Here is a 144,179-nt window from a genome sequence, read left to right as displayed (position 1 = left end):
TGTCGAAAATCCTATTAGAAGCGGTGATATTTTGTATTTTATTTTTGGAGTCTGTTTCCAGTGCGTGCTAAGGGCATCGAAGGTAAGATATCAAAGCGTTTTCTGATGTTTGAGCGAGCAAACTGACGTAGACCTCGGGATACACGTCACTGACGCTCGAGTGATCGTGGGACTGATACTGTTGAGCATATGTTAACTTCCAGATCACAGAACAAAAATTCAAATGGCTCTGAGCACTATGGGACTTAACATCTGAGGTCATCAGTCCCCTAAACTTAGGACTACTTAAAGCTAACTAACCGAAGGACATCTCACATATCCATGCGCGAGGCAGGATTCAAACCTGCGACCGTAGCAGCAGCGCGGTTCCGGACTGAAGCGCGCCTAGAGCCGCTCGGCCACAACGGCCGGCATCACGGAACAGGTTTGCCAGTCTGTGAAGCGATATACGCTGTACGGACTTCGTCAATTTCTTCAGATATTCTTCCACTAAGTGACAATGCAGTAAATTAACACGCAATATGAACCTATAGCAACTAGAAGGGGGATACAGAAATAGGAGCAGCTTAAATTACTCTTGAATTATCCACATGTTGCTCGTTATTGTTTATTACGAAAATTCTCTCGAGAGAATGATCTCAAGTTTCTGTAGTGTTTTAGATTTCGAATAGAATAAATAATAAGTGGAAGTGCGCCTTCTTTCAAGATACAGTAATCATCCTGCAGTCTACTCTGGAACAGTGTTTTTTTTCCATTTGTAGTATCTGCAGTGGTTCTTCTTTTTTACTTTAAAACTACAAATTATTTTGGGGTGCCTAGGAACTTTCGAAAGTTAAGTTACTCATGTCTCACGCTAAGGCGATTGCGAAAGGAGAGTGCGTCTTTGCAGAGGAGAGTACACATGTTCCAGGTTTCTGTAGACACAGGTGCGGATAACAGGTCGATCACAATGTGCCACTGAAATGGCACGGTGATTGTAAACCTGCTCGTAAGTAGGAAAAACAGGGAAATTCTTTCTTTCTAGAAAAATTCCCCAGGCTGTGGCTAACCCATGTCTCCGCAGTATCCTTTCGTCCAGGAGTGCTAGTTCTGCAAGGTTCGCAGGAGAGCTTCTATGAAGTTTCGAAGGTAGGGGACGGGTTACTGGCGGAATTAAAGCTGTAAGGACGCGGCGTGAGTCTTGCTTGGGTATCTCATTTGGTAGAGCACTTGCTCGCGAAAGGCAAAGGTCCCGAATTCGAGTCTCGGTCCGGCACACAGTTCTAATCTGCCAGGATGTTTCAGGAAAATTCTTGTGGACAAAAGGTCTAAATTCCACACAGATTCACCGTGAAATCCTGGCGTCATATGGACCAAAGGCAATGTCGCATCTGGCCCAAGTGAAAGGTTGCCACAAATTGATCAATGCCACAGACATGCGTGATGCTGATCGGCAAGTCGAAAGCTCACGCAATATGAAGATGGTACAGTGGTAATCAAACGCATTTGGGAATTAAGGAACAAATCTACTCTGTCGCTATTAAGCAGGAGGTCCTACTCCCATGTACTGTTTATTTAGGCTACTCTGTATAAATAGTAACTGTAATGAAATTATATTGAGAAGCAAGGGGTTTTCCTAGACATGTTTATGTATTGACGTGATGGCGGCGCAGTTTCAAAGAGATAAGTGAATCATTCGTGGGTATTTCAGAGATATATTTTTTCTAAAACATTGGAAGTTATTTTAGCAAACGTTATGTCGATCTTAAAAGGTCTAACTGAGATTATGATCTGCCTGTCCTCATTATTACCAAATTCATGCTGAAATACTTCGTTTCTGTCCTGATGCTGACATATATTAAGTAGGGATAAGATGGTAGCACAAAGAAGAATCTCAATAAAGTGAGGGATGTTTGATGACGCATCTCGAAATGTTTCAATGCATGTCGTGTTCCATAAGCTAGTATTCGGAATGAAAGGTTCTGTGAGTTCTCGAAATGAACGATGTTAGGGTATAACATACAAAGAAATGTAACTTCGATTTTGATATTAACAGTAACGAGTTTCACGGTAAACCTTAGTTCCTGCTTTTCTATATCATAAAGTCAAACAGTCAACTGAATGTACTTTTGTCTGCGCGGAACGAGTTTATGTGAAAGTACTGTACACAATACGCCTTAATGACGAACAGTCATCTGGCACAATTATAGAGCAATGGCGTGCATTCACGGCCTCGATGGCGGCCATAAAGTTTGGTCCCGAGTCGCTTGAGGTAGTGCACACGTGAGCGTAATTGGTCATTATTTAGGCAGGTATTCTAAAGAGACAGTGTGGCCGTTTTAATTCCCCTTTTTACTAGCCACCGTCGCGGTTTATGCGTAACCCTCCTCCCCCCCTCCCTCCCTCCAAAGGTTCACACCTGCAGTCTTACGCCGCGACCCTCCCCCACAAAGCGTCTCGTTTTGCTCCGATTGGGCCTCCATTGTACAAGCTATGCAATATATTCGGGGCTATTGAAAGACACAAGGCATTAAACAGCCAACTCGAACAGAGAAACTTTTTAAAAGGAACCACGTCGGACTCTCGCATATTCTCGTGAATTACGAGATGACCCGACGTATTATAATTTACGGACTTGTTTTTTACTACGCAGCCGCTTATGCCCGTCCGCCGTGCGCTTTACAGCGCGACTCGTCGGGCGCGCTTGCTTCTCACCTTTCCGCCGCTCGTCTTATTGTCTGGCCGGGCCTGGCCCACCTCGGCCGGCTACTTAAGAAATTGCCAGCGAGTCGTAAATAATAAAGCATTTATACGACGTGCGGTGAGAGGAATAAAATTGGTGCGGCGCGGGCTGAGTGCGAGACGGGAGGAGGAATCGCTGTAGCTACAGGGAGCAAAGATGCAGTAATTGCGCTCACCTGGGGGCTGCCATTGTTAGCTCGCCGCACTGGAATCCATCCGGCGTACGGAGGATACATGACGACGGTAGCGGCGAATCGTCAGCCACGCTCCTGTTACGGATTTTGCTCAGCAACCGTACACAGATTCTTAACAGCGTGTATGACACTCTTCGGCAGCCCGTCCCTATATCCGTGCGTGTTAAAGCGCTGCTTACGAGACGGGGAGGTGCACCGGCCCCGAATCGGTACCTGTTGGCGCATTAACGACGAAGCTCGAGGTGCCGGCCAGCCTGGATATGGCTTTTCGGAGGTTTCCCACATCCCACTAGATCATGGGTTTCCAACCTGGGAGTAATTACACGATGATGGCCGCGCGGGATTAGCCGAGCAGTCTTAGGCGCTGCAGTCATGGACTGTGCGGCTGGTCCCGGCGGAGGTTCGAGTCCTCCCATGGGCATGGGTGTGTGCTTTTGTCCTTAGGATAAATCAGGTTAAGTAGTGTTTTAGCTTAGGGACTGATAACCTTAGCAGTTAAGTCCCCTAGGATTTCACACACATTTGAACATTTTGAATTACACGATGAGGTGTAAAATTAAATTTTCTGGGTGGCAAAAACTATATGATTCGGGTCTGTTTCAGGTACGAAACTAAATTATTTTCGAAAGATCATCACTATTATGAAAATTTTGTGAGACTCTAATACTGATTATTTAAGTTATCAATTATTATTTTTTCTCAGTTAGTAGCGTTAATGTGGTGGAAGTTACGGGTTCCTCACATAGTCCACCCACTACACACATATTTTGTGCTTTGTTCTCTTTATCGCTGATGATATACTTATATGTAACAAAAGCTACATATCTCAAGAAAATGCCTTCTCCAAGTTGTAGATAGTACCTGCAGTAAAGGCGAAATTGCTTCATTACTCGCTTCGAAACAGATATACGAATTAACAGCACGACACGGCAGTAACCAAATAAGAGCTGCTACAGTGCTGTGCGAAAAAAAAAATGTTCATATGTGTGTGATATCTTGTGGGTCTTAACTGATAAGGTAATCAGTCCCTAAGCTTACACACTACTTAACCTAAACTATCCTAAGGACAAACACACACACACACCTATGCCCGAGGGAGGACTTGAACCTCCGCCGGGACCAGCCGCACAGTCCATGACTGCAGTGCCCAGACCGCTCGGCTAATCCCGCGCGGCAGTGCTGTGCACAGTACTATTATTATTATTATTATTATTATTATTATTATTACTACTACTACTAACCGTGGTAAGTCAAAAAGCATCAACAGCCTGAAGTCTTCGCATTTCTGCCACTTCAGAAGTTAGGAGAGCAGTAATCAAGTGATTTACAATCGGTAAGTATAGCGCACGCATTTTAACTTCGTTGATTTTTAAATAGGGTTGCAGTGTGCACGTGAAACAAGTACCACAATGGAGAGGAGTAATGAAGGAGAAGTAAGTTTTGTAATGTCTACTCTCACTGAGGATCGTTAGCTTCCTCATCTGAGAAGGAGCTGTGGGTAGCACCTGCAATGTACCAAGAATTCCTTCGTCACTCATTCTAACACACACACACACACACACACACACACACACACACACACACACACACACACACACACAAAATATCATTCATCTTTCATCATTTTCAAAATAAGTGTTCCAAGGAAAGACTTTCACACTCTGCACTTTAGTTACGTGCTAACGTACATGATAGTGTGGGGGAGGCGGGGGCAACAGACGGCAATTGGGGAGAAGACCGAGGGTACTAGGTAATGTCTAATTGCTTTAAGGGGTAATTGGCCTAAGAAAGGTAGGGAACCAGTGCATTAGGTTGCTATATATTTAAAAATAATATGTCAGAGTGCAATGTCTACTACATAAAAACGGTTATGATTATGGGCAAGGGAAGTACCTCCAACAGACTGCCCTACTCCGCGCCAACCACCATAGACTCCACAAACGTGGCTCAGGTGATAGCCAACGCGCACTGTTCTCACATAACATTCTGAAACCAGCTGAAAGTCAGGCAGATGACTTCCGTAAAGCTTTTGATTCGCCAGGCCATCACGCCTCACCAATGAAATGTGCCAGTCAATCGTTCTCGCGGACGTGGGTTCAAATGGATCTGAGCACTGTGGGACTTAACATCGGAGGTCATCAGTCCCTTAGAACGTAGAACTACTTAAACCTAACTAACCTAAGGACATCACACACGTCCATGCCCGAGGTAGGATTCGAACCTGCGACCGTAGCAGCATTGCGGACGTGGGACAGCGGCTGATGACATAAATGAAGAAAACGATCCACAACAGCCGTTTCATCAAATAAATTTATTTCAAACGACTAGCTTCGGTGCACAGTGTGTATTGGTTTATTATGTCCATGTGGTCACAATGGTGACGACATGTTGTATAGTATAGACTCTTGATTTACGCAATCCACGACAACCAGTAGTAGAGGGTTCTACTATACATGGGCCACGGAATGAAAGTACTCTTTTGGTTTACAGTGGACTCGAAGATGGCGTCAGTGTTGCACCGAACTAGTCATCTGAAATAAATGCCTTAGATGGAACGGCTGATGTGGTTCGCTTTCTTTATTTTCTAATCAGCGGAAGTCAGATCCTATGCGGTATAAAGCGAAATTTATGACTGCACTGCTTATTTCTTGGTAGAGAGAATGGAGCATGTTATCTAGAATGAAAAGTCATAAACGAAAGCAGAAATAACTTTAGGTATGCATCAGGGAATTGTATCGGGTTTCTTGTTCATCATCTTGTCTATTAATGACCCACCAGACAATACTAAAAAATTTTACAGATGCCACAATTGTCTGTAATGAAGTACCGTCTGAAAACAATAACAGAAATATTCAGTAAGGTCTTGACAATATTTGACAGTGATGCAAACACTGGCAACTACCTTCAAATGCTTAGAAACGTAAAAATGTGAAGTTCACTGCAGTTCATAAAATGAAGAAAAAGGACGTCGTATCCGATGATTAAAATTTCAATGAGTCGCATTCTGTGGCATTCAGTTTGGTAATGGAGGTGTGTAAGTAGGTTCAAATGAATACACTAATTATCTAGAGATGAATCTTGAACAGGAGACTACATCAAACATCCTTCGGACTGAAAATCAAAATAACAACTATCTGTAGAAATGTAGAAAATGTTATGAGAAAGACTGAGAGTAGACTGCATTTTATCGGAAGAACATTTAGAAAATGCTACAAATCTACGGAAGAGACTGCCTACATTATGCTTGTCCATCCTCTTCTGGAGTGTCCCTGCGCGGTTTCGATACTTATAAGATAGGTTTGACCAAGGACATCGAAATAGTTCAAAGAACTGTGCCCCACAAGCCGCTCGTAGTGAAATTTCGTGCTTATGGAATATCGCCTCAGTTATGTGACTGGATTTGAGATTTCCTGTTACCGAGGTCACAGTTCGTAGTAATTGACGGAAAGTCATCGAGTAAAAAAGATTTCCGGCGTTCCCCAAGGTAGAGTTATAGTCCTTTGCTGTTCCTTATCTATATAAACGATTTGGGAGACAACGACTAATAAAGTCATCAGAAGATCAAAACAAACTGCTAAACAATAAAAAAAATCTGAATGGTGCGGAAAGTGGCAGTTGACCCTAAATAACGAAAAGTGTGAGGTCATGTACATGAGTGCTAAAAGGAACTCGTTAAACTTCGGCTACACGATAAATCAGTCTAATCTAAAAGCCGTAAATTCACCTAAATACCTAGGTATTACAGTTACGAAAAACTTAAATTGGAAAGAACACATAGAAAATGTTGTGGGGGAGGCTAACCGAAGGCTGCGTTTTATTTGCAGGACACTTAAAAATGTAACAGACCTGCTAAGGAGACTGCCTACACTACGCTTGTCAGCCCTCTTTTAGAATACTGCTGCGGGGTGCGGGATCCTTACCACGTAGGACTGACGGAGTACATCGAAAAAGTTCAAAGAATTCCCCAGCACGTTTTGTATTATCGCGAAATATGGGAGAGAGTGTCACAGAAATGATACACGATTTGGGCTGGACATCATTAAAAGAAAGGCGGTTTTCGTTGCGTCGGAATCTTTTCACGAAATTTCAATCACTACCTTCTCCTCAGAATGCGAAAATAATTTGTTGACACCCAATTGCATAGGGAGGAACGATCGCCAAGATGAATTAAGGGAAATTAGAGCTTGTACGGAAAGATACAGGTGTTCATTCTTGCCGCGCGCTATACGAGATTGGAATAATAGAGAATTGTGAAGGTGGTTCGATGAACGCTCTCCCAGGCACTTAAATGTGATTAGCAGAGTATCCATGTATATGTAGATGTAGAACGGCAGCTCGCACTGCAGAGTCGCGAGAAAATGGAAGAGCTTGTCAAGAATATGATTCGCAAGATGAGGTGACAACCATTAAAACAAACGCGTTTCTGTTTGCAGCGATAACTTTTCCCGAAATTTCAACCACTAAGTTTCTCCTGTAGATGCGAAAATATGTTGTAAACATCCAAAAACATACGGATAAATGAGCGTCGTCATAAGGTAAGAGCATTCAGACCTTAAACGGAAATGTAGAAATGTTCGTTTTTCCCACATGCTATTTGAGGATGGGGCAGTAAAGAATTAGTCTGAAAGAGGTTCACTGACCAGTCTGCCAGGAACTTAAGTGTAGATTGTAGAGTATCACGTCGATGTAGATGAAGGAATAAGACATGGAATAATTATTTATTTCAAGTTTCTGCTACCAGTCACTTTTTATTTTATGCTTAATCTAACATAATGGAACGCGTTTCGAACATGTTCTGTTCATCTTCAAGCGTTTGTACATACATACATACATAGAGAAATTTTACTTAAGAATAAACAGTGTTAAACTAGAATAATCTACAACACTTTGTTTTTTTACTGTAGCTGCTGGTGTGGCATTTGGGGGGAAGGCGTCGGGCAGTGTATATCTAGAAATCGAAGTCAGTGATGTCTTCTGGTGTAATGGCGGAGCTGTTGATTGACATTACACTGCTGGACATTATATTTTGTCACTGATTGCCATTACACCAGTGATGCAAGTGAAACAGCAAGATGATGCAGCTGTAAGTGATCAACTGTCATATAAAAGCCTTTCACACTATTCTCGTAACACCTAACTGATACAAACTTATCTGCATGCGATACAGGCTGTGATATACATAATCAACAACAAAGAAGAAAACCAGCAGAAGACATTACTGACTTCGATTTCTAGATACACACAGCCCACCCCCCTTCCCCCCCAAATGCCACACCAGCAGCTACAGTAAAAAACAAAGTATTCTAGATTAATCTAGTTTAAGACTGTTTATTCTTGAGTAACATTTCTGTATGTATGTATATATTTATGTACAAACGCTTGAAGATGAACAGAACATGTTCGAAACGCGTTTCATTATGTTAGATTAAGCATAAAATAAAGTGACTGGTAGCAGAAACTTGAAATAAATAATTATCCCACAAAGTCACGGTTCACAAACATAGCCATTATGGCTGAAAATAAAGATATGGAATGACCACACAGGCCCAGAGGTAGATAAAGCAGGCGGCAGTTTGCTGTGCATTCCTCGGATACTGGGACAATGCTTTCAGTCAATATTGCTCACAAAAAGGAAAGCGCGTCCCATCCTAGAATACTGCTCATGGGACCTGCACCAAATAGGACTGACAGGGGATGTGGAACGAATACAAGCCAATTCATTACGAAAGGTTTGTCTAATCCATGGGAGAGCATCACTGTGGTGATGAAAATCCTGAAATAAAAGACATTTGAAGGTAGACGCTAATCATCTCGGGAATGCGTACTCGTATTTAGAAAGTTTCAATAACGAGCTTCAAGAGAGACGTCTAGGAACATTCTGCAGCTAGCTACGTATCTGCAGGAGACGCGAAGAAAGAGTAAGACTAATTACAGACGCTGCGAACCGGAAGCGGCCCTAGTAGGTACTGAAATGGAAAGTACCCTATGACAACCCATTTCACAGTGGTTTGCAAAGCACAGATGTAAACAGAAAATTCAAACACCAGCGCTCAGGTTGGTTTCTCGGAGGCTGTGTAGTGAGTAAAAAGCACGTTCCCGCAGGTGAAAACGTGGTTGCCGGTCGCGTAGATGAGCGCCCCTTTAGCACGCGGTGGGAGTATACGAACCTGTGGCAGGCAGTGCTGCGGCCGGAGGCGGAAGCATTAGCGGTGTCCCGCCGGCAGCAAGGCCGAGCCACCGCAGGGCGCAGGGGAACATCACACTGCTCGGAAAGCTTGGCCGCGCCGAGCTGGACCGCCGCCAGCGGACGCTCTGCCGTGCCGTATGCCGCCTGCACGAGTCGTGGGCAGACCTGCACTATCTGATCAAAAGCCCGCGCAATCCTAATGCGTAACAGAGGCGGACCCGCCAGTGTAAAACGAAGCGGGGAGTATTGTCAGCAGAGGAGCAGTACAGGTCGCTCAGGTGGGGTCAGTGACCTCGAAAGCGAACTATTCGTTGGATGGCACCTGAGTAACAATTCCGTCTGGAACATGACGGTTGTTGTAAAATACTGCACGAAATCAGCAGAGGGAATCTTCGTGAGTTCCAAAGTGCTACCAGCCAGTACAAAGTGCTTTGTTGTTGTTGTAGTATTCAGTCCAGTGACTGGTTTGATGCAGCTCTCCATCCTACTCTATACTGTGCAAGCTTCTTCATATCCCAGTACCTACTGCAACCTACATCCTTCTGAATCTGTTTATTGTACTCATGCCTTGATCTCCCTCTACGTTTTTTATCCTCGACGCTGCTCTCCAACACTAAATTGGCGATCCCTAGATGTCTCATACTATGCCCTACCAATCGATCCCTTCTCCTAGTCAAGCTGTGCCACAAATTTCTCTTCTCTCCAATTCTGTTCACTGTCTCCTCATTAGTTATGTGATCTACCCATCTAATCTTCAACGTTCTTCTGTAGCACCACATTTCGAAAGCTTCTACTCTCTTCTTGTCCAAACTATTTATCGTCCATGTTTCACTTCCATACATGGCTACACTTCATACAAATACTTTCAGAAACGACTTCCTGACACTTAAATTTATTCTCGATGTTAACCAATGTTTCTTCTTCAGAAACGCTTTCCTTGCCATTGCCAGTCTACATTTTATATCCTCTCTACTTCGACCATCATCAGTTATTTTGCTCCCCAAATAGCAAAACTCATTTACTACTTTAAGCCTCTCATTTTCTAATCTAATTCCCTCACCATCACGCGACTTAATTCGACTACGTTCCATTATCCTCGTTTTGCTTTTGTTGGTGTTCAGCTTATATCCTCCTTTCAAGACGCTATCCATTACTTTCAACTGCTCTTCCAGGTCCTTTGCTGTCTCTGACAGAATTACAATGTCATCGGCGAACCTCAAAATTTTTATTTCTTCTCCATGGATTTTAATTCCTACTCCGAATTTTTCTTTTGTTTCCTTTATTGCTTGCTCAATATACAGGTTGAATAACACCGGGCATAGTCTAGAACCCTGTCTCACTCCCTTTCCAACCACTGCTTCCCTTTCATGCCCCTCGACTCTTATAAATGCCAACTGGCTTTTGTACAGATTGCGAATAGCTATTCGCTGCCTGTATTTTACCCCTAGGGAGTAGAAAATAATGGGACACAATGATCAAGTGGCACCTCATATGCCACACATTTCTGCAAAAAATTCTTATCGACGTTTGATGTGACGTACAGAACGACGACATTAGACAGTGGGTGACTGGAAACGAGTTAGTCGGCCGGAGTGCCTAGCGGTTCTAGGGCTTCAGTCTGGAACCGCGAGACCGCTACGGTCGCAGGTTCGAATCCTGCCTCGTGCATGGATGTGTGTGATGTCCTTAGGTTACTTAGGTTTCAGTAGTTCTAATGACCCCAGATGTTAAGTCCCATACTGTTCAGAGCCACTTGAACCATTTTTTTTAAATCTTACAGCAACGGCTCTTTCCGCCTATTTATGCTCAGCACGTTAGATTTGTTCACGTTGAGGGTGCAGTGCCAGTTCCCGCGCCAAGTGCCGATCGTCTGCAGGTGTTCCTGCATCTCTGTATGCACAATCATTCATCGCGAATACTCTCCCGGAACTTCAGGCGTCATCCATCAAGTCCCCTGTATCAAAATTCTATTGGTGATAGATCACTTGAGGGGGTGACAAAGTGTTCCCCGACGCTTACCAGCTATGGTAGGAGTCTGTTACAATTCGCCGGCCCTGGAATGACGGCAATTCATTAAATTTCAGGATCTACAAACTAGGTATGTTGCTTACTGCCTTCTCTAGCAAACTGACATATTTTTCAACAAGAAAACCTTAAGAATAAGTTTCTGTAAAAGGAGAAAGATATTTTAGAAGGGATTCAGGAGTTCTATGGTCTAGCGGTAAAGTGCCTCCCTGGAAACCGAAATGGTCACGGGATCAGTTCCCGGTCGCACAACGGATTTATTGAGTCTGTCTTTAACCTAGTCTTCACCTCTCACTAACGTGGAGATTCACCAGAAACTAAGTAGACGTGGCTCGGAGTTTACGTTGCATTATAGGTTTTCTTTCTCCTGTTGCAAAAGTGGAATATATTACGGACAAACAAGTCGGGTAACTAGCGTCCGATGAGACACTAGCGCCAGGGCACTGAGACATCTCATTTCAGACGTATACGGTTCCCGTCCGTCCCGATACATTCGGGACCGGTAACCGTTGCGGACATTCTTGTCCCGACATCCCGACAAGACCCGAATTTCCAAAATATGTTGCGAGCTTGGATAAGGTACTGAAGTAACGCCATCTGTTAGCGTAACATGTTAATGCCGCCTCATTTAGTTTCAAGTTCAACAAGTTTATGGTGAAAGGTCGCTCACAGACGGTGTTGCGTACCCTGTATCGACGATGTATGATTTATTACCGTCATTCAAGAAAATACCCGACTTCTTCAGTAGTTCGGAGAAGAAAGGTAAATTTACCATGTTAACGAAATCGAAAATCCTGAACGCTAACGCTAACTGCTAAGGCTGTGCGACTATTTGTTTTCTATTCCTGCACACAACGCCCCTACGGAAAGAGTACTTTCACTGACCTCTGACACTGGAGTGATGAAAGAAATGGACTGCTTCCAGGGACTGTGGAATCAATCTTAAACTACCAGTGTAGCTACAAGCTTACTCGCATGGAGTTTTATAGAGACGTAAAAGGAAAAATAGGACTTGCTGAGAAAGGTGAAATCTTCCGAAAAATTTGGTGTACCGCAATAAGTTTCATGCAACTGCGTTCAAAATAAAAAGTAATTACATTAAATAAAATTTTTGCTTGATTTCTACATCCCCATCTCACCGTGCCCCGACGAGATCCCAACTAGATATGGCAACGCTACAGACGACACATGAGAAAAACACACTCTGCGGATTGCCTACACTTAGCTGTCTCTTGGAGATATAACCCATAAAAAAAGGACGCATGCTTCGCCGGGTAGCGTCAGCGAACTTATTATCTCAAAAAGTTCTTACACATGACGTCATCTGTCAGTCCTAGATGTTTGATGTAAAAAGTTTGATACATCCCGTATGATGTAAACAGTACTGTTCTTTAGCATTCCTTCAGCTACGCACGAAATTAGTTTTACATCTGATGATTTAACGTTTACGGGTATCACGCTTTGTTCTATTTACTAGGAACTCTTCTATTCAATTACAAAATTAATGTAACATTTTGTACGTTCGTATTTTGGTCGTTAGACGATGACCGTACTTTCATTAGTAGACGTACAAGGTGTGTGAGAAAAGTAAAAAGAGTGACAACAAGGAGAGCGATCTGGCAAGGCTATGTTGTTCTACTTGCGTAGACAGGTATGTTCCTCCCTTCCAGATGCTCCGTCCGATTTTCAGCTCCGTACAACTTTTGCGTGGTTTCTGAGAGCGTCATCAGTGAAGCTGTGTATTTGTTGTGTGTGACGAAAATGAGACAGAGGGATTCACAGCTATCAAGTTTTGTGTGAAACTTGGGGAATCCGCCAGTGTGACATGTGAAAAGTTCAAACAGCCGTATGGGTAACAGTGCTTACCAAGAACAAAAGTTTATCACTGGTACAAATCATTTTTGGAAGGCCGAGAACACGTTGAAGGTGAACCTCGGCTCAGAGAGATCTTCAACTTCGAAAACTGAAAAGAACGTCGAATTTGTCCACCTGTTTCTTGTGACATCACACGGACGTTTAATAGTAAGGATGATGGATGACAAAATTATGTCCTCGAAAGGCTCAGGAAAAAAGTGAATCGAGTGTGACCGGACACTGCAGACAAGTAGATGATGCATATGACAACGGCCCATGTCACAGGGCTACTTCCACAGCATGGAATTTTTGACTTCAAATGACATTCGTGTTGTTCCATAGCCCCCTTGTTCACCTGGTCTGCGTTCTTATGACTTCTTTTCTTTTCACGAAATTGAAAAATGCCTTAAAAGGACGTCTTTTTTTGGGACTCTGGAAAACATTGAAAATAATGTGTCAGTTGCAGCCTTTCGTCATTGGGAACGAGGACTCCACACAGCTGCTGAAGGAACTATTCTGAAGGGAACAGTACTGTTATTTGAAAAAAAAATAAAAACATTGGTAGATAAAAAATCAGTCTCATTACTTTTATCACAAACGTCGTTTGTGCAGTACTAAGACGAAGGCTTTTCGTAAAACTAGCAACATCGACTCCAGACGGGCCACCTCTACCCGCAGTTAAAACTAGGCACGGCTGGAGGCTATCGCCGCTCTGAACTTTAGGTACGCCCATTCCTCCAGCTGCAGCAGTGCTGGGAGCTCGTAATTCAATCACAACCGGGGCAGAAGGGCGTATCCCGCGACGGCGGGTGCTGGCGCGCAGTTGGCTTCAGCGGGACGTCCGCGCTATCTAAACTGCCATCTCTGCGCGGACGCCCGCCGCCGACTCGACTCAGAACTGCATCGCCGTGCGCCGCGACGCGCCACGGCAGCAATGAATAAAAATGCCCTTCCCTCCCCAGGTACGTCCGGCTGCCGAAACTCTACCTCGAAAAATGCGCGAGGCAAGGAGAGACAGATAAAGAAACAGAAATAACGTGCGCGTAACGGAACGGCACGGAACGTCTGAGTAATTCGAGTCAATTATAAATGTTTTGTCGGCGGACCCGCGAGTTCTGATCGGGCGTGGAAGTCTCCCATTGTGCCTGGTCCCGTCCTGCCCAAATGAGACCGACGTTCAGGGGATGAGCTGAGGAGGGCGGGGAACACAGGGGAGAGAGGGGAAGGGGGGATGTGGGGTGGGAGGGGTGCCAATAGGTACAGTGGCTCAGAATCGGCGAGGTGGCCCGCTATCGGTGAAAGTACGCCGGCGTTCCCTTGGCAGCGTCCTTTATACCGTGTCCTCATTCACCGAGGGTGAAAGGACAGTTTTAGGACGGTGTGGGCTCGAAGGATTCAGTCGCATCCATATATATAGTTGCCCCCATCGGTTCCTTTTGAAGGGTGGGCCGCCGCGCCGCTACCTCCGATCGTTGACACTAAGGGCGGAACTCGGCAGCACAGGGAGAGAAAAAAAATGATAGGACGGGTGCAAAAAAAATCGAGAGCCGGCAAAGAATTTAATTTTTTCACTCGCGGCCGCTTCAGAAGCCTCAATTGTGTATCGGCGAGCAGATCTTTTTTTTTTTTTCTCCTCTCGTCGCCCGATCCCCATAGGTTCGTTTGCGCGATTGTCTAAAGACAGGAAGCTGGAGCGGGCCACAATGCGACCAAATAGGGGATCCCATCAGTCCTGGTCGGGTTCAGTATCGGGTTCAGTTAAAGCGATGCCGGATGAAACAATGCGCGCGTCGCAGGCGGTTGCAGGTCGGGCGAGACCGCGTCGACGGGATCCCGCCCTGGTTGCGATGCGCAGTCACCCGCGGAGAGGCGCAGGCTGTTCTTTCGTCGGTGTGGGAGGGGGGGGGGGTGGGGGGGAAGGTACGGAGGTGCCAAAGTCAATTCTGGCGCAGCGAGAGCTCGAGCCCTCTGCATGCTGCGCTACTCACGGAAAAATACAGCTGCGTCGCGAGCGAGCTGGTGTACCGAGACAATCAAGCAGCACGAGACACTGAACGCGGTAGTCAAAGTCTTAATCATCATATTGAAATAATAAATTTAAGCAATCAATTATTGTTCATTTGCAGGCTCATGTCTGTATTCGCAGTACACATTGAAGTAGGCGTGCTTCGATACCATAGCACGCTTGCAGAGAAGCCAAAAGCCAAACCTGCAAGGTGAGGCCATATGGTGGGGGGGTGGGGGGGGTGGGGAGGGGGGATGGGCTGCCCCATTTTGCTCACTTGCAGTGGCGCACGTAACTATTTTTTCGAGATGATAATTAAAACTATGAGTACCCTCGCAGTTAAACTGTAAGTACTGAGCACATGCACGGATTAGTTTTCGGGCAGTAAATTTACCGGGTGATCAAGAAGTCAGTATAAATTTGGAAACTGAGTAAATCACGGAACAATGTAGATAGAGAGGTACAAATTGACAAACATGCTTGGAATGACATGGGACTTTATTAGATCCAAAAAAATACAAACCTTCAAAAAATGTCTCACAGATGGCACTCCATCTGATCAGAATAACAATAATCAGCATAACAAAGTAAGACAAAGAAAAGATGAGGTTCTTGACAGGAAATGCTCAGTATGCCCACCATCATTCCTCAACAATAGCTGTAGTCGAGGAATAATGTTGTGAACAGCACTGTAAAGCATGTCCGGAGTTATGGTGAGGCATTGGCGTCAGATGTTGTCTTTCAGCATCCTTAGAGATGTTGGTCGATCACTACACACTTGCGACTTCACGTAACCCGAAAGCCAATAATCGCACGGACTGAGGTCTGGGGACCTGGGAGGCCAAGCATGACGAAAAGTGGTGGCTGAACACACGATCATCACCAAACGACGCGCGCACGTGTGTCAATTTTTACCTCTCTATCTACATTATTCCGTGGTTTATTAAGTTTTCAAATTTATACTGACTTTTTGATCACCCGGTATTATTCATGGGCAACTGCAACACAATGGCTGAATTGCCCCAATGATTCTTTTTCTTTATTCTTAATTACTAATGCTTGTACGTTAGATTTAATCGTAACGTAAAAACGCCGCTAGAAATGCCAAACAATATGGACCAGACTATCTCCACCTTACCAATGACTCCTGACATGTAACTGAAAAAAAATTCTGTTTTGTCTCTTTGATAATTAAAATTCTATGATAAAATCTTCTCGGGTTGACAGCGGAGCCAATGCGACGTTCTCCGGTGAAGGACGCATTGACTGGGCTGTCAACCTGAGAAGTTTTATCATCTAGATTCGCCGAGAAAGCCTTTGTTCTGATATAAAATTAAAATTCGATGTACTGTTTTGTACATAGGGCAGCCACAGCTGAAAACGTACGGTTTTAATGTTTAAGAATCTTAGCACTGGTTTTGTTGTTGTTGTTGTGAATTGATGGGATTCACAGTGTATCAAGACTCCTCGAGCCGCTTTAGCCGTTATGTGCTCCTTTCATTGGGAACACTACCGGTATCGCAACATTGCAAGTACCTCTTCATGTGATGCAATGATTAGCCCTCAAAGAATCATGCCATTCCCAAGGCTTTTCATGGTCCCACACTAGGGATGAATGCATACCAGTACGAACTTGTGGTACAACACCACCAACTACCAGTCCATAGCACTGAGACAATGTACCTGTAACGGGGAGAAACCAGTTGCGTTCCCAATAAAGGGCTATTAAAGCAGATGAAGCGGTTTGAAGAGTCTTGATTCACTGTGAATCTCATGAGTTCATAAGAACTCTTTAGCAAAAATTGATGGAAAATTCTTAAACATCAACAATAAATCTCTAACCGTCGAATTTAGGAGTTGCGGATTTATCCACCTGCTAAAACAACGTGCAACTTGGAGAAACTTGCCAGATCATGTTGTAATGGCGACTTCTTCTCAAAGAACATCTCAAGCGGTTAAATGTTGATTTGACAATATTTGATTCAGGATCTATGGTTGCAAAAAGGTTTAGATATCAAACTATTGAAATTTCTGAAACAAATCCATTTTATGTATTACGATGAATGATACTACTCAGACGTTAACTGTACTAGAAACTGAACCGGACACTGATACGTAAATCGCAAGCACTCATACATACACCATCATACTGCGCGTTGGTGAAACTTTCCAAATCGTTCTAGAAAAGTCAGACATACTAACAACCACGTATACGACGAAATAATAACAGAGAAAACTGTACTCCCACACAATGCGCATAAAACGGCAACCCATAAAATCTCAGTAATTTCAAAATGAAAATCAATAACTTCATATTCATTAGACACACAGAGAACCAAAAATAAATAGCTCATTGAAACAATAAGAAAACAGCAAAAACGTAGAATTCATACTCGGTGATATTTGTTTTCTTTTTTTAAATGTATTACAGGTGATTCCAGAGTACAAGCATTAATAATTATGAGTTCAATTTAAGAATCTTATCGTGCAATTGTGCCTCTGTGCTGCAGTATACTCATGTGAATAGTTAACGTATTCTCCCCCCCCCCCCCCCCCCAAAAAAAAAGGAATCTGCACATCACCTCAGTACATACAATTTAACTGAAAGAGTGAGAATAAACAATACAAGATAATACAAGAAAATAAATTCCAGATTATTTGCCGATAATTGTTTCGTCTACAGTGAAGCCTCATCGATTGGTAACTGTCTGGAAATTCAGAATGACTCAGATAAAAATTCCAGGCGTTGAAGTGAATGTTACCTCGCTCTAATGTGGAAATAACAAGGTAACGAGCATAAAAAATAGATAAAAATCGTAGTATGCAATTACAGAATAACTGCTAAGCCTCTCGATTCAGTAATATGGGTTGCGTATCTAGGGGTAACATTACTGGGCACTATCAAGTGGAACGGACATGTAAAATTAGTTGTAAGAAAAAGAAATGGAGATTAGGGTTCAACGTCTCGTATGGCGTGAGCTTATTAGAGACGGCGCACACGCTCAGAATGGACAACAATAGGAATGGAAATTGTCAGTTTCCTTTTCAAAGAAAGGCATCCCGGGACTTGCCTTAAAGGATTTTGCAGAATCACAGAAATGGCCAAAGAGTGACTGGAATTAAGCTGCTCCCCGAATGCGAGCCACCTATGCTAACAATTTGCACCATCTCACTCGCTAAAATCAGTTCCACGGACGCGAATAGAAGGCTTAAATCTGTTGGAGGGAGGGAAGGGGGGGGGGGGGGGTTCGGGGAAACTGTCGCGCATATACGTGCACACGGTGCTTGGGTCTCGCATTCCTCTCACACTGCTACGATCCTAATCAAATTGTCACGAAGGAAGAATTTACAGATGTATTACTGCGATGGCTATAAATGGTCGATTTAATCTAGGGAGCTTCAACGGGAACCGATGGGAGTAAGTAGACATCATTCTCGTGAACACTGTTCAGAGGAAACTGAAACGGCCGACAGCATCTACGTTTTATTACGGGAACGAACGCTAAGATTAGTGCTTAGAGATTATTTGGAGGCATGCACGAAGTACCCTCAATCATGAATTTAATATTGACTTCAACCTATGTAAGTAAATATAGATTTCGCAAGTGTCAAATATATTTTTCACAGATTGTTCAGCAGGAACACGAGTAAGATGCAAATCCTAGTCGCTTCTGACTATGGGAAGGAGTTAGGTAACATTCTTTAGTAATTTTATTCTTTTCATTGCATCACGTTACTGGAAACCTCCAGGAACATAGATAGCCCCCAAACAGTAATATGATGAGCATATTATAACGCTAACGAAAAACCTCTCTTTCTATGACAACGAAAATTAAATTAAACACAGTGAGCGATCATGAAAAATCACGCGCACACTGGCTGGCACTTAATTATGCCCGTAAGCAATCGTTAGAGAGCATTTTATATATTTTTATGGACTTCTTCATTTCACAGTGATGCAGAAACTGTGGATGGAATCTGCATATTCTTAGGGAAAAATTGTGAAAATGCTTTACGTACTACTTTTAATAACGCTTCTCGGTTATGTTGGTGGATTATAGGCAAGATATTTTTTACTGAGATTATTTCAGTTAGTTTAAAAGAAATTTTAGGGAATCCATAAACCAGAAATCATTTATACCGCCGCTTTTATATTTTTGTAAGTCCTGCACTATTCCCCAACAGAAAGTTGTAATTTTATTCCCAAAAACATCCAACCGCTCGAGGTTTTTCGGAGTTTAATTAATAGAGCATTTGTAATATTCATTTTCTATGTTTGTCGAACAAAATCAATGCAGACTTGTCAAAAAATACACTAAGCAGACAGAAGCTCATGTGAACGTTACACATTTGCAATCAAACGGAAGCACGCAAAGAACACTGACTGACGGGTGATTAAAGATCAGATTTTAAAAATTTCAGGAGTAACTGTTCAAATCACAGCATAAATTTGTACCTTTTTACGGCAAAAAATATCTTAAGCACAGAAAAAATAGTAGAAAAGCGTAGGAATGAATTATAATTAGAGTATTTACAAAACCACAAAGTAATCTGCGAGGAAACCAGGACCAATCGACAGTCAGGGTAAAAAGGAGAAAGAATTTTGTCTTACTGAAGTAAGGATTCTGGTGATTAACAACAAACTCCACTGGCAAATTTAACTAGATTCCTCACATCTTCGAGATAAATCATTTAGTTAACAGTGTCACCCGAATGTGTTAACGGACACTATGCCTTACGTGCAATATGACTTCACTTAATTTTAGTTTACTTCTGTAGAACGGTTTTCAGTGCAGAACAGTTGAGAAATGTGTATGTAAATACTCTGTACTGTTAATTCTGCGCATTTTCAGATCTGACTCTTTGATGATGCGTTAAATCTCGAATATGTCTATTAACTGATAAATAATATTCTGGTGGTACTCTACGTTGTTTGTGAACTGTACGATATTTCCTGCCTGCCAATCAGGGTTCTCAGAAATTACGTTTAATATTATCACTGCTCCCTCACACGTATTCTCTTTTCGGTTACCGAAGTTGTACCAGAAATTGCTTGGAAAACAGTTTATTGTTGCATCGCCAACTTTTAGAAAAGTCAACAGATTTATAGGTCGCACAACGTTTTCGTATGACAGTAGTTTTTCATCTTTTGATTCCGACTGTCGACATATTCTGGTTTCCTTACAAGTTAAGTTCTGTTTTGATAAATATCTTTGTTTCTAAACCGTTCCCATAGTTTTCTATTTATTTTTTTCTCTGCTTTAGATGTGTTTAATTCATTTGAAAGTTCCTTTCTGAGGTCTCACGTGTCCTGATCGGCGCTATTCAACACGCGCAATATGGCTTCATTTCAAGCTGGGCAGTTGTGGCTGCGGTGTGCGCTGCTTCCAGAGAACAAGCAACACTGTCTTTCTTTTAATCGATTATGATGGCGGCCATCTACCTAATGACACGGCGACGCAATATCCTACCACCTCTTAATGACCTGTTTTCGAATGGAAAGTATGACTTTCAGCCGGAACGAACTCGTGAAAATACTAAATCCTAAGAAACAAATTTTTTGTTCTTGCATCTCAGAGAAGACTCAAAACAACGAACAGCAGATGCTAACCACAGACTATCGGTTGCAGGAGACAGTTGAATACTGAAGTATTTAGTCTCAAAAGAGACAGTGCAAGGACTACACTTGTCTTCTTCTTGTTGGACTCCATATTGGTTGTCTAGTTCTCCGCTTGTTAGTAATAGATGTTATAAAACTGCTCTCTTACTTTTTTGCGTCTACGCTCATGAACTATATATATTTACTACGTGGCGTAAAAGGGTCTAACAGTAGATGTAACGTTTCTTCTAGAACGATTACCGAAGACGTAAAAGCTATCAGTCGAATCCGAAAGATTTCATAATATTGTGAAGAGTTAAGCAGTTGCAAACATCTTGAAAATTCCAGAATGAGATTTTCACTCTGCAGCGGAGTGTGCGCTGATATGAAACTTTCTGCCAGATTAAAACTGTGTGCCGGGCCGAGACACGAACTCGGGACCTTTGCCTTTAGCGAGCAAGTGCTCTACCAACTGAGCTACCCGAGGTTCGCAGGAGAGCTTCTGTAAAGTCTGGAAGGTAGGAGACGAGGTACTGGCAGAAGTAAAGCTGTGAGGACGGGGCGTGAGTCGTATTTGGGTAGCTCAGTTGGTACAGCACTTGCCCGCGAAAGGCAAAGGTCCCGAGTTCGAGTCTCGGCCCGGCACACAGTTTTAATCTGCCAGGAAGTTTCATCTTGAAAATTATATAAAAAAGAAGGACACGTGGGAGGAATAGGGAAACATTGACTGTTTTGAACAGCAGCAACAAAATATACATATTAAGAAAATCACTTTCCGAAATACATCAACTGATAAAGGACGGATCACAAGGCCGTCTCTGAATTGCTTCCAATGCCTCAACTTGCCTGGGGCAGAAGGGCATATTCTTCATGGGAATGATAGGGTTCCACCCAGAGTATCGTACAACAAATCTTCAAGTCTGCCTGTGGAAAATTGTTACGAGGTTCGTCATTCAACCCCAGGCAGCACCAAAAGTCATCGATCAAGAATGTTGGGGTGAAATATAACATCCCACTGGCTACCCACGAAATTTCAAGACACTTCATTCGTCGTCGACTCTAAAAATTTGACGATGCATGTCATTGTTGTACCAGAGGAGGGGGGACAAACGTAGCAAGTAAGCTCATCAGCCGAGAAATATGGCATTAACATAACAAAACTCACCATTAATGAACTTAAAACTACACATTTTGTGCATGTGACCAACTGTCTGAATTACATTAGTAAATTATATTAGTATGAGGGTACTATAGGGCTGCTGATAAATGCTTTCGATTCCAGTTACGTTTGGGTGGATCTGATTCTACCGCTTGGCAAACGACATCTTAAGCTATTTTCCTTAACTTAAAAAACAGTAAATACTACGATGCCTTCTTGGCGTAACGCCCACTAGACCAGCCGGATCGAATTTTATTACTATTTTAACAAGACTGCCAGTGTTTACCGGTGGGGAAAGATTAGGAATGACCTAGCTGTACGTGGGGATAATGCTTTCGAATTTACATACGTAGATTAAATTTTGTCATGTTACAAGTGGAGCAGATTCAAAGAATTTTAGACCGTGTTCGTAATATCAGTTTCTTTTACATCAGAAAAATATTTATCACAACAATATCTTCCACATCACGCCATTAATAAGTTTATGCTGGTTGCACAGAGATGTTTCTCCCCTCCCCCTCTCCGCCTCTTGAAACAGTCTTCTGACTTGTCTGACAGACATCGCTCGACTGACTCTCCTATCACTCTTTCCTTACTGTTGGATGTATTCCTATCTCCATCTATACTTTTCTTCATCTCTACGGCGCCCCTGAATATCATGGAAGTCATTCCCTGCTATCGTAACACAGATCCTAACTTTCTATTACTACTTTCTATTTCTACTAGACACTGTTCCACATGTAAATTATCGTCACTCTCCTAACGATTCTGCGGATAACATCTTCATTTTTTAGCTTACCAGGCCACTTTTATTTTCAACATACATCTGCAGCAGCGTTATCTCAAACGCTTTTTTTTCCCCTATGTTTTCCATGTTCCACGATTCACTTCTAAACACTCTCCAAAAATTCCTTTAAAATGAAAACCTAAGTTTGATACCAGCAGATTTCTTTTATCGAGAATGTCCTCTACTTCCTGCGTTAGTGCGCTTCTTATATCGTCCTTGCTTCGTGCATCGTGAGTCACTTGGCTCCCAGTGTAGCAGAATTCCTCCATTTCCTACACTACTTGGTTCCCGTCTGCCTGTTTTGCCATAGATTGAATTTCGACAACGGATATTAATTGGGAAAATTATCGGTGGTATTTTCTTACAACTGAAGAGAGATAACTTGCGATCACTGTTCTTTAATTTGCAGTAACCCTCTGTGTTTTTTAGCTGGTTCTCCAAAACGTAACGGTTACTGAGGCAGAGGACCAAGTATAGCATAATTTAAATTGCATGTTTCTCCATGGAAACATAGCAGAAAAATCTTGAATGCTTGGTGCTCCGTCTTTGTAGGTTATCCAAGTTAAAAGTTTTCTTCAACTCTTATCTGTGGTTCAAGTGGATTAATGACTGTGAAAAATAGTCCAATTGCGTATAAAGCTTTGTACTACTTGACTCTCCCAAGTGAGAACGATAAAGATTTGCAGAAAGCAATGGTTTAGTTGTAGTGAAAAATCTCTGATCGTAGTGAATAACCTGAAATGCGTTTCTAATATTGTATAATTCCTCTACTAAATAATAGCAGTAACACAATATATCTTTGAAACCAAAGTCATACACTCTTGCTAGAAATTAAACAGCAGTGCAGTGCCCAGTCTCCCTCAAAACACATGTTCTGTGATGACATAATTAATCAGTTTGTGACGTACTGTCAACCTATGGCTTTCACTTTTTTATGCGAAAACATAATCTGTAGTCTTATAGTTCAGCTGAAGTTTTACTCGCCCAAACGCTCACAGCCTCGTGCTAGCCTTTCAGGCTGACATCAATTGTTGTGCAGCGTACGTGTCAGATTTTTCTTATGCTGCTTCTACAGTTTCAAGCCAGTCCTTGCTTTAGAAAGGACAACGACATTTCTGTGATGGATTCTGTAGTCTCTGATCATATCTAAATCTGGCATACGTCATATATTGCACACTGACACAAATTAGTAGATATCTTCCAGAAAGCAAGCCTCCCTCGAAAGTAAAGGTCCTGAGTTCGATTCTCAGTCCGGCAAACAGTTTTAATCTGCCAGGACGTTTAAGGCTTCTCCCCTTCCATATTTTTGTCAACCTATCGCCCACAATAACATAAACAATACCAAATCAGCAAAGGCAATGATTTTCTACAGAAGAAAAACAAAAGATTATTTTTGTCAGTAAAACAAACTGCACTGTGTCTCGAGGCTAGTGTCTTGTTTCGCTTAACGCCTCTGGGTAAACTGCCGTTTCATGAAGAAGCATCTTACGTATATTGAGTCGTAATATAACTTTTTGTTAACTGAAAACTACCAGAAACACGGTATTTTGTACGGCCATAGGAAAATGTAAACTCATGTGTCAGTTTTTCGTGAAGGGCTGAGCGGATATGAAAATTCTAGCAAGATGGCCGCTCTCCTCGTGTGGACTTGGAGGGCAGTAACGAAGTTAGAGAGGTGCGTCAGCTTTGCAATGGCCGAATGACCCGAGAGCGGGCAGACTGCAGCGATGGGGACAAGCTTTCATTAGTTCCAGCATTAGTAACTTTTTTTTTTCGTTTCCTCCCTCGTGTATCCCGGAGTAAGCAATTCCCTCCTCCCCCCCCCCCCCCCCCCCTCACCCCGCTATTCCCGCCGCGGGCCGCAAGCCCCAAGATTACACAAGGAAACATTTCCATAAAGTTCCCATTTTTTGGAGGGCGAACGGCCATGACTAGCTCGGGAAGGGGAGGGGGGATGATAGGCTTCAGTTAAGGAGGGTAGGATTTTTTTTAGTATTGTTATGTCCGCTGAGGGGGACGCCGGCGATGGCGGGAAGGGATAGAACGGGGGCGAAGACCGGCTGCGAGATGAATCCTAGCAACACCCATGTGTTGTCTTCCATGTTTTATTTCTTATTTCCCGGGCGCCGCCGCTGCAGGGGTGGCGAGATGAGCACAAATAAATTAAAGCTGGCGCCGCGACGCCCCGCCGGGAGGCGCCGACGCCCGCGAAGCCGACGCTGTGCAAGTGTCCAGGTGGGCGTCCCGCACGCCCTGCGCCCAATACAACTTTTCCCATCGTCGTTCTGCTAACTGCAGCATGTCGTACAAGGTCCTTTCCCGTCTATATGAAGGCTGGAGTATGCGCCGCGATACCTTAGCCGCAAGAAGATGAAAGGGATGTACTAGTTGAAAAGGGAGTGCGGCAGGGTTAAATCTCACTCCGATGTTATTCAGTCTGTACAGTAAGAGAGCAGTAAAAGAAACCCAGCAGGTAATTGGAAAGAAAATCAAAGTTCAGAAAGAATAAATAAAAAAAATTGGTTCAGTTTCCCATGCCAATGGTGGACAACATCTTTCAACTCATTTAAGTTGATCGTCGGTAAAGCGGACGCCAGACTGAGGTTCATTGGAAGAATCGTAAGGAAATGCAATCCGAAAACAAAGGAAGTAGGTTACAGTACGCTTGTTTGCCCACTGTTTGAATACTGCTCACCAGTGTGGGATCCGTACCAGATAGGGCTGATAGAAGAGAAAGAGAAGATCCAACGGAGAGCAGCGCTCTTAGTTACAGGATTATTTAGTAATCGCGAAAGCGTTACGGAGGCCGTAGATAAACTCCAGTAGAAGACTCTGCAGGAGAGACGCTCAGTAGCTCGGTACGGGCTTTTGTTGAAGTTTCGAGAACATACCTTCTAGGAGGAGTCTTGCAGTATATTGCTCCCTCCTACGTATATCTAGCGAAGAGACCATGAGGATAAAATCAGAGAGAGTAGGGCCCACACGGAGGCATACCGACAATCTTTTTCCACGAACAATACGAGACTGGAATAGAAGGGAGAACCGATAGAGGTACTCAAAGTACCCTCCGCCACACACCGTCAGATGGCTTGCGTAGTATGGATGTAGATGTAGATATTTTAACTATAAAGTTTCTATCAGTCAATAGTCACATAATTTTTATTTATTGGCTTTACCAGTTTCTTTTCAATTACTATCAATATTCTATAATGTTTCTCAAGTTCTACAGGATGTAGAACGTTCACTGTTTACTACGTACCACATTGGTCTAAAGGGTGTCGACACAATAAACTGATATAGGGCAATCAAGCAGAGAAGCTGCCTCAAAATGGCCTACAAAACCTAAGCTGCAGCCCATACCTCTCTCTCTCTCTCTCTCTCTCTCTCTCTCTCTCTCTCTCTCTCCCCTCCTCCTCCTCCTCCTCCTCCTCTTCCTCTCCCTCTCCCTCTCCTTCTGCGCAAACCATCAGTGCTCCAGAAATAATGAATAGGAAACCTTTTTTGTACAAAATTTAATGTACTTTAATTCTGTTTCCAAGTAAATTGTCGCTAGAGGTTGCAGTTTATTTGTTATCTAAGAAAACTCTCTACCGGTCAGGACTTTTAGTATATTGTTCATGGCACTACCTCCTACTACTGTACAAATATTTAAGACTACACGAATTATTTCCCGTAATTGACCCGTTTTGGTCTCCACTGACTGGACTGTTAGGCCAACGGCTTGATTAGCTATTTCGTTAACATTATTAATTTCAACTTCCGCGCGAGAGTAACGAAAGAAACTGAAGTGAATGAAAGAAAACAGACTTTCGTAAGTATTCCGCAAAAACGAATTGCGTTCACAGTTCGGTATGAACTTAAGTCGTAAAAGCACAGTACTTTTGTAGTACGAAAACCAGGCAAACAAATCGATTTAATCGTTAATTTCATGAAGTAAAAATTCATAAAATTCTGAGACAAGATTTAACAAACGTTAATTTTACGTCTTTTAAAGGCATGAATAAGCCAGTTCCGTAATATCCCAGTCAACCAAGACAAAAATAGTCGAGGAAATAATTCGTGTAGTCGGAAATTTTTTTACCGTAGTACTTCGGACTGCCATGAACAACATTCTAAAAATCCTGACTGTTGCAGGGAGAGTGTGAGAGCGGAGGTACGTTTTAGGATCACTTTTTTTACGTTTTTCTTGACTAAGTTGGAAGCTGCGGCTTACAGCGAAAACGTATCCCAGTACAAAATCAAACTAAATTGAACTTCCTACAAAAAGGTCCTATTCACTTTTTCTCTAGGCTGCGCGAAGAGAGCGAGAAAATACTTAAGACCTCGCACAAAGCCCTTGCGGTGTAGCTTCGGTGGTTTTTGTAGAGCAATTTGAGGTAGTTTCCCGATTTAGGAGACGACAAGTGCCCTGTATCAAATTGATCGTATCGACCACATCACTACGCTACTGTGATGCGTTCTAAACAGAGATCGTGTAGAACCCATATAGCAGGATCGTTGAGGTCATGTTCATTCCTACCATACGTGCGACCAATGAGTGGTATAAACTTTATAGTCAAGAAATGAAGACTTTCATATTTGCTCACGCTATCGCAGTTCTGTCAGGAAGGGTAAATTACTTTGAAAATAACCTGAATGCAATATATGTCCTCGTGAAGACACGTTATGAATACCAACAGAAATAAAGAAAGGGTAATGGAATGTAGTCGAATTAAATTAGGTGACTAAGAGAACTAGATTAGCAAATCAGACACTAATGTAGTAAGTGAGTGCTTTTTCTATTTGGGCAGAAAAAAAGCAATGCGTATAGCTCAAGTATGAGGGATTCAAAGTGGAGAATAGAAATAGCAAGCAACGCGCGTCTTAAAAAAGGGAAATTTTGTTAACCTCGAATATAAATTTTAATGTTAGGAAGTCTTTCCTGAAGCTATTCGTTTTTAGTGTATCCTTGCAATGAAGTGAAACGTGGCCGAATAACAGTTTACAGTTGTGGTGCTACAGAAGAATGCTGAAGATTAGATGGGTTGATGGGATAACTAGCTGAGGAAAAAAGAAACTCGTGGCGCAAATCGGCTAAATTCCTACAAAAATATATCAAGAGAACAAATCGCGATTGGTTGCTTTTACTGTCTCCATCAATTGCATTTGTGGGGTCAGGATACTTACTTGTACAGCATTTTTTCCCCAAATTACATAGTTTGGACTATCTATCGCAAATCAAAAATTTTTATTATTTTATATTGAGACTTAGTTATATTACAACTTAATGTAAAATATTTTGTCATGAGGCGGCGCTTTACCCAGAGGCGTTAAGTGAAATAGACAAGAGCATCGAGGCACATTGTACTTTCTTTCACTAACGAAAATAGTCTTAAGTTTCTTTTGCACAAAAACTTTGCCTGTCATGATTTAGGACTGCTGATATATTTTTATGTGGTCGTAGGCGATAGGTTGGCAAAAATAGAAAAGGAGAGAAAGCCTTGAAACTTCCAGGAACATGAAAACAGTGCGCCCGACCGAGACTCGAACTCGCGATCTTTCGTTGGCAAGAACTCTTACCAACTGAGGTACCCAAGCACGACTCACGTCCCTTTCTCACAGCTTTACTTCCGCTAGTACCTAATCTCCTACCTTCCAAACTTCACAGAAGCTCTCCTCTGAAGAGGAGAGAGCCCTCTTTTCTGAATATATCTGATAATCTGTGTCAGTGTGGAGTAGATATCATATGCCAGATATAAATGTGGGTAGATGAATGATGAGAGACTATTGAACCCATTCCCAATACAGACATGTCCTTGCCCATTTGAAAGCAGGAACAAGCATGGAACTGTAAAAGATGCATCAGAGAAATCTGACATGCACCCTGTACAACAAGTTATGTCAGCTTGAAAGGCTAGCACCAGGCTGTGAGCCTATCGGCAACTAAAATTTCAGCTGGATTATAAGAATACAGATTATGTTTCAGCATAAAAAAGTGAAAGGCATACGCTGACAGTAGGTCACAAAATGGTCTGTTATGTCTTGGGAGGATACGGTTTTTGAGAACTTCGAAGCTGCACTACCGTTTTTCTTTTAAGTTCTAGCAAGAGTGGGAAAAAAGGAATATGAAAATCATACGGTAATTTTGGTATAGAGCATCCTGTCCGTTCTGAATGAAATTATATGGATGCTATGCTAGTTTTCTCACGTAAGTCGCAACCATTTCGTTCATACAATTCTGTAAAGTAGCTGTAAATTATCGTCCTTAATGATTTCTATATCAAAAGAACATTGTATTACTATTATTATAAAGCGAAGCAATTATACAGAATTAGCAACGCATTTCAGTTTATTCACTGTTATTAGATATTACGCTAGTATACAGGTCCAATGTGCAAATAAAAGTATTCTTAGTGATTACTATAAAATAGAAGTATACCCACCAGAATTCTTCTGTTCACTTCAGCATACTGAAGAATTATTATTAAATAGTAAAACCAGTATGATATCACTGCTGCCCAAATCAGGGGAATGCGCAAGAAAGTTACACAAAACTCACTACCCCCACAATAAGCTGAAAATCTAAGTGCTGATCATGAAACAATTCGTATCGTGTCAGGGTTTTATGAATTATCAGAGTTTTGAAAAATTTACTTATCAATTCCATCATGTTTCCAGAGTTGCTTTTAAATTATTTGATTTAGATATCATTTGGAATTCGAAACAGAAAAATACTTCATACACAACTTAGCTTTAAAAGAGTTATTATTGCCTGAATTTTTTTTTCCTCCTCTGCTGCTTGGGGAAACACTGGACACAATTATGCCAGTTAGACAATGCACAAAGCTTTGTGAAAGCAAAATTTTGTTTTTAGTACATTATCGCAGGAAGAACTCTCTTACGTTAGATAAACAACTGTCTTGAATTTCTTTCTCATACAATAAATTTTAAAAATAAGCAAAAGTTACATTCGTGATGTAATGGTTCTAACTGAGACATGAAATACATTTCCTAGTCCCACACGTGCACTCAGTATAAAGTGTTATTATTTGTGTATGCAGCCCAGGGAAACGGTAATTACAGCTTCAGATTCTGTTTTGTGATTCGCTATTGTAATGCATGTAGAAATACCTTCGTAAACGTCTGCAAACTGTGATTTCTTCCTTCGTAAGCTTGCCTCACACTAGAATCAGCAGAATTAAAAACAAATATTGCCAGTTAGAAGCTCTGTCAGTTTCCAACAAGCATAGTGATCGTTGCTTTATAGTTTAATATTCCTGAAATAGTAAACAGGAACTGTATATAGTGTAGAAGAATGTAAATAATAGCATGCCAGCGTTTCGCCAATTGAGGTAAGTCGGAAATTTTTATAATGCCTTACATTGTGCAGTTCAAATTCTTTAAGGTTTGGTTACATGGTTGCAGGCACAGAGTACAATAATAATTACAAACATTCTTAGTTCGGTAAAATGGAACGTCTTTCACAAGGAAACGGCACATAGAATGGACATGGTAATGTACGGAGTCCACACATAAAGTGCATAAACCTCTCTCCCTGCCTCCCCTCCCCCACCCCCAAATTGTGTGTGTGTGTGTGTGTGTGTGTGTGTGTGTGTGCGTGTGTGTGCGCGCGCGGGAGAAAGAGGAAGAGGAGCTGGGTAGGTGAAGAACAGCTATTTGAAGGATAAAGGAAGGTACTGATAAGTCACACTGCTAGTGGAGTTTAATAATAGCGTGTAAGATCGGTTAATTATCGCCCAATTCCAGCATCTTAGGTCAAGCATAGTGCTATGCAGAGTACGGACGATTTTGGAGACAAAAATGTCTTATGTGATCTCACATTCTTAATGATGTCCCTCAGTCATAAATAGAGACTGCATGCGAGAATCGGACTGTGACATCATTTCCAATAACGCTTCCCTAGTTAGGCAACAGCCGCTATTCCATTTGCGACACAAATGTTGGCAGAACTTTTGTTAAGGATTGGATGAGGATAATGTGTTCCAGCAAAATGACTTGGCTTGCTCTTAAAACAACAACTGGAAGCAAAGGGAGTAAGAGACCCAGCAAACGTAACTACGGCGCCTTCAATGCATGATTTCAAATATACACTAATCATATGTGTGAAAACAGTAAAGCGTATTGGGAATGAAGGCATTTAATGATCTACAAAGCAATACAACGCTTCTCATTCTGAAGTCGTTTCAGTGAGTGATTCAAATGAAGTAACACAAAACATTCGCACAAGAGTGTAATAGAAGGAAGAGGAGATATGAAAAAGCGTTTATCAATGTGCAACCAAGGATAAAGGAAAAAAAAATCATTTTTATATTACTACAAAAAGCAAATATTTTATTAAATAAATCATAATAAACAATGAGAATAATATATGAACATAAAACATAATACAACTTAATAAATACGAAAGATCTGTATGTAACAACTTAGTTGCTTATGTTTCTAAGGCTGAAAGCAAATACTCTACTATACACAGATCAAAAAGCAAGACGTATTGACATGAGAAAGAGATTTAAAAAGAAATAATACGACGCAAATAGCTTTTCTTTCAGAACTACTCTTTCTTTTCTTAAATAACATAAGTATGCGAGGTACTCGAGTTTTTTCTATTAAATAATACACATTTCTATACAAGGCACTCTGGCGCCAGATACTCTCTAGTTTAACTATATAACAATGAAGGCACTTGTTTCCGTTTAAGGTGACTACGCACTTTTTTAGTGTTCATAAATTAAATCATAAATACTTCGTGACTATAACGTAGAGCAAATAAAATACAAAATGTCTAAATTATACAAAAATGAAGCAAAAACAAACTTGCGTAACAAACAGAAAGATAAGTAGCGGCGGTAGACAGGCGAAAAACGCACAGAAGAGTGGGATGCACAACAGGGGAAAATTCGGTGTCTCTGGTACTAACAGTGTCCTTTGGCCGGCAGCGCCAGTCTGTTGCCTGGTTTCGAACGAGAGACCGTTGGTGCTATACAGACTCCTCTGAAACGAAATGAGTGGACCAGTTTTATTGCCAATTCCTCTCCATTCACATTAGGGGGCAACATTAAAAAAAATAATATATAAAAATAATTAACTGTAGTCACTTATTTACATGTTGAGATCATTAAGTAGGTCACACTATTGTACACAAACAGCAAGGACATACATACAGAATATGGTAGGTACAGGATGTGATGTATTCATACAGACTGTGGTGCCAGGGAGGAGAGTAGGGTAACAGGATAGCTTTATCGCTGATATTGTGTGTGTGTTTGTGTGTGTGTGTGTGTATGTGTGCGCGCACTTCGTTTGCATGTGACACGGCCCTAATTCAGGTAGGATCCCATATGTAAACAGGGTGGCCGGGCGGTGCGTTTTCGCGCGTGTCACAGCATGCGTCCGCGGGCTATCTGCATACGCGTGCTACGGCAACGCGCCTGCCACGCGACAAACGTGCACAGTACCTGCGCGTACCGCCTCTCGTTTCCTGCTCTTCAGATGCAGATCCGGAGCACGTGAGCTCTCCTAGATTCTTATGGATATGCTCTGTGTCGGGATGCGGCCGGCCGGCTGCCTCGCGCACACAGCATCCGAACCCGTGCGGGATTTGCATGAGAAGTCTGCGCAGGCCGGAGCGTGCCGTCGTGCCCCACCTAGTTAACGCGATCCACCTTTGGCAAGCCGCTACCGGTTTACATACAGCCCAAATACGCCCGGACGGGTTGACGGAACCAAGTAAATGTCGCCGACACTCTAGGGTCACAATCGAACCATTACGTTAAAACAATCGCACGCATGCAGAGGCAGATGGGCTCTGAGCACTATGGGTCTTAACATCTACGGTCATCAGTCCCCTAGAACTTAGAACTACTTAAACCTAACTAAACTAAGGACATCACACAACACCCAGCCATCACGAGGCAGAGAAAATACCTGACCCCGCCGGGAATCGAACCCGGGAACCCGGGCGTGGGAAGCGAGCAGAGGCAGGCAGAGAGACAGAGAGAGACTTTTCTTGGGGGAGGGGGTTGCACACGCACTACTGCGTAGGAGTGAACAAGCTTGGAGCTGCACAGAGGACAGTCAGTTTGTTGTTCAACTAACTCAGCGACGCAGGGACTGCATTAATAAATCGCCGTCGCATTCACGAAGAAACAAAGTTAGCGCATTTACGGAATGATTAGGGGAATGTAAGATAGGCGCGAACTGTAATTTCCCAGTGTCTGATTCTTGGCTCAAATGATGGATAAAAAGAAACTGATAATGTCACAGCAGCGCAGGAGACATCGAACCGAGAAATATTTTCGGAATACCCATATGTGGTGGCAACGACCGTAAGATAATAAAGTGACAGCCAGTCAGCGACTAGCGTGCGGGTGTGTGTGCATTTAAATAAAACTTATCTGGCTGCTATGATAAAGAGCGCAATTACTAATTTAAATAAGTTAGAGACCATTTCAGCTGGCGTTAAACGCTGATTTTCCGTGATCCTTCCTGGATAAAGCTTGACTATTAAATCAACTTCGCTACAAGCACCGCAATGCCATTAATTTGTCAAAATAATACGCTGCACTACAGAAACAGCAGCGCAGTGAGACAGTGTAGGTTAATAATAATGAAATCTAAAGGCTATGTGTTTTAAATTTTGCTACAGTGAGGGTGAATAAAGTTTTATTATAAACCTACAGTAGATCAGTAACTCTGATCAAAACCAATAGTAAAAAGTAAACAATTTTTAAAAACTCTTACTTCGTCGAATTACATTGTTTAAAAGAAATTACTCGAAATTCCTGTCTCCAACATTGGTATAAAGTTGATATCGTCGAGGACCTGATTGGCGCACCTTCCTCGGAAATTCCTAGACATGCGGCTACACATTCTCGGACACGTTGTTAACGTACGAACTACAGCGCGTTAATCGCTGATTGGTTGCCGGTTTATGGCCATTTCTTCGCAAACCTGCATTTCTGATCTATGGTTATATCGAATAATTAACTCAATTCGACTTCCGCCTACCCTATTGTAACCTTATTACTGGGGTGCTTTTCGATACCTGGCATACTGTTGGGTGTAGGCAATGGTTATGGTTAGATTCAATGTTGTCACTGTTCCACAGAAAGGTGCCATACGTCAACGTCTGCTGCAACAGTTTAGCTGCAGTAGTAAGCTGGAGTCATACGTAATAGAAACGATACTTTATTCCACTGGCAATAATGTGATCCTATCAGACAGTTTTGCTAATGACAAGTTTCAGGATCTGGATTCGACATAACACTCGTTCATAAATCATCATGCTACATCAATTATGGGTCACACGCAAAGAATGATGATGAAATGGACAACACAAACACCCACTCCCGCGGGCAGAGAAAATCCTCAACCCGCACGAGAATCGTACCCGGGACCCCCCTGATCCAGCGGCAGCAACGCCGGCTATCCACTAGACCACGAGCTGCGGACAGGTTAAAACCGAGAATCAGAAAATAAATATTTAAAACACTTCCGAAAGGGTATGTTTGGGATCTCTTTATAACTGGCATATCATAATAACTATACTTTGAAAATGACGGTCCTATGTGCTATTTCAGCGTGTAGCGATGTGTATTTGCTGCGCTTCGAAACAAGGCGGTCATTCACTAGAGTTCAGAAGGCAAGAACTTTAGCTACAAAATTACCACAGCTCACCAGGTTTGTCACTAGATCGTTACGTCCAGCTCTTCTTACCACATAATTTCGTCCTAACCGTTCCCTCCAACGTGACTAAGTAACGCGGCCTCCGGAATTTTAATGAACTCGTCGTTTACTCTGGCAGTTCCTTGTTGCAGGAGGCTCATTGAAGTGGACCTTCCTTTTTGCTCTTGCGCAGACCCTTATATTTTTCCAGTATTTAAGGAAATAAGCTCATATTCTTGATGATTCGCATTCAATTTCACGGCAATTTCCTAGAGACGCAACGCCTTTCAGGCTACAATATCAAGCGCTAACAGCTTCTGTTCCCCGCACAGAATAGCTGTAAGTCATCTGTATAGAACAGCAATGACTGGCTCGTGGAAACTATGCCGAGGATCTCAGCCGCGCTTGCTGCAAGAAACTCGCTACCGAAAAGTTTTAATCGGATGCTGGCAGCGGAACGGTGTACGCAATGCCGGTATGGCCTGCGGTTAGCGGCTAACAGTTCCTAGCCGGAGGCAGCCGCGCATGCGCACGACGCAGAGGCGGAACACTCCGTGCATGGCTTTTAACGGAAGTTAAAAACTATATCAAGCAAGCTAGAAAACGTGAAACTACACAGGTACTGTTACTGTCGAGGCCTTCCAATAGTATTGCGTTTGTATATTACGGGTGCAAACTCAGGACAAGAACACACAGATTCAGCAAGCCAACGCCAAATCGCATACGCCACAGAAAATTCTCACAAATATAGTACCGTATAGGTTGTTGTGGAAAGTGTTTTCATATAATGGCAGCCACTGAGTCGTGTAAACAATGCATATAATATCTGCCTTTGGAAGTGCTTCTATAACAGCAATTTAATTCCTCTAGAATATATTCCTTAAAAAAAAATATTTGAAGCTGTCTAAGACACAAAAGTAAGTTTGATATTTCTAGTACTTCATCGAAGATGATAAGGTACCTCTAAAATTTAAGGGAAGCCATTAATGAATGTTGCAGACATTACTTAGGCGTTAGGGAAGAATCAATTACAATTGGTTTTACAATCTGGGTCATTCAGAGGAATCAAGCTTTTCTCCTAACACTAATGCAACAGTCCCGAAATAAGTAATACAAGGATGTGGTGTACAGGGCTGTTACAATGTTTCGCAAACTACATCTGTTTCTTTGTGTACATATTCGTATGCCTCGAAAAAATAAAAGACGCCGTAACTGTTAAAAGCCCGTTCAGAAGTAAAGAACGTAAAGGCGGAAACTCTTGCACGATCTTACACACCCGTCATCAGACAAAGATTTGAAAGTTCGAATTTGGAGATCAAAATCCGTGAGTATCACGTCTCTCACGCCTAAACAGCAATAACCATAGTATCACCGTCGCGAGAGTTTGAAGAGATTTTTTTTCTGCCTGTAATATCAAAATCAACTGAAAGTAAATGGGTTTTCGTTAGTTATCGACGTTTTATACCATGTTTTGTCGAACTACCTGTCGCGCAAATACGTTCAAGAGCGTTAACACCAAAAATGTTAGCAACCTTGTATTCCAATGGGGTATGCAGTGGCTATAAACAAGACTTGTATTTAAATATCACGAAAACTGTTATACTCAGAATAACACAGCTGGGGCTACGCCGACAGTCCAGATGGCAGAAGGGAACATGATGAATGCAGTACATCTTTCGGAAATGGTAGTTAACAAAAATTTCAACAACCACAATAGTAACTTGTGTCCATTCATTCGCTTGGTTTTAAAACTCTTCAAAGAATACCGCGAAATTTACTGGGTATTCGGTACCAGATGGGTGCCCTGTCAAATCACGATGAACGAATGTTTACCACGGCGTAGTAGGAAATTAAGAAGTGGCGTAAAGTGGCCCTGTAATATATCATGTTATGAAAATGTACGATTGCTGCACTAACTGAACACGGTAATTATGACCGATGGCCCACACTTCCAGTGATAAAACGTAGTACTTTAATAAATTTGCACTTTCTCCTCACACAGCTAATAGGATAGGAGAGAATGAGGCTACTGTAGGCATCTGACTGTACTGCACAACATTATATTAATCGTGTAAAAAAAAGCCACCATGGAAAAATAATCATTATTTACCAACAGTCACGAAGAAGAAGACGAAAGCTTTTTGGTGTTTTCCAACCTACTTGGGTATTAACAACCTGAAATAAAGGCTTTGGCCAGTTGTTGATGGAGAGTCCTTCCTTCAGTTTCCAGCGTTCATGGTGGTATTTTCAATATAGAACGGGATAATTCTCTTTTGCAAAATCGCCATCTATTCTGATTATTTTATTTGAATCTGATAACACCTACAGGCGCATTCGTGCATAATTATCTTGCATGTGTATGTCGTAGTACACTTTACCAAGGGTTTTACAAACTCTGTCTGCATTAAAAAGTTCATTTTAAGAAGATATACAAAACAATATCCGTAGCTATATTCCAGACAATAATTTTATTTTGTAAAAGAAATTTGAAGACACTTTAAGGCTGAGTCTTTAAAGAAGTCTCTCGTGAAACTGTGGGCCGCAGTTACAACTGCAGAGGTCTGTTGTAAGTTTTACTTGCAGTAATTGCTAGTTCACGGAGACTGAGTGATCGTTGATTTATGTCGATACTCGCTGTTACAATAGTCCTCAATCTTTCTTTTGAAAGTGTATTTTCAGATGGGGCAAGTACATGACTGACCGCGATTCAGTAAAGTATGTAAGCCAAGCTTCTGCCTTTTCAGATCCTGTGATAATTACGTCTGGATCCAATATTAGCAACGCAGGAATTAACAGTAATGGCAGTTGTCGTGTTATGAAGTATAACATACGCTACATAGTAACGCTACGCTCACGTGACGCGTTTCTAGTGGTGTTTGCCCAGTTTGTAAGTATCTCCACTCTAGAGAGAACGCGCAATTTTATCAGGCTTTGGTCATGTCATTTTGGACGGAAACTAGAACAGCACCTAGTTCGCGGTCTGTTGGGTTAGTGTCTACGGCGACAGCTGGAGACGAAGGCCACTGTCACTCGCACGTTCGTCGGACCGAAAGACAGAAAACTGTATTTTGTTGCAGAACACGTGGCGTATTCGTGTTGCACCCAACGCGTCGACATTCTCTCTTAGAACAGTCTCGTGCTGAGTCGTCACAAACAAAAGGTCACGACTTCCGAACGCGAAAAAGAAACTTGGGGAAGTGAAAGAATAACTTTAAAGCGCCATAAGAAAAAAAAAAAGAAAGAAACTCGGCGGGAAAGGTTTCGCAACGAAAATCTGAAACGCTGCGGCTGTGTTACAGAAACAAAGGCACAATACGGCGAGAGTTGTGATGCTCCTGCAACGCGGCGTTTACTCTTCATTTTCTAGTTTCGCCTTTCGCCGTCAGCTTTCGTCACCCCTGACGACGGCCACGTTTTAATGGCCGCTGTGAACGGCGGCGACACGGAGCATTAAGGAGAGGGCGCTGCGATTGTGACCGCTGCCGCTGCCTCCGCCGCTGACTTCGTCTTATTTTCAGACGGAGCGGCGCACACAAATTGATTCCTTTAGAGACGAGCGCCCTAATTGTTTCTGCGTTTTAAAGGGAATCCAGCTTTGTCGCCGGCACGGAATGCGGAATAGTTTCCTTCGGGCGCCGACACATTCCGCGCTGTCCGCGCGCCATCTTTACGGCGGCTGAATTCGTATCAGTGCAGAAGCACACTTGAAGCCGACCTCTATCACTGCACTCTTCAAAGTACTGCACACACCGAGCTTTTGAAGTCGTTATCAGTATCTTACCAGATGGGAACCTGATACATAATAGCTTCAGTTGGGATATGAATCCTTTTCTGACCACTGAAAGGGAATCTTTCCTTAATAAACGGCCTCCTTAAGTTTGCAATTTGTATTAAACAAAGAAATCTTTAGGTTAAGCATCTCAAGCGAGATGTTTGTAGTTATCGATGGTTATTGAGCACTACAAGTCCTGTGGAGAAGTACTCCTTTGTTTCAAGAAATATTCTCTACCACGACTGTACTAAAGTAGAATACATGGAGTGCAACTAACGTGGTGGGCTACTTTTCCACGACAGCCAACGCCCAAACACAAGGCCGTTAATTATAGGAAAGCTGTAGAAGATACTAAATATTTACCGAGTAGCGCGCTTATTTAAATATATCCACACAAGGGACAAAAAAAAAAAATTAAGCTAACTCGAGATGATCGCTCAAGAAAATATCGTCGAGAAATCATTAGTAGCTGCTTCTAAACTCTAGTGTGATATGGTGAACACCGCACGAGAAATATCCCATATATGATCGCTCAAGAAAATATCGTCGAGAAATCATTAGTAGCTGCTTCTAAACTCTAGTGTGATATGGTGAACACCGCACGAGAAATATCCCATATTTCTGTAATAGACGGGTTATTCCTACTTCACTGACCTACACGGATAGAAATCACAATTACGAACACCTTCACAACTACCTATACGGATTATCATCAAATAATCAGTTTTAAATTCCGGATATTGACGACAACCGACTGCTGTTCTCGATGGAATGAATATGGCGAGAAAACTGCATAGCCATCTCACGTCCCAGATATACCCCAACACTTTCCATTTGCTTCTACTAAAGCAGCGGGTTATTGTAGCATTAGCTAACCGTCAAACTGACACGAAAAACTGAAATAACAGTATATCTGCAGAGAAATCACCCGAATCACGAGTAAAATACGAAATGCATTTTCTGCAGCATTACAGAAATGAGTTACTGCTTTCGGTAAAGCCAAGGTGCTGCGTATTTTGAAACGACGTATGACTCACTTTTGTATTTAATTAAATTTCCATGTTCTTTTAAACTTTTGAAGCGTTTAGAGAAGTGCTGTGCACATCAGTATTTTGAAAGGATTTCCCTAAAACATGCATGTAAAGTAAAATATAAATTTTGAGTCTGTAACACACTTCTCATGTACTGAGTTTTAAGTTAGTTATTACTGTGTATTTTGAGCAGCAGATTTCTCTGGCGACAAAACGATACAACTACCAGAAGTATTTCACACTTCTACCGGATAAGAAAAACGTCAAAAAAACTTTGGAATAAATAGCTGGACCGGGCTAATTAGAGAATTCAAATTAGAATCCTAGTGTCAAAAAGTAACGTACACTTAAAACTCACGCGCAACCGTATGCCTTCAAGTAAAAGAAACAAATACGTGGATTATGTCTGCCTGTAAAGCCCCCAATTGCTCCTACGTCGATCTATGTATTCATCCTCAACTTCAGCGATATACACAAAGCGCTTCCAGCTAAAATGGTTAATAAATCTCCAGGTAGATATCATAATTATCTACGATACCAAATATTCTTGCGTTTACTGCAGCTAACACATTAGAGCAGTATTTTCAAAGTGGGAGGGCACACACTGTCGCCATCCTCAAAGACCGACGCTGAATATTTTATGTAGACTCGTTGCGCCGACCTTCTGATGTCACGAATCATCCACTTTTATTAGTCGACGCTAATCTACGCAAATATGTGAGACAGTTCAACTACTAACTAAAGCAAAGGCGAAGCATGGGAAATACCAAACATCCAGACTTTGCTTAAAGGAATTTTGTTAGTTGCTGCAAGCAAATATGATGATGTCTAGGCGAAGAACGAACGTTTCGTGGCTCTCTGCGTTATCTCCCTGATTGTTTCTTACTCTAGGATCTCAAGTAATTAAACATTTTACTGTCATATAGAAGCATTTATAAAGCGATATTAACACAAGTAAACTTTCGAAAAGCGTCATGAATGTACGTTTAAGGAAAATGAGAAATAACGTACCATTAAAAATTCCGTGGAACCCTTAAAAATCGTATCACAAAATCCTTCGTACTCAGATCATTACTATCGGCAATCTGTCGTTCCCGTCCTATCTCAATGAGTGTCAGTATTCTCGTTGGAAATTGTGTTTCATAAACTCGCAAAACAAAAACTAAATTATGACTGGTCATGAAAAAGAATTTCGCAAATGAATTACTCATATTGAGTAGTCGTGAAAACTGAACGAAGCCTCGTAACGCCAGTTTAGCTATTATTTCAGTAGCTTAGTTGCCCTTGAAAGTTTTAATGAATACACGTAATGATTGCTACCAGTCAAACATTTATGTTTCTGTTTATTAATTATCTTGCGTGTTTTGTGCCATTTGACTACCTTGAGGTATTATAAGAATGTATAGGAACACAGCAATCAGTCGTGCTTTCATTGGTTTTTTTTATTATTCTTGTATATCCAAATTTCAGCTATAAATAGCCATCTTCAGTGCATCTGAGTGAATTGTAACTCAACACGGTACCAGCAGTACATATCACCATACGACGTACACCAACTGAGTTGTATGGTGACATGTACTGCTGGGAAGTTTTTGGATTACAACTCACTCAAATACACTGACGATGGCTATTTATCGCTTAAATTTGGATATGCAAGAATAATAAAAAACCAATGGGGCTGTAACTGATTGCTGTTATGGGGACAACGTTAGTTATCTTGAGATATTACAGTATTGTGATGTTAATTCAACAACTAAAATTGAGCAAAATGCCAGAAACTTATATACAAAACATTACGTCATGTTGTGACTGATAGCACAGGCTCCAAAGTATTTCTCAATAACAATATCAATCGTTTCTGTCTGTATTTCCACCACGTATAGTCAATAGCTCATTTTAGAAGACAAGAGGGACAGTCGATGCTTTAATTATCCCCGCAAAAAATATAAATTTACGTAATTATTTTTTTGTTTGTTTCCAGGCATGTGTCAGCACTCTTGACACACACCGATATCCTTGCGCCACAGCAGTGACGTAGCGATGTGGAGCAGTGTTTAGCACACCGGGCTTGGCATTCGCGATGACGACGATCCAAATCCGCGTCCGGCCATCCACGTTTGGGTTTCTGTGATCCCACTGAATCACCCCAGGCAAATTCTGCGATGGTTTCTTTGAAATGTCAAGCAGATTTCCTTCCCCATCCTTGAAACAGTTCAAACTTGCGCTCCGACACTTATGCTCTCGATGTCGAACGAACATTTAACCCTAATCTTCCTTCCTTTTTTAGAACCGGAGCACAACGCTAGAGGAGCCAAAAAAATCGCGTTGTCCACTGATAAAGTCGACTAGACAAGCAACACTGCGAGAAATAACCGCATAAATCATTGTACATCGTGGCCTGGTCAGATGAGTCTCGACACAGTTGGTAAGAGAGGATGGTAGAGTTCAAGTGTGGTGCAGACGCAACAAAGACCTGGACCCAGGTAGTCAACAAGGCACTGTGCAAGTTGCTAGCGGTTCCATAATGGCGTGGGCTGTCCTTACATGGAATGGACTGGTCCCTCTGATCTAACTCTACCGATCACTGACTGGAAATTGTTATATTCTACTACTTCGCGTGCTGCTATTCATGGACTTAATGTTCACAAACAATGAAGGAATTTTTATGGTTGGCAATGCTCCATGTCAGAACATTCTGGACTATTCGAGCGAATGGTTTGGCCACTAAAATCGCCCGGACATGAAACACATCGAACAATTATGGGACACAATCGAGAGGCTAGTTCGAGCACAAAATCGTGCAACGGCAACGATTTCGCAATCATGGACGGCTGTAGAGGCGGATGGCTCAGTATTTCTGCAGGGGATTTCAATAACAAGTCCATGCCACATCTAGTTGTTGCACTAAGCCGGGAACAGGAGGTCCGACACGATGTTGGGAGGTATCCAGTTACTTCTGTCACCTCAGTATACGTAATGTGGGCTGCATGACAGAAGGCGTAATCTCTCGCTAGGCCCTTATACGAGGCGGGAGGAACTATTTTCTAGGCGACTCGATCGAGAGACACTGCCCAACACATCTCTGCAAAGCATTGGATTTTCACAGTGGTTTCTATTCCGCGCCCGATCAGGTCTTACTTTCCGAATAGCCCTCGTAGTTGCAAACAAACAAAAAAATTAACTACGTAACTTCAATTTTTCAAGGTGGTAATTAAACTTTATCACTACCCCTCATAAGAGTTATCTGAACAAGGCATAGCTTGCGGACAGGGATACATGCTACACCCCGACGAAACGAATATTCCATTCCGGTGCTTTTACGTCTCATAACGGAATAGATACACACTACTCGCGCGTTTCGGATGTATTTCGTTTCCGTATGCTGAACTCTTGTTCAACAATAGATTTTTGTGATTTAGTATGAATGTTCTTGTAGGATTACTGAGTCGAGGCAAGTCAGGGAGAAAATGAAGGAGCCACGAATGCAGGTTCAATTTTTGGAAACTCCAGCCCCGAACAGGACGTGTGAAGTGTAGGTGTGTGGAGTGAGTGTACAAATGTGTAAGACAAGCATCGGAAGGAAGGCGAACCCGCACCTCGTCCCTGCTCGTATGCGTTAATTCAGTCTACTCACCGGTGGCGGAGAAGAGCGCGGGGTGCAGGAAGAGGTTGCCCTGCGGCGGGAAGCCGGGCAGGCCGAGCCCATACAGCTGGTGGAACAGCGCCATCTCGTCGCCCTCCTTGGCCGCCGCCCCGCCGCCGGACCCTGCGCCGGCGCCGCCTCCGGGTCCTCCGCCCCCGCCGGTACTGCCCGAGACGGCTCCGGCGCCGCCGCCGCCGCCGGCCGCCGCCTCCGGCTTGAGCGACAGGCCGGCCATCTGCAGCATCTGCAGCTGCGCCAGCTGGTTCATGTTGGCGGCCGCAGCAGCCGCTGCCACGAACTGCTGGCCGGAAGCCACTGCGCCCGCTGGGTCTCCCATCGGCTGCTGGACCGGAGCAGTCGTGGAGGACCCCGCCACGGGCACCGGTGGTACCGTGAACTCGGCGCCGGCGCCGCCGCTGCCGCCGCCGTCGCTGGTGTTGCCGGAAGCGTCCGCCTTGCCGCTCTCGATGTACGCCTTCACGTTGTCGATGTGCTTCTTCGTGAAGATGTGGTCTTGCACGGAGTACTTGTGCGAGTACTTAAACTGACACAGGCGGCACTCCTCCGGCGGCCGCTCCGGGGTCGTCGTGGGCGCCGGAGGGTTGCCGTCGCCGACCAGGGCCTTCTGCAGCGCCAGTTTGTTCTTCTTCTCCTTCGCCCGCGCGTTCTGGAACCACACCTGCACCACTCTCTTTGGTAGGCCGATCTCCCGGCCGAGCATTTCGCATTCGGCCATCGTCGGCGTCTTGTAGTCGCTGAAGAGGGACTTCATCGCCTTCACCTGCAGGCTGCTCATCTGGGTCCGGAAGCGCTTGCCCCCACTCCCCGGCCCGCTGCCCGTGCTGCCCCCGCCGGTTCCGCTGCCCACGGGGGTGCTGCAAGCGTTCATATGCCTCTGGTGACCGCTCTGCGTGCTCGACGCCGGAGAAGTTGGACTGCTCTCGTAACCGTCCATATTCTCTGTCGTCTCCGACATGGAATCGTCCTCGAAGCATATGCTGCGCTCGCTGAGATCCGTCAGAGGACCGGCCTCAGTCAGCGAGGTGTTGTGGTCCATAGAGATCTTCATCGGCCTGCTGAGATCGACCGGTTTGCTCAGGTCTAGTGGACACTCGCCGCCACCCTCGCCGCCGGACGTCACCGGCTCTTGTTTGATTTTCATACTCAGATCTGTCGGAATGCCGCCCTCTTTGACGCCACTAATGGAGCCGTTTTGCTGCGCCGTGTGGTGAGCTTGCAGCTCACTGAGGTACCGCTTCATAGACTCTTCGTAGTACTTCTTCAGAGAGTTCTCCATATCCGTGTGGAATGGTGGAAAAAGCGGCGGCATGAGATTCTGCGTCGGCGTGGCCGTGCCGTACGATGACCCCATTTTGCTAGCGTCTCCCATTTGCGACGACGTGAATGACGGCGTCGACTCCATGCTCAGTTCTTCGTCTGGTAGCGCATCGATGTTGATCTCCCCTCTGGTGCACTGGTCAGCGTGCTTCGTGACCAGATGCGACTCGAGCGCGGACTTCACTTTGAAGAGGGCAGGACAGAACGGGCAGCGCTTGTTGATGACCTGGGCGTGAGCTCGGAACTGTCCCTTCCGCTCTCGGGCGCGTGTATTTTGAAACCACACTTGAACGACGCGCTTTTTCAGTCCTACTTCGCGTGCAATGTTTTCCAGCATCTTTCTGGAAGGGTTACTTTCCAACTGGTACTTCTGGTACAGATAATCGAGCTGCTCCGGTAAAATCGTCGTCCGAAGTCTCTTGTCTTTTGGTTGCTCTTGGTCACGTTCGGAATTCTCTTCATATTCGTCAAATTTCCTTTTGTTTGCCGTCAGCATGGACGCCAAGGGATGGGCGTGCGGGGACGCCGAATTCACCGACAAATCGGCGACACCCAGTCCAGCAACAATCTGCGGTTGTGGTTGTTGTTGCTGCTGCTGCTGTTGCTGCTGTTGCTGTTGCTGCTGCTGTTGTAGCTGAGCATGTTGTTGCAATATTCCAAAAGGGCTATCGGGTGGATAACTTGGAAACAAGTTGGGATTCATGATATGAACCAGCTGATGTTCTCGCCACAAGTCAAATCGAGGAAACACTAAATTGCACTTGTCGCACTGAAAGGTACCTTCTTTGCTTGCATTATCGCCACTGGTTGATGTAGCAGGGGTAGGGATTGGAGAGGGAGGAAATAAGACTGAAGCTGGCGTCGGCGTGATAGTCCTCGACGGTGTTTGGGGATTGGTGGACAATGGAGCTGGTATTGCAGGCAACAGGGACTGAATCTGAGGTTGTAACGGTGGCTGTTGTACTGGTTGCTGCTGCTGTTGCTGTTGTGGGGATTGTTGTTGCTGCTGTTGTTGCTGCTGCTGCTGTTGGTGGTGAAGCTGCACCTGTTGCTGTTGCTGTATCTGTGGTATCACAGGTGGTTGCTGGTGCTGAGTCGTATCAGCTATGGTGCTAGAATTGGAATCTTCTGACGACAGCACGGCAGCAATTTGAGCAGCAGCCGCCTGGGCCTGAGCAGATCTCTTAGCGTCTTCCTCTTTAAAGCAGTGCGTCTTCTGATGGCGTATCAGCTCATAGTAGCGCTGGAAAACGAGCAGACATTTCTTACACTGGTAGTTGAGCCCAGGAGTTCTTTGGAATCTGTTGGCACCGCCATCATCGACACCTGGTGGCGCTTCCACTGGTGGCTGGTTCTCGTAAACTTTTCTGGCCTTCTGTCGAGCGTTCTGGAACCAAACTACAATTACTCTCGGGCTGAGATTCAACAGTTTGGATAAATATTCCAGATCATCATCTTTAGGATAGGCATTGTTCTCAAAGAACTCTTGCAGTACTTTTATCTGGTAGTCGGTGAAGCGCGTCCGGTTGGCCCTCTTGCCGGACGAGCCTCCGGTCGGGGTGTTGCCGTTGCCGCCGCCACCCGCCGCGGACACGTGCCCGAAGCCGTCCGACGAGTTGCTCGTGTACGATCGGCACGGACTCGCGCTTCTGGACGCCGGCGCCAGGGGCAGAATGCTCGGCGACGTGGGGAGCTGGCCCGGGGACGCGAAGTTAGGCGGGGTCAGCTTCGGCGGCAGCATGTTGCTCACGCTCGTGCTGGTGTTGCCGCTCATGGTGTTGCTGCAGGGGACGCTGGAGACCGCGCCCATCGCACTGTGGCTCGTTATGATGGAGTCGGAGCCCAGCTGCGACGCGATGATGGACGTGAGCGTCAGGTTTCCTGGGGAGTTACTACGCAAACTCGTCGGGGGCGGTGGGCACGGTTCGCTGGTCGTAGTTGCCACCGACGTCTGGGGGAGGGCTCCACCAGGTAAAGACGTCGCTGGAGGGAGCAGAACTTGCGGCTTCTCCTCAACAGGCTCGACAGGGCGTTCGTCTTTCACAGAGTGTTGGTCTTGCGACATGTCGCCGAACACGCTACTGTAGGAGGCGTCTGTCTGTGGAGGTGTCTCTCTAGGTTCCGTTTTAATGACGTCAGCTGGCAACGTCACCGGCGTCTGAGGGGCTGGTGGCTGTTGGAGGTTGTGGGTTTGTATCTGATTCTGCTGCTGCTGTTGTTGCTGTTGCTGCTGTTGTTGCTGTTGCTGCTGCTGCTGCTGTTGTTGTTGTTGCTCTGGAGGTGGTTGTGTCTGCTGCTGGGGTGTGGCTTGTTTACGTCTGTTGGGCGTAGGCGACGGGGAAGGCGCCGCCTTGGGAGCAGTGTCCTCCGAAGACGGAGGCGGATTCAGCGGCGTCACCTTCGCCTCCCCCGTCTTCTCGTACTCCTCCAGGTTGAGAGTGGTCGAGGGAGGATTGTTGAAGTTGTACGGCGAGTCTTTGTTGCGCTGTCGCTCCTTGAACAGCGTGTTGCGGAACCAGTGCTTGATGACTTTGGGCGGCAGACCGCTCTGGCCTGCCATCTCGTGGATCTGCTCCTCGGACGGCGAGTTGTTGATGTCGAAGTGAGCGCGGAGGATCTTGAGCTGGTCGTCCGTAATGCGGGTACGCGCTCGTTTCTGCTGCGCCGCCGCCGTCACCTGCATAAAGACGGACCTTATTCAGACCACTGGGCCATACACCTCTATTAAGAATGTTGCTTATGTCACTTGTAGTACATAAATTAGTACCTGTTGTAACTAATGGAATTCTGTTTGATGTCACACGTATCCTCATGAAATTTTAAACAAGAGGTAATTTTGCTAGAAGGAAATGTTTTGACGTATAATACGGTGAGACAGTATTAACAGGCGTGTTATTTAAGTAGCAATGTTTGGTCTCTAAGAGGAGCTGCTTGTGAACAAGTAGCATTTTTATCCCATACTTTCACAATGCTTTACTTTTGATCTTCAACGCATTGGACTTTGCTGTTTTATGCAAACATCGAATAGCAAGTCCCGTATAATAATACCGAAGCTAAATGTGTCTTCAAAATTCATCGCATGAACAAACTGTTGGAGAAATTAAACTGTTATAGGTAAATAAATATAATTTGTGCTACTACTTAATCTAATGTCATACAGTCGTAAGTGTTACAGATGAAGAGTAATGCACTCAAAGTATGGGATGAAAATGCTACCAGTTCACGAGCAGGTCCCCGCAGACACCACATGAATGATTAATTTTACGGTTCGACAAAGGCTTTGGCTAGTTTGCAAGCTTGCGTCCCTTTTATATCGACAGAGTACGTACGTTTAACAAAAATACATTGTCACGTTTTATATAAGATGTGCAATAGCAGATAAGGTTTCGAAATAATAAAGATCTGTGCTCCGCAAACTTTTTTTAAGTCTGTACATAATTCTTCGCGATTGTCCTATGTTATGAGATGTTTTAATATTTCTGAAAAGTGTCATTATAATGAGCGCATTTCAAATTCGGGTGTGAAACGAAACAGGCAGTTCATGTAGAACGAAAAAGTTCCTACAGTTTCTGATAGTGGTCTTATGGTGTCAATTTGGGCTTTCTGCTTTCTCCTGTGCACAACGAAAATAAAAGGCTTACGACGATGTGGACGGTCCTGAAATAGTAATCTGATTTTACTATTTCGCATAAAACAAAGAATTACATCATCTAACTGTGTAAATGGATTAGAGAGTAATGCACGTCCTCTATACGATTCTGCACCCACGGAAGATATGTTCCGGGGGAACATTTAATAAATGTCTTCAACGTTGTTTGAAAAATACAAATGAAACACTATGCCGACCACAGTACTAACTGTTACCGTATTTGAAGCTTTTTAACAGGAAATTAGGGTAAGAATGTGAATTCCACCCTCCCGTCTAGTCTGCAACATACGAACGACGATGTACTTCAGGAAACATCGTGTAAGATCTGAATCCCATTCTACAGCAACTATCTCTGTCTGAAGAAATGAAGTTCACAGTAAGGGTGGAAGACGGAGTCCGATATCCTATTAAGAAAGAAATCTGTGTCTTGTTCAAATGTTTCCTTTACTTTCTCCATCTTGTATGTACACGGTTTATGAAAAAGAGATGGTAATGTGCGTTACCCAAAGATGTTCAAGAAAAAAAAGTATTTTTAACGTAACTTCCGGTGTCATAACGCCCAACCTCCCACACACTCACAGAAAATGAGGGCAGGTTTCAAGACTTATCTCACCCGAAAGTGCATTCAAATGTTCTTAAAACGAAATGAACATCTCCTATTTTTTTTAAAATAAAGATTACATTGGTTGTAGGGCGTAAGCAGTGGATTCTTGTGTAAGACAGTTATAAACGATCTGTTCCACACAATACAGTTTTCGGTAACTAAATGTGCGGAGTGTTTTTAATACAGAGATACATAACAACAGTTAAGATTCGTAACAGAGTGGTGTTGGATCGTTGCCAGCATTCCGAAGCTCTTGTCGAGAAGAGTATAGAGACAGAATGGTTGAAAACTTTTAAGAGTGAGACGGTCCGCAAAACGTGCTAGCAAATGCGCTCAATCTGAGGACCGGGTCTGCCGACATAGCGCAGATTCACTCCTACACGCCATGTTTACGCAGACGGAAAACTCTTGGCTGTGGAGTTACTTGCTACTTGTGACAACATTTAATCCGTTACCCAAACAGTTCATAAAATATCAGTTGTCACATTACTTGGTTCACTACTAAATATTTACATTCACAATATTTCGCAATCAATGAAAAATCGTATATTTCGAGCTACTTACGATGTTTTGAAAACAGTACGTGAAATTTAGCAAGGCTTACAATGTTAGCACCCTTACACGAAATATATTATGGTCCATTTGCCATTCAACGTCGTCCTTTGACCAAAAGCCAATTCCAACAGGGGTATATATAAATAATTATTTAGATAGGGGAGTAAAATGTTTTCGAGCTTTTGGAATACGTGATTTAATAAAATACAATGCTGTAGTTTTAGAAAAAATTACTTCCGAGTAACAAAGTCGGAGAAAAGTCGAACACGAACAATAGGTGAACAAATGACCCTCCCACGGCAATATAGGGTGTCCCAGGAGTGATCAATATTCGAGTACATTATAGGAACGAACATTCCACGCAAGATGGAAAGTATAGTAAACGTGGGCTCTAAAACGCATACAGTAAAAGAAATGAGCTTTCTTCAACTTCGATATTGTGAAATAAATCTCTTCTATTTCAAGATCTTTGCTTTCAATATTTTCGGAGGAGATAGTATGGACCAAAACAAGAAAAAAAAAACATTTAGTAAACATATACCGAACTCATATATGCAGCTAACAAGTATTGTTGTACATTGTGTTGTGTGTCCAAACAGTTTTGTACTATAGGTGTAGCCGGCGTAAAATTTGTAGCATGTGCTTAATGATGGAACCAACAGAAAGAAGGAAATACGAAGCAATATTCAAGTTACAGGTCATAAAACAGGCTGAAGAATCGAACAAATGTGCTGCAGCAAGGGGTTTCGATATAATAGAGAAGATGGTAAGAGACTGGCGAGAAAATGAAGGATTTATTAAAAAACGCCAAGAACAAAGTGTTCTGTGAGGAGAGGAATAGCTTGCTGGCTAGATTTAGCGTTGCAGAATGGGTGCAAAAACAGAGGCAGAATTGTCATGTTGTTACAAGAAATATGCCACTGAAGTGGGCACGAGCCAATACAGAGCACGGCAACGAATTTAAAGTAACATTAGGTTGGTGCAATCGTTTCATGAACAGAAAAAAAAATCTGGTAATAGGACAGAAAACAAAAATTGCGCAGAAATTACGGAAAAATCGCATGAGGCAAAAACACAACTTTCCACTATCTCACACTGGAAACATGTATGGAACACAGGTGATCTCCGTGATGATAAAAAACAGAACTGTGGAAACAAAAGGCGTGAAAACCGTTAAGTCGAAAGTACAGGCCATGACAGGGTTAGGTTTACAGCAATATTAACTTGCACGCCACATGGAACAAAGTTAAAACGTATGGTGAGTATCAAGCGGAAAACCAGCCCTGAAATAAAATTTCCATCAAGCATTTTTGTACATTTTCACAAAAAGAGATGGATGGACGAGAATGGTGTAAAATTCTGGATGGAAAATGTGTGGCAGAGGGGCCAGGTGCTCTACGAAATCAACCAAGTTTGTTGGAGTTTGGTGTGTTTCACTGTCACGTAACTGAAAATACCGAAAATCACTTAGCACGAAGCAATACCAAGACTGCTGTCATACAAGGTAGCTGGTCTTCGATGCTACACACTTTCTTTAGACGCCTCTTTAATGAACCATTCAAAGACCACATTGGTGAACAATTGGATGATCAGTGGGGACAAGTCGTATACAAAAGGTAAACGTGTTTTATGTGATTTCGTGATCACATCATAGGAAAAAGTAAAACAGTGATCAAATCCTTTAAGAAGTGTGGGATTTCCGTTGCTGTGGATGGCACTGTGGACGATTTGTTTTGGGATACTAATGAAGAGGTATTGAATAGGGTTGGGGTGAAGAGGAGTTTGTGGCACAACTTGACTAGAAGAACGGATCGGTTGGTAGGACATGTTCTGAGGCATCAAGGGATCACCAATTTAGTATTGGAGGGCAGCGTGGAGGGTAAAAATCGTAGAGGGAGACCAAGAGATGAATACACTAAGCAGATTCAGAAGGATGTAGACTGCAGTAGGTACTGGGAGATGAAGCAGCTTGCACAGGATAGAGTAGCACGGAGGGCTGCATCAAACCAGTCTCAGGACTGAGGACCGAAAACAACAACAACAACTGATGGCGAAGTGGAACTCCATTCCTAAGGCACAGAATGTGTCCCACATGATGAACTTCTCGACAACTAAAGTGAGGATGTACTAGAGGAGCTGCTTTCCTTCGATAATGATTGTGAGGATTCTGAACAGTTTTAAATTCTCTGGTGGTCGATTAATTGTTATTTTGTGAAGGTTTAATTTATATAGATGGCAATCTGTAATTTATATAAATGTCAATCTATGTCTTATGTCGGTCGTACAAGACGACCCCGATTTTGGGTCCCTCTTTTTATGCTTCACCTATCATCTTATCGGCCGATATATATGGCAAATGTCACCTTTACAGATACCGGTACCCACGAAAATGGAATGTTGTCCAGAGACTCTCTTGTAAGAATGACAATCTGTAAATATTCGCATTGCGGATTAATGGGGCCAGCAAATGAAAAGTACATGCCGGAGTGTCAGTAAATGGAGCTGGGAGCTTTGACTCACCGCTTGCTGCTGCTGCAGTAGCTGGTGCTGCTGTTTGGCCAGCAGGTGTTCTGGCGCGGCGGCGGCGGCAGGCCCTCCGAAGAGCTGGCCCAGTGGGTCGAAGTGTGGCGGCGGCGGCATCATCATGGGCACCAACGGCGGCTGCAGGTTCATGGCGGCCAGGGCTCCCATATTGAGACCCAGAGGGCCCAGCCCCATGGCCGCCATGCCCATCATCATCGGACTGAACTGCTGCAGCTGCTGCTGCACCGCCATCACGCTGAGCATCTCGTTCATCTGTTGCGCCAGCGACATCGATAACGACTGCTGCTGCTGGTGTTGTTGTTGCTGATGCTGCTGTTGCTGCTGCTGTTGGGGCTGCTGCTGCTGCTGTTGTTGCTGCTGCTGCTGTTGCTGGTGGTGATGGTGGTGCTGAGCCGCCGGGATTGAATCAGTGCTGGAGGCTGGAGTCGATGAAGCGGTCGGAGTACTCGGCGCTGTCGTCGGGAGCTGCAGGTCTGGAGCTGGTGGAGTACTCTGCAGCGACTTCTCTTTAGAATCGTCGAAAGCGACGGCCTCCTTCTCGGGGGAAATTTCAGAGCTAATGTTGGCAGCGACCACGACAGATTTCTTCTCCAGTTCCGACTTGATCTGTTGCGCATACTTCTCCAGGAATTCTGGTGGAACGAGATCGCGGTGAACTTCCTCACAGTGCGCCTTGAGCACCCACACGCTGGAGAACTCTTTGTGGCAGTGCTGACAGACAGATTTGGCCAGCTCTGGTAAGTCACCTGCTTGGTGTTCGTCAAGAGGTTCAGTCTTCACTTCGATCATCTCGACATCGTCGTCGCCATTAGCACCACACCCATTGTTCGGCTGTTCGGAAGTGGAAGCTAGTAACTGTTGCTGTCTACGTTGGTGGTTCTCATTGAACTGCATTACCAAATCGAAACCGAAGCTCTCAAGTAAATGCTTGTACACCTGGTTGGATTTTCGGGTGCTATTCATGGCCAGTCGCGACATGGGTTCTTCGCACGAGTTCTGTGCGAGCTGCAATTGCTGCGCTGGCTGTTGAGATGGTGGTGGCGTTCTGTCGCTACACTGTGGAGTCGGAGAGCACCGAGTAGTCTGTTGCTGTTGCTGCTGCTGTTGTGGTTGTGGCGCTGGCTGTTGTTGCTGTTGTTGGGGTTGGGCGTGCGGAGGTGAGAAAAGTGACATGGGACTACCAAACAGACAGTACAATTGCTGGTGCGTAGCCAGCTGCTCCTGGCTCACGAAGAAGGCGTTGCAGCGCTGACACGACAGCATGCCGTGCGGAGCTTGTGTTTGCTGGGGCGAGGGCGAACTGCCCATAGGAACTGGAGTCAAGGCCGATGAGGTAGGAGAAGGTCCTTGAGATGCCGGTGGCGATGCCTGCTTCGGCGTCGAGCAGCTCATCATCTCGTGCATCATTTTCTTGTGCTGATCCTGCACCTTCTGCGGTTCGGGCTGTTCTATCAACGGCTTGCTCAGGTCGATCTGTCCCGTCATCGCGAGGTCCTGCAACTTGGATGCGCGGGTCTGGTGCAGCACCGAACGCATGTGGATGTCGAGGGTGGATCCCTGGCTGTAGGCCACTTTGCAGATGTTGCATTTGTACGGTTTCTTGTCGTCGTCATCGACGCACGCGTTGGTCTTTGGCATCGGTGGTGGTGTAACGCCCAGACTGGCAGCCAACGCCGCGGCGGCAGCGTGGGAGGAAGCAGCATTGTTGTTGTTGTTATTGTTGTTATTATTGTTGTTGTTCTGCTGCTGCTCCTGCATGGCCCTCTTAAGCTTGTGCAGGTGGCTCACGGAGTTGTAGTGTACCAACAGTATGTTTTTCTGCGTGAAAGATTCTTTGCACACGTCGCACTTGTAGGGTCGGTTCGGGTCGAGGTACTTCTCCATAGGGTAGCTCAGTTTCTCGCCCTTGCGGTGAAGTAAGGTCTTGTTGTGACTAGTCAAGTAACTCTGGCGAGTGAAGGCAACTTTGCACCGGTGGCACTTGTACTTGCGGTTCGGGTCGTTGTAGCTGTCCTCCGCGATCGCCTGGCTGTTCAGATAGTCCTCGAGGAACTGCTGCTCCTTGTAGATGACGGAGTCGTCGCTGTTCTCGCCGTCGCCGCTCTGCTGGGCGCCGATGTCGTCCTGGCTCTGGTTGTGTTCTTTGGTGGGGCTGTCGTCCACTTCGGTGACCTCGTCGGCCGCCTCCATCTTGAGCGACTCCTTCCGCAGCAGCTCGTTGGTGGCCGGGTCGAGGACCTGGCCGCTGAGCCCGGCCAGCAGCAGCGGGTTGTTCATGAGGCTCTGCTTGTAGGCGGACAGCTCGTCCTCGGAGAGCTCCGAGTGCGCCGTCTCGACGTGCTTGTACAGGGCCAGCACGGAGCGGAAGCTGCGGCCGCACAGCACGCACTTGGTGGCGTCGCGGATGAGGTGGTACTGCGAGTGCAGCTGCAGCTTCTCCATCGTCTTGAAGGCGAGGCTGCACTGGTTGCAGCGGTACTTGTACACGTGCTTCTCCGACACGGCCGCGATCGTCGTGGTGGTCTGCGGCGTGCCCGGACCAGCCGGGGCCCCCGAGCGCGCGTGGATCTCGCGGAAGTGCATCTGCAGGCTGTGCGCGGTGGGGAAGTACTGGTTGCAGCCCTTCTTCCAGCACAGGTAGCCGGGCCCGCTCGGTGTCTGCTTCAGTTCCAGGTGGCCCTGCTCCGTCTGGTGGGAGCACAGCTCGTCCACGCTGCGGAACGACTTCGAGCACGTCTGGCAACGATTCTCGTCCGCATCCTGCACACAAGCAAACCGCGCCACGCTGCAATCACGCACGCCACAAACGAGGGCTGCTCCGGCACAGCAAGTACAGGAGGTGAGTTCATGGTTTCCAATAAGTCGCCAAATCACTGACAACTAGTGAACTGAAGGGGCCGGCACAAGAAAGGGCTAACCCGCAAGGGCGTCATTTCGAGTTATTGCATGGTAAAAAAAAAAAAAAAAATGGCTCAAATGGTTCTGAGCACAATGGGATTTAACATCTGCGGTCACCAGTCCCCTAGAACTTAGAACTACTTAAACCTAACTAACCTAAGGACATCACACACATCCGTTCCCGCGGCAGGATTCGAACCTGCGACCGTAGCAGTCGCGCGGCTCCGGACTGAAGCGCCTAGAACCGCTTGTCCACCGCGGCCGGAAAACCGATCGCATGGCACATCTCGGACAAATCCAACAGCGTGATCAGAAACCGAAAAGCTCGTAAGGATATTGCAGTGGAGGTTACGCTCAGAAATAAATGTTACAAAAAAATTCGACATGCTGCGCCGTTTCCGAGGTATTCAGCGTCGAAGTTTGCCAATCAGGTCGACGCGCGCGCATGTTCAGTCTGCCAGAGAAAGTGTCGTCAAACTTTTTCTTAGTTTGGTTTCCTCAAACCGAACAAACGTACCTTCTGCTCAACCAGCTTAAATTTATCACTGCCGACAAACGCACATTTTAAACGGTAATGAGCATCTGAACAAGTGGCAACTCACAGATACACGGATGTCGGTGCATTGCCGCATTTTTCCGCGTTCAAGTGCTTGACTTTGCTCGCGCATTGACCTGATTGACTAACTTCGAAGCTAAACAGCTTGGAAACCGAGCAACGAATCTAAATTTATTCTTAACAATTATTTCTCAGTGCAAACAAAAAAAAATAGTTCAAATGGCTCTGAGCACTATGGGACTTAACATCTTAGGTCATCAGTTCCCTATAACTTAGAACTACTTAAACCTAACTAACTTAAGGACATCACACGACACCCAGCCATCACGAGGCAGAGAAAATCCCTGACCCCGCCGGGAATCGAACCCGGGAACCCGGGCGTGGAAAGCGAGAACGCTACCGCACGATCACGAGATGCGGGCTCAGTGCAAACACTCTAGCTTTTCTGAGTGCTTCTGATCACCACCCGGAGTATAAGACAGCGATGTCTAGTGGAACAAATTGGACTACTTGTTACTCTCGAAAGGCAACAGATAGCGAGAACCTACTAATCGTGACTAAACCGAGACTTAGCCGCCACTTCAATTACAACTAAGGTAAGAAGCATGTTGCAGACTACCACACAATACATGGAATCCAAGTCTCTAACAGTAAGCCTACGCATTTTTGAGCTACTAATTAGTTTGTTCAGGCAACTGGTAACAAATAAAAATGAAGAAGATGTAAGCAGAGGCTTAATTAACCCACAATAGCGTGTTTACAGGAATTTCATGCTGTTTCTTTGGTTAGAACCTAAGACAAGAAAATTAGAATAACAAGACGAACTAATTTACGCTGTAAAGACTGTATTCCAGCAGTGCATGTGAAAATACTTGTTACCATCACGTGACTCTGCGTAAACACAACAGATAATGAGGTCAGTCTAACCATTAGTAAACAGATGGTTAGCACGTTCTCCCACCGACCCCTTCACTGGACGTTTAACGACCAAAGTTACAACTCTGTCCCAACAAGCGCCATATTCAGACAGTTACCATAGCGATTCGTTCTCTATGGCGATGGAAAATCGCTTTAATATCTCTGTCTCCCACGGAAATCACTTAATGAAAATAAAATTAGTTTATGTCGTATATCTCTATGCATTTCAAACTTTTTTTTTGGGGGGGGGGGGGGAGGATTAAATTTTGACAGTGATGGAAACACTTTCAAACACTATATCCCGAACTGGCTGATGTACCTTCATTTAGTTGGTCGATTGCCAAAATAGTTCGTTCGGCAGCGTCTCTTTCCGAAGTTAAGTGTCGCACTGTGCCTGACATGTATATGTTTAGAATGTTGGCTTTTTTGTAAAGATTTGTCTCATAACAAATATTAAGTGTATGCAATTTGACCTCCGCGACGTTATATGTAAAAACTGGGGATGTTTATCATCCTAAACGACACAATCAGGCACATATATTTCAGCGAGTAAGACTCAAAAACTATTCCGACAGTAGAAATAACGTCTTTACCATTGCTTTAAAGAGATTCCACAATTTCGTTTTGTAATTCATCTGTGGTTCGAGACATTTGGGGCACTTCGTTTACACACGTGCTCCGTTTCTCACGTCTGTGGGAGATCACCCTCTGCTATTAAACGTGTAAAATACCTGAATCAGATAAAAAATATTATGTTCGTACAAGAACTATTTTCAGATAGCTAACGAGTGTATAAAGTTAATAGAAAACATGCTTTTGAAAGTGTTTGGGAAACGATCTAATTCGATCACAAAGCGTCATCGATTACTAAACAATACAACAACTGTAACATTTCCAACATCCTAGATGAAACCTATATTATGAGAAGGAGAACCATTCTCGTAGTACCATTAACACTGACATGAGGATACAAGGTGAACTTTCAAGAACCCTAAAAAGATTTTCCAAATTTAATACTACAAGCTTCCTACGTCGTAATATGCGTAGAATGATGGTCTCCCAGGGTAAAATAACTTCAGCAAACAAATACCTGAGATGACTTTCAGAAAATCGGCAAATGTTGCAACAACGTTGATAAATTCATGTATTACTGTATAAGCTGTATATTATCGAAATGAAATGCAAATATGGCGTTTTGCGAATGCCGGATGCAGGGAGAAGAAGATGGAACCGAAATACTGATCGGGCCCAAAAACGGTCAAATCAAGAGATGTAAAAGAAGAAAACAACATCGGAGTAGAATACCCAACCCTACGAATGCGACTCACTTCCTTTAATAGTCACGGCTAACGCGCAAAGATCACTCAGTTTTCGTTGGAACTTCGGTTAGGTTCACATAATTATTATTAAAAATTAATAACGGAAGTGAGCTTAAATACAGAACTGAAATCAAAATTGTGAAACGTTAAGAGTATGTAAGCAGACACCAGCTCTAAAGGAAACTTTTCCATCGGATGTTATCTTACTACACACGCGCAGTAGAGTGGATGGATGTCAGACGAGCTAATGATCGTCTTGTTGATGACCGTCTGGAGCCAACATCTGACACGTTGCTCAACCTCTCTCCCTTATTAGTTTACGATTGAGTTCGCGGCCACGTTTCCGATGTAATTAACGATGTTATCAGGCAGCAGGACAGTGAGCCCGTTCTCATGGCGATGGAACAACATTGCTTCTTCAAAATTAGTACGTCCTCATCAATAACTGATCATGTTCCACATAATGTCGAGGTGAAATGTACGCACACTACACAGCTGAACGAACAGAATGTTCTTTGGTGCTTATCAAACGATTATCAAGAGGCACAAACTTTTGCGAATGTGCAGCATGTATTGTTTGGAACATTTTTAATTTCACTGCATTTAAAACTTTATCGTTAGTTTCCTTTCTTGTTTTTCATTTTCATAACCTTTTTCTTTTTTCGAACAAAATTTTATTGTGAGTCGGTGGCCTATAATTTTTTCGAAAAGAAGGAAAAAACTAAACTTTCCACAGTCACACTATTTCATTATTTATTTAGCCACTACTAGTTTCAAAACCAAGGTCTCATTTTGAAGCGCTCATTCTCATTGTAGTTAAACAAGCTGTTATTGTACTGCCTTACACACATGAGTCAAATCACACGTAAGATGTGCTTCTCTCATGGTAAATTTCGCATGCTTTGTCGCAACATAGCAAGTGCGTATTTTAGCTTATAGCTAAACTACACCAACAGCAGACATTTGAAAAAACAGGCCGAAGGAATATTATATTTCATTTTTCTCTTTATGCACTTTATGGTAGCCATGCGGCCGAATTCGCAATAAAGGGTTATTCAAATACCTTGAAGCGGCAGTGAGCTTGTCATGTGCTCGAATAAAGAACGGCAGATTTTAAAAACAAATACTACAATGGAGCCCATTTGCCAAAATAGATGGAGAGGAACACTATACGAGAGATGGGACAGAGAGTTCGAAAGACAGCTGGATTCGATTGGCGACAGGAACCTCTAGACCGGAAGAAATAGAACAACCTGTTGGGATCAAATGTTGCACTGCGATTCAAAGAGGTCACATCACCAAGTGGTGGTGACGACTACGACTATTGTGTGGTGGTGGTGGTGGTGGTGGTGGTGGTGGTGGTGGTGGTGGTGGTGGCAAATACTTGCAGTTAACTAGTATTTTGCAGAGCTTCGCAGAACCTGCTTTTTCAATAAGATGATAAAACTGCAGGATCGCTGGACCAAGTGTCCAGGGTTCCCGGAAATTCCCATTACAAACTTCTAGGACTTTGTAGAGGAGAGTGAGGGCATAATGTTATCAATAGGAAACAATGTCCGGAAACATGCCGTTTCTTTTCTACGACAGTTTCCGTTCAGATGTTTAACTCATCCATTTCTTTAACTTCTCGTGGTTGGGATTCACAGTAATATAATATTTCTTAAAAGACATCATAGTCGCCGTTGACTGTATAAAATATTTATTGTTACTATTGCAATTTCGGCCTTATGGCCATTTTCAAGTAACACTGCAAAGTTACATTCTGTCAGAACATAAAACTATCTGACATGAGTACATGTCGTCGTCAAAATGCAGCTTTTTGACTGAGAGAGTCCCACAAGATCTGATTCATTTCTGCTTGAGGAATTGAATTAGGTGTGACGCAGTACAATTACTACGTAACTGTTCGAAAGCGAACATAACGAAATATCCATTTATTGCTTAGACACATTTGTTTGTACTAACACTTAAACCATACGTGTTTACATGATCGCAAAACACAGAAGAACCCGGCATACTATACATGCAGTACGTAATGTATAAGTATTAATAGAAACAAATGTGCTAAAGCTGTAAATGAATATTGCGCGATGTTTCCTTTCAAATTTTTACCTAATAATTGTTTTGCGTCACGCAAATTCAAGTCCTCAAGCAGAAGTTAATGAACTAAACACTTTGGATTGAAACTGCCGTAGAACGGAAACGGTGCGTTCCAGGACATGGATTCTTATCTAAAATATTGTGTACTAACTTCCCTCTACGCCGAACATCCTGCGTATCTGTTTCCAGGGCTCTCGGGTGTCCAGCCGGATGCGATCGTCGAAGTCCCACGATATTTCGGCGATTAGCCTTTCCGCCACCATCATTGTTACTGACCATTCCATCAGAACCACCTGATGATAGCGGAAAGGTTATTTGCTGAAATATCGTGGGACTTCCAACGATCGCATCCGGCTGGACACCCGAGAGCCCTGGAAACAACACATACGCCGGGAAAGCCTCCGATCACACCCTGTTTATCCCTTGAGGGGGACTATGTGTAGAAGTAAGATGAGTTGTTTACGAAACAAACCCTTTTTCTTGCATTTTACGAGACTTATCTGGGCACCCTCGTCTGTAACACACGCACTACCGGTGCGTAAGATGTCCATATAAATCTTTAACTGGCAATAACTGAAGAAATACGTACATCTTATGGGACAATATAGTATTTTTCAGAAAATTGTTTACCTGCTGATGGTCGACCGGCGACTGTGGTAGGTTCTCGTCTACAGAGTTGACATCGGACGAATTGTTGTGCTTGCTGGTGTCCAGCTCCTTGCAGCCACCAGACGACGAGGAACTGACCGGGCTGACCATCTGACTGGCGTGGTTTGGCGCCGGCTGCTGTTGCTGTTGAGGTTGCTGTTGCTGTTGCTGCTGTGGTTGCTGACTGAGCTGAGGGGTTTGCGGAGCAGGAGGACCAGGCGCCCCAGCGTTCAGCCAGTGAGACTGGTCGACAAGCAGGAGCAGTCGCTGGAGGCCCTCCGAGTTGACCGAATGGATCTGCATGACGTGCCGCTCCAGGCTGCCGCGGTCGCGGAAGCTGTCCTGGCACAGTGGACACTGGAACTCCTGCTGCTGCTGTTGCTGCTGCTGTTGTTGTTGCTGTTGTTGTTGTTGTTGATGGTGCTGCTGCTGCTGCTGCTGGTGGTGGTGATGCAGCTGAAACTGCTGCTGTTGGTGATGCTGGAGCTGCTGCTGCGTCGCCGGCGGAGAGGTGAGCTGCGAGTGCTGCGCCAGCACGTGCGCCTGCGTCCGCATCTCGGAAGAGCTGCTGTAGTTACAGTAGGGGCAGCCGTGCTGGCCACCCCCGCCGCCCCCGTCGTCGCACTCGGGCTGCTTCGGCATGCCGCCGCCCTCCTTTGCCTCGGTCTTCACACTGTGCTGCTGCTGTTCCTTGCGCGAGTCTGTGGGCCGCGCGGGAAAAAAAAGAGACAGTGAGACGTCCGTCAATACGTTGACATTAGATAACGGAGAAGGTGAGTGTCAATATATGGGGCCAGGTAAGTACTGGAAAGACGCTAACAAGAAAATCCTTTGTCTACTCTTATCGAGACTGTTGAGGAGATACCATTCGAATTTCATGGTCGGCGGGAAAAACGAGATAGTGCCGGATGAGGAACTTCCTGTGTATGAAGCCGCAGTTCAAACAGAGGGTTACAATTATCACATGTATTCAAATCACACAGTGAAATGTAATATCGTACAGTAGTGCTGACTGTAGAATCCTGAAAGTAATTCAGCCGACTAAAATGTCATTATTATTATTACTATTATTATTACTTGCTTAATTACTTACTTTTTTCCTTAGCGTTCTCAGACAATCTTTTTACGGAGTACTAGTACTGAGCACTGCAATGTGAAGATTAGCCAATATTCCCCACAGTGGGTGGTGTTATTGGTGATAGATGGTAAAATCTTAATTAATTAGTTCAAAAATGGTTCAAATGGCTCTAAACACTATTGGATTTAACAGCTCAGGTCATCAGTCCAGCGCTCCAGTCTGGAACCACGCGAAAGCTACGGTCGCAGGTTCGAATCCTGCCTGGGGCATGGAAGTGTGTGATGTCCTTAGATTAGTTAGGTTTAAGTAGTTATAAGTTCTAGGGGACTGATGACCTCAGAAGTTAAGTCCCATAGTGCTCAGGGCCATTTTTTTTTCATCTGTCCCCTAGAACTTAGAAATACTTAAACCTAACTAACCTAAGGGCATCACACACATCCATGCCCGAGGCAGGATTCGAACCTGCGACCGTAGTGGTCGTGCGGTTCCAGACTGACGCGCCTAGAGCCACTCGGCCACTCCAATTAATTAGTAGCAGGAAGTTAGATACAGAGGGCAAGTGACTATCTGAGTTCAAAAAAATGCGTACCGAAATTTTCACTTTGCAGCAGAAAATGCGCTGATACTTCTTAGCAGACTAAAACTGCGTGCCGGTCCGAGACTCGAGCTGAGCTATCTAAGTATGACTCACGACTCGTCCTCACAACTTTACTTTCGCAGTAGCTCATCTTATATCTTTCAAATTTCACAAAAGCTCTCAAGCAAATCTTGCACGAATAGTACCCCTGAAGACTGGTAAAAGTGCAGCTCTGAGGACGGCTCGTGAGTTGTGCTTCGCTAGTTCAGTTGGTACAGCACATGCCCGGGAAAGACAAAGTTCCCGAGTTCGAGTTTCGGTCCTGTACGGAGATTTAATCAGCCAGGAAGTTTCAAAAGCTTACATGTTTAGCACATTTATTTTTCTTCCTGAGTGGTAGGAACTTTGTGAAACAACTTATTGAATGATTCGTGTGTACGTCAAAATCGATTTGAAAATACATTATTTTAGCTCCCTTTACAGACTGTGTAAAAAAAGGGGAGGATTTGATCACATAAGATGGACGAAATTCCAAAAATTATTTCTTCATGAATAGCTGAAACAATTAAGAGACAAAACTTCCAATTGCCCAATTTGTGTTCGTAATCTTATATTGTCGACAAAGTTAATCACGTCGTCTTCAACGGGTCATTAACATACCCTCCACCTTCCAAAGAACCTGATAATAAAACCGCCACAAACTGCCGGCTGGTTATTAAGCAGACTATATCCGGTAGGCAGGAGTGGAAATCATCTCCAGAAACATCCGATTCCTTATCTCTCCTATTTACTTTCAGCGATAAGAGCCACCAAAGATCAAATAAACACTATGTGTTTGAAAGAGAGAGCAAAGTGAGTAAGGAGATAACGATTTTCAAAACAAGCGTCTCATCATCTAAACGGCTTTTAATTCAAACCGGGAAGAGCCAACGGTCCGTTTCCAGTATTGGCGGTTAAATCTGCGCCGATGAGCAAACACGACAGCAAGCAAGTTTCAGAACACTGTCGTAATGTTGAGATAAGAGAACGTCAGAAAAATCAAAGGAGTTTAACTGACTCACTGCCGTTAACTGTAAGACAAACTTAGCTTCAGCCCGATTCGAAGAAGAAACGTCCGTTTAAAACTTAAATTTAAATTACTGTTACTTCTTACCTCGCACAGAAATTTTCTGAACGTGGACAATTTCAGCGGATGTGACAGAATTGCTAATGGAAACAAGAAATTCCATTTCTTTCAGGGCTGGTACAAGGTATAAGGGAAGCTAAAGGCGTCGCAACTGTAATATACAGGACGTACTGCGGTTAGTAGTGGCCGCTTACAGCGCCAAACTGCGATGGACGCAAGGGGTGCCAAAGTGCAAGATTTGTATACAATGCGTACCACACATAGTGGTGAGAACTGAAATAGGTGAAAGGGATAAGGGGGTCCACACAAAATAATAGGCACCTTTTACGGAATTTTTTTTCTAGTTGGCCCTGGTTTTCTTATAGTTATCGCACTTGTGTCCACGAAAGTATTAATCAGCAAGTATGAGAACAAGTCTGATGACGGGGCAGAAGCACTGGGATATGACTCGGGGAGAAAACTCGAGAATTTTTTTTTCCAAAATCACGTGGAATCTAGTCCCACAGTCTGATGAAAGAAAGTATAATTTCAGAGAATCGTAAAGAAACGGACGATTATCTATTTTGTGAGTTTAAGTGTTGGAACTCTTTGTGTATTGTCCTTGTGAGGAAATCAGCGTTGGACGAGTGCCCGTCCGGAGCTGCTGAGTGCTGTTGGCAAGCGGGGTGCACTCGGTTCTTGCGAGGCAACTGAGGAGCTACTTGACTGAGAAGTAGCGGCTCCGGTCACGAAAACTGATATACGGCCTGGAGAGCGGTGTGCTGACCACATGACCCTCCATATCCGCATCCAGCGGCACCTATCGGCTGAGGATGACACGGCCGTCTGTTGGCACCGCTGGGCTTCCCAAGGCCTGACAGACTGAGTTTAGTTTTTAGATAAGGGTTTTACGTCTCATGGACGATGAGATTATTAGAGACAGAGCACAAGTACAGATGGGGTGTGGAACCACCCCGGTCTTCGCCTTATGCGATTTAGCGAAACCACCAAACACCTACGTCTGGATGGCCGTACTAGGCTTTGAACGGTCGGTCCTCTCGGACGCTGGTCTAGTGTCTTGCCAATGGCCCACCTTGCTCGGTGGAACTGTTGTGGAGAACGGACTAAGACTACACTCTGATTGTCCGTTGCTACAGTTCATTTGTGTCTAGGACTCCACCATACAAACCACAACCAGGTGACGTGCAGTATTATACTTAACTCTTCTCTGTTCAATTCTCTTCCTTCCTTCTTTCTAAATATTTTATTAATATCTCACTTGTTTCTGTATTAGTTATAAGTTTTTGTAATGCTGCACAAAAAAGATATCAAATGGATGTAAACAAATAGAGCCCGCCTCCACGTGGCGGGACACGGGCAACGGTGTGAGTGGAGACGGGACCTGGGTGGTGTTACTTTCAGTCACTCCGGACCCCGAACCCAGTCACAGCGGCTTACGACCCACCATAATAAATTAGACAGTGGGTCATAAAAAATAAGCAGCTAGTAAAAAAAACTCCACCATACTAGGCTGGCTCCTCACGGCACTCGCGCGCGCTCACTTTAAGATCAGTAGAGAGCTGTACCGTGTGGTCGAGAAGTCCTCGTTCGCCCTGATATCGTATGCTAATTCATTTGATTTGTTTTAGCACAAATAATTACGTACGTATTGTATGCCCAACATACTGGTATGTTTCCCAACACGCTGTAAACACATTTCATACGCCTAATGCAGTCTCCACAACATTGAGAAATTCATAGTTTGTAGCATAACGACTCCCCATAATAACGAGTTTACAGGTGTGGTTAGGTCAGGGCTTCTAGGCGGTCATTTCAAGGGAGCTGATGATGGCCATGAACCAACCTACCCACCGTCCTGAAAAGTGTTCATTCAGGAACTCGCGCACTGCGAGAGCGTAGTGAGTAGGCACTCCGTCTTGCTCCCAACCACGTGTGTTCTGTGAGGTCCCTTTCCCCAAGCTGAGGTACTAACTATGTTTGTAACATGTGTAATGTGCAGTGTTGTCATCGCTGCCATATCATTACTTGGGGCGGGTTCCTCTCTAACTCTACTGTGCCTTTGGTCGAAACTACTTCTAGCCCGTGAGCTGCGATAAATCGCACACAGAACGTGCCCTGATACTTCAGAGCTGGTGAGTGTCTCAACGGATTTCATTTCGATGCAACGAAAGTTCCGAGAATTTTGAATGAGACGACAAGAATTCAGCTCAGAGCTGCAGCGAAGAGGCGGGGGGAAACCTAATAAGCGCGCGAGCAAAAACGAACGGCCGCTGATTAGTGTGGCGCGTCGTTATGGCTTCATCGCGTCCTCTCCGCGCGTCGCGTCGCAAGCGGCGCGCCAGCCCGCCGGACCGGTTGCCTGACGGATGCTGCGGCGGCGGCCGCTCCCGCAGTCGCCGCCTTCTATTTTTACTATTTATCCCCGAGTTTCGCTTCGTTGTTAGTTTGCGGACCCGCCCCCCGACCAATGGCAGGCCGCGGCCGCTTCCAAACAAGGCAACAATGATCGCGGGCCGGCTCGGCCGATTATTGCGGCTGGGGTGGGGCGTCGGTAATTAGAGCTGCGCGCACACCTGCCGCCGAGCGGCTGACGCGCTGCGGCTGCAGCCGCGGCCGCTGCCCGGAGAAGGCAAACCGTGCCGTCTGGCACCCCACACGGCGGGCCGTCGCTACTGCTCTCAGCTTGTCTTTGTCTACACAGCGCCACGCCAACTATTCTGGACAAGAGTGAGGCTGTGACGTAATGTGATTAACGTTTTCTCTCAGCAGCAAGGCTGCTGGAATGTCTGTAAGCTTAAGTTGATTGGCTACTGGTTGTCTAGGTTGTCTAGTGGAGCACCACACTCCCGCATCCTATTCTATTCAAGTTCAATGTCTCTGCTTCTAACACATCTGATCATAAAAATGTAGCAAATGTGTGTGTGTGGGGGGGGGGGGGGGGAAATATCGGTTGAAAAAATGTGGAATAAGATGTGGGGCATCCTGGAGTATTCCCGCTTCAGCCCCTATAGTTTCAAGGAGCTCCGATAGGTTGTGGCGCTATACGTAGGCATGTAGACGTGACGTGGAACGAAGATGCGTTGTGTGATGTCCTTAGGTTAGTTAGGTTTAAGTAGTTCAAAGTCCCAGGGGACTGATGTGAAGTCCCATAGCGCTCAGAGCCATTTGAACCATTTTGAAGATGCGTTCCAAGCAGAGAGCTGTCATCGCGTGTGTTTTGGCAGAAAACCGGAGCATCGCAGATATTCATCGGCGCCTTGCAGAATGTCTACAGAGAAATGAACAAAAGCACGATGAGTCGTTGGCAGAGATGTCTGTCATCATGTCAACAAGGTCCTGCAGACCTTTTTCTGACTCCTGCAATGTTGGGACGTGTGGACACTCTCATTCGAGCTGGACGTTTCTATCGGTCTTGCTGATACACTCATCCACCAGTTGGGGTACACATCGGTGTGTGTGTGTGTGTGTGTGTGTGTGTGTGTGTGTGTGTGTGTGTGTGTGTGTGTGTGTGTGGGTACACAACGGTGTGTGTGTGGGGGGAGGGGGGGGGGGGTAGGTTTGTCGCCGCCTAACAGAAGACCATAAAGAGCTACGAGATATGTCCGAAATTGCTTGCGTGTTACGAGACTTATCGTGCCAAATTTTTTTGTCGATCATCTTCACAGGAGATGAAACTTGGGTTCATCAGTCTGAATCGAAAACAAAACTGCCAATGATGGAGAAAAACTTCAAAACCGCACCCTTAGTATGTGAAGTCATGGCGACGGTCTCCGGGAATTCTGATGGGGTTATTCTGTTTGATTTCCTCCATCCTGGCGCAACGATCTACTCTGAAAAGTGTCTCACTATTTTCAGGAAACTAAAGAAATAGCTTCAGCGTGTTCGTCGCCTTCTCCATGACAACGCAACGTCTCACACAGTCCGCGCACCCGGGAGCAGTTCACAAAACTTCATTGGAAAGCTCTGCAGACCCTCGCAGTGAAGTGGCGAAATGCAGTCGCAATGAACGGAGATTACGTTGAGGGTTCGTAGCCAAAGGAGCGGCAAATAGGGTGTACTGGAGTCCTGACTAAAACTAACCTGCTTTCAGAAAAATATGTGTTGTATTACTTATTGAAAGCCTCTCGTAAGTATTCAGTTAATCTAAGGGACACACAAGAATTTGTTTCCTCTTCCATTCAATCAACAGAAATTTGGCAATAAATATCGGTAGTCTACTCAGGCGGACACTTACAAGACCTACATTCGATCTATTCTCTCAGTACTCTGTCAAATTATTGAAACGGAATAGCAGGGTCGTTTCCATGGAGTGAAACGAGAGTCCATATTCTTTATTTAATCTCGGAGAGAGTGTCACAGACGAAATCAGAAAACTCCAGTGGTAGATGCTAACAAAAAAGGCGTAGTGCATCACCTGGAGACAATTTCAAAATCCCGAGAACCTATTTGGCAATTAAGGGTCAAGAATAATATTGCTTGGCTCAACTTACATCTCGTGTACTGACTTCGATGGTAACATTTACATCATTAATCAGATATGCCTGCTTCAATGTAGTAAATTAAGAACTACTTTGCAACTCTAATAACGGAATGTATATAGCGGCAATGACGCAAAGAAAATTGTTCGCAAAGTTAACCGGTCACGAGTTACTGTCGCAATCCATCGTTGAAGTCTCCGCGTTACGCGAGAGCGCAAACTACAAATTACGAGTGCCAACACTAATATCCCGAAAATTCACCAAAAGGGCTAATTTTGGTTGAGATGAGATGTTACAGACTGGGATTCTTTACCTATTCTCCAGAGAGGGTGTTGTGCAGAGAGAAGAACAGTCCTGTGTTGCTTCTCCAACTTCGGGGCTATTAGCACATTCAAAACGCATCAAGTACTCGATTTTTCTATTGTAATGCTACGTGCGAAGCACTCAGGAGACGACCCAAGCAGAAGGAAACTACTGATAAGTGATAATGGCAAGCTGAAGATAATTAATCATTGACATACCATTGCAGTTGTGGAAAGGAGTAACACAAATTCTGTACGAATTTGAGTGTTTTCGTTATGATGTCCGCAATGAAAACCAGATGTTGCTAGCCAGAAACATTCAGTTCTGTGTTACAGAAGAGCGGCGCTGAAAGCGCGTCGCTACAAAGGCAGCTCGATTACTCCAAGCCGTCCACGTATGCGCAGCCTCCCCCACCTCGACGAGCGTTTACGTGTGAGGTATATAAAGAGGAGCCCCTTCGCGGCGATGCTATCTAGCGAAGATGTAAAGCGCGTGTACGCGATATGCAATGGATAAAGCAAATTGTTATGCGGCGTGCAGCCGCACTGCTATCGAAATCTCCACTGTGGGAAACTGGTTTCCAACGGCACCAAACACCCTGCTGTAATTATTCCAGAATATATGCAAAACAGCCGCACTCCTCGCCTCTATACTGGTCACAATCAAAATGACTGAGGAGTCAGAATTTGAGAACAATGAGTCGAAGCACTAGTGGCTGCTTTCGTCACCGTCCAGGCATAACACTTAAACATACCACAATTAAACAATGATAGGTGGCAACGGAAGCTACACACCAGAACGTTACATTTACTGCGCTAGGCGGCCGCTATTAAAACAGTGTTTCAGAACCAGGCAAATATTTCCTAATTAATACAACACGCGCTAAGGGAGTAGAAAACGATCAGAAACTGCGTATACACTTAAACCAATGTCAGAGATATACTTTGTATTTGCTATAACAAGCTTGAAGAAAAAAGTACTATGGCATATAAATGTTTATTAATTGCGGTTAATTGTAATTTCTTTGGAGTTAGTTCTGACTGTAGATGCTGCATATCTCGATAACTACGAGTAGTATATATTAAACGATTTATTGTATGTAGTCAATGGCCATAGTTCGTGCGTGCTACTGAGGCATGGTCAAACAGTTTAAACATCAAATAAGGCTACATACTCATGTGCGCATGATTACAAAGCAATTAACAGCTGATTGGTAGAAATATTACCGTCATGTGAATTTTACGCACTGAAAAGAAGAGTAACTGATTGCTGCTGATAGTATTGCGGCTGTTAGTTCAGTAAATGAATCAACATATAACTGCTGACCTGCTAATTTTTCACAGTTTCCCGATGAAAACGAAGCAGTTTTCCAAGAAACAAACGGAAGCGGACGCGCCTCTGCACTACGGAACATTCTAACCGTGCGCTGCAGTCATTTAGAGAAATTGTGCGCAACCTGACTAGGCATGTCCGGACCAAATGAGAATAATATTTCTCTCGCCTACGAGATAAATAATTTTTAATACTTTTTTTCCATCCACCTCTTCCATCATCGATACTCCTATAAAATGCAGCAGTAGACGCGTTCACAGAGCAGAGTTTTCCCTCCCTTGTTATCTATACATTAGTCCAATATGAGAACACCGAGAGAGAGCGAATCTATTTTCCGCCGTTTTAGGTGGTCAGTGTCCGTGCTGGAATGAACAGTTGCAGAATGAATAGTATTATCCTTATAACAGGGATAACTGTGTCTTCAAGGAACTGCATGTTCGCGAAATCAGGTTAGGAGCGCAAACAGAGGGCATCATCTAAATAGTCCGTTTAACGGGCTGTATGAAGCAGTGGAATCTAGGATACCGCTAGTATAGCACCAACCGAAGAGCTAACTGTATGTATTGTCCTGTTCACCCATGACAAGCTGCTTCTTGCATGGGTGCTTCGTCCCACTTCTGATGGATTATAGCCCCCTTCAACACAAACTGTATTCCCTAGTAATGACAATAAAAAAGTGAAATCACTTAGTTCTGAATGATCTTCGTAATCACGTTCATAATATTTGAGATGATATTCCACTGAAGGTTCTGTTTAACAGTGCACCGTTTTTGTATTACGAAATCATACTTATTTGCTCATCACTAATGCCAGACTGCATAAAAAGAACAGATAATCGGACTACACAAATAGTTTCAATCAGCGTGAACCCGATGCTGACGAGATCTTTCAGTAAATTTGCGTGGCTTCTTTTCCGCTGGTTGGATACAGGCTTCGATACATACCTACATTCTTATTCTAGTGACGATTTTTTTTTAGAAGTTATAATTTTCGTTACGGAAGAGAAATTGTATTTCTCAAACAGTCCAAATACGTAACTAAAGTAGCTTTTGAAGTAGAAATCGTGGTTTCTTCCTCCGACGGAATTGTTTGTTTCAGCGGCATTCGCTGCTAATGGGCAACTGTACTATTTGCAGATTCTGCAGCAAGAGGGAGCGTTTATTCACGTATAATTCTCGTTATCAGGGCGGAGTATGCAGAGTTATTTAGAAAATATATATGTAATTTGAATTAAGTCCCCTTTTTGTGTGACTTGCTAAGCTAACATATGAAAGTAATCAAAAGGATTCGATTAATAACTTAAAACTATTTTCGTCCTTTGGGCTTCGTTTAAAGTGCAACAGTACAGAGATGTTCCTGGTACATGAAACCTACATAAGTGTGCTAAAAACGGCAGATTTGTTATTAATTTGAATGAACACAGTTAGGATTTATTAGGAGTACATGATATTCAAATATGAAAACAACTACATAGTAACAGGAGACATTCTACAGGGGTCATGACATAATCTTGTCATACTATCTATCAATAAATAAATACTAAATATAAAAGTATTTTAACAAGTAGCGTAATGAGTGTACTCTGTACTCGTCAAATACGAAAAATGCCCCGTTGGACGTAACAGTGACTAAATATCACCACAATAAACAAATCCCATAAATTTCTTTGTTATAGCGGAGCTGCCATTAATTGGACATTGCACTTTCCAAGCATATTCTTGCCTTGGCAAGTGTGTTCTGAATATATGTGTAATTAGTTTTCGCGGAAATTAGCACTTATGCTGTCGATTCGCCTAATAAATATAAGATTTCCTTGGGTAGCTGGTTCAACTGTGCAATTTTTACAAATCTATTGCAGCAACCTCAAATTATGGTGGACTATTTGCTTCTTATTAGATACTATAGAGATGGTTTTCCGTCTTGGAGAAGGCTAGTCCAGATTTGAAACCATACCGTGGCCAAATACTGGCCACTGCATCCAGTGAGGCCTCAAATGGAACTCGTGAGGAAATTCAAAGGTCGTCACTGAGGAATGTGAGGTATGGAGAGGTGCCATATAATCTTGCTTTATTGTGACACTAGTTAACTAGAAAAAAGGCTGTCCTATATAAAGTATGATAGTATCAGAGATTGAGCAATAGCTCAGATGGAGTCGACAGACATACCTCGAAAACCTGTCCACATAGATTTACATTTGACCTGTTTGACACGAAATGTCGCTGCCCACATTTAAGTGCTCCCTCACACCAATCAATGGCTTGGCTGTATGCTATTGTTGCTGCTGTAACGAGTATCATGATTACAGCTCTCAAGTCAGGCAAACCGCAGACTCCCGATGAAATTATATGACTATAACCCAAAACATAATAATGTAGTTAACGGGTTAGACTTTTCTCTTGAAAAGCTAGTACCACGCCAAAACGTCATAGCACACAAAATTTTTAAAAAAAATATTAACGAATAACAGCCAATGGAGTAGACGTATTTCTTTCAAGAAGTTTACGACACCTGTGGATCCGGTTGTAACTAAATTATTTGAAAGAATGCGTGTTTGTTGAAACTGACAATCGAAAGATTATTTTCATTTCCAACTATGAATCGAAACGATTGAGGAAAAGGAGGTAATTTCTAAGTTTTTAAGCAAAAATAATGACATCATTATACTTTTGATATAGTACACAGGCTACACAATTCAAAAAGTTGTGCTGTTTAATTTACTTCCAGCGTCCTCATTCCAGCCACCCTCCGTCCTATTGATGCCAGTGACGAAGGAGGTCAGTGTTTTTAATAACAGACCAAGAACACAGGCGACACGAGGGCGGCTGGGATAGCAATATGGTGGGAGAGTTGTACTTGTGACTTCAGTGACGTGTACAACAGGCAGTTTAGCGGGGAAAAAGGTATATAAGATGATCAGAGAAAAAGGAAATATAAGTCATTGGACACAAAGTTACATGTAATATGGAGGTTTCGATTTATGCTTCACCGAACGATTTGGCGCTGTGGTAAGACACTGGTCACGTATGCTGGAGGACACTGGTTCAACCTCATCCGGACATTCAAGTTTAGGTTCTCCGTGTTTTCCCCGAAATCGGTTAAGGTAAAATGGTTCAAATGTCTCTGAGTACTATGGGACTTAACAGCTATGGTCATCAGTCCCCTAGAACTTAGAACTACTTCCACCTAACTAACCTAAGGACATCACACAACTCCCAGTCATCACGAGGCATAGAAAATCCCTGACCCTGTCGGGAATCGAACTCGGGAACAAAGTGCACAGTAGTATTACCATGTTAAGGAAACTTAATACTGCACGTCAACGGGCAGCGTGTGTATGTATCCAGAACTTTACCGCCCAGCTATTGATGCAGCAACCATATTGCTTGGGCACATAAACGTGAATCGGCAACGTCGTCTCCTCCCACGCTCAACTGTCAATCACATAGTTATTTTGATCGAGGTAGAGACTAGCAAAAATGGCTCTGAGCACTATGGGACTTAACCTCTGAGGTTATCAGTCCCCTAGAACTTACAACTACTTAAATCTAAATAACCTAAGGACATCACACACATCCATGCGCGAGGCAGGATTCGAACTTGCGACCGTAGCGGTCGCGCTGTTCCAGACTGTAGCGCCTAGAACCGCTCGGCCACCACAGCCGGCTAGAGACTAACGTTTAGATAGAGTGATCTCATGATGGAAATGGTTGTAGAGAGAATAGAAATGAAGAAATTGCCCTTACCACATTCGAGAGCTGACGCCTGAGGTGGACTGTCGTGGCGCGTGGGCGGCAGCGCCGGTTGCTGTTGCTGCTGCTGCTGGCCGTACTGCGGCTGCACGATGACCTGGAACACCTCCGAGATGTCGGCGTGGGGTTCCTTGCCCTCGGAGCGTCGCTGGAGTTGGTGGAGTTGCTCCATCTGCAGGTGCTTGACCGTGCGCACGTGCTGCAGCAGCGGCAGCTTGGCGCGCGCCGAGAAGCCGCACAGGGCGCAGTGGTAGAGGCGCTCGCCGGGCCCCGAGCCGGCGTCCGTGTCCCGGAGGTGCACGAACAGCAGGCACGACGCCTCGTGGCGCTGGCCGGCCGCGTGCAGCTGCAGCTTGTGCGCCGAGTTGGTGTAGTAGTCGCACGCGTGGCACCTCACCTGGACGCCGCCGGGCGACGACAAGTACTTGAGCTTCCACTCGTTGCGCGCGCCGCCCTCCTTCACGTGGTTGACGTGCTGCAGCCGCTGCAGGTGTTTGTCCGTCTTGCAGTGCAGCTGGAAGTTGGCTTTCAGATTGGTCTTGTAGGTGCACAGCTTGCACACGTAGTGGCCGGCCACCACCGCGAGGATCTCCTGCTCGCGGATCTTGGTGCGGTCGGCGGACAGGTGCAGCGACAGTGCCTCCAGAGAGTCGGTGGCGAAGGCGTTGCAGACGCAGCACTGGAAGAGCTGCTGCGGATTGGGGTCTGCGGGCTCGGGCGGCGGCTCCATGGTGTCGGGGTTGAGGCCGGCGTCCAGGTGCGGCGCGAGGTCCAGGTGCGGCGGCAGCTGGCCGCCCGTCATCATCTGGATGAGCAGCGCTTGGTTGTACGCCATGTCGGCGAGCGCCGCCTCCGTGTGCGGGGGCGGCTTGTCGCCCGGCAGGGTGAGGCCCGGGTGGAAGTGCAGCAGCGACTCGACGCCGGCGGCGGCGGCGGCTGCCGCCGAGCCGTGCTGGTGCTGGAGCGCGCTCAGCGTCTGCATGTGCTTCACGTTCTGCTGCAGCACCATCATGTTGTGGGTGTGCTTCTCGCTCGTCATGTGGATGCGCAGGTTGCGCGCCACGTTCGTCTCGTAGTTGCAGACGTCGCAGCGGAACGTGGGCTTGGGCTTGTGGTGCTGCTGCTGCGACGCCGGGTGGTGGTGGTGGTGGTGGTGGTGCGGACTGAACGGCTTCACCGAGGGCGGCGGCGTCTGCTGCTGGTGGTGCTGGCCGTCTCCCGCGCCGGCCGCCACGCCGCCGTTCTGCAGCTCCTGCATGTTGTTCAGGTGCTTGTCCGACTGCATGTGTATGCTGAGATTCCCTTTGGTCGTGGTCGAGTAGTTGCAGACTTCGCAGCGGTACGGCTTGTAGCCGCAAGTGTAGGTCTCGCCGCGGGCCAGCCGCGGGTGCGGCTGCCCGGCGATGCAGTAGATGCACGACGTCTCCGTCTCGGGGTGCTTCTCCTTCATGTGGATCTCCAGCGTCTCCTGGTACTTGTAGTGCCAGTTGCACTTGGGGCACTTGAGCGTCTTGCACGAGTTGCGCGAGTGCATGCCGGGGACGCCGGCGCCCAAGACGCCGACGGCAGCGGCGCCCAGGCCGCGCGACGAGGCCAGGATGAGTTCGCACTTGGCGCAGTCGGCGCCACTCGGTCTGCCCGCCATGTGCTCCGGGCAGACGCCGATCGTCGTGCCGGAGAGGAAGCTGGGCGGCGGCTGGTGCGGCTGTTGGTGGTGGTGGTGCTGCTGGTACGACTGCAGCAGCGGGCTCAGGGTCGAGCCCGGCGAGGGGCTGGCCCCGGGAGACGCGCTGCCGGTCGTCGCCGCGGACGCCGAAATAGGGCTCTTGCGTGTCAGGTCCATCACGTTGTTGGCGCTCGCGCCTATCCTTCCGTTGGTGCCGACGACACTGTTACTGTTGCTGAGATTACTACTACTACTTATACTAATACTATTATTGTTAACATTATTATTACTAGAACTACCGTTTTGAGGTAGGGAGACCGGAGTCTCAGGAACATGAAGATTCTGGACGTTAGCTCTCGCCAGAGGAGAGGAGTTAATGTCCGCATCGCGGCGGTGAACAACTAGGCTCTCCGCCACCTCAGAGTGTCCTCGCACTATCTCACTACTACCGTAGCCACTCTTGTCATCACAGTTGCCTCCCGAGGGAGAAGAGCGCGACCCGCCGTCCGGAAAAAGGAGCTTCGGGTCTTTAGGAACAAGCTGCGGAGTCTGGTGCTGTTGCTGAGAGGTTGGCGGGTCGGCGCGCTTGTCGGAGGCGATCACCGCCGGCACGGGGGCCGACAGCGGTTCCAGGAACGACACCAGCGGCTCCTTGTTCTTCCCCACGCACTGGATGATCGCCGACGCGTTCTTGTGCCCGAGAATGTCCTTCTCGTCCTCCAGCAAGGACACGTTGTGATCGCCCATCGCGTGCGCCACGAACGACTTGGCGTAGCCGAAGGAGAGTTTGCATATGAAGCACATGAGGATGGGCTTGACAGGAACTGAGGAACAATCTTTGCCGGAGTACTTGTCCTGGTTGGCGTCGGCGCGGTCCTGCTGGGCCGTGTCGCCGCCCTTGGCGCACTTGTCTTCGGCGTCGCCGCCGCCGCCGGCAGACGCCGGGGCGTTCTTGCCGGACGCGTCGCGCACGGTGTAGACGCGGTAGCTGTGCATGATCGGGATCTCAGGAACTATCTTCTTGTCCGGGAGTAGCCCGTAGCCGGCGGCGGTGGCGGCCGGCTGGACGCCCGCCGAGGCGCCCCTGCCGCCGTCGCCGCCGGGAGCCGCGCCCGCGCCGCCGTACAGCGCGCTGTAGAAAGACGCGTTGCGCGACACGTAGAACGCGTTGGCGATCTGCGGGAAGACCTGGAACTGCGACAGGCTGACGCCGCGCCCGTCGACGATGCAGCCGTCGCCGATGGGCAGGTCGACGGCGTCCTCCTCGCTCAGCTCGCTGTCCTCGATGATGTACGCCGAGCCGTCCGGGTTGTACACGATCTTGCCGTCGAACTTCTCCACGTCGCTGGTGGCGCACGAGTCGTCCGAAGCGCCGTGCGACGACGACGGCGGCGGCGGCGGCTGCTGCGCGTGCACGGCGCCGGGGGCGGACGTCTGGTCGGCGGCGCCGCCCCCGGCCCCGGCCGCGCTCGCCATGCCGCCCGTGTCGACCTTGGCGCCCGCGATGGCCGCCGCCTGGTCGTCGTGTAGGAACTTGCTGGCGGTGGGCGGCGACGCGACGCGGCTCGCAGACGCCGAGTCGCCGCCGCCCGCGATCACCGCGGGGGCGGCCGGCGGCGACGCCGACGCCTCCTCCTCGGGGCTCATGCTGGTGGTGGAACTGCTGCTGCTACTGCTGGAGGAGCTGCTGCTGCTGCTGCTGCTGCTACTGCTGCTGCTGCTCGAGCTGGTGCCGTCCTGGTCCTGGTCCTGCTGGTCGAGCTCTAGAGACGCCGCCCCCGGGACTGAGCTGCTACTGTTGATGGCGGCTGCTGGCTGCGCTGCTGATGCGGCGGCTGGGCTGGGCATGGCTGGGCGGCGGGGGCGGCGTCCTCAACCATCACATGCTGACACGGCTGTCGCGGCAGTCGCGGGTCCCAGTCTGCAACAGGTGCAGCATCGCACGCATTAACAACACAGCGCCGCACAGTACACTAAAGCCAGCTAATACAGAATCCAGTGAAGCCATATCTTGTAATATGTAGTTATTAAGTTTCAGATAATTAAGCTGTGAGATCGCTCCTATGCAACGTCACATTAAATACGGGAAACCTGTTGTCTTCCGTACACTTTTCAAAAAGTCCTATAAGATTCCCTGAGCAGGTCTGGTCGCATCATACCAGGTGTGTGAGAGACATAATGTGACTGACAACACTTCGTTCAAATTGCTCTGAGCACTATGGGATTTAACATCTGAGCTCATCAGTCTCCTAGAACTTAGAACTACTTAAACCTAAGGACATCACACACATCCATGTCCGAGGCAAGAGTCGAACCTGCGACCGTAGAGGTCGCGCGGTTCCAGCCTGTAGCGCCTAGAACCACTCGTTCACCGCGGCCGGCTACGAAAATGGAACAGCGGAATTTAGAGCACCGTTTGCCATCACGTTCTGTGTTTAACATGGGGAATCCGCGAGTGAGACCTTTGAAAAGTTCAAACAGTGGAGAACATTCCTCATCAACAGCACAAGTTTTTCGCTGACACAAATTAGTTCAAGCCACAGAACACGCTGAAGATGAACCTCGCTCAGGGAGAGCCTGAATTTTAACCGAAAACGAAAACTTCGAACGTGTGAGTGCTCTTCTCAGGTAATGACATAGAACAATAAGACTAATGGGTAACCTCGAATCGGCTGGGACCAGATATTGCACACAGGTGGATGCTGCTTCACGACAACGCCCCATCACACACGCCCACTCCCATCACATGATTTTTGACTTCAAGAGGCATTCCTATTGTTCCACAGCTTCTCTAATCTCATTATCTTAATCCTTGTGACTTTTTCCCCGAGACTGAAAAATGCCTTAAAAGGACTTCTTTTTGTGACTCTGAAGAACAGTCAAAACAATGTGACTGACATGTTAAGGTACCTACCAGTTCAAGACTTGTAGATACTTACCTAGCGAAATATGATATAACAAGAAAAGTATAAGCCTGAGGAGAAGCAGAGTAGCTCCGACGCAGTTCAGTGAACTTCTGACACATAATTAGATTTTTCTGAGAAGTTACACGTCAAAAGCTAATTTCCAGTCAGGCAGGGAGCGTCAGAAACATTCTTATAATACTATCTCTCAGTATTCAACTAGGCAAAGTACTGTTCTTGACTTTAAAGTATATCCAGCTTTCTAGAGCGGAGTAAACAACTGGCAGAACAAAATGTTATGACAGGCAATGTAGTTGACATTAATTGCGTAACTATACGGAGTGCTTTGAAAGATTTATATTCCTGACGAAGGAGAAAAGTGATTGTAACAGATCGGTATTTCGCGTGCCGGTTTCTAAGCAGTCACACTCTCAACAAATCGTCGAATTGAAAACAATATATGATTTGATTACAAATTAAAATGTTCGTGCGTTAAATTAAAGTGTCTTTGCCGAGATACTTCTCTGGTGTCGACGGCTTACCAACTGTACTATATTTTGAATTTACTCTGGATGAAGACATGAATGTCCACATAATTTTATATAGCCGATCGTAGAGTCGCATCATCTACCATGGCCGACATCACTGACCAGCCAACAGGTATTTTCAAAACAGCCAACGTCCTGGGTCGTGAAACTTGCAAATTGGTTCTTGTGGAGAGTGACTAAGAAACTAAAACCGCTACAGCGGTGGCTGATAAACAGGGGAAAATGATTTTCACCTAGGGATAACTGCGGTGGGCTCAGAAATTCCTTACTCCGCACTGGGTGTAGAAAACATCACTTGCCCGACCAACTCCATCCAGATGCCAGTGACAACGTGAATTTTTCCCGGCGCGGGAAAATAACCCGAGCGGCTCTTTTTTATCCCTGAAATATTTCTTAATTATTAGGGAGGCTGTCGACGTGTAGCGACGTGCGTGATGACGATTGATCGACTGCGTGACGTTCCACGCGCAGTACAGAACAATGGGCTCGGCGCGACTAGAAACGCTCTGCACGTTCGGGCCGGCAGTACGGAGATCTGGCCCCACACCGGCAATAACAAGCCTCTTCCCGGCCACCTGCAAAAAAAACCCGCTAGCAGATCGCCCACAATTTTTTGCCGAACGCGAGTCGGTGCGAGGACATCGCGAAATAGTGATGCCATTTTCGAACAATGGCCTCGGGAGCGTCCTCGTATATGTTTATTTTGGTTCCCTCGCCTCTTGCGTTTGAAACCATTCGATGCCGAATCTTCCACTCGGAAAATTCTCAGCCTGTTTTTACGTTTCTCTCCTTTTCTTCTATACTGTCAAAAAATACAGCTGCCGACACCACTCAACAAGCGTGATAAGCCCTTATCTCCAAGTGTTTATTTTTTTCTAAGCGATAAACAAAAGTACCTAACACACTTACAGATCGAATGTACCCAATTTGTAGTCAACTCATTCTACATCTACATCCATACTCCGCAAGCCACCTGACGGTGTGTGGCGGAGGGTACCCTGAGTACTTCTATCGATTCTCCCTTCTATTCCAGTCTCGTATTGTTCGTGGAAAGGATTGTCGGTATGCCTGTGTGAGGGCTCTAATCTCTATTTTATCCTCATGGTCTCTTCGCGAGATATACGTAGGAGGGAGCAATATACTGCTTGACTCTTCGGTGAAGGTATGTTCTCGAAACTTTTTTTAAAAAAAAAGCCCATACCGAGCTACTGAGCGTCTCTCCTGCAGAGTCTTCCACTGGTGTTTATCTATCATCTCCGTAACGCTTTCGCGGTTACTAAATGATCCTGTAACGAAGCGCACTGCTCTCCGTTGGATCTTCTCTATCTCTTCTATCAACCCTATCTGGTACGGATCCCACACTGCTGAGCACTATTCAAGCAGTGGGCGAACAAGCGTACTGTAACCTACTTCCTTTGTTTTCGGATTGCATTTCCTTAGGATTCTTCCAATGAATCTCAGTCTGGCATCTGCTTTACCGACGATCAACTTTATATGATCATTCCATTTTAAATCACTCCTAATGCGTACTCCCAGATAATTTATGGAATTAACTGCTTCCAGCTGCTGGTCTGCTATTCAGTTGCTAAATGATAAGGGATCTATCTTTCTATGTATTCGCAGCACATTACACTTGTCTACATTGAGATTCAATTGCCACTCCCTGCACCATGCGTCAATTCGCTACAGATCCTCCTGCATTTCAGTACAATTTTCCATTGTTACAACCTCTCGATACACCACAGCATCATCTGCAAAAAGCCTCAGTGAAGTTCCGATGTCACCCACCAGGTCATTTATGTATATTCTCGATTCTCAAAATATGCCAGACGTCACATCGTGTGGAGTCTGACTTCTCCGGCGAAACCTGCAAAGCCCACCTGTTGACACGCTTTCCCCCGCCGCATTGGCTTCTCCGACTGATAACTGCTATTGAAAAAGTTAATTGAAGGATAAAACAGGCAGCTACGCCCTCATTCCTGGAATAAGACAATGGTCTATAAACGCGGGTTGGTTTCTTTGAACAAACAACCGCGCGATGCTGGCCAACTGCGTATTAGACGAGAGGCTACAGAGCGTAGAAAATGTTAAATTAGTCCCGATGAAAGCGGAGGTGTGAAGATATGTCAAACAAATGTCGGTCTTTTACAATAAAGGTGGCTATTCGAAGCGCTTACAAACGTCGTAATGACATCCTACAGCTTTATCAAGCGACGAATCATTTCAAATTACTTCCATTATGTGCAGATAAGCTTATCTTCAATGTAAATAAGTATTAGCACCATTAAAATAAATTCCTTGGTCATAGTTTCGTAGTTCCCGGAAGAATATGACTGCAAGAAAATCAGTCATCGTTCTCTGGAGCTAAAACTTGTAAATACTTCGTATCATACCTAACTTAACACACTGCATCAGATCCACACACCAGTAAAGCAATGAACTTGCTTTGTACTTTTACTACGCAAACTAAGGAAATAATGTTAAAACTAGCATCTTATACGCAATGAGCGAGAATCGCACTTAATATACGCCCTAATCAGCGTTGTCTTCTGCAGAGCAGAGTGTACGTATTTACAGAGAAGCGGAAACTTTTCGAATCGTATCGGACAGCGGAAACACCTCCATACTAATACAGCTCGTGGAAGAGCCGCGTGGTAATCAGTATCTCCTTAACAACACTGCTGTCATTGTGACACGTCCCATTAGGTCGTCTATGATACAGGGAGTTCTTTGTCAGGTTTATCTTGTTGCCCCAAGATAACTTCTCACAGACCAGTTCATTGTGAATGCGGGACCACATTCTCTGCAGCTGTGAGAATATACAGGTATTCTTTTGAATTTTTTACGACGAGGAATATCGATTAGAACAGAACTCGGTTTTACCCACAATGTTCTCATCGGTTGTAGGGACAGTTTGCGAAATACGGTTTCCCAGTTGTGCGAAGTGGACACGATTAGAGTAAGTGGCAAACCATGGTTCCAGGACCGCTCTCACCCCAGAATACCAACACAATAAATCTTCTCTCCTTCCCACCTCTTATTTACTAGTGACTGGCCCGGCCGCCGCAAAATGCTCTGATGAACGGCATTCAGATCTGGAATAAAACATGACTGAGGAGTACAAACTGTGATCTTCGTTTTCAGTGTTTTTCATATTTCACATATTTATTCAATGTACGTCTACGCTAAAACAGCCACAATGTGCTGCACTCCTGAAAACTTGCCGAACAGCGTTAACTAAAATTTCAGCAAACGAATCATTCCACGTACTGATATTGCTAGAAATGCTGCTACGGAACACCTGCCTTGCCACGTTACTACACACCGATCTGCCACTGCCAAATTGGCAGATGATTTTATTCCCTAAATTTATTTCTATCAAATCAGACGTTTAGTAGCATTATTTCGGATAGTATACCTGGTTTGAATGATACTTTCGTCGAACGGCAATATTTTTTCTGCTGATGGAATTTTACTTTTGTATCTAGCTGCTAGCTTCACTTTACTGACTAGTTTATCGTTAAGTGCAATAATGCACATAACACCGACAAACAAACATTCATTTAGAAATCAATGTGAAAAGCAACGATATTAACGAGCTAGGACAAAATGAAATGTCGCGTTTCATGGTCTGCTAGTGGTATAGTTACTGATATACGCACTGCAAGACAAATCAGAAGTTCACTTCATCAATGCAGTACTTCTCAACTCGTTAAGAGTTTATAATAAATATTCACTGCCACAAGGCCTGGGTTGCAAAAATGTAAACACGCAGCTGTAAATTCACATGAATAGAAACGAATCAGAGTAATTTTCGAACTTCATTGTCTACCTGGGGTATAGTTATCTACATATGTGCAGCAAGACAAGTAAGGTACTCACTGCAGTATCACCTGATTTGTTAAGAATTTATTATTAATAAGAAATTTAATTGCTACTGTGTTCTAGTACTGTAAATGTTGATAACTGCTAATATTATTCCCTAGAGGGAAAAAAATCTTTACAAAGAACCTTCCCGCACAACTAGGTTCCCCTATAAGCGATTCCCATTCTAGCCGAATTCTTCGGGAGAAGTAAACAACAACAACAATACATTTTAATAATGCTATTTTTCCTCATAAATAGTACCGTTAGTGGTTTCGAACCGACAGGTTCAGCAACAGAAGGGTGTTCACTTAAAGACAGCCGGCCGCGGTGGTCTCGCGGTTCTAGGCGCGCAGTCCGGAACCGTGTGACTGCTACGGTCGCAGGTTCGAATCCTGCCTCGGGCATGGATGTGTGTGATGTCCTTAGGTTAGTTAGGTTTAAGTAGTTCTAAGTTCTAGGGGACTAATGACCACAGCAGTTGAGTCCCATAGTGCTCAGAGCCATTTGAATCATTTTGAACTTACAGACATACATTTTATGTTGTTTACATTTTTTTTCATTTTTTATTCCTCCACGTGGAGAAAATGCCTTGGTGTCGTGATGCTCCAGAAACTATACACGCTATGAGAAACGGCCTATTTTAATGTAATTTTACCTAAAAACTACTGTAAACTAACGTTAAAGCGAAACTGTTTTAGTTCTATGTCACGTACGTCGAAAACCTGTTTCATTACATTGCGATACTGACCGCAAGTGTGTCATGCAGCAGTGAAAACTAGCACCTTTCTTATATGTATGTCCGAACATTGTGTGAACTACCAACCACACACACAGTACGAAGTTGTGCTTCATGAAAGGATGTATACGAAGGTCTAAGATAACAAACTAGAAGAACTTCACTTTAATAATTCATTTACACTGTTTTCAGTGGTTATTAGGTAAAATTACAATTAAATAGGTCGCTTCTCACATCGTGTTTTCGTTACACGGCACTAGCACCTCAAGGAATTTTTCGCCACATGGAGGAAAAAGTGAAACTACTGTGTGGCTTTATGTAACAGCTCCCTGTACCGTACGACATAGCATTTCAAGTAACCATTTTCTGGTGTGAAATTACAAATCTTGTTTATTATATAGGAATAGGCCCGTTCCCTGTGAGGCGTATGTGATACACCCCTAGTTTCCTAACCAAATGCGTTAATATTTTCTTCCTTGTTTAAATCGATCTTTCTTTCTTGTTTAAATCTATTTTCTCAGTATTTTAGGGTATCTCAGATAACTTCATTTCCGCATAGTCACAGTATTAATTTATGAACACCTTCTGTACAGATACACACTAAAAGATGTAACTTAAACGTGGAAAAACGATTGTAAACAATGTCAAATGTTTATCTCAACTTGAATAGCCGTCTGATGATGATCATCTCGGTTCGAAACGGAATTATTCATGTGAGTAAACAGCGTTTTTAGAAGTGGCTCATTGCTGTTTTCTCTTCTAGTAGTTTGTACACAGTCACGGTCTCAAAATGCCGGTTTGCGGCAAAAATAGCGTCTCGCGTCGGTGTTTCCACCACTAATATACATCGCGACAGAAGGCATGTAGTTAAATCTAGCTTTGAAATGTGTGTACACAGGAAATCCGGTAGCGACCGTGCGAAACTACTCGAGTGATAGCGGCTGTGAGTACTCAGTTTGACGAGTACACAGTGGTGCGCCGTGACGTCACCCACAGCGCCGGCGCCGCAGCTACGGCGATAGTCCTCTGGAACAGGAGCCGGGCGCTGGGCGCTCGCTATATTGCCTATCAGTAGCGCAGCTCGCTCATATACGGCGCTGCCGGCCTGCCATTCCTTACTATATTATAAAACACGCCTCTCTCTCTCTCTCTCTCTCTCTCTCTCTCTCTCTCTCTCGCTCTCTCTCTCTCCGATGCCGCCCTCTCCCTCACCATGCTCCTCGTCTTACGCCGCTCATCGCCGTCTCTTTTGCACCCCCTTCTTTCATCTCTCCCTGCCTTCTTTTTCATCTCGCTCCGTCTCGGAGCACCGCCTCAGCCTCCTCCTCCTCGCCTACCCCCTCCCCCTTCCTCCTCCTCCTCCTCCTCCTCCTCTTCCTCCCGTTCCTACGCGAAACTTCATTTTAAGCACATCTGGGCCTCATGCATATTTTATTGTGCAGCGGCTCAGTCTATACACTCATATTGCGCGCAGCTTCGGGCGCGCCTTAGGGGAGGCTGAAAATGGCGCTATCATTATGACTTTTCCAGGGCGCTATCTCGCAGCCTCCCCACAGGCTGGCCGCCGAGTCGACAACCCGATACTGCGGGCTTATCGCTCAGCGCAGCCGCACCTGGCCTCAGCTCTCCTTTGTGTGCCGGCTCGTGCGCAAGGAGATGCTGCACACACGAGGAATTGTTTCGGCGAAAATCTCTGCAGCGCCACCAACTTCCTGTCCACAAGTTTTCTCAATCCTTGGGAACATTGTGCAAAGTACAAGAACAGACTTACAATTCTCTTATTACCATACTAGGGCCAATCTCTCTCTCACTTTATTCCTAATTAAGAAAATGATCATGTACAACGATGCTCACTGAGTTTTAACTGTAAAGATACTAAAAACTCTTTTCTCCCACGTATCTGTTAAGATTAGTGGTCACTGAGGTGTACGGTTGCCACATTTCCAAGTAAGAAAACTGGGGAGTAGTACAAACAATCTGTACCTCAACCACAATGGCTTACTTTTTTTTTTAAAAAAAATCTTAAGTAACCCTTTCATGGTTGAAATATTATCACGGTATTTAAAACTAGTGACATCTTTATAGTTATAACTGACGATCAACAAATTTTTTACACTTTTTGCAAACGCTGTCTGCAAGGAAGATCAAGGCACCAAGGGAGTGATTCTCGTTAAAAGTGCCACGACAGCTAACTCAGAGAGGTATCGTCGAACACTGACAAAATTAAGGCAGGCGATAAAATACAATCGCCGAGGAAAATTTAGCGCAAAAGTTTTTTTTAATTTTTTTAATATAAACTTGCAACCGAAGGTTGAAATAAAATATCGAAAACCATGTGGAATCCAGAGAAACCGGCTGCAGTCACCAATACAAAAAGAAATAGAAGTACAGTATACTAATTAGAAACAACGAGCTTACATCAGCGTTATCTTACAACACAATTTCGGCACTTAAAACAAGCATCGCTGTCAATTACGCAGCGTACAAGTAGCCAGATATGTGGGAAGAGAAGAAGAACAGCTTCAGTACATTTGGGGACTACAGCTGTCGTAATGTGTGTTGTTGCTGCTACAGCACGCACCAGAACATAAGATTTGTCTTTGTACAACCGCTACGTATAACCCTACCCAGAGATAGAGAGGGAGAGGGAGAGAGAAGTTAAAATATTGGTTTAAATGTTTCTACATACTATACCCCCTCCATTGGAGTACAACGCACTGAACGTTCATGCAAACACGTAAAATTATCAGTAAAGTCCTTCTTTCGACGTTGTTCACAAGTCGCGCGTCACGTTGTCTTGAATGGCGGTTACCTCTCACCGTCAAAGCGCTGACCCTTAATGTGAGTTGTGTTTTGTGGTAGGTTCGTATTGTTAACACCATGTCTCGTCAACCGTGGTGATTTTTTGCCAGCAAAGAATTGTCCTAGCTATGATTATCAATCAAGTCGCGGCAGGCATCCACGGGTTGTTGTTTTCGTTTGAGTACCAAGAGGGCAGGTTAAACTCTGCACGCACTTTTTCTGTTCTTCACGACATTATAGAAAATATCACGAACACTTGATTTACATGTTGGTATTGCTCCACTGATATTTGTTGCACGACAACGTTGACACTCTATGGCTGCGCCTCCACTACTTAGTACTTCCTGCTCACAACTTTCTGGTCGAGTGCGCATCTGTTGGTGATAGTTGTTGGTTGAAGCCGCCGCCGCAATTACTGCGCTGGTGTAGTTTCTACGCATGGCATAAAATGTGGCTCAAAATGTTTTGAACGGAGAAGTAATGATATTTCGTTGAACGTTCCGAAGGTCGCCGCCCACAGACTCACTGCTCCTCCTTCCCCCTTTTCAGTATTCGTTTAGGTCAAGAATAAAAAGTATTGATTAAATCCAGTCGGCAAATTCCTACGAAATCCATGATCGAGAAAATCGGGGAGCGAAGTAAATTAAACGTTACGGTACATGACTAAGCAGATTGCTGACAATACTTGTGATTTTACAGATTGTTAAGTAAAGTCGAACAATACCTAGTGGACTCACAAATGATTCTACTTTACATAAAATTATAAATTGAAATCTAGTGCAATAATAACAGATAACAAAATATTTCTTCGGTAGTTTAAGTTTCGTTAAATTGGAGAATAAACAATTAAGTTTCGTTAAACCGGATAATAAACAATTAGATATACCACTTAATGCACGATCAGAATTAGTTTCATTAATTGGTGAATAAACCATTAGATGAACCAATTAATGTACTAAACCTGTTTCCTTCCGGTACCTCTCAACATTTCTGAACTTCGTTGTGTCATGCAAGTAAAAAGCTCTTGGTTAGACACACACTGTCGTTTTGCGTTTCAGAACCTAGATAAATACTTTCGCCAAATGGAAAATGAGAAAGAGTCTTTGGATATCCTTGGTAAATTTCAGTTCTTACAATGTACTTCCTTTGTTCAGGAAGCAAAAGTAATAGGTCGCGTAAGAGTGCAACAGCATAGCTACGTCAGAAAGTTTTTGTTCCAATTGACAACCATTCTTTTTTACACGAACTGAGAGCAAGGCTTTCCACCCGCTTACGTCAAATTATTATGACTGCGCAATATGATGAAATACTTTCTTGACTCGTGATTAGTAACACGTCATTCAACGTTAATCAGTGCTAGGTATATTAATTTCTGTTTACGAGATGACCAACTCACACGATTCTGCGTAAAACTGAAGTCTGAGTAGCGGTGGTGAATGGTCGGGCTGATAAGGCAGATTACAAGAACTGCCAAATCATCGATAAGCAAACGGAAGCCACGCTCCAAAACGTCAGGCTACACCACGAATATAAATGCTACCTGAACACTGCAACCAAGTCAGACGACAAAATTTCTCCGGTATGGTCGAGGCATCAGTAGTGATCTACCGAATAGGCTAGGTGCAGGTGTTAGATGATGACTGAAAAGATGCTATAATCAAAATGTATTCTCGAAGTTCCTTGTTATAGACTTGCTGCGAGGGTCTTTAAGGGCATATGCACGAAAAGATAATTCCAAAAACACGTGATTGTAATCACTACAATGAATGTGATAGTGTTTTTATTCGTAAAGAGAATTTGAACAACACATCGGCATGGTGCTCTTCAAAGATATTAAGTCTTTAAAAGAAAAGAAAATTTCATATCGTACTGCAAAGAACGAATGACGCTAATTTGTAACTTTCGTTCCCTTTTTATTAACGTCAGAAAGAACGTTCTTCCATTATTGGGTGTTGTGCTAATACGTGATGGGACCAAAATAGCTGTTTGAATTTGCAGATACAGCCAGTTCACCTAATATGGGACATACAAATGTTTGACTGTTACAGGTAGAAATGAAAGGGAGCCAGAAGAGAACAATGAAACAAGGAAATAATTATAATAAAAATAGGGTCGGAAAATAATAATTTCCCAGATACTACGTATGCACAAATGCAGTTATCGTTAATCGACCATCTGGATGATGTTCCTTATGTGGTACATGCATGATGGTACTCTGCCACTTTTTCACGCGGTGTTCGGGGATACGTGGCACGAATCTACGACTAGTGTAACGGAGGCAGATCGCCAGTAGCATGGCCTCCCACGTCGTCGGTACTGAATCCGTTGGATTTTTTTGGTGTGGACGTCAATGCATTAGGAACACGCCAACGATATTTGAACGTTTATGGTCATCGACGAGGAGACATGATAAAGACTGCCTTCAAATGAACAGTTATCATGTGGAACACTTTTCAATTGCGTACCTGCAGTTTGAATCCTCTTGGACTCTGTTAAGGCTTCAGCGGCTGTAAAACGTCGTGTCGGATGAAGCCATTATTTTCCAAGCCGTTCTTAATTAAAGATTGTTTGCCCTTTCATTGTCCTCTACTCGGGCCTTACGTTAGTACCTATAGTAGTCGAACACCGTGGATACCGCAACTACCTTTCTTTCCGAGCGGGTGCGCATTTATGCCTGTGGAAAAACCTGTGGCACTGAAAACGACCGAACGACATTGGTAGAGACCGAGGAATGTCACAGCTGGATTTTAGTACGCATCGGTCCTAAGTTTCTTCAACGTGATAGTTACTTTTAGTTTTTAATGGAAACAAACGGAACTCTAGGGTGTCCATACGGGTATACGAAGACCGCTTCTACCGAAAAGAACCGATGTCACCTCTAAACACAGTACGCATTTTACCCGGAAGGTAATGGCTACGCCTCATTAAAGATCTGTTACAATTCTGTGAAAACTTGTCTGAAGCGAGAGAAACGACACGTGCTCCCTTTAGTCTGGTCAGAAAACTGTGGCACTTGAGATATTCAGAGCACAGGCGGGCCAGCGTTTATGGACCGTGCGTGATTCTCTCCTTCGACTGGACTCGAGCCACAGTAACTCTCGACGCCGAGAGTGCAGAGCAGCAGTTAGGATGAAGAGAAAATCTTTGCCTCACCCCCCTCCCCTCCACCCACCCTAGTCTCCTCCCCCCCCCCTTCCCCCTGCCCGCCCACGCTTCCTCGCAGTCTCCCTCGGCCCTCACCCAGAAGATTGTTCTTGCAGAGCTTTTGACGTTGATGTAATTTCACCTGGACTCTTTACGGCGAGCGAGCTAAAAACCGACGAACCTCCCCCTTCCTCCACCCCTGGCAAGACGGGGCACCCTTCTTCGTCTTCTCGTCAGACCCGCAGTCCGCCGACGCCCCCATCGCCACCACCACGCCTTCCTCTTTTCCGTTTTTGATTGGACGCGGCCATTTTATGAATTCACCATCAGCGCGCACAGTTTTCCCGCTTTTCCCTCATTTTTTTTGCGTAAAAAAGATTCTGCGCAGACTCCCTCGTAGGGGCGGCTGGGGGGAGGGTAGGGGGTGCTGTGTGGGTGCGTCCGTGAGAGGGTGCTGCCCCGAGAGGGCGGTAGGGGGTGGATGGAGAAGGGCGGGGTAAGTCGGAGTGGGCGACGGAAGTGGGGGAGGTGGGCGGCGGGGAAGCCGCCGGTCTTCAAGAATTCAATTAAGTTGCGGAAAAGAGTTTTGATGCCGGCTGGCAGTGGAGCGGCGCGCCTCTGCTAACGTGGTCAGTCAGCCGTCCGTCGAGACGAGGCAGCCCCGGGCGCTGGCGGCCCATGTAAAAGAACATCCCTCACGCGCCGCTTGCTAACTAATGGGTCCAAAGTGCTCTAGTTACTTGCGCCGGCAATCCGCCCGTTCGGCGATCCTTTTATCTTGCGAGTAATTTCTCAGGCCTTTTCCTGTCACCGGTCATGCGTCGCGATTGTTCCATCAATGTTCTTCCCTGAGCGGGAGGAGGATAAAATATCTGGCACAGATTGTAGGGGGATGTTGGGCGACCGTTAGAAATGACAAGGTTCTCAGAAGATAAGAAATCAAGGCATTAAATCAGCTGTTACTCAGACTTCTTCTAACTTAGATAAAACTACACTCGTTAAATTTTTCATCTACAGGGTGGCACAGATGTCGCTCAAGAGCTGTAATGCCTCGTAACTTTTCTTGTAATAAGTTAATTAAATTATTTCTTTTTCAGAACTGCGAAGTACATTTGCAATACACTTTATGGGGAGACAGTCCTAAGCAGTACGCGAGAAACTCCTAGAACTTTATTTTGAAAATCAAAGATCCACCATCCTCACTCAGAGAGCACGCCGTAGGTACTAATGTTTTCCGCCTGGTAGCAAGCTTTCGGCAGCAACATTATTCAGTTTGTGATAGTAGATGATGTTCTGGCTTGGATCTGAGCACTATGGGACTTAACTTCTGACGTCATCACTCCCTTATAACTTAGAACTACTTAAACCTAACTAACCTAAGGACATCACATACAGCCATTCCCGAGACAGGATTCGAACCTGCGACCGTAGCGCCTAGAACCGCTCGGCCACTCTAGCCGGCAGACGACGTCTGTTCGAACTCGAAAAACATTTACCAAGTGAGGGACAGCGTTAATGACAGCACCGAGGCACGAGATTGGGATTTACCGAAGAGCATTGCAAAGAATTTTAACCACAGAGTTGACATTTTTTCCGGGCTGAACTGCAACTGGCGCAGAGAATGAGTTCCGCAAGTTCGTCTCAGGCTTGCAGTTTGCTTTTGAGATTTGGCGACGGAAAGACAGGACTTCCTAAGAAAAGTATAAGGCAACAACCAAGCAACTATCGAACAGCTCTTAAAACAATATACGGAGCGATATTCGTGAGGTACAGCCAGCAATAGTTCACATAGTTATTGCACAGTGTACTGTGAAATCACTTTGTCAACCTGCGAAGGGCGGTCATTTGAAGGATTCAGTGTTTTCAAATTTGCCAATCATGAACTTCGTATCGCATATAGGAATAATTAAACAGTTTCGAAACAAGGCCCCCGGAGTAGACAACATTCCATTAGAACTACTGACGGCCTTGGGAGAGCCAGTCATGACAAAACTCTACCAGCTGGTGAGCAAGATGTATGAGACAGTTGAAATACCCTCAGACTTCAAGAAGAATATAATAATTCCAATCCCAAAGAGAGCAGGTGCTGACAGATGTGGAAATTACCGAACTATCAGTTTAATAAGCCACGGCTGCAAAATACTAACGCGAATTCTTTACAGACGAATGGAAAAACTGGTAGATGCAGAGGATCAGTTTGGATTCCGTCGAAATGTTGGAACACGTGAGGCAATACTGACCTTACGACTTATTTTAGAAGAAAGATTAAGAAAAGGCAAACCTACGTTTCTAGCATTTGTAGACTTAGAGAAAGCTTTTGACAATGTTGACTGGAATACTCTTTTTCAAATTCTAAAGGTGGCAGGGGTAAAATACAGGGAGCGAAAGGCTATTTATAATTTGTACAGAAACCAGATGGCAGTCATAAGAGTCGAGGGGCATGAAAGGGAAGCAGTGGTTGGGAAAGGAGTGAGACAGGGTTGTAGCCTCTCCCCGATGTTATTCAATCTGTATATTGAGCAAGCAGTAAAGGAAACAAAAGAAAAATTTGGAGTAGGTATTAAAATTCATGGAGACGAAGTAAAAACTTTGAGGTTCGCCGATGACATTGTAATTCTGTCAGAGACGGCAAAGGACTTGGAAGAGCAGTTGAACGGAATGGACAGTGTCTTGAAAGGAGGATATAAGATGAACATTAACAAAAGCAAAACGAGGATAATGGAATGTAGTCAAATTAAATCGGGTGATGCTGAGGGAATTAGATTAGGAAGTGAGACACTTAAAGTAGTAAAGGAGTTTTGCTATTTAGGAAGTAAAATAACTGATGATGGTCGAAGTAGAGAGGATATAAAATGTAGACTGGCAATGGCAAGGAAAGCGTTTCTGAAGAAGAGAAATTTGTTAACATCGAATATAGATCTATGTATCAGGAAGTCGTTTCTGAAAGTATTTGTTTGGAGTGTAGCCATGTATGGAAGTGAAACATGGACGATAACTAGTTTGGACAAGAAGAGAATAGAAGCTTTCGAAATGTGGTGCTACAGAAGAATACTGAAGATAAGGTGGATAGATCACGTAACTAATGAGGAAGTATTGAATAGGATTGGGGAGAAGAGAAGTTTGTGGCACAACTTGACTAGAAGAAGGGACCGGTTGGTAGGACATGTTTTGAGGCATCAAGGGATCACAAATTTAGCATTGGAGGGCAGCGTGGAGGGTAAAAATCGTAGAGGGAGACCGAGAGATGAGTACACTAAGCAGATTCAGAAGGATGTAGGTTGCAGTAGGTACTGGGAGATGAAGCAGCTTGCACAGGATAGAGTAGCATGGAGAGCTGCATCAAACCAGTCTCAGGACTGAAGACAACAACAACAACAACAACACACTATTGAAACCCATACGCAACTTCTGCGCATGCCTGTATAAACTCATCCATTGGCCCGCGTTCTTTTTTACCTCTTCCTCAACTCTAACCTAGTTTTATTTTAGTTTTTAGCTTTCGTCGCTAAACAGTTCCACGTAACAGCTAATTTTGATCAAGCGCCTTCGTATCCAGCATGGGACTGAACTGATTTCCATGTCTGCTTAGATCGATGCTCACACGTCCATGGCGTCCAATCGTAGACCGCGTGGTTTGAGCCGCCATGTCACGGATTGCGCGGCCTCTCCCACCGGAGGTGCGAGTCCTTCCTCGGCACGCGCGCCGGTGACCTCAGCAGTTTAGTCCCTCAGGAATTCATACACATTTGAACATTTTCCAAGCGCATTGCCCACAACATTGAACACATACACAACGTACACACACACAACAGTCAACAGCTGCTCATCAATGAGCGCAGCGATTCTCATCAGCCCAAAGACTATTTAGCATTCCGTCTCTGGTGAAACGGACTTAGTGAAGACTACATACGCAACAAACCGAAGATCGACTGTAAGACGCTGCAACAACCATTGGCTAAACATGACACAAGGTGCGAAATAAGCAGGAGCCGAGACATGCACTTTCCGTGGATGGTACTGGTGTAGCTGCAGTTCCCGTAATATTCGCCACACAGTACTCTGCGAAATATTCATGTCGCGTGCAACTGATCGAGTGCTGATCGCTCATCCACACGAACATGCATTTCCATCCTGTGGTACCAACTGCATTGGTTCACTTAATTAATGGAACACTTTTTGGAAAAATCGTGTGAGCCACACGTGTTTTACGCAGGTATCTGCCCTGGTAAAACCTTTGCGTTTCTCTACTGCTTCCATGTGCTTGCCCATACAGGAAAATCCTGTGTTAAGTTGCTTCATCAGGTACATTTCTTTAGGGCTAATCAGCGTTGGTACTTCAACTTGTAAATGCTGACGGCAGTCTGCTTCAGACATTGTGCAGCAGAACTGCCCATGTCAGCACGCCGTCGATATTGGATAAGTTATCATACCAAACCTCTAAGTGCTTGTCGGTATTGCCTACCGTACAATCTCAACAAGAACAGTACCGGTACAAGTATTCCACTGTCAGAGGTATCGGAACGATTTTCGGTCATAGCTTTCGACTCCTCCTCATCCAGGATACCTTACCTCAAAACTTATCCATCACACCTGAAAGTTTGTATCATCATCACGGAATCACTCTACACTGCCTAACAGGAGCAGGGGAACACTATTTTCTGCGACAATTAGTACAAAGCGCAAGTCCAGCTGTTACAGTCTGCGGAATTCCGCACCAAGCCGGTGTAGATACGATAGCTGACAACTCAAAAGTCGGGGGGCACCTGCGAAAACACTGTTCAATGGGCAGAAGAACGCCATTATCTGCTCTGGCGATGCACGTTTCCGCCCGAACGGGAAACAAAGGTCCGGCCGCGGAGCACAGCCAGTCACCACAATGGGCCGCGTCCCTCTCGTGTCCGACTGTCTATTGTACATCCCGCGTCCCAGGTAAAATATCCCGGCTTACAAGTATCGGCGAGGAATGCCGCCGCCGACGCCGCGTCGTTAATCACGGGCAAGACTCCGCCGCAAAATAGGGGACGGCACTCCTCGTCCAAGCCGCCGACTGGCTTGTTTGCTGGTCGCGCATCCGTCCCCCGCAACATACCTGGCCTTAGCGTCAAGTAGCCACGGAAGAATCAGGAGTCGCGCATGCACAACACCTGCGGGGAATCCGTGCTGAAATAAGCACCCGCCCGCTACCGCGTTTATCAGCGCCAGAACAAAGTCCCAATTTTTCACACAGTCCAATTTTTCACACAGCCCAATTTTTTACACAACCCAACTTTTCACAAAGTCCAATATTTTACACAGTCCAAGCTAGCCACTATCACGAATGATGATGATGATGATGGTGACGACATGATGAGGATAACACAAACACCCAGTCCCCGGGCAGAGAAAATCCACAACCCGGCCGGGAATCGAACCCCAGACTCCGTGATTCGAAGGCTCCACGTCCTCCATGCTCTCTGCTTTGAGACTCGCAGGAGGTTATTGCGTATTTGCATGAAAGGTGGTGGCTTCATAGCTTACGAGGTGACTCAATCATATGAATGTGTGGTGTCATATCCGAAAGAATGGACATCACGCTGAATCCGTAGTTGTGATAAATATTATGTAAATTGAACGTATCACAACTATGGATTACAGGTGGTGTCTGTTCTTATGTACAAGTGTGAAAGAACAGGCACAACACTTTCATAAAATGAACTCAGAGCTTCAAAACTATCAAAATCGGATCCTAATTGGCATGAGTGATACAAATTGTATACGGATGGTTCCAAAACATATGTCGCTGGGAGATCCGCATTTGGTGATTTCCAAACAAGGCGTGGACGACATTTCGTGCTGCCTCATGAAGCGTCGATATTAACCGCCGAGTTGTACGCCGTTCATCAAGTCGACTTTACACCGTCGACTAACAAGTCGACAAGGTCTTAGTACGTACTGACTCGATGAGTGCCCTATACAGGGCAGCTGCCGGACAATTTGTTAATCCTGTACTGTTAAGTCTCAACACAGCATGGAGCTGCGTCAATGGGTTTATCTCCGGCCGGAGTGGCCGTGCGGTTCTAGGCGCTACAGTCTGGAACCGAGCGACCGCTACGGTTCGAATCCTGCATAGGGCATGGATGTGTGTGTGATATCCTTAGGCTAGTTAGATTTAAGTAGTTCGAAGTTCTAGGGGACTGATGACTTCAGATGTTAAGTCCCGTAGTGCTCAGAGCCATTTGAACCATTTTTTGCTGCCCAGCCTCGTAGACACTGCTGTTTACCTTCAACAGTAACTCGACGTAATTATTACGACGGACTTCAGAAATGGAGTCACGGTCAATTTTGATGAGAAGCATTTCAAACGCGAAGACCGCCTGGAGCATTATGCTCCCAATGACATCGGGATTCTGTTTCCAGGTTTAGATAGGTGGAGGTCTTAATGCTGATATTATTTTAATTGAGAACTCCAGAAAACTCACCGATTACACTCGGTACATAAAGAAAACTGACGACGAAAACACTAGACAAGTATTTCGCAGACGTCGCCCTGTTTTGTGATGTACACGTCACATCAGTTCTCAAGAACAAGTATTTTGCGAACATGACAGCGGTTTGTGCGAAGTGTCTTGGATCACTGGATCAATGAAGAACATTAGTCAGAAAGTGTAATTAAAAGAACCCACTTTACGCTATCTTCAGCAAAAACTGTAAACAAATATTCCTGGAAATATGAGTGGACTTCTGACTTTGTCTTACATGTTATCGGGATTGTTGAGCAATCGGCTAAGAATATCTAGGGAGACCATTCGACATTTTCCTTGCGAAGAACATCTCATTTATGCAATACTAGCTTAGAACACTGAACTATAAGATCTATCTAAGGAGTATGACCAAGTAATATTATTTTAGAATACGAAAATAAAAAAATTAAGGAAAGGAGCACTTAAGCTGAAACTAAACTGGAGCCTTGTTTGAACATAACAGTCCATTAGTGAATACGATTCTACTAGAGGATATGACATCCCAATTGTCCGATTTGCAACTACCATCGATTGGCCAGTTGTGGGGCAACGTCAAGTGTAAACATTTAAGTCTTGCCGCAGTGGAAGTATAGTTTATTCTATACACAAAATGCTTTGTCTGCTGTGAGAGTAAACTCATGTTCCACACAGAAAGGCAGTAAAAAAATCGAATGTTATCAGTTCTGAAACGCAGGTATTCTCATTACAGTATAAGAATCGAAATGCCATTTCACACGAACAGCAAGTCGGTCCTGTTATCACACTGTTTTTCACCAGTGTAGCTGCTTCGAAAGCTGAGAAAACCAGTACACTCCCACCTGTCGCTGTTTACGCCGATGTACTGAAGTGGACAAACAGGGCAGTGCTGAGACCATCACCGCCGTAATTGCCCCCACTCTGTAAAATACCGGAGCAATTGGCCTCGAGCGTTTGGGTGCATAAACATCACTCTCCCTTTGTTTGTCTTAGTTATAACCTAGTTACACGCCAGAATTCCCGTCCCCTGTAACGGGGTGCTAGAAAGTCGACCGGGTAATTCACCCCCTTCCGCGAACAGCCTATTCTTGATCAGGTGTGTATCAGAAACCCCGCGAGCAATAACGGATGTCGGCAGTGTCGATGCAAATATGAAAGCGCTTGATATAAGCGGATGCTACGCCATCGTTAATGCTCGTCGAACGCTACGTGTTAGTTCGGCTGTGACAAGAGCGGCTTGTCGAACAAGTGAGAACTTATTTAGCCGCTATCACAATTTACCTTACGCAGAATTTCGAAAAACATTTAGTATTCAGGATGAAACATGAGTATTACCAACGTTTCTGAGGGCTGGGCGCATTTACTTTTGGGTAACTGTATGTCAGTAATTCAATAAGTCAATCAGATTACAGCAACGGAGGACGTGTAATAGTCAAGCAAAAGGAATCGGACCGGGGAAAGTGACATCAATTTTACATTGTCTCTGAAAAAGAAACCTAGGAACGAGTACTACACCTGTCAGACAGCGTTGTGTGAATGTCTTTACTTGGAGTAATCCGCCTTCTGTGTGGTTCTATGAGGCCCACCACAAATTCATCTCTTGTGGCAACTTCTTCACCTCAGAGCAGTACTTGCACCTTACGTCCTCAATTATTACAGTTTTGATCCTCTACAGCTGCCTCAAGTAACACAAACGTTATTCTTTAATGTCTTAATACATATCCTATAATCCTGCCCTTCTTCCCGTCATTTTTTTCCATTATGTTCCTACCTCTACCGATTCTGCTGAGAACATCATTCCTTATCACTCGAGCTAATTTTCAACACCGTTCTCTAGGATTTCGTCTGCACTCTCTCCATTTTCTTCTTTTCCGGTTTCAGGTCATAATTCACTACGATAAAACGTCGTGTTCCGAGGGTACGTTCTCAGAAATTTCTTCGACAAATTAACGCCAATGTTTAAGATTAGCAGGCAAGGAATGTTCTCTTTCCGTATGCTTTTGATGTCGTCCTTGCTTCGTTGTTCCAAAGTTACAGAATTCCGTAACTTTGTCTATTTCGTGATCAATATTTTTGATGATAAGTTTATCGCTGATCTCATTCACTATTTTTGCTAAGTTTATAGGCAATCGTACTGCCACAATCCTCATTACTTGCGTTTAACGTCCCATAGACACCGAGATCATTAGAGACCCCGTTCCCTTTGAAAGGATCCATCCCGGCCAGCTGCCTGGAGTGATTTAGATAGATCACGGAAAATCTAAATCTGGATGGCCGGACGCGGGTTTGAACCGTCGCCCTGCCGAATGCGAGTCCAGTGTGGTGAGCACTGCGCCTTCTCGCTCAGTGTTTACTCGTAATCCATATTCTGTACCAATTGAGACTATGTATTCCATTCAACACACCCTGCAATTCTTCCCACTGAGGACACACATGTGATCAGTGAATATTACTGATATCCTTTCACTGTGAATTTTCACTCTTGAACCTACAATTATTTTCGTTACTTCTTCTTCTATGTGGAGAATGAACAAGAGCGACTGACTACATTCCTGTTCTACGCCCTTCCCTTAACACGTGAACTTTGTTCTTGGCCTTCTATTCAACTTGAAAAGTTGTATTACGCGTCATTGGCATATAGGGCCAGGATTGGGGAAATAATATGAAGAAACGTCGATAAAATTCTTCTGGGTTTGAGGCCGCACAGTGATCTGTAAACTTCCGACGTTTCGGCGATTCGGCGACTGTTGCAAGGCGCCTTCCTCAGGGTGTATTGCGTCGGAATTTTACAGATGACAATGCGTCCTCAAACCCAGAAGAATTTTATTGACTGTTGACAACTGCCGCGGAAGCCTGCGTTTACAATGAATAAACGTGTTTGCAAGTTGTGTTAATTGTGGTAATATTCAATGCAGAGCCACTTAAAACGCTGTTTTGCGACAAAAAGACCACGTTGGTGATAATAATGACAAATAATCCGACAAGTGCTTTCCATGTGCAGTACATGTTCGGTAGTACTTATTTATATCCCCATGTAGTGAGCGTATCAGATTCATACATGCAAGTCTCCTGTTTTCCCCGAACGAAACCATGCGATGCTTAGGAGCCATCGAAGTGGCAGAAGAGTAACTACAATAGTTTGGAAACGAAAGACTGATAGAAAACTGAAGTATGCAGTTCAACAATGTGCCGAAATTAATTTACATCAGGCGATGACAACTAAATTGGATTAAGAAATGAGACACTAGTAGTAGTTGTAGTAGTAGTGATGGAATTTTATTATATGGGCAGCAAAACAACTAAAAGATGGCCGAAGTTGGGAGAATACACAATGCAGACACAATATCAAGAAAATTGTTTCCTAAAATGAGAAATTTGCTACCATTGGATATAAGTTTAAGTGTTTGGAAGCCATTTGTGACGGTACTTGCTTGGAATGTAGCGTTGAACGTGACAATAAACATTTGAGACAAGAGGAGATTAGAGATTCTGAACTGTCGTGCTAGAGACGAATGCTGCAAATTTTATATGTAGATCGCATAACTAATGAGGAACTGCTGAAGGGAACTCAGGAGAAAAGAAATTTACAGCACAGAACTCAGTAATTGATAGGACGCGTTTTGAGACATCAAGGAAAGTTTGGCAGTGTAGCGTGGGGAATTGCAACAAAGCATTTTTCCGACTGAAGACAACCATGGGTTGTTGAAGGAACAAATCCGGCCTTTTCGTGGACTGCTGTAGATGGCACGGTAGAGAAACTAAAGTAACAACTCAAGTCAAAGTTTTTGTAATGGAATATCAATTATCAATGTAACCATACGCAAAAAAAAAATGACCCACTACAACTTGTTTCCGATAAAAATTGTATTACATATCTTCCTAACAACCCAAAATGTATTCTTCCTGAAGTATCAAAAAAAGCACGTGTCGACGGCCAATGGGCAGATACGGTTAATTTGCGCTGCAGTAACCTGGCTACTTTTTTCGAAGTGCCGCCTCAGTTTGGCGCTCTACTCGCGCGAACACGCCTGCGGGAGCAGCAAGCGGGCACTGGCGGTGGCGCGCAGAAACAGCGGCGACAGACGGAAGCTTGGCAGCTTCCCAGTAGATGGCAGGCCGGAAGCTAATCGAGGGGATGCACACGTGGGGCAGGTCAAGGGTTGCGCCCTCCACTGCCGCTTCGGCCACGGGCTTTGGCGGGCGGGCAGGTACCCACGTAGTAAAACAAGCCCGTGGCGAGTGCTGCAACATCCCAGGAATGTGGCGCTGCTGCGTCTATAATTAAAACGAAGAACTTCGCGAAACTTTGATATCACTGCCTGAGTAACTCCGTAATAGAGATAAAGGGCACACCGGTAATCTTTCCTTGAACACACGCGACAACTTCTAACAAGTCTACTTCCCACGTTAAAAAAAGATTAAAAATTCTGTGACACAGTCAATTTCAGCACACTGTTACGTCTCGCACGGAGGACCGATATTTCTGACGAGGTCTGAATAAAAGAATGTCAAACAAGGACCGAATTTTGACGGCCAGGATACGTACCACGTTTTCGTTATCGTATCCCTGTTTTTCCCCTGTGTTTTCCTACTTTTCGAATAAAGTAAGCACGCCTTCATTACGTTTTCTAAAAGGGAAAACGAGCGATATGCACGTGGGTTCGAGATGTTTCGTACACATTCCAGCTTCTATTATTGAAACTGACGAAACATTCCAATTTAAAACATGTGTTTGTCTACACCAATGAATCAGAAATATTCGCTTAAATATGAAAAGGCACACAGTTTCGTAATATTGGCTTCATTAACTGTCTACGGTAAGTTTCCTAGTAAATACAAGTATCTCCTGGACAAGCAATGAATTTCAGTTTCATATATGTAGAGAACTGCACATGGTTTACCTTATATGAATTTCCCCTTCATAGTGTCAGTTGTGTGCCATCAGAGCCTCACCATAATTGCACTGTGCGAGTCCACCTACAGATAATCTACCGAAGTGTTTACAGTTTTACTGTGAGGTTAATTGACGATGCATTCTTACGTCACCCTGCGAAGAAATAATAGGCTTCAAAAATCTAGTGGTTCAGCGAGAGGTAGGAAAAACTACTCTTCATCGCTACGTTGCATCTGACGAAAAGGGGGATAATATTTCCATGTATTATGTTCCTCCCGTACAGTACTGCGTCATTTTTTCTTCCTTTGTATTAACTGAACAAACACATTCGTACTTTATATCCGTACTGAATCAGCTTGTTTCTTCACACAAAAATACCGACAATACAATCTACCATTACAGAAACACAGAGACGCATTTTTACGTGCAAAACGCAATTCTATACAATTTCTTCGAGAAACTTGCATCTTAGCTGAACACCAGCATTAATCTAAAAGATACTGGTAAGGGGAAAACCAGTGGTATTTTACAACATAATAATCAAGTAAATAAGAAAAGCAGGTGGGAAGATACTACAGGATAAACATCAGCAAGAAGAGAAGACAGAAGAATGAACCACTAACTCGTTATATTCCAATGCCTTTCCATTAATCGAAAATGGGGCTGTTATACAGCAACCAAAGGAAGACAACTTCATGTCGACGGGGACAACGTTAGAGATGGAGGGTACAATTCGAGAAGAGTGTGAAACAAAAGTACACTCTTCAATAGAAACATACCAGCATTCAAGAAAATTTCATTCAAATTGTTGCCATAATACAAGATCTATTTTGTAGCATTTTTTTTTTTAAAAAAACAGGCTGAATATTATACATTTTTCGTCCTATTTAAATACCGTTTTTATCAAATATTATAAAAAATTTGATTGATGATAATGAATTACAAAGACAATTGAAGGAACTAATCTTTAATAAATAAAACAGAAAGTGTTAAGCGGAAACAAGACAGTAGGATGAAGAAAGGAGTAAATTTCTCCAATAATTCCGTTCCAGAAGGTGTGGGAGGGATGAGGCAACTTGGAAAAAAGAAGATGAAAGTTTAACGGCCCGTCAACGCCGAGGTCATTAGGGCTGGAGCACAAGCTCGGACTGAGGAATGATTTAGGCTGCGACCGTTCAAAGTAACAAACTCGGCATTTATCGCAAGCTGTTTCTCTAAATAATGGAAAACCTAAATCTGGTTGGCTGGGAGAGGATTTGAATCTCTGTCTAGTGTTTTACCATTGCGCCACATACCTCGGCGTGTGGCAGTGAAAAGAACTGATCGCTATGCCACGGAAACGGTTGCAAGGTAAGGTTCTGGACAAACGAGTCAGCACGCTTGAATAAAAACAATATGACGAGAGGAGTGTGGGAGATAAAATTAAAACTAACGGAAGTGTTGCCTTGGCAAAGGTTACGTAGGAAATCAGACGAAGATGACAGTGACTTCTCTGAGACCTTTCTTAGTCTTTGTAACCTGGCTTCTGCAAAGTTTCGACCAAAAGCTTCAAACCAGTAAACCCTCGATTCTAAAAAGAGTTGTAGTCCCATGCACTAAATAGCGTCAAATATTAATTGCAAATACGTTAATATGATGAATATCTGACATTAAGCGTGTGAGAGAAAAGTTTAGAAAATATCTGAATTCACGCTGAAAGCTTGTCGGAAGTCGCTAAGCGCTCTCATTACGAAACAGTAGATGAATATAGTCTCGGCAATTTGTACTCCTTTTTAAACAAAAGGAAGTTTTTCAGCATCTCGATTTTACGACATTGTACCTCCTGAGCTGTGTGTTGAGCTATGATATGATTTTCAAGGTACATTCAGTGTCATATGCGGATACTGTCTGCAGACTGTGTTGCGAAGAGAGTCGGTAGCAAAAGAGTTAATTCATTAAAATTTCACATCTGATGCTGCAAATTTTTCTACATGCATAGCGAAAAAAGTTTTTTTCCTTTCATAATTTTGTGGGGGAAGTCTGAAAGGACAATTTCGAAAATGTTTGAAATTAGGTGGACGTCGCTCAGTCCTTTCATTCTCAAATATTGGACTGAATAGCGTTCGGGTATTTGTGGGTCGCGAGTTACACTGCCTTAAGACAAACACACAAATTGTAATTGCAATACGTCTCTTATTGTATTAAACTTTTAACATGAAGCCTCTTCATCATTAAATTAAGACAATATTTTAAATATTTTAACTCGGTCAGCAACGACACGAAATACTGAAAACCACATTTTTGTTGCCCCTAGAGGCCGTTAGATAGGCAACCTGCAACTAGTATTGGGTTCCGAAATAGTCGGTTAGCAATATATTATGTACATACATAAATGAAATGATCGTACGGCATTACTGGGGCTGTACGACCGCCCTGGTGCAAATCTTTCTATGTGGCACTACTTCGGCGACTTAGCGCGGCGATGAAGATGAAATGATTAGAGCAACGCAGACCGGGCGAAGAAATTCTCCGACCCGACCGGGAATGGAAGCCGGGGCCCCACGATCTAGAGACAGCGAGGCTAAGAACACGAGCCGCGGACAATACATAAATAATAGACGGTTAATCAAGACCGCGCCCAGCTCCTTTAACGGACCGGGTAGAATTCAAACGCATGATCCGCGACTAATGTCTAGAATCTCGAGGGCCGTTACACACTCGGGAGAAGGGACGGAAAAATGTCCGTGCCTAATTACAGACTGGAGACAGCCAATAAAGGCGACACAGAACGGGAGATCGGTATCTCGGCGTGGCCGCGCGCGGCAAGCAGTGCAGAATCTCGGCGCGGCGGGGAGAGACAGACAGCTGCGCCAGGAGCCGCAGATGTGCGGCCCGCACGGGTCGGCTACTTTCGATATTTTAGCGGCGACAAAACAACACGTCGGCACAGTGGGAGGGGGCAGCAGCTGCTGCCGCAGAAGCGGCCGCTCCGAGCCGCAGCTCGCCAACAACAGTTTCACCTCATCTGGAAGCTGCCCACCTACGACGAACACGCGAAACTAGTAAGAAAGAAAAAAAAATCCGTTAATACTGGATTATAGTATCGCATCAGAGACGATAACCGCTGGAGGACGCACTAAAATTGCAAAAACTTTAAAACTGGAACAGGGTATTTTTAGGAAAATGAAATCGGTGTTAAGATTTGTAAAATGACTTCCAGCCTGCGAAAAATAAGGTACCACGGTCCTATACATCCATTATGCACTCTACTGCCATCTACTAGCACTCGTGCGGTAGGCCACTGCCAGTTTCCCCTATGACTTAATAGCGGCTGCGGCAGGAAACGATGCCATCATTTACTCGTCGCAGCAGAGATAGCTGTGAAGTACTACAAGGAATTCAACACCGTAAGTTGCTACCGTACTATAATTATGGGATTCTGATACCACAGTTCCGTGTTCTTCCGCTTGTCAGCAAAGACACAAAATACTGAAAATCAAATTTTTGTTGCCCCTACATGCCGTTAGATAGGTAACCTGCAATTAGTATTGGGTTCCGAAATAGTCGGTTATTAATATATATATGAAATGATCGTACGGCATTACTGGGGCTGTACGACCGAATTTACGCCAGGATACGTACGTCGTTTTCGTTGTCGTATCCCTGTTTTTCCCCTGTGTCTTCCTACTTTTGCCGGCCGGGGTGGCCGAGCGGTTTTAGGCGCTACAGTCTGGAACCGCGCGACCGCTACGGTCGCAGGTTCGAATCCTGCCTCGGGCAAGGATGTGTGGGATGTCCTTAGGTTAGTTAGTTTTAAGTAGTTCTAAGTTCTAGGGGACTGATGACCTCAGAAGTTAAGTCCCAAAGTGCTCAGAGCCATTTGAACTATTTTGTGTGTTCTCTGCTGTTCTTACGCTACATAAACGATTTAGGAGATACTCTGAGCAGCCCTCGTAGATTATAGCAGAAGATTAAAACAAATTGCAAAATTCTCTGCATTTTACAGGCCCAAATTAGTACGTTCCTTAGTGATGACCTGTGAGTATCTTAAGATTATTGATGGATCTTTCAACATCAATTGCATTTGACGTTGTCTGGATATGAGCCTTACGGAACGGTCTGAGATCGCATTCGTTTAATGGCTACATAGTAGGCACCATTAGTTTTTTTTTCATTTAACAGCCTCTAATTCGTATGTATGTCGTTGAAGTAGGTTAACCTGAAGATGCGCGAAACTGGTTACACCTTGATCCTTAATCCCCCACAGTTTTTTAGATTTTACCACAAACCTTAAAAAAAGAGGAAAAAAAAAAGCTTTTAACTATGCGTTCGGAAAGTGGAGCTGACTTCACATTTCTACACACCCAGAATTTTCAGAGCTCTCACAAACATCTTCTAACAAAATTGCGGGCCTATGTACTTACGTCTCACCTATGCGAATGGATTCGTGATTTTGTCCCAAATACCACAGTTACCAGTAACTGACGGCAAGTCATCTAGTAACCGAAGTTTCAACTGGAGTTCCCCGAAGAAGCGTTGTGTGTCCTCTGCTGTTCTTACTCTACATAAACGATTTAGGAGACAATCTGAGCAGCCCTCGTAGATCGTTTACAGATGACGCTGTAGTATAATAAATATAGCAAGAGATTAAAACAAATTGCAAAATTCTCTGCATAACACGAGGTGTCTCATATTCACGATATAACAACAACGATCATTCGAAGCAAAAAAGTCTAGTAAACATGGGCCCTAAAACGCAGAAAAACTGCCCTGTAAACGCGGTTTCTAAGATGCACACCTTAAGAACTATGAGCAATTGTTCAGTGGAAGATATGTGCTTCACAGTAGCGAAGATGAACAAGTGCCCCTAGGTTTTTAGATACGCATTTCGGAGCCAATATGTGCTACACTTTGTTGCTTCGAATCATCATTGCCATCATATCCTGAATATTAACTATTCTTCCTAGAACACCATGTACATTTGGATGAGTCAAAAATCGCAACTGACCCTCAGCACTAAGAAATGTGTGCTAAGAACAAAATCGTTATACAGTATTTCGATCACGCAATAAATCACACATTTAAAGGTTGTCGACTGAACTAAATACCTAGGGCTCACAATTACCAAATACTTGAACTGGAAACGTCACATATAAAATGTTAAGGGGTCACGTGAACCAAAGACAGCGTTTATTGCTAGAATCTACCTAAGAGACTGCCTACACCACGCTTGTCCGGACGCTTCTGGAGTCTTGCTAAACGGTATGGATCTTCATAAGACAAGACCGAAGAAGCACAACAAAAACGTTTAAAGAAAGGGAACCTTACTTTGTATTAAAGTGAAACAAGGGAGACAGTGTTGAGGAGGCAATTATTGAAACAAACGCGTATTCTATTGTGGCGAGAGCTTTTCGTGAAATTTCCATTACCTACTTCTCCTCCGAATGTCAAAATGTCTTGCTGACTCCCACCTACATAGGGAGAAATGACCATCGTAATAAAATACGATAAATCAGCGCTGTAACGAATAGATGTAGCAGTTAATTTTTTCCCACTGGATATTCGAGAGTGGAGCGCTCGAATAGTAGTCCCAGAACAGCTTTATGAATCCTCAGGGAAACACGGATGAGTAAACTGCAGAGTAATGATGTAGATGTAGACGAGCTTTACAAAGAAATTGACAGGTTCACTAACATCATGCGCAAGGCGCTTGAAATTAAATGGCCTTTTTTAGAGAAGGAAGAAGAAAACACTTGGCAAAATACTTTTTAACATTGTTAATTCCAATCTCAAAATCATTCGATTAGAAGAAACTAGATATGATTCACAAGATGAGAATACCACAGAAGACATAACAAATCGTGTAACCTCGCAAGACTAATTACAAAGCACAGTTTTAGGTAGAATCTTAAATACAATACTGGCAAGAAATGTTCATGAGAAGGGAAGAGAAAGCATAGTGAATTAATGCAGAGATCTTCGGAACATATGAAGCGACCGTAGCGGTCGCGCGGTTCCAGAATGTAGCGGTCGCGCGGTTCCAGACTGTAGCGCCTAGAACCGCTCGGCCACCCCGGCCGGCTCTCCTATTTTGAATGCTGCTGGTGCGTAATCAGGGTCACTGTCATTTCAGCCTGAAATGAAGGACCGAATGTTTCAGAAACTGAAGAGGTAAGCTGTAAAAGCCCTGAAATGTCACAGTGGTAGAGGTAGGGCGCTGCTGAGCTTTGTGGGATATATACGGATGTGAACACAGAGATTTGGGCGAGGCAAACACAGCAAAAAAATGGAGCAATCGATAATGGGGAAGAACTGAACACCATATACTGCTGAGTAATCTGCGACGGGTACATGACAATGCAGAATAAAAAAAAGCCGGGCTCTTTCGTTCTTCCATTTGTGATTACCGTACTATGATGAAGTAATTCATTCCTCCTTTAGCAACTTAGCGCTTTAACAATGACGGCGGTGTCCAGCGAGAAGAATTGCTCTCAATAACTCTCGCAATTCCACAGAAATGGTAGTCATCTACTTTTCTATTGCAGATTCCACAGATTGATCACAACAGAGGCACCAATACCTTTTAAACACTGAAAGACAGCGGGTGGGTTAATGATACACGCAGTATTTTGTAGGTGGCGAAGTGACAGATTTGAATCGTAGATCAACTACTCCACAGAAAAGAAAATGGAATTAATCTGTAAGGCACTTGGAAACAAAATTATGAATCATCGTTGTGGCCAGAGTCGTGTTTCAGAACTGAAACTTCCGAGCTTGCCTTCTCGACAGAGAATGTTTTGCACAGGCTCCAAAGAGCCTCTTAACCACTGTACTCACTTGTTCATCTGTTCACGTTATCAAAGATATAGCCTAAATTCCTAGCAGCAGCTCTGTTCCTTAGTGATAATCCGATGACGTGGTGATCATGTTTGAAATCTTGTAATTTTGAAACATCGATAGGAAATTATTACTGTCTTTCCTTTGAATCTCTGTCGAGATCAGCGGAAACGAATTCGGCTGATTATAAAGCTGAAATATATTACAGCTGCGGACGCGTATATATATTAAACTACATTATTTAAAGCACAACGACGCCTGCAAATTATAACGATAGAAGCACAAAATCAATAAACAGGACAAGAATTTGTACTATAAGCATGAGTAAATTATTAAAATTACACATTAAATGACAAAATGATGCAAGTAATTTAGTAAGATTGTCTTAGAAAACGTAATTCGGTTAGAAAACAAAACTTAAGCACGAACATGTGTACCGTAGGATGAACGCAGATGGTATTCGGACGACAAATGCGAATAAGCCACAAGGAATCTATAGCTTATATTTTAATAGGCCGGTTGTAACATTAAGTTACAGCAGAATGTCTGCACGAATAGCCAAAAGGGCCTTCTTTACAAATAGCATGGCACAATCAGCACGCAAACGAGAGAAAATTTGTGCAATTACTTGAAGATTTACTGCTTTCGTAAAAAGGCTATGAAGCATGTATCAGTAGAATAGTCTACCATCAACTGCCGCATCAAGACGCTATTGAGTAATATGCTAGAGATATCAAACTTTTTCTGCACAAGGTAACAGTGGGTAACTTCATGCAGAGTTTGTGTAAATGATGCGACAGACCCGACAAGAAAAGTAATCACATAGGCAGGAAGGTCGTTACCTTATGAACTAATAAATAATACACTGCGCACAAAACGTCTGCAACGTGTATAAAGGCAATCCCTTTGGAAGCAGTGAACTCGATTGGCTGTTAACGGTGCTGCAGGAAGGAGCAACTGCCCTTCGCCGGGCGATGTTGCAAAACTCAATTAACAACAAGTATCAAATTGCTGCCCATCATTGTATAACACCGTCGGGTAGTTAAACGTAATTTTCGCGTTTAACCTCCGACAACGACGTTGCTAGTGATTAAAACATAATTTCGGCAACGTTCCTTGGCAAACTTCGCCGTTATATCTCTCGTACACATGTTCCTTATAAATCACGAATGACTCTTTCTTTTTAACTTAGAGACATCGTTTTTGATTTCTAGAAGGCAACCATACATTCAATAACATGGTTCCAATCTTTCGTTCTTGCTCTCTGGACATTTTCTTGATGAATGAAGACAATCGATATATTTCCCTGCAGTTGCAAAGTACGTGATGATAATAGCAGACATTTGTGAGTGGATTCTTACTGTTAAGTAGGGAAAAAATCGCAATGTTCCACGACCAATCTTTGCAGTATTCCGTCTTCACTTCTGACATAACGTTTCGGAGTTGATGTTGCATTTCCACATTGCTCAAAAACAAGCTACTGCAGCAGTTCACGATTTGGTACATAATATGTTACCTTTCTCAGCAGAACGTTACCCGTCATGTTCTAAGCCTCTGCAGACTTACTTAAACAATCAGTACAGGTTTGATAAGAGTCTTCATTTAGTACACAACGGTCGATCAAATACATTATTAACGATGTGAACGTAACTACGTAGAATTAAGTCACTGATATTACATGATTATCAATACATGAGACTGGAAAGTTATATTTTTTCCATTCAAAATATCTACCCAATCTACGCAACCTAGAGGGTTAACTTCAAAATTCATTAAGTATTTTATAACTCCTGCCTGTCACAGTTCCATCAATCTGACTAAACGTAATCATTTTTGCTCTTCTAGTTACGTTCACACACGCGATGAATGAATGACAAGTTATCCAACCGAAAGAAACTATTTTTGAATAATGTAAGAAGGTACGTATTATTATCGTTGAACAATTAGAGATGTTGGTCATTAGTATGTTCAGTAAATCTTAAAATAAAAAAAAAAACATAGTGGCGTAAACTTCTTTAAAACTGACAATGAAATGAGAACATTTGAAATATTAATCTCACAATCAGTATGACGGCATCTACTCTGCTTTTGAAAATCGTGTAGAAAGCGCATAGGGGAAGTAAATTCGACTTTATAAAAACGATTTTTAAGATACCTGCAAACGTGCGTCTAACGTATGCGCACAGGGAAATAATAGATTGTAACTCCATAAGCACCTCGTCTTCTCATTATCTCTTACGTACTGAATCTGTTCACAGAGCTACATGTGTCGGAATCTTGATATCGGCGACACGATAACCGACGTAGCCAATGCTATCACGCGAGATAAAACACGGCAACCACACTATTTTTGGACTTGCCTGGCGGCGATTAATTAATTGAGGCACTGGACGACCAGCAGATTATCTCACTTACTCGAAAACAGCACGTGATGAGAAAATTTTCCTAGAATGGCTCATCGGACGCGAGCAGATAGGGGAAAAAAAGAGGACGCAAAGGATGAGTGAACCGAGCGGCAACCAGGTAGGCGCAAAATGTAATTGCATCCAAGTCGCCAAGCAGGTGACAGCAGGAGATGGTCGCCTTATCGAGAGCTATCACGGAACTGTGTCCCGTCAGACCACAGAACGAGCTGCGCTAACGACCTTTCCATTTAAAAATATAATTTCAGCGCGGGGTTTTACTCCTCCGGAGTCATTAGGCAGTGAAGCTGCAGATAACATGTTTATTCCACATAGCTCGGCAGTTAGTAATTCACGGAGGGAAGAGTACCGGATGGACGTTGCCACACTTAAATGTCTCCTTCGAGGTCCTGCCTTCCAAGGTAAAGATGTGGCCCAGCTCCGTGTGAAGCACTTGTTGATGCTGGGTTTGCTATTGCAGCTGCATACAGAAGCCTTCAGTGGCACAGAATTCCCGAGGGATGGATGGCTGCGTACATCTCCACAAAACACACACACACACACACACACACACACACACACACACACACAACTAACTTACACCATAGTACGCACTATCCCAAAGCTGATATTCCTTAAATGAACATGACTATCATTAATATTTCGTAATTACCTCTTGACCCTAAAAAACGAGACCAGTGAACCAGTAATCATCATTTTATCGTTTTTATATAACATGATTTAACGATAATAGCATGTTATCGCTGTATCTCAGAGATTGTTTATTTCACGTTCTCTTTAGACTATTACGTCGGTATTTAATTATACACTTTCTCACGCCGCCTGCAGACAAACATGCATCTTCAAAGTGATTATCAGTTACTACGCCGAGGACAACTTCCGGCGTAACACCTACTGTTTCAACTTGTTTGTCATCCAATCACACTGATTTTAATGTCTCGCAATCATGTGCAATGCGATTTACAAAAGGCGAATGTCTGTAACAGATGAATATGGGAAGGTCATTTCTGCATTACCTATTGTGTACATATCACTTTTTTATGTACACCCGTGACTAGATGTTTTCCCATTTGTTTATTATCCAGACGGAGGTACGCCTCACTCAATAGTCCTGTTCCACGCTTATCATTACCACTGTTTGCATACAATACACTTAACACTGCCAAAATCATTTTTATTAATTTGACACGCACGTAATTTGTTTCAAAGACGATTGGTCTGCGTAGAAGTGCGCAAATCACAACAATGAACCTCACATCCGACCCAAACAAAGGTGTTCACAAAGGCTGCTGCAAAATTCAAATGACAAATTTGTACTTCACTGTGAAAGTAAATGACTCTTGGTGCGCTTCCGTGCTATCGTCAATGGAAATAAGAATATAGTTTAACCTAAAATATGTCTGTTACCGTCATACGGACCAAAGTTACAAATCAGTAAATAATGAAGACTCACTCATGGAATTGTCTTGGGAGTTAAAAACAAACCAGTATTTTCTAATAGCGGATTGCTGGTAATGCATAAACATTACGGGCTAAACGTCACATAGTCAAAAAGGCCAATTTAGACGGAGCAAACCTAAGATCGCATAATGATAGGCAAAGAAAATCAGCAAAGTTGTTTTCAAAGAGACGAAATTAAAACAGAAGACAAAAACCAGATTATATCTATAATATAAAACATGAGACTGATGGTAACGAGCCAAAACATGTAATTTACCAAGAATTAGGCATGATACACACTGGCCTGTGACAATCTTTGCTAACTCGCACGAAAAGCGTAAAAGACTGCAATGTGAGTGACGCGCGGGATCAGCCGAGCGATCTAAGGCGCTGCAGTCATAGATTGTGCGGCTGGTCCCGGCGGAGGTTCGAGTCCTCCCTCGGGCATGGGTGTGTGTGTTTGTCCTTAGGAAAATTTAGGTTAAGAAGGGTGTAAGCTTAGGGACTGATGACCTTAGCAGTTAAGACCTATAAGATTTCACACACACTTGAACATTTTTTGCAATGTGATCAAAACCACTGACCCGCCAATTCGCTTCTCTGGTAGTTACGAATGAATTTGGGGCAGTGGAGACCTTCGACTCCGACTAACATTACTGTGATTTACGTTCTGCTGAAGAGGAAAACTGTTTTCATGGACAGCTAAATGAGCTAACCGGGAGGTCCAACTATAAGATACTAAACTATCGCTCGGCAAGAAAAACACGAGAAAAATTCCTGGCCGTTCGTTCCGCGTCTTCCTTGCGCTCTCTACTCCAGGGACGAAATATGGATGTCTCCAAAAGTTATATTGTCAAATGTAGAGCTACAATTTAGCTCTCGGTCTTCGCTATTACTTAACTGGCATTCGAATAATACCACGCGATAAGGATGGGAACAATAAAACAGCATGTTTGAGACAGAGCGAAGCGCACTTTGACTAACTACAGCGGCGTAGCCGGCGATTCGTTTCGCGCCCGCTCTCTATCGCTACAGATGATCAGCGCAGGAATCCGAGAAGTGCGGTGGAGGTGGGGTGAGGGTATGACATTCTGCGAGGCGAGGATCGCGCCCAAATGACAGCCTGGTATCCCGTGCCTCCTCTGGCCCGAGCTTTTCCTCCTCTTTTTTGTGATGCCGGGCGGGCGGTGGAGCTTGCATATTGCTTCCGTCAATCAGCGCGTGTAGCGAGAGGATTCCTGAGGCGCGCTGTCCGACGCCACCAGGGGGTGCCGGCGACGCCCAGGGCGCACGCGACCACCCCTCCCTCCCACCCCTCCCCACCCCCTCCCTTCCACCCAATGCCCCCCCACCACAGGCCACACATGTGCTCCCCCGTGGCTCTGCCAGGCCGGCTCTAGTTCGCACAGCCTCATTCCTGCCGTAGCTCTGCAACGTACACACACACACACACACACACACACACACACACAGTAATCCTTGCGTCTAAGACTAACCGATAACTCACTGTTAAATGCTGTGAAAAGTATTTCGACTCCTGCGTTTCCTTGGTAATTCACCACATTATTGCACTGATGGAATTTCACCAACCATATTTGGGACTGACAACAAAACGTTTGATCTGGTCTTTCACACAGTAACAGAGTGTAATGACGTAGTGTAACTTTCCGACAGACTGAAGCCCTGTACTGGATTAGGACTCGAGCTATCGTCCTTTCCTTAAGCTTATTACAGATAGTCAATAAAATGCTTCTGGGTTTGAAGCCGTATTGTCATCTATAAAATTCCGACGTTTCGGCGACTGTTGCAAGGCGCCTTCCTCAGGGTGTATTGCACCCTTCAACAGTCGCCGAAACGTCGGAATTTTATAGATGACAATACGGCTTCAAACCCAGAAGCATTTTGTGACAACGGCCTACGTTTACGTTACTACCGACAGTTAAGTCTCAATGCCCGACCCCAAAGCTTCAATCGGCCTGCATCTCTGAAGTTCGAAGTTTCCAAAATTTGTTCAGCATGAACACAAATGAAACTGAGAATACTTTTTCCAAGTCTCAATATTTACGCAACTTTCGTTTCACGTAGTGGTGTGTGTGTGTGTGTGTGTGTGTGTGTGTGTGTGTGTGTGTGTGTGTGTGTGTGAGAGAGAGAGAGAGAGAGAGAGAGAGAGAGAGAGAGAGGGGGGGGGGGGCGGAATCGAGAAGAAAACAAAATCCATGTTAAGACAAAGTCAGTAGTAAATAAACTCGACTTTCTTAATTTCTACCGATTTCCGAAGTATCTTCGCAAAGATAGGACCAGCACCTTTATTTGAAGAGCTCATAGAGTTTTAATTACAGGAGGAGAATTAAATGAAGACACAGAGGAACAAGAGGACTTGTCTTTCGATTGAGGAAAGGGTAGTGGTAAACGTCACATTAACACCTAGAATATCAAAACGAAGTACTGGTTTAGTTCGACAAGAACATGACAAAAATATTTGTCAGCTCATTTGAAAAGGTCACGCGGGAATTCGCTTAAGAAACGCTAAACAATAAATTTAGAAAGCTGAACCTACACAGTAATGTGGACTAAACAGTAGAAACGAAAAATCAGCTGGGTAAATTATTACATTCCCGCATTGTTTCCAAATAATTGTAATAATTGTACCACAGTATTTCTGGAATCTGATAGAGACAACAAGAGAAGTGTTTGAAATTTTGTAAAATTATTGCATTGACGGTCTGTTCTTGTTGAAACTGTGCTCCAGGTTTTGGCTGACAGCTTGGTGAATTGTAGCTTCCAACAGATAACTTGCAGTTATGGCCAGTGACATTCGTGTTCCTTGCCCAAAACAGCTCTTCGGCTACCATTAACAAAGTTTGTTCCCAAGACTGCAATTTTAAGAAGTATTTAAGAAGTTCGCGTTATTACATACAGCTTGAAACAAAGCGCAGAGAAAAGGTGACAAAGTGCATTGATTACTAAAACGGTGTTATTAACAGAGCAACTTCAGGAGCCGATTAAAACAACAAACTAGGAGAACCGCGCGATTTAAAAGAAATAAACGTCATGGAAGCCCCGTTGTGAATCAGTCGTTATCAGAAACATTCCCCCCAGCCATGCCATGTCATGCCATGCCATGCCATCGCGCCATCCCTTGACTATTTGTTAGCTCGCGGGCGACGGAAGGTCGCCGATGAACGCAGTTTATACCTCGCCCGCGGCTGTGTTATTAACAGCGTTAATGCAAGCCTTAATGAGGAAAGCGCTGTGCCCCTGGTAAGTAACAGGGCATGGGGCCTACCGTACCAAACACGCGGGGTGCTTAACATACCTTCCTAACTTCTGTCCGCGCCATTTGAATAATCTCAAAATCTATCAGGCCATATGCGTCTTACATTTTCTCTCCATCGGATGTTACGTAACACTCTGCGGTAGAATAAGGTGCAACTTGCAGACACACGCAATTACCACCCAAATATGTGTAAGAACGTGTAATGATAGCGCCCATTCTTATATTTTTAAGCACATGAAGAATAGGGCAATATATCTTATTAAACAAAAAATACTTCTGAATTTCTTCCTTGAATTAGTCAAAAGAAGAACCGAAAGCATGAACCAACGATGCTAGCAATATGTTCAACAACAAATACTCGTTGAAGTAATCATCGCTTAAACGCGCAGAATTGTTCATAAACACATCAAGTTGCTAGTTCGCGAATGCTTTTATTATTCGAAACAATAAAGTTATAGGAAATAGACGGAATTATGTACTGAACGATTCAGATTCATACTTACACCTCCGCGAATTTACATTCAGCTTTAAATTCCACTTATTCTTTATTCCGATACGCAAATTCTCACACTCGTGCTAGACGTTTTCTATCAGACCTGAAGGGACAAAGATGAAATACAGGGTGTCTCGCGAAAGACGCCCGGGAGCCCCCTCTCTGGCGTCTTTCGTGAGGCGCCCGGTATTATCGAGTGATAATATAAATTTAAAACGTAAAAATTAACTCGTCTACCTGTCGAAGAGGTGATACATGTCTTATTCTATAAATTTCACTTTATCCATTTACATAATTAAACGTCAATAATGAAAAACAATCGCACAAGAACCCTACATAAGTATAAAGAAAGATGTTGACGAACGACACATCACTTGAGACAAACTCAAGAAACCTGAATCCTGTTTTTACGCCAATATGAAATGTTTCGTATCGAATTAACCCTCTACTTCTCAACGTTTTTATGTTTTTCCTTTCTTCTTGTTTCTAAAGCAACGGAATACAATACTAACACTCAACTGACGTCAGAATTTTGTAGATCATTTTGAGACTAATCCCATTCTCCTTCAGAGACTACATGTTCATTTCCACTTTTCCGTTGCCAGTAGAAGAGCGTCGAATAAAGACTAGCAGTATCTTTGACAACGTCAGAGTGCGTCAGTAACTAGAGAATGGAACAGAAACTGCTTAGCTCACATGCTTCCGAATGCTGAATATCTCCTCTGAGTCATACCGCGTCACAAATAGATGTCAACAGAAAAACGAGTTCGACATTAGCTAACCAACTCTGTGCATGCAGCCACTTCTGACTTCTTTGTTGTGGACTGCCACGTAAAAAAATTCTACATTAATTTCCGTATTCAGTCATTTGTTTCCTTTCAAGACAACGACTAAAAAATAAAGTGTAAATTAGGTGACGATCGAACTTTTGCTGGGCTCGCTGTGCGCTACCTTCACAGATAACCATGTGCTACTCACTTTCCTACATATTTATGAATGCTACTGATCATAATAATATTCATTCAAATAATCAAGAGTTTTTAAATGGCCGACATCAGTCAGTCACCAGTGTCAACAGCATTCACCTTTAGGTTCTTAGGAAATGATATCGAGGTATTTTATATTTGTTTATTTTTTATGTACATGATACACATCAGCATGCACCTATTTTTGCTTGATAAACAAACAAACAAGAAAGACATGTACAAGAGCACGAAGTTCCTGGAACTAGAAGAATGCACTGGTCTCCAACACCGACTGTACGCTAAAACTCAACATTTGAAACTAGCACTATTCAGAAGTTTCATGTGAGTTTTAAGAGGTGTTATACAGAAGAAGACAGGAAAGTAAAAACGGGCGTCTTAATGAACTGCTTTATGAGTTTGAGCGTAAGCGAAGTAGAATGTGGAAATTTGCTAGGAAAAAGCAGCAATCTGGTGAGTTTAGATTGGACCCAATACTGACTAGCCAAAAATTTTAAGTAAAAGAAAGATGGTCGTATTTTGTGACAGGTAGCTTATAACGGATGCTCAAGATGCGGCTATGGACATGTGAAGGCAATGCCGTCGGACAGCTATTGAAGAATCCTGATTCTATTAATCCGAAAAACTACTGAAAAAAGCAGCTTCCATGAAGACGCTACTTTTTTTTAAATAACTGTGCAATTAACTGTAATGCATAGACACGTGGAAGAGGAAAAATTACGTAACGCTACGTCAAAGAACTGTGCGTGATCTCGACAGTTTGTAAAATGGAACACATGAAAAAAAGTGAATGAAACTTAATACTCTGTACGAGTGATCTTTATTTGCGAGTTTCGCATGTGTACAGCAAAACAGTCAGCGGCTGGCGAAGCCGCAGACAAAGGATATGACGAAAAGGATTTCTGTGTCACGAGATAGCGAGCCGCAAACATCCGCGAGAAAGTGTCCTGCAGGCATTCGCTGGACACTCTCCATGTATAAGCCGGGCTTTTCAGAAGGCGGACGTATTCAGCCGCCGAGCACACCACAGCAGTTTAGTACTGACGCGTGAATGAAATTCGCTTTTGTATAGCGAGATAGTATAAGCCTCTTAAATAATTTCGCGAAAGTGTCAACTCCTATCAATATTTCTTTCTTATAAAATTAATATCGGGCCGTCAAAGATCATGTGTAATACTCCAATACAAGTGCTACCGCCTGGAAAATTTTTTAGAGCCACTGCAGTTTTAATTTCGTGACTTAAAAAATTACGCGTGATAATTTCGTAATACATGACATGATTTATATAGAATTCTGTGTTCTTTTCGGGTACCGTTGCGTGAAACCTTTCGTGCGTAAATGTTATGGAAAATTGCGTAAGAGCTCTGAAGTGTTTAGGCCGAGAATAAACTTATTTGGGATGAAATGTATACCCACGGCACGCTATTTATTTAGCAACAGAACTCTCTCATGTTCTAAGGATATCCTACTTTACATTAGGAGAGAAGATATCAATATCCACCAGCTGAATCATCAACACACGTCCTCGTAATCGCGAGTACTCTTTGTCAAGCGTGCACGTATATTCCACTCGCAGATCTGAAAACATTTGTACAGGCGGCCTTCGCACGCTATTAGTTATTCAGAATGTATGAACTCATTTGTATTAGCAAAAGGCGGTCTTTCGCTGTGTGTTGGGTGACTTTCATCAATGCGATCGCTCTTTCATCGCCTAATGAGTCTGAGTAAAATATTGAATTGACGCTAATCTGAAGGTACGTTCGACATTAAACCTTGTTCGTGGGAGGTTGTTCTTCCCTACACTGCATGTCGCAGCTGAGGTCGCTGGACACGGCGGCGGCTGGGCAACTTGCCAGAACATGGAGTCTGGCGACTTTCGACGTCTTCACATCCAACGGGCGGGAACAACTCTTACTTAAACGTGCGGCACAAGTAAACGTAGTTCAGCTTCGGCTCTCATCCGTTCCTATCCTTGTTGAAGACTCCTAGATTTCGACATATCGGCACCATAATGGCAAGCTTTTTGGGTTATAATTACTTTCATTAGGATACGTCACACTCATTTTAGGATCTCTGGGTACGGAAATTAGAACTGGATATGAACGCTCCATACGATGAAGAACGTAAACATCGTCAATACAGGTAAACCACCACATGTGCCACAATGTGGAAGTAGCTTGGTTCAAATGGCTCTGAGCACTATGAGACTTAACATCTATGGTCATCAGTCCCCTAGAACTTAGAACTACTTAAACCTAACTACCCTAAGGACAAGACACAACACTCAGCCATCACGAGGCACAGAAAATCCCTGATCCCGCCGGGAATCGAACCCGGGAACCCGGGCGTGGGAAGCGAGAACGCTACCGCACGACCACGAGAGAAGTAGCATGACAACCGGGAAAAATCATAAAGATAGGTTGTCTGTGTAAGAGAGAGAGGGAGAGTTAACATAATTTCAAAAATGGTTCAAATGTTTCTGAGCACTATGGGACTTAACATCTGAGGTCATCAGTCCCCTAGAACTTAGAACTACTTAAACCTAACTAACCTAAGGACATCACACATATCCATGCCCGAGGCAGGATTCGAACCTGCGACCGTAGCGGTCGCGCGGTTCCAGACTAGCGCCTAGAACCGCTCGGCCACCCCGGCAGCTAACATAATTTAAACAGGACTGTTAAGGTCGCAGACTGTCAGTAATATCCCGCATCTCGTGGTCGTGCGGTAGCGTTCTCGCTTCCCACAGCCGGGTTCCCGGGTTCGATTCCCGGCGGGGTCAGGAATTTTCTCTGCCTCGTGATGGCTGGGTGTTGTGTGATGTCCTTAGGTTATTTAGGTTTAAGTAGTTCTAAGTTCTAGGGGACTGATGACCATAGATGTTTAGTCCCATAGTGCTCAGAGCCATTTGAACCATTTTTTGTTAGTAATAATAAACGCAGAGCCTTAAGCAAGTATTTAAATGTGATTTGAAGTAACACAGGTTACATTCGCCTACAATCGTTCAATCATTTGCAGACGCTGAGCTATCCGATATTACATTTCTGCCGCTCTTAAATTTCGTACTTTGGTGTTATGCCTTTACACACTTTCCACAGTATATCTAGCCTTGGTTTCCTCTGCTTCACAATAAATGGTGATTGTAACACACTTATACATCATTGCAAACAAAGATTTACGGCACACGGAAAAAAATCAGGGCCCATCGAAGAGTTTACACTATTTGGAATACGTGAAATTTACACTTGAGGGGTTGGTGGCTTGTCAGTACATTCCACGCATCCAGTAAAATTTTTCGCTGTTCACCATGGAAATAATGAATTATAAAATACGCCATGCTCCACATAAACGCCCAACTAAAAGACAAACACCTGTTCAGGAATGAAAACATTTCTTAGTTTTTTTTTAAGCAATGTTTCACTATTTATAACATTTCGGAAACTGTCGTCATCAGATCAAAATTCGTGAACAACGTTCAGAATAGAATTCAATGAACTCTTAAGCCTAAACGAGTTTATGCCCCGATGAGGCACAGATATTATTGAATTTGACACTACATAGTTCAGTAAGTTCAAATTTCTGCTCTGATGATGGCAATAGCCTATACGTCGTTATAGATAAAGTAGTATGTTTAGCGATCTAGACCACTGTATCCGCAAAAATAGACTATGATCGGAGACTCAATCAGAAAACTTATTTCCTTCATTAATATTTGACGTCAACATGTCGTCCACAGCCCAGCTTTCATCACAAGGGCTTTTGTTCGAATTAATTGCCGACCTCACACATCATAGCGATTCAGGACAAGCTGCATAATAGAAGTGTGACGGTCGTACCAAGATCGAAGTTGTCAAGCTTACAGCGCGTATGGAGAAGAGCAGGCGAACGAGGAACTGCAGCGTCTCGGTACAGAGTTAGATCGTGACGCGGTCCAGTCGGAGAAAAACGAGAACAATAGCTAAATACCTGCGCGCGTAATTGAGAGCCGCGAGAGATCCGGCCGTGGGCTGCTTGGCCGTATACGGTGTCCGCCGAATCTGCTGCCGCCACCGCCAGAACGGTAACTGCCGCAAAACACTCGGCGCGCCTTCCCTTTTGCTTCGATCCGCTCCTAACCGTAGCCCCGGTTCGTATAAATTAATAAGGTGTAATTACAGTTAATTGCGAGCGGGCGCGCCGAGGTGGCTGTGGGCTCGACCTGTTTAATGGCGGGTATCGCCGCACCGGCACAAACATCCTGAAATTTCGATGATTTCCCCGAGCACGGCCGATCCTGATCAAAGGCACGGCGGACGGCTGATCGTTCGCCCTTTAATAGTCCACCGGCGAGACCTTCTGCCCGCACGTCGTAGAATCGCTGATAAAGTTGCCTCTATCTTCCGTCGCTGCCTGCGCCCATGTGTACGAGTTCTCCGTATCTTGCTCGATATGAAGGACGGTCGATCAGATGTCCTTGGCATCTCCCGAAAATATGTAATTTCTACGCAATTATTCCCAACAAAAGTAGATAAACAACTTTAATAGCTCGACTATGGCTGAGTATAAATTAAATGGTTACGTGTTAATTACGCTAACAATCACCAATAGCTAGGATACGGTTACGTCATAATAATACGAAAACACGACAGTATTCGAGGTTCTTCCGCTATTGCTTTCCCGTTAATCGTACAGAACATAAAATATGTTCCGCATATCAAAACGCATTGTGGTATGATATATAACAAATTAAGAGGTGAAAGGTTTTTGTAAGAGCAGAAATAATACCGACAGAATGACGAAAGAGATTCGATAATAACGCCTGTTGTATTACATAACAGCGAACCATGGACACAAGAAACGAGGAAAAATTCATGGATAGTTTTGAAATTTGGTAACAGAGAAAAATACTTAAACTGAAATAAATTGACAGACTGACGTATGAGAAGTACTAGAAACAAGAGAGGAAAGAATTTATGAGAATGCGGCAAGCCATCTTGGCTGCGACATATACCCCGAAACAGTTGTCTGAAACGAAAAGTCGTTCAACGAAAGATTGTGCAGAAGAGGACTCGGAATGCTTGACGACATTAAAAAATGTGCAAAGCTGCTGGTAGGTTGAGAAGTACAGGGCAGGTCTAAGGGAGATACCGGGAAGAAATGAGGTAGCTGGTACCTATCGTAATTATGGTCAAGAAACAAAATTAACAAATAACCACTTAATTGTTTCAAAATTTGCAGCGCTTACATTCAGGCATGATCGTAAAGTTTCCACGTAATTGATTCAACTTTAGCACTGCTCACTTTCAGGCCTCACCAAATAGTTTACTGCGTCAGTATTGTAGAGATTTCATTGCATTGCATACTAAAATTTCGAAGCTCTAATTCTTTCTTTCTTTACAATAACTCTTTGCGTTATCTGTGTATTTTTCCTTGCATCACTGACAAAATAATGTAACTATTCTGCAACATCGGTTAACAGTTTTCGAAACTGTAGTTAATATGTGTTAGTCTATCAGCGCTCCAGAATGCGTTCCACAGATTTACAGCACTTGAAAGAGTAAAAAATACAATAGTTTCACTTTGTTTGGATCTTAAATGTTGTACAGGTGGACCAGCCAGATTCCTGATAAAAAAAATGCAATTTCAGGAAGTTCTTAAGGAAGAAAAAGTATTTCAACTGTCACGCAAAATTTCCAACTTCTTCCATAATTATCTACGATAATGTAACGTAGATAAAGATGAGACTCCATTTCTCAAAAAAAAAAATATTATATCAGATCTTCTATAATCAACCACGAACCAGTAAGGGCTGCGATACATTACGACGTCACAACCGGCACTTTAATTCCTCACCTAAGTCTATGTGCTACGGCGATACACAATTTCCAGTGCCGTCGCATTTCCTACTGGGGTAGGTTTTGCGAACAATGCAAAAATATGAAAAGCACTCTTCCATAAACACAGGTGATTTTTGACGAAATCGGGAAAAATCAAGAGAATATCAAAAGAGGATTCGCAGTAAGATTGACAATTATTTCCACGCATAATAATGTCAGAAGTATTTCAAGAACCGGTACTTATTTTCTGGAGCTGTGCGAATATAGTTAATGTATCAGAGAAGGCGATACGTCATAAAAATACATGGTAAACACCATTACTTCATAATTAAGTATCTGAATCATTAAACAGTGACATTATCTCTGGTGATTGGTAAAGTCTAACTAGGCAACGAAATAAAAATAACAAGCAGTTGAATGATTGGCCTACCTGTATTAACTTGTAGTGCATTTTCATCTCACGTTGCTCAATATCGGACGTTAGTTTAAACGATACAAACTTTCAATAAATAATTGAAGATTCGATGTAATGCAGAATATATCGAATGTTGTACTACATCTTCGCCAACAGAACAAACTGCAGGTGTTCAACAACAACTATATCATTATTATAATTATTACTATTATTGTCGTTGTTATATGCCTAGCTTCACCGATGTCCTTGAAACTTAGCGATTAGTAAGAACTCGGACTAGTGACTTGGTCTGTCTGAGGACTGGGCAGGCAATAGCCTTAACTTGTTTGAAATCTTACTTCCCGCAGTGCGGTATGTGTACGCAGTGCTAATTTTCTTTCCGCTTCGAAAATGGCATGGCGGCTCACCGTGGCAGGAAGAATAAGGCACACACACGGCCGAGCTGCCAGTTGCGCTGAAATAAGCGTGTTGTGTCCACCACGCGGCAGCTAGACACGTCCCGCTTTTTACGAGACATTTACATCCTCGCTCGGAGAATACGCCACGTATTCCGAGGGCATTACCGTGGGAGCCCAGCGAAGATCTTTGTTCGTGCGCGACACAAGGCTCGATTCACCATTACGTTTTACTGCGAAAGCAAGCAGGAGCATTGGTAAATAGTTTTAAACAACTTATTTCACTGTGAAGTACTATCCGGTTGGGAGAGATCCAGTGGGTGTTACTTCTCAGTAAAGAAAGGGAATCACGTTTTACATTCCTTAATTATACGATTCTTCAGTTTTTATCCCTAAATGAAAATCTTTTTACGACACACAATAGATAATAAACGGAACGTAAAACACAATGCAAATAACTTACTTAGCTGTGATGTCACCATTTTTGTTGGAAAATCAAGTGAATAGTAAAAGAGCACGTAAATACTCTGCTTACGTGTTCTACAATAATGTTTGGTGCAGTTTCCTTGGCAAAATATTGTTATGCGTCACTTAAGTTTCGTTCCATCAAATTATCAACAAAGGTCGTCTTTGTGCTGAAGTTTCCAGGTTCAAGTGACTGTTGTTAGAACGTGTGTCGTACAGCACCAGAGCTGGAAACCGCCTAGGTTCATTACTAAAAAAGCATTACAGCGATATTGCTTTAATCTCAGCACACCTTCGTAAGATAGGATACCGGTAATTTACTACGACTTTTCTGTTTCTCCATATATGTACGAACGGACACAACCGTGATAAAATTAGAATATAAGAGGCTATGTTAAAAGAAATAATTTGAATGGAGAAGCGAGAAGAAAAGCGTAGGGGCTGTGTTAACAGAAAGAATTTAGAAAGGGAAGGGAGAAGAAAAGTGTTTCAATTAACCTCAGGTGGATACTGTAGAGTGATTTCCTAATGAGTCTAGATGCTTTTGACAGGGAAGCCAGGTGTCTAAAGTGGAATTACTGTACCCTTTTCCTCGTTCAAAGCGCAGCCCATTTTAAGTGCAGTTGTTTATGGCAAACGATTGAGAGTTGCTTGTTAAAACCTGCACAACAAAGAACGCGCTAAGAGGACAGTACGGAGACGCTAAAAATCTGATTTGGTAGACGCTATAAGATTAAATACCGACTGCCCAAATGAAGGATACACAAAAAATTTCAAGAAACAGTGTTAAGAATGTACTACAATCTCTAACATCACTCTGTCATCAGGAACATGCAAACAAGATTATTATAGTGCTCGCAGACGCATTTAAACCAATCTACCTACCCTTGCTTCATACGTGATTGGGCAAGAAGCAGCCCTAAGACATGAGACAAACAGATCGCCACTCATTTCACATTGGCTTCCAGAATATACATGTAGAAAAAAACCGCGAACTTGCTCTCTATATCGACATACATTGGGTTGTGGCGATGTGTCTGATAAAGTCCTTCGCAGTCGTCGCCAGATGCGAAAACCAAGACCGCTTCTCGAAAGAGAAGAAGACTAGAATTGTCTAACAACGAGACCACACGGCAACTGTAGTTTAGTATTTCTCTAAATTTAAGTTACATGAAATTCAGAATTCAAACATCAGTATCCCGCAGCATGTCTACGTAACTCTTGTGGTCTTTGTTGTAGAATGCTCGGTATTATACATGGGCGGCATCGGTTCGCTTCCTGGATGTGGTAAATTATTTAAAAAATGTGCAAATTGAACGAACATTTCCGAGAATACATAAAAAACAAAGATAAGATAATTTTAATTTGCAATTTCTTTCATTTACAAAATCTTTTATAAAAGATCGACAATTAAAAATTTATATATGCAATGAAAACTGGATTTTTATGAGCAATGCGATATCAGCAATAAGAAGAAATGTATTTCTCATAGAAATAGCCATTTCATAATCAGCATATATTTGATGAATATTATATTTAAATGAAGTAGGTACTCGAACTGAATGGGGAAAAAATTGACCGAAATAGCACTATAACCTGCAACCGGGTTATTACCAGTCTCGAGCACTATCGACTTTTTTTCCATCTTTTCATATTTTAAGTTCCACGAAAATACTCGCAGAACATCAACCTTTGTATAAAATTTTATATTGGCCGAGAGTCGAATACTGGCATCCCAAGTGGAAGACATGCATTCTACTCCACAGTCCCGTTATTTGTGGAAAAGGTGACCTAGCTCTACACTAGTGGTCCATACCGTCCAATAGCGGGCGTTCCAGGTATCGCGGTCGGCGGTAGGGATTTTAAAAATGTTTTCATTAAGTTTTCATAAAATTTTGACACAGTATTTGTTAAATAATTATAATTACATGCTTTAACTTGCTATAACTCTGCTTTACACATTTTATAAAGTACAGTTATTTCCCTACTGTATAAATCACCTTTACTGTGAAACCGATGGGTGGTTTGAAAATTTTACTAGCAACAAAATGCCGGCGAAAGGTAAAAAGCTTTGACTACCAACGCTCTAGATTGTCAAAGACGATTGGCAAATGTCGAAGCCAATTTTCTCGAGAAACTTTTGAGGATTGCTTTGGGCCGGCCGAAGTGGCCGTGCGGTTCTAGGCGCTTCGGTCTGGAACCGCGTGACCGCTACGGTCACAGGTTCGAATCCTGCCTCGGGCATGGATGTGTGTGATGTCCTTAGGTTAGTTAGGTTTAAGTCCCATAGTGCTCAGAGCCATTTGATTGCTTTGCGCGAATGGTATCTGAGTTCTGAACTTTACGTCCATAAATATAAAACATTATAAAAACCGTAAAGGCTCTTTGACGCCAAGTCAAGCGAGCACGACGAATTCCAAATTCATGAAAGATTTCCAATCGTGTAGACACTTTCAATCGCTTGAGAGAGTAATTTGTACGATTCAGTACTTTCGTCGTGGTCCCGAGATCATTCCGCTTCGAGTTGCCTCTCGTTTTGTGGCAATACAGTTCAGACGGCAGGCTCCCGAAAACGGGTGGTTAGCGCGCCGCTGCGCCCTCTTCGAGGGGCAGTCGGAGGCACAGTGATCGAAGACGGCCTCACCTAGAGAGCACAACCCTCCCCTCACCCCCTCCCGGCCTCAATTACCACGAGTCCGCAGTCAAAGCGGCCGTCGGCAAAGGCGGTCGCTAATGAAGACAGTGGACTGCGCACAGAGTCTGCTCCCGGCGCTGGACTGACCCGTCCTCCGGGGCTTTATTCCTGGTCGCTCGTCCGTTATCTGCTCCACTTACGATGTCGCTGCCGGTATTAATACTGGGACAGTGTCGGACGCGCGCGGACAAGCTGACGAGCCGACGACAAAGTTGCGAGGTAGCCGCGCTATTTTCAGGTCGTCAACTGAAGGGGGCGTGTATACAAGCCGTGGGCGCACAGTGGTCGAAGCTTACAGCGGTGCAGTGCGGACTGTAGCAAATACTTGTTCTCAGAGGCTTCCAGTAACCTTTCCGTTATTCAATTCTGATTCGTGGCAACCAATTGATGAAAGGCTCGCCACATTCGTACGAACACGACGCCCATAACTTCATTCATCCCCTTCGCAAGGTATCAGTAAAAAGTTAACAGTATGTAAATTATCAACATCAAGTTCCACTTCCGCACTAATATTTTGAGCAAATTAAAGTTGCTAGGTGGTAGCCTTTAAATCGGCCGCAGTTCGCTAGTATACGTCGGACCAGCGTATCGCCACTATCAGTGATTGCAGACCGAGCGCCGCCACACGGCAGGTCTAGTCTAGAGAGATTCATAAGCACTCGCCCAGATGTACAACCGACTTTGCTAGCGATGGTTTACTGTCTACATAAGTTCTCATTTGCAGAGACGACAGTTTAGCAAAGCCTTCAGCTACGTCATTTGCTACGACCTAGCAAGGAGCCACATTCGGTTACTATAATCTGAACAGATAACATTGTGAATCTTGTACCATCAAGAGTGACGTTCATCATTAATGGATTAAAGTTAAGTATCAAACTAATTACGTCCGCTTTCTGAATTCTAATTCCTTGTCATGTTCCAGACCTCGCGTCAGTATAGTCCTTCCCTCCTCACGCCAGCCTGCGTGAGCTAAAACGCGTGCATTTTGGCCTCCTCTAGTAACACGGTGTTGGCTCTTCAGAAATATCCAACGCTAAGCACAATAAAGTTTATCTTCAGTGATGGGAGATCCACAAACTCGATTTCTAACCGAGGAGGTAACAGCAATTTTTTCCACACGATTCATAATCAAACATGTACTGATAATTCGCAGGCTCAGGAACGGCTTGCAGCAACATTGCCTCCAATGATCCACAGTCTACTATTTCAGAAAAATGTCATGCGTAATTTCCAAAAAAAGTAATATGCAATTGGAATCGAACTTTCACATCTAAGTATCAGATAAAATTATATTTACAGTTCATTACCATCAACCAAGGTGGTGATAATCGCTTGCAGATAATTTACTATGTTAGAAAAGTCTTCAGTATCCACGCAAAACTTTAATTAGCGCGGCTGCAGAAAGCTCTCAAGAGTTCATTCACATCCCAGTACCAGGCGCCGCCTTCGCTGGTGACATGATGCCTAATTAGCGCTGACGCTGCTCGAGTTAATTTCACGCAATTTCTTGCGAAATAGCTATCGGCACTTGCCGTTATACGCAATCCGTTACTTCCGGTCTGCAGAATTCTTCTTCTCAGACGCCTTCTCATCTATGAGCTCACGAAACATTCGATTACGTGCAATTAGCAAGCTAGATGAGTAAGGAATGCTAACTGTAAACCGAACAAGTCTGTGGATGTAAATCTAACAAAGAGAGTTTACACAGTCGAGAGCAGTGCTGAAAACGCTACAAGCGAACCTGAAACAAAATAGCAGGTATTGTTTTCTGTGATTGTAAAATAGTGACCGAAATGAAGCAAGATGTGACTCTGCTTGAGAAACGAACGTCATTTATCGTAAGAAATATCTTACTGCTTGTATATAGTGTGGACAACGAGAAGAAAAATATGAAAAATGTTTACAGGAGCTGAAACACTATTGGCAATAGATATCTACAAATAAATAAGCTTACATTTGACTGGTTGGGTTGAAGAGTAAAGGGACCGAACTGCAGGGTCTTCAGTCCCTTACATTTGAATTTGATTAGCCAGTGCGTACTTTTTATGGCGCTACAACGTAAAAGAGAAGTAGAGCAGTAAAATGCTGAAGTTTTGTCTTGAGCACTGCTTTAGAGGAAACGGCGTACAATATAATTTGAATATTCTCATACAGCAACAAGCAAAAGACCCACAGTTGGCAAGGAAAAAATTATCTGCTCCTTGTTTCCCAATGCGAGGGAAAAAAATTATATCTAAATACAACCTACAGATCTCGTAAAATACATGCATAAATTGTGTGAATTATTTCTGTCCACTAATTCTTGCTTTGCTTTCGAAATTGTGCTTTTTCTTTGTCTCAATAAACTAGCAATATGCAACGAACAACAGTACTATCGATGTAGAGAAAGCGCAGAAAAAAGGTAGTTTCTCTTCAGGGCGTATCCACAATTAGACACTTATCACATCAATAGTAAGCTCAACCGAAATCTTGGTTATGCAGTCTTTGTCAACTCACGTTTTAACATGCACCTGAAGATGGGACATATGTTCTGAATCCAGTTAGTGCCTTGCCTTCCTTTTTAGAAATAAACAATTTTTACAACTGCAGCGGCTTTTATCTTTGACGTAAAGAAGACAAAATGTATGGACAAGAGCGATGTGAAGTTTGAAGTTACTGGAAACGGAAACTGATGAAAAATTAACTGCTGTAGAAGCGACATGGGAACAGTGGAAAATGAACTTGGAAGGTGAAAATACGAGTTTTTGTGCTACACTATAGTTCTTGCTATAAAATACTGGATGACGGATCACACACTAACCGGCTATTTCATTTGTGGAACGGCACCCGCGCCATCTAAATACTGTTTTCTGACGCCAAAGCGAGGACTGCTGTAAGGCTTCGTACAACTCTACTACTGAAATCTCGGTGCCGGTTTTCGGCACACGGCTAAGTGACACAGTGTTGTCGTTCCGAGGCAAGAAACGGCCGCCGAGCCGGGCTGGGAAATCAGTGCGTGGCAGCGGGACGGCGGCTGCGGCGAGGCAGCGCAGCAGGTAAGGGCCGAGATAAACACGCCAGATAGGCGCGCTGCCCGGGCCGACAAATGACGCCAGATGCGCCCAGACCGGCCGGGACCTGGCACCGGTGACACCGCCGCCCGGCCCCAGCTCAGCCAGTCTCGTTAACGCTCATCAGCTTTTCATAACACGACGCCCTGGACCACGGCCTGCGCCAAGAACACACAGTCGCTCCGGACACTTATTTAATCCATCTGGTGAGTGATAACGCACAGCTCACGGGAATGACGACTCGAGACCGGGAAATAGTAGTGTACCTTAACACCGCCTTCACCCCGGTTAAGTCTTCCCACGCACGTACAACGCCAACCAGATTCGTGGGTGTAATGCCAGGTGCAAGTCAGAGTTCATCCAGAAATACAGTTGGAAATAACATTTAGTTGGAACGATAAAACAGGTGGCGGACACAGCATCGAATTTTTGGAGTGCTAAAAAAAAGATGCTTCGTATACCCAGCTATATTTTTCAGTTGTTTACAATAAAATGAGGATTACCTTGTATATTTTCCGTTCTTCTACATAGATTGTCGAATCGAAAACTCCCACGTTCTTTCATTGTAACTTGCCTCGACAATGTTGTAATCTCCATAAAATAACGGAGCCCACGCTTAACCAAAGGATGAAGTACTTAATAAGATATACTAAGCACAACGATAAGAAATAACGGGTGTCCCCACAATATTATCAATAAACGGTGTAAAACAGGGGTGTCCAATCCGCGTCCCCATGCGGTCCAAAGCAAGTATCAAAGCGAAGCAAAAAGTTTGCGTCTATAAGACTATCGACAATAATAAAAATTTCAAAATGGATTCCTGCCACAGAACGCTAATCTCTCATTGGTCCACCGCGATTTTTTCCTGTTGTTGGTTTTAAGTATATCATGTGCGACCCAAATACACCGTCTTCTTCCAGTTTGCCTCAGGTAACCTAATAGTTTGGACACCGTTGGCGCAAACGGTACGTAAAGATCTGCAATAAAGACGAAATAATCAGAAATATCTGCAAAGGAACAGAGCAAAAATGTCCCTCGTTTATTACACTTTGGTGCAGACATACGTATAGCTAGACGAAGAAAAACCATTTCTATCAAAAGGGCAAGCGCTTTGAAACTGAGAGAAATTGATTCAATAAATGTACACTTGGAAAGTGACAACATATACACAAAACCAAAATTATGAATTATTTTACATACACACACCACAGCCAACAGGATGAGAGTAAGACACCAAACAAAACCATCTTTCAACGATCCTGCACCTCATAGTAAAATGTAATAATCTACCGATACAAGCAAATATTAAAATGTAGATGACTGGCAACAGAAAGCGCTGGTGAAAATACTGCGTGTCATGCACTCAAAGACGATTCGCCGACAAATGTCACAATTCTTAAACAGCAACGCAGAGTCCATCTTCGAAATTAAACTCACGTCGCACAATTCTACGTAGAGTCTGTGTATACGGTTTCCATTCCGTAGCACTAAAGTTGGTGTACTGTCGATAATCTTTCAAAGCACCTTATCACTTCTTCACAACGGTATAGCAGATTACATGTTCAACGTGTGCCGTGATTCGACGAGTGTTCTCAGCGCAACGAAAGCAACGAGATTTATTTGCGAGCAAATAATTTTCAACAAAAATCTCCACCAGCAAATGACCACTGCGCAAGATTTGTAATGCAACTGATCAGAAGTCGTATTCGCAGAAAATAAGTACTGGTAAATTTACAAAATCTGTTATCTCGCCGCATCTTGTAAGGAGTCCCCATAATTACAATATACATACGTATTTTTTTTTTTTTCAGACTAACATATGAGTGATTTATTGATTTCACCAGTAAACTGATAGCGATATGATACAAGTTTTTACACTCCAAGGCACAAGACGTGTTAGAAACACAGCCAAAGTCAGAACCTAAGGCGAGACTGCCGACACAGGAAATAGATTTATTCTGTTTCAGCGCAATATAAAATGTGTAGAAATTAGGCGAAAATTATGCTATTACAGTTCACCTGAAATTAACGAAGTTTTGCAGGTGGCCAATTGTGGCATCGTGTGACAGGCGGTGAAGAAATATTGATACAAGGAATCTCTTTGAGCAAGCTGCACAATGACTATAGCAACGGGACACTAAGTTGTAGTGCAAGATAACGAATGTGTGATTGCTATATAACAGAAAATTATTTTTGTCCCAGACTGAAGACCGAACTGAGAACTAAGGAGTCGCATATTCATCTTGTCATGATTATCTAGTTTTAGTCGGAAAAATTGTCCAATAATTATGAAGTCCTGACGCGACCCAACCTTATAAATTACGCTTCACCTCTGTGTATCATTTCAGTAGTCTGACCAAATACAACATGTCATTCCCAACAACTGGAATTTGTTTTTGCAGCCAGGTACAATATGGTACCACAGCCCACACGGAAAATCCTCAGATTAATTGGAACCTCAACAGATCAACAGTAACGTCTCTGTAATATTAGCCCAGGAGCCGTATAGCGGCAGGAAAAATAACGAACATCGAAAAGGAGAAAGCGACGGTAAGAAAACGATGCTTGATAGGGAAGCACAGTTAAGACGAGAGACCTACTAGACAAGCAGTGCTGATTAGTGATGTGACTGTACAAACTGCCACCAGCGTGGCTTCCGTACAGTGTGGAAGACGAGCAGCGGACAGCTATCAGCTTGCTTGTCGGCGGATACCGTAGCCGCTAGGTTTCCTGTAACTGGGCGGAAGGTTCGTGTCTACACACCGCCTCTTGCGACACCGACGCGCCGACGGATCGTCAAGCGCTCACCACTCTTCAGAGAATCCACCCGTCAGACACACACCATCGGCCAAGCGCAGTCACCAAATAACGAAGACAAAATTACACAGCCCACTAGGTGGCAGGCGCTGTTGTTTCAACTACCACTAAAATGTCGAAGCAAAGTACTCTCCACTCTGAACTTGACTGACGTCTCGTGCCATTCAGGCAGCCATAAAAGCAATAAATCCTGCGAAAAATAGCAGCCAATCACACAGAGAATTTTCGCTTACTCGTCAACTGATATTGCGGGTATACGGTAGAACAGACGAGAATACGAGATTCGAATAACACACATCTGCAGGCAGTGTGGAACCTCTACCTACAGCCTGTAACAGGAATGAATATCATAAATAAAATACGAGCACCTAACAACAACACCGTCTTGCCCAAACTATTACTCGATTCGTCAGACTGGACGCCAAGGGGGGAAAAAATGAGTATACGTTTTTCCCCTATCTTTAATTTCTGTATTCTCCTGTCTTAGCTATCTGTACAACAGAGAAAAATAATTAACAAATTACACGGCGTTCCAGACAAATCTCCCGCCAAATAGAGTCACAGCCAGCAACTGGTGATATTAGATGCTCCTGACGGTGCCATCAGTAACAATGATAGTTTGCTCACAAGAGTTGTACGGATTTGTAGTTAAATTGCTCATGTAGCACTCCGAATTAATTACATACATATTATAGTAAAATGTAGAATTTCACGGCCGGAAATATAATATCTATTATAATTAGTAGCGAGCCAGTGGGTGTGTTGGACTTTCCATCGAGCTACAGACCCCCTTGAAGATGTCTCACGCAGTCGGAGACTAAACGTTGGGAATTGACACAGAATTCATCAACCGACCACGGCATAACAGCCCGGATAATTAAATAGACATGATACATATTATACTTTGAAAGGAGGTTAAAACCAGCGTACCATTAAGATAAAAAAGACAACGCTGTCACTAACCCTATGGTTGATATGAACATCACACTGCCTTACCAGACGTGGTATGATTACTGGCGTTAATTTGACAAGAAACCTGTCCTCAGAGTTTCGCTGTAACAATTATAAAATAAGTTTTAAGTGACAAACGTCCAGTGCCGGTTGCCATATCTGTAAACACCTTCAAACTTCATATTAGCCCAAGATATTTCTCTGTACGAATTTTTTAACGAGTGACACGTGATAGTTGTGGTTAAACTTGACGTAACGAACACTACTTTTAACACGCGTACACAGACCTTCTATACCGAACTATTTGTGGTGTGTGTGTGTGTGTGTGTGTGTGTGTGTGTGTGTGTGTGTGTGTGTGTGTGTAAAAGCATGGGAGACCGGCCACAACCCACCCACGCGGCCAGCTTTACGCGCTGTAAAGCACGGGGGCCAGTTTGGGAGGAAGTTTACTACCTGCTACCGCTGTCGAAGTTAGGTGCAAGCCTAGGCGGTTACTGCTCCAACATATCCTTCACTAAACGGCGGGAGATGGCCACCAACCACAAATTTAGGACGCAGCAACTAAGGGGCGGTAAAAATACCATCGGGGTGACTCGCCGATGAGGGAATCCGCAGGACAATAGTGAAGACGAGATTTCCTCTTTTGCCGTACTCTTCCAGATTTCCTAGACTGGGTGCCGGTAGGGAGGGAGGGTGCCGGATGTGAGGTGGTACCCCTGTTTTCGGAGACAGCGACCGACCCGGCGGCTAAGATGCGTCTATATTTTACAGCGACGTCCTTGTAGGGGCAGTAAAATGGCGAGGAAAGAGGTTCCTCCGGCGACACAGGAGGACGCCTTCGCCGTCCCAGAGACAATAAAGCGGCCACCCCCGCCTACCTGCACCCTGGCCTTAACAACCCACCGGCGTGCCCCAACAGGCCCCAAAAGCGCTGCTCCCCACACAGCGCACATTTCCCCAGCTCCAACTCACTGCCCCCAAAAACCTGCTAACTTCATACTTCGAATTAGCTTTTATCTTTCTCACGAAACAGCGAGACTGTTTATCACGTAACACTACACATAGAGCTATTTTCGTTATCTAATTTGAATAATTTACCACTGCCGATGTCAACTAAAGCCATAGAGGCCGCTAACAGAAACTCCTCCTACCGTTTATTCAGACGCTCCTTAATACCATACTGGTTTCAAGTAACCTCCGCTCGTCCTCAGGACCAAGATACCTACTATTATCTGTAAAAAAAATGTTTGCACTTTGTAGGAGGATTTTTAGATTAAATACACATATAGGCAGCCGTAATACAAACGTCGGCCGGCCGCGGTGGTCTCGCGGCTCTAGGGGCGCAGGCCGGAACCGTGCGACTGCTACGGTCGCAGGTTCGAATCCTGCCTCGGGCATGGATGTGTGTGATGTCCTTAGGTTAGTTAGGTTTAAGTAGTTCTATGTTCTAGGGGACTGATGACCACAGCAGTTGAGTCCCATAGCGCTCAGAGCCATTTGAACCAGCCATACAAACGTCAAAATGTTTCTACATTAAATGCACGCAACGTTCTGAGAGGAATTTAAAGCTAGCATACCGCCAAGATGAAAAAGTCAGAGCTATCATCAACCCGATGGTTGGTTCGAATATCATACAGCTTTACCAAGCGTAGTCTCATTACTGATATTATGCGCTTGCCTGCAGCGGACTTTTCCAGATGACTTACCCAACCAGTGACAGGAAGACCTTAAATTCATCGTCAGCTCTCAAACACGGTGAAACTCGGCATTTTTCACATTTATATTTACAGTGGTGAAAGAAATAACATATAAAAATTCTCGGTCTCACCGAAATTCGAGCCATCCGAACAAACTGGAAAGAAGCACCAAACTGCAGTATAGTTCATATTTTCTCCATTACATTAGTTAACAACTTCACGATTTATCATTTGTCTGCCTGCGAGACTACTCAGACTAGAAGCGTATCTGCACAGAACCGCGACTGTCAACTGAAGTTAAATATATTTTCTGTCATGCTATGCCACGTGAAACTGCTTCCACTCTCACCTGGGACTGTATCCGTAACAGCAAAAACCGCGTAGTCGGTAATCCATAACGCACAAAATTAGAAAGTACGGCTATCATATACTTTATGGGCGTACTGAGTCCTTTCTCACAGATTTTGTACTGTAATTGTCAATCTGCAGTCACTAAAAACTTACTGCTCCTGCTACCACAAACATGCCAGGAGCTAGCCTTCACTTTCAGTTTAATAGTTGATTTCTCTCATCGATTCACACAGCAAGTGATCAACAGCAGAAATAAAGAAACGGAAGTATATTCAAAGCTGGAAAAACTAATTTTAGTCACAGTAAATAATGGTGTGTAGCCCCAAATTGTGCTGGACACTGCACACGATATATTAAGATTAAATACTCTAATTTAAGCTCAGACCACTGTATACTGACTCATCTGGGCGTAATTGGAACTGATTATCACAAATTCTTCAGCAATCGTAATATTCTGTTGCTAATTCTTAGTGATCCACAGTTACTTACAACTAATCGCAGAAAAATTCCCGCAGCAAATCCTAGATGACGATAAAATCTGAGGAAGGCGAAATGCAGGACGAACCCAACTGCCCAACCGCGGAAAATAACCGCCTACTGATAAAAAGAATGATCCCCTTTCCTGTCTTAAACGGAACTGTAGCTTCCTCGGAAAAAAGATAACACGGGCAGACTTTCGCAACCGGTGAAATTACTACATAGTTTCGTAACTGGCTCATCAACCGAAACGCTGCGTTCAGCAGAAAAGCAATGACGCGCACCAAGCGTAAATGGAAACGTGCAAGCGCCCTCCGATACTGAGAAGTACACACCAGATGTGTTGCCAGTTGCAACGGGAGACAAGAGCCGAATATGCAATAGAGAAGGGAGGGCTGTAGCTCAGCATTTAATTAGCTAACTGGATAAGTAGGAGAGGGAAACGTGAGCCGAACCGTAGCGACACAACAGTGGTAGGTGCATTGTTATCGGAGTTTGATAACGCGGGAGCGCGTTGTCCGACTGAGAATCGAGATCGGACGCGCTGGCGGGTGTAGGCCGAACGTGCGGGAGCCGGCTCGTTAGAGGCCGGCCAGCGAGGCCGGAGATGCCGGCATCACCTGCGCGCCCGCCCGCACTCATGCAAAAGAGCGATGCTTAACACTGCCGTAACCTGGCATCCACCGAGCACTTTCAATGGCTGCTAAAAACAATGTCACCCCTGGAGTCTGTATGCGGTTTAAGGATTTTTTAGCTGTACCTTCGTTTATTATGGCGCAAGGATGTCCGCATTTCGGTGAATGACATATAAATTCACAAACGGCTGACTTTTCATAGTTAACGGTCGGGTGCTACAGTGGAGCTGTCACAATCGGCGTACTGTCAAAACTAGACACGAAACACTTCAGGGGGCAAGGTGCGTGAAGGAAGCAATGAACAGCTGACGCATGCACGGCACTAGAGAACACAGATACGGGCATAAGTAGTGTCACACACGGCGGCGCCGGGGAATTCACACACACAGAACGACAAGACATGCGATCGTAAACAATGCAGGGTAGGGAGACACGAGAGAGGTTTTGGCTGCAACACTCACGCCTACCTGAGTGCATTTCCTCCGAGTTCCTGGATACTTGCGCGCACTGGCGTCGGCGCCCGGCGCCAGAATCTCACGGCTCGTCGACCGGCGTCTCGCTGTTGTCATGCCAACACAATCACTCGGCCGCCACCATAGCGCACTGCACAATCGACGGCACTGTCCTCGGGCGTGTCGCTGTCGATGCCACTGTAGCCGCCGCTTCGCCGGACACCCGAGTGAAAAGCCTCTCTCTCTTCCCCCGTCTGCGTCGCCGTCTCTTCCCTCCTCCGTCTTCCTTCTCGTTCGTGTATACTATTACGTGTCCCTCCTTTCACGAAAGCAGTGCGCGCCTATGTAGAAAAGGAAGAAGTCTAGCAGCAGGTTAGGCTCGGTCGCTCCAGTTCTTGTCCTTTTTCCTCCTCCTTCTTTTTTTGGCGCTGGCAATATTATCCATGCGACAAGAGTGACCGATGCTCTCCGAGCGGAGGTTGTCCGCGAACTGCCGTCGCTGCATACACTTTATAATCAATCGTGAGCGAGCGAGCGGGCGAGCGTCCGTGGAGGGGAGCGGGCAGCGTGCACTGGCGGGGAGCGCCGCGCCGGCGGGCGAGAGGGGTGGGGCGCGGGAGGGGGGGGCGCCGCGAGGAGATGGGAGGGGTGGAGGGGGGGGGGCAGAGTTTTCAAGGAGGTGTCTCGGCCGGCGTGTCTCCCTCCCGCTCGCTCGCGCCCTCCGGGCCGTCGCTCCCTCTCTCTCGCGCGCTCACCGTTTATACACAAGCTGCACAAGATATGGAGGAGGAGCTGCAGCGGGCGCGGGGAGAGGGAAGCGGGAGGGGGTGTTATAACTACACAGGGGCGGGGAGCCCAGGGTGCCGGCGGCGGGGTGGCGTGTACGTGTGTGTGCGCGCGCGCGCGCCAGTGTGTGTGTATGTGTGCGCGCGCGCGGGGGCGGAGGGGCGTAGAGAGCGTACACACACACACACACACACACACACACACACACACACACACACACACACAAAGACGACGGAGACGGCAAAAGACTTGGTCCCTCCGAGAGAAAAGAAGTAATTGCGATGTAAGGTGCGGCGCGACGTAGGAAGGGGTGGGGGCCGTCGTTGGCGGAGATGCGCGCTTCCCCTCCCGTCCCTCCCCCTCCCACCGCGCTGCCAGCAGCCCCCAGGGTTCGAAGCCGACGCCCGCTCAGTGCGGCCACGTGCTTGCCCGCCGGAGAGTCGTGTCCGGAATGCGTACCCGTTGCTATCGGCCGACTGGTAACTACTTCACACGCTTAAAAGACTGAATTACTACAATGAGGAGGGAGAAGAGTCGTTAACCCACGTATACAGTCTCTTGGTCACCGCTGTATTAATATGTATATTGTAATAACGCGAGACCTCAACATACCTATTTTTTAAAAAAATTTCTCTCTTGGCACTTACGACAGTCTTCCAAGATTGACATACAATGCGGCTCTCACTGTGCCAGATACTACGTAATGCGCCAATGTACCCGTTTGAATACGATCATATATGTTGGAAACTGGTTATTCCTCAGATTAAAAAAAAATTATGAAATAGAGACTGCAAGGGCTTCGTTTCATCTTATTAAGTCACGGATGTTCGACATAATGAACGATTATAAGTTCCCACGCCCGGGTTCGATTCCCGGCGGAGTCAGGGATTTTCTCTGCCTCATGATGACCGGGTGTTGTGTGATGTCCTTACGTTAGTTAGGTTTAAGTAGTTCTAAGTTCTGGGGGACTGATGACCATATATCTTAAGTCCCTTACTGCTCAGAGCCATTTGAACCATTTTTGGACCGATTACAACCAAACATGTTTTGCGAAGATGTTGCTTCGATTGTCAGTGCTAGATATGTTTTTTGCGAAGAATACAACTTTGATCCAATTTAGGGTTTGTATGTGTGTGTGTGTGTGTGTTTTCTTCTTCTACTTCAAAGCACTACGCCTTCATCTTCGGGCACTTTTGCGCTGTCATCGATGTCATATACCACTCCAAGCAAGACAGGCGAATGCAATCCGCATCCTCTGGTGTGCTTACTTCACTATTCGTACGATGACCTAGTATAATAACCACATTAGAGGACGCTGCTTTACAGTAACTGGATATTCTTACTGTAGTTGTGGTCTTCAGTCCTGAGACTGGTTTGATGCAGGCATGCCCTCGGGAAAAATTACGGCTGTAGTTTCCCCTTGCTTCCAGCCGTTCGCAGTACCAGCACAGCAAGGCCGTTTTGGTTAATGTTACAAGGCCAGATCAGTCAATCATCGAGACTGTTGCCCCTCTTCAGGAACCACATGTTTGTCTGGCCTCTCAACAGATACCCCTCCGTTGTGGTTGCACCTACGGTACGGCCATTTGTATCGCTGAGGCACGCAAGCCTGCCCACCAACGGCAAGGTCCATCGTTCACGGGGGGGGGGGGGGGGGGGGGGGGGGGGGGAATATTCTTACTATGATGTATTATCATAAAAGCTAAAGATGAAGCTGTAGAAAGCCCAAAACGATAGCATATTAACGAACACACTATATACAATTACTCTATACAGTGAAATGTTATCCAGACGTTGCAAAATACGTAGCAAATTTCAGTAAATAATGATAGGAACTGAGCAGTAATCATCATACATGAGAAGAAAAACCGGACCCGAAATAGCGGTTGAACGTCCCTGTTTGAAAGAAACAGAGCTTGGCACACTGGACTCGCATTCGGGACGACGACGGTTGAAAACCATGTCAGGTCATCCAGGTTTAGGTTTTTCGAGATGTCCCTAAATCGCTCCATGCAAATGGATGGTTCCTTTGAAACGGCAAGACCGATTTCCTTCCCCATTCTTGACACAATCCGAGATTGTGATCTGTCTCTAATGACCTCAATGTCGACGAAACGTTAAACCTATTCTTCCATTCTTTCTTCCTTTGTATGACAGAATAAAATATCACTGTTAACCTCCCTTAGCAACAAGCTACAGGCCGCTAAAGTAAAACAGTGCACTTAATGTATCGTAACACTGAAGCGCGTTAGGAAAAAAAAAACTAAATTTCAACCAATTAATCCACACGTGCAAGCAATATGACGTTAAGTCAACGCTACTAATACCCAAAAAGTAATTCTATGTACTAATACAAGATTTTAGACAAGTGACAGCATGCAAAGTCTTGATTAATACTGTTAAAATTTTTATATACCGCGGTACTTTTAAGCGCAACAGTGTGCTATTTTAACGGTGTTCGACAACTTGCTACGAAATAATTTGGTTTCACCAGCCGCGCGGTCCAGGCCGCGTTGTTACGATCCGCACGGCTCCCCCGTCGGAGGTTCGAGTCCTCCCCCTCGGGCATGGGTGCTGTGTTGTCCACCTCGGCCGTGGGTGCTGTGTTGTCCACCGAGTATGTTAGTTTTAAGTTGGATTATGTAGTGTCTGAGCTTAGGGACCGATAACCTACGCAGTACGGTCCCATAAGATCTCACCACAAATATACAAATTTTTACAAATTCTTGCAGCTTCAGCCCGGTTAAGCTATGTATATGTCGCGTTGAATGTGATTCTGCCTTGTTCCAATAATCTCCAACTACATGTTCTGCTCCTTTCCGGCCGTTTCTGCGAAAAATTTCACTGCAGGTTTCTCATATAACGAGCTCTAGAAAAACAAAAACGTTACAGAGCTTTGTATTTTATCACTTTTTAAAAATCTTACCTAAATACCTTGACCAAACTATACTGCATTAGCAGATTGCACAGTATCCAATTTGCAACACATCTTATAGAGAAAGGGTGAGCTGATTTTCAAATGAATGAAGCTTCTTAAGTATGCTCTTCTCTATAACGATAAGCGAAGGTCATTTTATTCGAACTCTTAGTCCTGTAAAGAGAAGCAACTAAATCTACTTGTCTGTAATTCAGTGTGCTGGTTTCTTTACTCTTCCGACATAGAAGCGTGACGATTCTCATTGTGAGACACCACTGATCGTGTTCATTCTTAGAGAATTCCAACGAGAGTTGCCAACTCAACCAAACTGTTGTAGCGTACTTATAGGAGTATCTCTCTTAGCTCAATTGGCCTATAATAGTAGAACTGTTTCGGCATTGATATATCAGCGACTGATTAGATATGAGCTTTCAGTCCGATGGGTAACCTGTTACGGCGGATCAGTAGCATAACGTTGTATCGATTACGCACATTTCACAAACATGGAAGCTTTTCCACACATTTATGTTACGTAAGTGGTCTTAGAGAAAGCGGCCCTTTCTGCTTTAAATGTCTACAGCATTACTTTGACATTTACTCCAAACAACCAACAAAGCATGCTACTCACTATTGAGAAAATTGGATTAGTAATTTACAATGTATGGAAAATACGTCAATGCGATTTTCAAAACTCACTCATCTTGAAACTGCTCTTCGTTGCAATTTTCTTTAATGGAAATTACTTTGTGTAATATTGCCGTAAAGCACGTATTTGGTATGACTGTCGTGTCCACCAAACAGCATTTGGGTAAGTTTACGCACGTAAAAAGAAACAAAAGGAACCTCTGCAGTTTTATTTTACTTGGGCGATCATGTTGCGCTATATGCAAATGTGTAGTCCAATAAGCGTATGGTAAAACGAGACACACACTTTTTTTCCGAAGGTGATATTCTATCTTACGGAAATGCTATTACAAAAATGTAATGCTTCAGAGATATTTTTATGTCCTTTGTAGATTAATGTTCCGACGATCCTTTGAAATCTTTTCATACTTTTCCTAATGACCAAATTGTCGACTGGGTCTTAATCTTCGCTTTGCAATACTACAGTAAGAGATGCGTGATTGATTTGACACAACAGTATTTGACATTTTGTCGAGCATGTAGACTGCGCTGGTTTCATCAGTTCACATTTGTTTTCAATGGTCGTTAGAAATCACCATGAAAAGTAATAATCGCTTCAGTATCTAGGCAGATAGGAAAGTTGCTTGAACTGTCCACAACGAAATTACTGTCACTAGCTGAAGACCACGTTACAGTATTTTAACCATCCTTTCACGCTGGCGACTTAAGTCGTGGCGATTCGGACGTGCTGTTCAGAGCTCCAATCGCTCCAGTGAGCGACCGTAATCCTTCTCCTCCTCCTCCTTCTTTTTCTTCTTCTCCTTCTCCTTCTTCTTCTTCTTCTTCTTCTTCTTCTTCTTCCTCTATCATAGTCTAGGCCATAGACCTGTTCCGTCTTCTAAGTATCCAGTCATCTTTTCATTTGTCTTCCTACGGATCTAGTACCAACAGGTTTAAAATTTAAGGCACGTTTTGCTAGTTTTAACCTGCCTTTCTTCGTAGATGTTCTAGCCCACTTTGTAGATTACACTTGATGTTCTAGTTTGTAGCATATATCGCAAGCTCTGCTATTACGTTTTCGTTTCTTAGTCTGTCTAATCTTGTACAGCCCTTAACTCCTCTTAGAAATTCCATTTCTGCCGCTTGGATTCTACTTTCTTGCTTAGTAGTAATCGTTCACGTTTCGCTTGCTAACAGCAATGTTGTCATGGCCATTATGTAATAAAACTTGATTTTTGTGTCTTTTTTTTCACTTTATTCCCGAATGTTCCGCATATCACACGATATTCCTGTAGTTTGTTGTCAATGTCGAGTTTACTCTGGTAGCTTATAATATTTCCAAGGTAAAGTGAAGTGATTAACATTTTCAGTGGTTATGTTTCTTGATATAATCTTAGTTCTTAGCGGTTTTGTCCCTTTGAAAGACTTCACCGTATAACTGCAACGTCGTCTGCGAAAGGCATTGTATTAAAAATTACGTTACGCGATCAGTTTGTTGTTTCCATATTTCAGTCATATAGTCAATGTATTCGTTAGAAAGTGTGGGTGATAAGCTACACCCTTTTCGAACTCATTTGTTTATGGCATGTCTTCTGATATAGCATGGTTAGTCTTAATTCTTATTTTTGTAGTTTTATGTAGGCTTTCTATCTCCTTTTATTATTTGCTGCGAATGTTCATTCCTGCGTAATAGCCCGCATCTCGTGGTCGTGCGGTAGCGTTCTCGCTTCCCACGCCCGAGTTCCCGGGTTCGATTCCCGGCGGGGTCAGGGATTTTCTCTGCCTCGTGATGGCTGGGTGTTGTGTGATGTCCTTAGGTTAGTTAGATTTAAGTAGTTCTAAGTTCTAGGGGACTGATGACCATCGATGTTAAGTCCCATAGTGCTCAGAGCCATTTGCCATCCTGCGTAATATTTTTCATAAAATATTCATATCTACATGGTCGAAGGCTTTCTGTAAGTCTTGCAGTTAGGTGATTGACTTACCAAAGGCTAGAGGAACGAAACCTTGATCAAAAATTACTTTCAACTGATGAGGCCAAAGCAAAATCAAAAAATACCCTAACAACTAATAACCAAAATAATACATAGCAGATTCGGTTATAGTTTTTCGACGGAATTTCATTTAAAAAATAAGGAACAAATTTTTTACATATATCCTCCCAAGCCTTACGTTTTTGGATATTATTGCTATAATCCTTACTCCTAAATCCCAAATTACAGGAGGACTGTCTACTCAATGATGAAAATATCCACGCGTAAGGCCAGTGTTGCAGCATGAAATAAGTACAAAGTTCTTTAGGACACAGAAAATACACGTGGTCCAGCAGTCATAGAGCGCTAACAAAAACCAAATTCAACACAAGCTGGCCAAAGGGCAACGTTCCAATGTATGGCGTTTCTTGCAGAATCCGCACTTTCTCTCTCTCCTACTATATTATGCACCGGAATAAGTCGCCTGCAGCACCCCAGAAACTTTTTAATTAAGGGCGCGTGCTGAGATGTGCTGTAGATAGCCGCGTCTCGAATATTACCTGACAGGACGGGCGCAGTTGATGAGCTGCATCAGTAGGTAACTTGATTCAACGTGAGAACAAACGCTGCAACTCACACGAGGTATTATATTTTATATTCTAACTGAAACAGCTTACAGAAATAATTGTTATCTGTAAAGTCTCTTTGTTAATTAAAAAAACCATTATAATTCAGAAACATCAAAACAACCGCGTTAATGGAAGCATCTGTGTATGGCACCGTTTGGCTTCCGCGCCGGTGGGTCGGAATACTTCGAGCAACGCAAAGCGTCCACCACTTTTATCATAATTAGTGTTAGTTCTAAAAGTACTCTAAATGCTTCATTTGACTTTGTAAAACTTAATCGCGAGTACTTTGAATCTACCGCCGACATACACACGGGGTTGCGGTACCGAATAATGACAGCGATCTGAAGACAGTATACGTCAATTTATGGCAGTTCACCCGCATTCTATCAAAGATACCTATTCTTATATGTGACTGTGTACCTGGAATGCGAAGCGACGGAGCAGACGCTGAATGGTAGGTGGTAACGGACTGGTGAGTGTAGCGATTTCACAAGAATGCGGCCGGATTTCCATTCTTCATATTAAATCAGAAAGCATGTGGTAGGTTGTCAAAGATGGCAGTAGATATCTTGCAACTGGGATAACTATTGCGCGACTTCGATCGGTCATATCTAAAAAATAAAATAAATTCTACATATCTTTGCTGCTGAAAGACAGCGATACGATGCAACGCGAATTGTTCACATCCGCAGAAGTCCCTAATATTTTATCAAATACACAATTACAGGATAAAAATATGATAACGTGTCGTTGTTAATGGTACAGAATCGACGTATGTAAAGGTAATTTCACGAGTATCCCAAGGGTCTGCTATTATTGTTTACGATGTACATAAAAAAATGGTTCAAATGGCTGTGAGCACTATGGGACTTAACATCTGAGGTCATCAGTCCCCTAGACTTAGAACTACTTAAACCAACTAACCTAAGGAAATCACACACATCCATGCCCGAGGCAGGATTCGAACCTGCGACCGTAGCGGTCGCGCGGTTCCGGACTGAAGCGCCTAGAACTGCTCGGTCACGGCGGAAGGCTACGGTGTACATCAATGAGGTAGTGAATGACATTGAAAGGTGTGTTGACTATTAGCGAACAATGTAGTTGTCCGATGGAAAGTTTCAACGCCGGATAACTGTTGCAAAATGAAAGACGACCGGTAGAGGGTAAACGTTTCGTGCAGCGACTAGTAGTCGAACCTGGACGTATATAAAATAGCTTATTGTGCATAAATAGATGAAGAAATCCATCAGCGAACTATTCAGTTACACTATTGGTGACTGATCACCGAAAACAGTAATTACCGTAAAGTACCTGGGTGCAACCAGTCGCAGCAATCTAAGGTAGAACGACCACATGAAACAAATAGTGGGAAAGCAAACGCCATGCTGAAATTAACTGGGAGAATCTAAAAGAAATTTAATTCACTCACGAATTACCAGGGTTAAAAAAGAACACTTATTCTACCAGTTCTCTAGTATTGCTCATCGGTCTGGCACCCTTACCAGGTTAGTACCATAAGAGGTAGAGGCCATCCAACGAACAGTGGCGCCTTCCGACAGGGGACAGTTTACTCGGCGGGGAAGCTTCAGGTACCGCAAACCGGGTAAACTTTGACCGCCGTGGATACTTTGACCACTCTAGCACGAAAAGTTTTACATCTCTCTGCTGGTTATCAGTTGCGTCTTTGGTGCATACTCTTTGGTGGAGAAGTTCCATCAGCATACACTGCATGTCGCACATGTAGTGCCGATTTTATTACGCAGCAGTTGGCGAACCTTTTGAGACATGAAGTTGTTTACGAAACAGTGCGTTTAAAGTTAGTTGTGCAAAATCCATCAACATCTCATAACAACAAAGCCATCGGGGTTTTAAACTATATGAGGTATGTTGCTCGATTAATTCTCATAACAGACCACTGATTTTTTTTCATGTGTATACATCGACCAGTATATTACTTTTTCTGAGGTCATGTGTATGACGTATCTGTTTCGGGGTTACTTTGACCGCCGGTCAATGTTACCCCAGGCTCACAGATATACTCTTGTCGTTGTGTTCTTATGCTTCTGTTGTTCTCCTACACAGGTACAATATGCCGAGAAGTCATAGGAAGGTGCCTGGTGCAAAACAGTATAACACTTACAGTGAAGACGACG

General features: G+C 44.1%; 1 protein-coding gene across 2 annotated transcripts; it reads right to left on the bottom strand.

Annotated features, from left to right (window-relative positions):
* Positions 1-30,832: 30,832 nt before the first annotated feature.
* LOC126353869 (zinc finger homeobox protein 3) lies at positions 30,833-135,590 on the bottom strand. Of its 2 annotated transcripts, XM_050003051.1 has the most exons (7): positions 135,113-135,590; positions 72,408-76,000; positions 59,753-60,471; positions 51,308-54,091; positions 45,475-46,656; positions 42,633-45,366; positions 30,833-31,522 (listed from the first exon to the last, which is right to left on the bottom strand). In XM_050003051.1, exons 2-7 carry the CDS (start codon positions 75,925-75,927, stop codon positions 31,509-31,511), a joined length of 10,953 nt encoding a protein of 3,650 aa, XP_049859008.1. In that variant the 5' UTR covers positions 75,928-76,000; positions 135,113-135,590; the 3' UTR covers positions 30,833-31,508. The 2 variants fall into 2 exon arrangements, with proteins under 2 accessions (XP_049859008.1, XP_049859006.1); XM_050003049.1 differs by having other exon boundaries at positions 42,633-46,656.
* Positions 135,591-144,179: the final 8,589 nt, after the last annotated feature.

The sequence above is a fragment of the Schistocerca gregaria genome, chromosome 3 (genome assembly GCF_023897955.1).
Source record: "Schistocerca gregaria isolate iqSchGreg1 chromosome 3, iqSchGreg1.2, whole genome shotgun sequence".
NCBI classification, from domain to species: domain Eukaryota; kingdom Metazoa; phylum Arthropoda; class Insecta; order Orthoptera; family Acrididae; genus Schistocerca; species Schistocerca gregaria.
This window is presented reverse-complemented; position numbering and strand designations above follow the sequence as displayed.

Bases quoted from the DNA above. Each gene is read 5' to 3' on its own strand.
- LOC126353869 (XM_050003049.1), bottom strand. From the start codon at position 75,927: ATGCCCAGCCCAGCCGCCGCATCAGCAGCGCAGCCAGCAGCCGCCATC. The intron at 60,472-72,407 runs GTAAGGGCAATT...CGCGGCCCACAG, and splicing joins GGCGTCAGCTCTCGAATGTG to ACTCGCGCAAGGAACAGCAG. The intron at 46,657-51,307 runs GTGAGTCAAAGC...GTCTTTATGCAG, and splicing joins TACTGCAGCAGCAGCAAGCG to GTGACGGCGGCGGCGCAGCA.